General features: G+C 38.7%; 10 protein-coding genes across 10 annotated transcripts; 6 read left to right on the plus strand and 4 right to left on the minus strand.

The window, feature by feature from the left end:
• The first annotated feature begins 2599 nt into the window (after positions 1-2599).
• Positions 2600-22965, plus strand: LOC118810379 (cGMP-dependent protein kinase 2). The gene is made up of 19 exons (XM_036574105.1): positions 2600-2704; positions 5714-6313; positions 9395-9561; positions 9653-9766; positions 10564-10669; positions 11162-11225; positions 11341-11418; positions 11629-11723; positions 12425-12493; positions 12586-12684; positions 13381-13531; positions 15156-15292; positions 16031-16120; positions 16310-16451; positions 16597-16760; positions 18189-18311; positions 18888-18950; positions 21765-21831; positions 21962-22965. The coding sequence occupies exons 2-19, from the start codon at positions 5826-5828 to the stop codon at positions 22055-22057; spliced, it is 2313 nt and encodes a 770-aa protein (XP_036429998.1). The 5' UTR covers positions 2600-2704; positions 5714-5825; the 3' UTR covers positions 22058-22965.
• A 646-nt stretch (positions 22966-23611) lies between these two features.
• LOC118810044 (mitoguardin 1-like) lies at positions 23612-30322 on the plus strand. The gene is made up of 9 exons (XM_036573561.1): positions 23612-23681; positions 25864-25940; positions 27060-27132; positions 27279-27365; positions 27652-27750; positions 28051-28185; positions 28420-28473; positions 29181-29297; positions 30176-30322. The coding sequence occupies exons 1-9, from the start codon at positions 23634-23636 to the stop codon at positions 30320-30322; spliced, it is 837 nt and encodes a 278-aa protein (XP_036429454.1). The 5' UTR covers positions 23612-23633.
• A 172-nt stretch (positions 30323-30494) lies between these two features.
• On the minus strand, positions 30495-60747 carry si:ch211-250c4.3 (uncharacterized protein LOC100535981 homolog). The gene is made up of 8 exons (XM_036574107.1): positions 60327-60747; positions 50387-51186; positions 41851-42012; positions 37964-38132; positions 36934-37061; positions 35738-35856; positions 33201-33304; positions 30495-32978 (listed from the first exon to the last, which is right to left on the minus strand). Exons 1-7 carry the CDS (start codon positions 60403-60405, stop codon positions 33211-33213), a joined length of 1551 nt encoding a protein of 516 aa, XP_036430000.1. The 5' UTR covers positions 60406-60747; the 3' UTR covers positions 30495-32978; positions 33201-33210.
• Positions 60748-74210: 13463 nt separating this feature from the next.
• hells (helicase, lymphoid specific) lies at positions 74211-82970 on the plus strand. The gene is made up of 23 exons (XM_036574108.1): positions 74211-74600; positions 74760-74857; positions 74993-75096; positions 75225-75347; positions 75748-75801; positions 76028-76052; positions 76251-76312; positions 76435-76473; positions 76612-76836; positions 76996-77178; positions 77426-77569; positions 77766-77962; positions 78058-78154; positions 78643-78804; positions 78989-79140; positions 79229-79373; positions 79731-79814; positions 79977-80096; positions 80205-80321; positions 80443-80602; positions 81506-81602; positions 81959-82035; positions 82230-82970. Exons 1-23 carry the CDS (start codon positions 74593-74595, stop codon positions 82319-82321), a joined length of 2565 nt encoding a protein of 854 aa, XP_036430001.1. The 5' UTR covers positions 74211-74592; the 3' UTR covers positions 82322-82970.
• A 1562-nt stretch (positions 82971-84532) lies between these two features.
• Positions 84533-87494, minus strand: si:ch211-250c4.5 (coiled-coil domain-containing protein 110). The gene is made up of 2 exons (XM_036573433.1): positions 84805-87494; positions 84533-84674 (listed from the first exon to the last, which is right to left on the minus strand). The coding sequence occupies exons 1-2, from the start codon at positions 86648-86650 to the stop codon at positions 84619-84621; spliced, it is 1902 nt and encodes a 633-aa protein (XP_036429326.1). The 5' UTR covers positions 86651-87494; the 3' UTR covers positions 84533-84618.
• Positions 87495-87702: 208 nt separating this feature from the next.
• atl2 (atlastin GTPase 2) lies at positions 87703-97174 on the minus strand. Its single transcript, XM_036574109.1, has 13 exons — positions 97047-97174; positions 94247-94569; positions 93921-94055; positions 93729-93833; positions 93556-93606; positions 93396-93452; positions 93161-93253; positions 90775-90913; positions 90571-90698; positions 90281-90337; positions 90128-90199; positions 89426-89857; positions 87703-88651 (listed from the first exon to the last, which is right to left on the minus strand). The coding sequence occupies exons 1-13, from the start codon at positions 97117-97119 to the stop codon at positions 88532-88534; spliced, it is 1785 nt and encodes a 594-aa protein (XP_036430002.1). The 5' UTR covers positions 97120-97174; the 3' UTR covers positions 87703-88531.
• A 3347-nt stretch (positions 97175-100521) lies between these two features.
• galm (galactose mutarotase) lies at positions 100522-105420 on the plus strand. Its single transcript, XM_036574110.1, is given in 8 exon segments — positions 100522-100916; positions 101660-101790; positions 101792-101815; positions 103168-103374; positions 103785-103866; positions 104584-104734; positions 104868-105042; positions 105181-105420. Coding segments are annotated over 8 exon segments (1035 nt in total). The 5' UTR covers positions 100522-100729; the 3' UTR covers positions 105259-105420.
• A 34-nt stretch (positions 105421-105454) lies between these two features.
• On the minus strand, positions 105455-121438 carry dhx57 (DEAH (Asp-Glu-Ala-Asp/His) box polypeptide 57). Its single transcript, XM_036574111.1, has 23 exons — positions 121330-121438; positions 120052-120509; positions 119626-119823; positions 117884-118794; positions 116894-117084; positions 116574-116695; positions 116280-116475; positions 114801-114925; positions 114570-114712; positions 114436-114481; positions 114132-114346; positions 113703-113819; positions 112622-112718; positions 112369-112542; positions 111225-111425; positions 110813-111089; positions 110396-110491; positions 110231-110314; positions 109578-109715; positions 109245-109325; positions 109034-109162; positions 108701-108901; positions 105455-106398 (listed from the first exon to the last, which is right to left on the minus strand). The coding sequence occupies exons 2-23, from the start codon at positions 120492-120494 to the stop codon at positions 106255-106257; spliced, it is 4329 nt and encodes a 1442-aa protein (XP_036430004.1). The 5' UTR covers positions 120495-120509; positions 121330-121438; the 3' UTR covers positions 105455-106254.
• An 844-nt stretch (positions 121439-122282) lies between these two features.
• Positions 122283-125807, plus strand: cisd1 (CDGSH iron sulfur domain 1). Its single transcript, XM_036574113.1, has 3 exons — positions 122283-122417; positions 122963-123168; positions 124160-125807. Exons 1-3 carry the CDS (start codon positions 122390-122392, stop codon positions 124247-124249), a joined length of 324 nt encoding a protein of 107 aa, XP_036430006.1. The 5' UTR covers positions 122283-122389; the 3' UTR covers positions 124250-125807.
• A 1315-nt stretch (positions 125808-127122) lies between these two features.
• On the plus strand, positions 127123-142328 carry ipmka (inositol polyphosphate multikinase a). The gene is made up of 6 exons (XM_036574112.1): positions 127123-127998; positions 130391-130476; positions 130670-130766; positions 133370-133542; positions 138018-138099; positions 138286-142328. The coding sequence occupies exons 1-6, from the start codon at positions 127854-127856 to the stop codon at positions 138921-138923; spliced, it is 1221 nt and encodes a 406-aa protein (XP_036430005.1). The 5' UTR covers positions 127123-127853; the 3' UTR covers positions 138924-142328.
• Positions 142329-143632: the final 1304 nt, after the last annotated feature.

Below are 143632 nucleotides of genomic sequence, written 5' to 3' on the forward strand. Positions count from 1 at the left end.
TTTATTTTAACTTAAGCTCACGATCAGAAATTTTAGGAAAACAAATGAATGTTTAGGGCTTTAAATGCATTGAAAACAAAGGTATGGGTAAAAATCTTGGCAATTCTTGGAAATCTACATTGTCTATTTCAAATAATCAGTGATACTATAAAAACTGACTTTCGAACAGCTTTGCAAATGTCTGGTTATGGCATAAATATGCTTCAGATATATTCCTATCCAAATGACTAATCTTTCTTCAAAATTCTATGTCAGTATAAAATTTGTGTGCAAATGTTAAATGTGCCTGTTTAATCATTTGAGGCAAAAAAAATTAAATATACAGCACGTTTCATCAAAACATTTTCTATATTTTCATAATTTTTACATTATTAAACAAAGATCATAACCTAAGAACATACTAGGAAGCAACAACTATTACTTTTTATGCACACAGCATTGGGAATATTTTTAACTGTTGATTTTGCACATTTTAAGGAGTGTGTTATATTCTGTCTCAGAAATGATTGCAAAGTTTGTACTGTACGTTGTTGATTCTTTTTTAAACAGAACATTTCCCTAATGACACAACCTGTACTGTGTCTTGATCTTATCTTGTCCTTTGTATTCTCCATGTAATGTGTACAATAGGCTACTAAATAGTAAAGGTAAACAGATGATCATTTATTCAAAATAGGAAATGTCTAGCTTTTTTTTTTTTTTGGACCTGGGGGTGGTCTTCTGTTGAATATTTTGTAGACAATTTAATTGCATGCAACACCAGCCACAAGCATGTTGAACATACAGCAGGGTGAATCCAGGTAAAGTGCAGCCCTGGGGGGGAGATTTTGAAGTCTCTGTGGGATAATAAAGACGGCCATGTCTAAGAGTTTCCAAAAAAAAAAAACAAAATTTATAAGAAGGTGACTGTTGAACTGTCAAACTGTCAGTTTTTAGTCATGTTGCAAGTCATTTAGCTTTTCAAACTAAGTGGCTAAAACGTGAGTTGTTATCACTTAATTTGTTATATTATGATATTTGAACAAAACAACATAAAATCCAGAAGTAAAAAGTATGAAAATGACGTAATCAAAAACTTTTAAACATTAGATGTAAATCCAAGATAAACAAAATATCATCGTTTTAAACCAATCAGAACCCATTCCATGGCATTATTTCCTGATCATACTGTATTTACTTGTATGGGTTAAGTTAGCTGTTCTTAGCCAACAGTAACCAAATCAATGCCAAAATCATTTTTGCATATTCTTCAACATTATTTAAAGGAAATGCCTAAAGAAATGCACATTTTTCACACAACACACTGTCCCAGTTTAGTATCCAGAATGGCCTGTTTGTTTCATTATGTACTGTATCAAGCACTTCTGTTGTATAAAAAAGCTCCCCTTTATCTGAATTCACCCTGCACGGCTCAACTCTTTTCTTATTCTATTGTAACAACAGTCAAGTCTGTTTTGGACTCATAGAAAAGACTTGACAGTTGAAGACTTGGATGCCAGTTTATGTTCGATTCATTCTAATTTTTGTTTATGAATCTTATTTTTAGTTTTGCCAGGTTAGCACAGTCTTCTGAGTGATAGTGTGGAGTCTATTCACTACAACACATTATCCATTATTCTTTTTATTCAGCTTTACAGAAAGCATGCCGCATGCACACCTAGAGGTATTAAACCAATGTTTGTCAGAGATTTTCTTTGTTAGCACAGTTTACCTAACTGAAAATGGATACAAGGGCATTTATTCATAGTAATGCATTTTAATATTACATGATTTCAGGAACAATCACTTGCATGTTGGTATGTGGTTTTATGCACTACACTGTGCTCACCTAACAGTTTCAATAGACTTTCCCTAGAGTTAGAAGAGTCTGTCTGATGGATATTTTCTGATTTCATCCTTTCTTCCTTTTAAAATAATGGATTGAACTCAAATACTGAATTGAGATGTATAGATTTATTACTGCAGATTCAGTGTATGAATGTTGGGATACTGAAACCCACCACAAGCCAAAGGTGTATTTATAAGTCAAATTTTACTCTCACAGCTTCAATGTTTTTCTTTCCAGATTTTTTTTTTTTATAAATCCTGATAACCTGTTTTCTGAAATATTCAGGCTTTTAACTTGTTCTCTATAACAATGAGATTAATGTCACTCAATAAACGGTTAAGAAAAAAGTAAGGATGTGTCTTTTTTTCTAATGATGAAAAAAGAGGGCTTCTATTATGGGGGATTCCTTTATGAAAAGCGGAAGACTGTTCCAGAGCAGCTACAGGCAGCTACAGAAAAGGCCTGGTCACCTTTAGGAACCGTTCAAGACGATTGTAGGCCATTATCTTTTATTTATGCCATTAAATTTGTCCTTTGTCGTACAAAAACACTGCAGGTAAATTAACTCCCATTTGAAACAACATCCTGTCACCATGAAGACTGTTTACAGCCTGTGGAAGAATGGACAAGTCGATGACCTGCCTTAGTCCTACTCATAGGCCTTGTCTTCCCAGCTATGCTTGTAATAGCACTATGTGGCCGCTAGAGGTCGCGGTACTGCAGCGCTCTGTTTCTCGGGGCTCCGGTGATCCTGAGCGAGCACAGCAGCAGGTCAGTCACTCCAGTCTCCTCCTGCTGCTGCTCAACCTGCTGCTGTTCAACCGGAGAAAGACGGAGCCACTTAAACATCTTAAGAGGAAGTAACACGACGACACGGTGAGTAATTTGCTGTCTATAGTTTACTGAGGGGTTGAATATTTAAATACGCCTACGCTTAAATATAACCTTATAAGGCTTATATTTAGTCATCTTCGATACTTTTTAGCCCGACCCCTTTATTAGTCTTTACTGTTAACAGTCGTTTGTATCAGCTTATAGCTTCAGTGTTTACAGGATGCGTTTGTGGTGTTTCGCGAAGCCGTCGCCATTAATGATTACTCTCAACAGTAACACAACTGAGTGGCCTTTCTAACAGCTGTAATGTCTTCATTTTTTAATTATACTACTCACTGTGTAAAATTAAGGCTGTCTAGATAGGCTAGTACCCTGCTTCTTAAGTGCTATCATAGGGTAAACTCTACCATCCATTCTCGAGCTGTTATGTTTTAAAGGCCTCATATAATGGAAAACTGAATTTTCCTCGTCTTTTTAAAATAAGTTTGAAGTAAAATGAAAACATACAGTTTAAAAAGTGTAGCATTCACTCTAACTAGTCTATAAATAGAATTTAAGCTGAAAGTCTATTAAGTTCATTGTTTTTGTGATGTCACAAAAACCAACACATCTACATGTATCCGCCTAACCCAGGGGTCAGCGATATGTGGCTCTTTTAGTGGCCTGTTGTGGCTCCACAGCAGAATTAGATTTTTAGGTAAAAATAAAATAATCCTCATTTGCAGTAAAATAAAGCTCTGCAGATCATTTTTACACTGTTTAACAATAAACGGCCTGAAGGTTTGGTGCACAGACTGCTGGTCACACAACAATGCAGACAGCAATCTCACCTAGCTAGTAGCTAACAAATAAGCAAAAAGAGAGATTTAATGATGAACATTGATAATTTAGAGATGAACAGACTTATTTGCATTCATAAGCGCTCCAGCTGGTTTCCTGATGCGTTTAATTTGCAGCCAGAAACTGTCAAACACTAAAAAGTCACAAGGCTGAACAGCTTCTCATTCGCCAGCTTCTCGCTCGAATTGTCCTGTTCCACCTTGAGTGGTGCAGCAGTTACGTACTGGCATCTCAGGCACCATTTAAGATGGAATGGGAAATTTAAACGAGAAGCTGGCGAATGAGAAGCGACTTCAGCCCTGTAAAAAACGAACATTGAGACACATTTTACTGCCAGAGATGCGAGAAAAGCAGCTATATCTGAGGTAAAGCTTAAAGCAGAGCAAAGTAAGTCTGGGTTTTAATTAATTTTATATTTTTTATCCCATACTACCACATTAGCAAATACGGAGACATATTTACAGCCAAGATGGTAAAACGTTCCTTCAATGAAAAGGGCATAAAATGTTGTGGCCCCCAAAGGTGGTTTGGTTTTGTTGAAGAGGTGAAATGGCTCTTCTTTGAGTTGCTGACCCCTGGCCTAACTGAACTCTAGTAGTGGCTGATCGTGTAGTGGGTAATGCTGCTGCCCTCCAGTTGCTAAATGGGGGTTTGATGTCCTGCTTAGGCAATACAATCATGCTATACAGAGTATGTGAGCAGTGTGAAGTGAAATGATTTTCTTTGGAGCATCAGTGTTCATTCTCACTCCGAAAATTGCTCCAGTGTCGCTCCATCCCATGAGCCAGACAGTACTTTTTTCCACCTTTTTTTACCTCTGCTTGAGTGATGGTACACCTCATATACCGCATCTGTGGAGCTGTTCAACAGACATACATACTGGTACAAAGTTCTACAGATATAACACACAGATGGTCTTGTGTCATCCATTAAAGCAGCATTATGCGAGAATTGGTATTTATTGCTCTTGGGCTCCCCTGCAGTTGCAAAATGTATTTCCCTTTTACACCACTGTTGTAAATACAGATCTCACTGTAAGCTCCCCTCATGTATATGTGCATTTGTTGAAGGGCTAAATGATACAGACTCCCACTCCCCTTTGCAAGTATGCACCTCATGCAGGCTAAGGCCTGAAACATACCCAACGCAGTATGCGAACACAAACGACAACATTCAGCCAATGCATTGCAAACACACATTTGCAGGGATGTGACTTACACTCTGGTGTTGAATTTTTGTTGTTTTCCTGTTAGCCATGAGACCGTCTTGCATTATTTTTCCTCTTTTAGCTCTCGCCAACGCGTAAAAGCCAGTCCGAGACTAACTCTTGTCCGCTCTGTCAACTCATCTTTTCTCTTCCTCGCTTCCTCTGACAATGTCTTTTTTGATTTTTTGGCAGCCTGTGCTATGATGTCCTTGCTGGGAGTACTGAACTAGCTTCTTATAGCTAGCTGTTGATGTGCGACGTGGCACCGTAAAACCTTGTGCATTTCTCACGAGAGCTTTCATGTCCTCTCCTCCAAAGTTATGTATCATTATTCCAGGCATTCCAGGCTGAAGTGGCATTGACAGAGACACCATACTCCCTGTTATAAGTCTTAGGTAAAATATAAGGTAAAAATATAAGGTAAAATAGTTACACAATGTCGCTTTAAAACTGCATGCGTTTGTTTACCCACAGCAGTTTTCCAGCCTGTGATTGGGCATTCCCTTTAAATCTATACCTTCTGAAAAAAGCCTGCATAGCCCAGAATTTTGAACTAGTTTTTCATTTAATAACAGCCATAAATTAATAATTAATGAAATAAAGTGTGTAGTGTCTTGTCCATATGTTCAAGACATAAAATAAATATCAAGAGAACAAATCATATGGGGTTTCAATACGGTGAGTGAGAAGCAGGAAATAGAAAACCCGGAGCGGAGCTGGAGCGGAGTGATTACAGAACGCATTGAGTAAAGAGTGTACATGTCTGCTGCTCCACTCCACTCACATACTCTGATCTATACCAATAAAAGTCCTTGGGAAAAATACCTAATGCTGCATTTGCCAGCCTCTGCAGAGTGTCTGTAAAATGCAAAAATGTAAAAAAAAATGTAGGAAACCTGCCCTTTAAACTAATGCACACAATAACATCGTACAGTAATCTACACTTCAAAACTTATTAACAAAAACCAGGCTTAACTCTGCTTTTCTTGTTGCTTTTCATGTAGGCCTTTGTCACTGTGAACATTGTTCCTTTGGAAGGAAATGCATCTGCTGTCTGTCTGGGTAGAGCTCTGTGTCTGTACAGTGAGGTAATCTGACAGACCAAAAGGCCTCTCTATGGTGCCTGGTCACTCTCTGGCCATGGGGAATGGTTCGATCAAAGCCCCTCGGCTGGAGGAGACGTGTTTGGCCTCCACTATTAAAGAGACTCCAGTGTGGGAGTCTGCAGAGCACTTAAAACTGCGGATCGCCCGGCTGGAGGAGGAGCTGTCCCGCCGCGACCAGGAGCTGCGCTCTCAGGAGCTGCAGCTGCAGACTCTGCGGAGAGAGCTGGAGGCCAAAGTGTTGCAGATTGATAAGCTTCAGGACGCCATTGGCTACAACGGCCTGGGCCGCTCACCCCCGGCCTCGGCCAGGCCCAGCCACAGGCTTCTCAGCGTCATCAACCAGGGCTCTACACGCTTCCACAGGGTGGCTGTGGAGGTACACCGGCGACTCAAGGCCAAAGAGGGTGTGTCTGCTGAGCCCACGTCAGGACATTTCTGTGACGGCCACAGGGCCCACCACGTGTCCACAGAAAGAGCACGCATACGCAAAGATTCAGGGTGAGTGGCCTCAAAGTGCAGTCTAGGGAGGGATGATTATCAGTTTTATTATATATCACGGTATGAATGATGATCAGTACTGCTACAGTTTTGCAGCACAGCATGTACCAGGTCAAGGTAGGGGTGAGCAACGTGAAAATATGTTATTGTGACAAAATCACATCACAGTATATTGTGCATATTGAGCATATTTTGGATTTTGGTCAGTAGTTAAAGAACACTGACCAATAGGGTGGCACTGATCACGAATTCTGATTCCCAATTCGTTACAACCAAATTGGCCGGTAGCTAATTTTTGGGCCACCGTTTTTAATCCAAAGCATGCACTGTTGTTGGGAAGATGAACACATGAAACACACTAACACACTTGCAGCACTTTTAATCAGCCAAACTTACAATATAAACAACATTATTTGCCCTTTAATAGGTCAAGCTGGCATATTGAATTTGTCAGTTTTAAAACAGTTGCCTATTTAAATAAAATGAATCATAAATATAATTTGTACAAAATACAAATAAAAGCACAACTGGCTGTTTAGCAGTATGAGTCATGTATGATTATGCTTTGACATTTCGGTGCAGGCGTAGCAGCAGCAACAGTTAAATATAGTACGATTGCACTTAAGCTACCCTGCCTCACGTTATTTACGTCATAAATTCTAACACAGATTTGCAAAAATAAAACAATATAATGCCCGATGTATGATTTTGTCAAAATATTTTCTGCTTCCAATCTTGACCAGTTCTGATTGGGCGTCCCTACTGACCAAGGGCAAATTTCATTAAAAACAAAGCATAATTAGGCCTGTTTAATTGGATGTACTGCAGGACCATTTGCAAAATGCTGTTGTTGTATTTTTTCATACCATTTTTAAATGTAGTACTACTGAAGCATTTTGTAACTTAGGAAAAATACGTTTTGTGTCATAAAAATGTCTTCAAGTATCATGATATTATATTTTTGCCATTTTGCCCATGCCAGGACGGCACATGTTTACATAGCATAACATAACAGCAGTAGTTGCTGGTGATACTTTCATGTTTATGTAAATTGGTGTTATAAAGAAATTAACATTTCCTTATAGGCAAATTGGGCATTTTTTTTCATCTATCTATTTTTTAATATCTGAAGTTTACACATTGTCAGTGAACAATTGAAACACACTGGCACATTTCTGATATTTTTATTAGCCAAAGCTGCTATATAAACAACAGTATTTCTTGTTAAAGGGCCAAACTGCCACTTTTTTAATTCCAACATGAAAATCATTTGGCTTTTTAATATAAAATCAGATGAAGTGCTGCATCTAAAGTAAGAGGTGAATGGCAGTTCAGCACAATAAGTTGTGCATAACTGTGCTATAACATTTTGGTACAAGTGTAACAGCAGCATTCAAACACGGTGCGAGTGCACTTCCTCACATTATTTACATCATAAAATCACAGCACAGATCTGTCAAAATGAAAATAATAAATTGACTATTTGGCAATTGATTGTTTGGAGCAAAAATCACCTGATTCCAATATTGACCGATTCCGGTTGTACACCCCTTATAAACGTTTATCAGTGTAATAACTGTGGTGAAATGTTTTTTTTTTATATGTATTAGTGATTTTTAAACATTTACAGTTCATTTTATCAATAATAGCACTGAAAGCCATGATATTTTGACCAATGATTGTTTTATCACTAAAATTTCGCCATTGTGGCACTTAAATTTTCAGTGTCCTCGCCCTAGTACAGAAGCTATGTAACTGGTTGCTCATCAGGTTTGAACCATGCGGTTTTGTTTCTTTATCAAGTCACTGTATAATACACTGACTCTCTTGGAGAGGGGAAACAGTAGGAAGCTTTTGTCAAGGCTTTGTAGTGTCTTCCTCCCAGAGCAGGCTTGAAAAGCACAATTACCATAACACACTATGAAGGGGATCGAGAGGCTCGAGAGAATACAAAGCGTGGGCCATCTGTATGCATGGGCAGGATCATTACTGTTTTAATTAAACCGGCTGTACAAATCTGCTCTCTAATTCATTCATAAGTTCCATTTTAGGCTAATGGAGAGACCTTGCTCTTTCAGATGTGGTAATGAGAGCCCACACTAGCCCAAGAGAGAGAGACACAGAGAGAGAGAGAGAGAGAGAGAGTCCAGCGTAATCATACAGAGCACCCATGTATAATACTATGGAGCCTCATATCAAGCATACTGTGGATGCTTATTTAAAGTTTTTATTTATTTGAAAACCGACAAACTGTTCAGAACCAGACAAAACTTGAAAAAATTAACTGCCTGTTTTAGTTACAAACTCAAATTAGACACGAATTTTATCTTTGTTGAGCAGCAAGGTTGATTTTGATATTATAAAATGTCAACACATTCTGTGACTTCAGCTGCAAGACTTTGAAGCGCTGGTGATATTATTTCCATCAGACTGCACCAAGGGCAGTCTTGAGTATCTTTTAACATGTTAATGTAGCTTCATAATCGTTCTGAAAAATTCTGTTTTTGAAACGTGATAGTTTTAAAACAAGGTAAATGCTTTCATCATCTTCTAAATTGATATGAGCAAAATTAGCAGAATTCATTTTTAAATAATTGTTAACTTAAACCTCTTGTGGGTGTACAGGAGAACAGCAAATACTTCAGATGGAAATAGTGTTTTCTTTAAAAAAAATGGAAAAACTTAAAAAAAAAAAAAACAAGTTTGATGTACTACATTAAAACTTTTCGAATTTCTACGGTGTGTCTTTTACAAGGCAGTCTATACAGTCTACATATGCAAATTAAGCATCAAAAACAGCCTATTTCAAATGAACTGATTTTGTGATGAAAAAAACACATTTACATGTATCCACGTGTTCAGACAACAGTGGTTCAGTCCACCAAATCATTTAACTTCTAAAGGAATAAAGTATGGTTGTAAAACTGTAAAAAAAAAATCCTTATGAATGTTTTTGATGCATACACCTACACAAACATTATAAGTGTACCTCCAAAAAATTCTAAAATATAAGAAAAGTGTTGGATATAAGCCCTTTAATACTACCAATATGTGTTTATCTGCGAATGTTTTCTGAACAAGCACCAAGAAGCTGATCAATGAGGCCATCATGAACAATGATTTTCTGAAGAAGCTGGAGCCCCAGCACACTCGAGAGATGGTGGACTGCATGTATGAGAAGATCTATATGGCCAATCAGCTGGTCATCCAGGAGGGAGAGCCTGGAAACTATCTCTATGTGCTTGCAGGTCAGACATGGGCTTTTTCTTTTAGTGCAGTTCACTTTGAAATGCTCTGCACTGTCCTAATCCTGTCCTTTGCCTTGTGTTTTATGTGCAGAGGGCTTGCTGGAGGTCATTCAGAACGGGAAGCACCTGGGTCAGATGCAGCCTGGAACAGCTTTTGGAGAGTTGGCTATACTCTACAACTGCAAGAGAACCGCTACTGTTAAAGGTGAATGTGTAGCTAAAGCAGTCTTTGTCAGACCCGTGATTTGTTCAGCTTGTGCATATACAGGCCTAGAACATTCTTGTGACACTGGATTTAGGAGATGGTTCTGGAATTTACAGATGTATGGATAGGTGTAAATTCACTGTTTCTGTGATGTTATGCAAACCATCACATGTATATATCTGCCTCTTCAGCCTACAGCAGTTTAACCCCACCCACTCATGCTAAAGTTATAAAGTTTTTTATATACCACTCCTGAAGGAACAGCAACAAAACAAGCATGTTTATTTCTAAAGGATAAAGAAAGGAAAATGGCATCAAAATGAATTATGACTGGGTTTGGTATGTCAAAAGACAGCAAAGTTATAAGTGGACCCTAGGGAAAAAAATGAAATACAGGAATACTGTAGGATTTGGGCCCTTTAGAGTACATAGCCAATGTACAAAGCTTCCTAACCTAACAGGCCTTCAGAATATATTCATTTATCGACAAGTATGTACATGTCAAATGTTTTGTTGGAACTCAAGGGAGCATTAAATCCTCTTGACAAATAAGTGAAGTGTTTTGTGGTATATAATCTTCCTCACAATGAAGATGTTTCAACCAGTCATATGTTTGTGCCATGATGATTTACTTTGTGAAGCTTGTTTATGTCAGAAAATGAAGAGTAAAGTTCTTTGTTCAGTTTTCTCAAGTGGAGGCCCAACTGATGCTCAGTGCCATATCAAATACTATGACTTGTGAAAGTAAAGAAAAGCATTTGTTGTGAGTTGACTGTAGTTTCATTCTGTTGTAATAGCTGTGACTAAGTCTCATATCTGGGCTCTGGACCGGCAGACGTTTCAGAGCATCATGATGAGATCCACTCAGGCCAGACACGAGGAGTACTTCAGTTTTCTGCGCAGGTGCAAATACAACACACACACACACACTAATACTAACTTTAATGTCAGTAACCAAAAAACAGTGATTTTAGCAGGGATGCACCAAAATTCTGGCCATCGAAAATTTTGTGTGAGCACACAGATGCCATCTGTAGATCGGATGCCACAGTTTTTGAAATATTGAAAAAAGATGGCTAATGACAGAACCAGAGTGCAAAGTATAACTTGAAAAAAATGGAATTCGGTGGATGGCTTGGATGAACAACCATTCTCTGTTGTTGCGGATATTTGATAGCAGATATTTTTTGTATCTTTTTTATATAAACTTTTTTTATGAACTTTGTTTTTATTCAGCCAAGAATTTTCATTTGGTGCATTTAGTTTAAACAAACGAAGCATGTAGCATCTGTAAAATTCTACTTTACAGAGAATCAACAAAAACACTTTCATAATTTTATTTTAAAAATAGTTTACGGTACTTTGTTTCTCTAAATATAAACAGTTTTTCTATAGTGTGTCTTTATTGAAGGATCTTCCAGAGGAGAAGCTTGCCAAAATTGTTGACTGTCTAGAAATCGTAAGTATACAAGAGCCTTTTATAATTTGTCCTTTTCTGTGTGCTGTTGGTGTAATATGTCCTCCATATGGTGTTGTGTGGATTACTGGAATGTTCTCTTTGTTTTATGTTGTAGGATTATTTTGATAAAGGGGAGTACATTATTCGTGAGGGTGAGGAAGGAAACACTTTCTTCATTATAGCCAAAGGAGAGGTAAGAATGTGTCTCTCTCTCTAAAAAAAGAATGATCTACATTATGAGTGTTATTCGTCCAATTATGTCTATAAACTGCTTCTAAATTATCTATGTTCACTGGAAAAATATCAAATTGCATGGCCTCAAAATGTTTAATATGTATGAGATGCATACGGCCTTGAGCAAATCTGTCGCGTATGTATATGAGCCCATATTATATTGCGGCAGGTTTCCGTAACCCAGAGTACAGAGGGCTGTCCTGAGCCTCAGGAGATTAAGACCCTGGGAGTGGGAGATTACTTTGGAGAAAAGGCTCTCATAAGGTTTGGATGTTTCCTTATTGCTTTATTTTTAAGCATTTAATTTAAGAGCTACACAAAATTGCTTATTAATCATTATCATGATATTGGCATTTGCAAAACTGATATTGCAGGATTCTGCATTATGCAGGTGCAGCTAATCAATCACAGTGTTTTTTTTCACTGGATACTATAAACATTTCACCCATTCAAAGTTCCAGACGGAAGCTTCTGTGGGTGTTTTGTGTTTTGTTTAATCAAGATGTTCATGTAATTCAATAAAAGTAAATTGTTATGATCAGTACAGTGTAGACCAGTATTTACATTACTGATTCACCAGTGCATTTTTATATGTTAGGGCTTTGCAGCCATAATATGTAGCAATATCACAATATTAGTGTTTTATCTATACTGTGCAGTCCTGGTTTAATTTTCCACTTTTCAGCACTACTGTTTCCTCTGTGTTCTGAGAGGGTTTTTTATGCTTTTTTAGTCTCTTCGATTCATGGTTGAGTGTTGTTTGCTGAGAAGACTCTTTCTGTGTGCTGCTCTGTGAAAGGATGTGGGTGGAGGAATGCTAGTCATGAGAGAATGAATTTTGTCACACTGTACCATTGTTGAGAAGCACAGTCTGGGCAGAAATAGGACAACTCCCTTCTACAGTGATTTGTTAACGTAGATGAAAGCAATACATTAATACATTATCCGTTTGATTCCTCTTACAGTGAGGATGTTCGTTCAGCTAACATCATTGCGAAGGAGAATGACACTCAATGTTTGGTGGTGGACAGAGAGTAAGTGATGTTGACAGAAGCATACTCTCACCTTTACATACAATTCCAATTCGGCTCAGTCTTCTAATAGTGTCCACTGGCTTTCCTCACAGTAACTTTAATCAGATGGTGGGGACATATGAGGAGCTGCAAGCTTATCTGCGCGAGTATGTTGAGCAGCTCTCTATAAGTGACGAGAGAAGGAATGCAGCGTAAGAACCACACTGACACATATTCAAGCATACACTCCCATGCACAAAAAATGGGCCAAGTACAAAATATAATGGTTTAGTTTTGGGCTGGTCAGAGTCCAGATTTAAACCCTATGGGGAATAAATGGCCTAGCTTTGCAGTGTTTTTCAGCTGTTTGAAGCCGTCAATGCTGACTGGAATAATTTTGACTCTGCAATATTGCCTGCTATCCCACACTATGATACTTTATCAATTTGTGTAATGATTTATGGTTAAGAAAATAAAAAGCTTCATGTTTTGCCATTTTGGGCCTGACCCACCGTTATTTGCATGGGAGTGTACACTAGAACTGAACGGATATTATTTTCATGACAAATAAATGATGTATTTATAACACTTAATGTAGACAAATAAGTCTTCAAAATCTAATTTCACATAAATTCTGCATGGAGACTATTTGATATGTTGTAGAAGACAACATCACTGTACTTGGATTGGGTCGCACATTTGCATCATGTTTTGCAGGATACAAGTGAAAGATTGCTCTAATTTTGAGCAAGTGATGACCTCCAAATGATGACATTTGCTTTAATTTTCTTAATGTGTCACTCAGTCCTATTGAACACCTACTGAAATTTGGTATAAGTCAGCTTCAAATTCTTCTAAACTGCTATTCCCTGAGTGTGAGATTTGTATTGTGTGTTGTGTTGCTGTAGGACGCAGTCTCCTCTGTGTGAAGGGGGTCCAGAGGCAGCTGAACTGTGCAGTCAGCGGGAAAAGGCTGCACGCCTGTCCAGTGTCTCATTCCTGCAGCAGCTACACATAGTAGCCACACTGGGCATGGGGGGCTTCGGCCGGGTGGAACTGGTGAGGCCTCAAATAATGAGAGCGCACTGGACCAGCACCATTTCAGAGAAAGTAAACTCTGGAACTTAATTATGTGCCCTGATATTCAATATTCATCCACCACTCATCACTTTTGAATTAACCACTGAGTTATTTGCAGAATTCTTCTAATCCTTCTAGTAGATTTCTAGTTAGTCATTCAGTGGTTTTCATTAGGTTTTTCCCAAACAGTTTGTACATTAGTGACATGATACTATACAGTACTGTGCAAAAGTCAGAGACCACCTTTTCAAGTATTAATTTTTAACTCTTTAAGTTCATTTTTCAGTGTTAGACAAAAGCAGGAAACATATATTTAAGAGATTTACACAGAAGCCTCCAACACTAGGATTAATATCAAAGCTATCTGTAACTGTATTTGACTACTTCTTTTTTTTGAGCACCTTACTGCCACTTAAACCCTTTCATCTTTCTAATTTTAAAACCACCGAGTTCTCGCTGTGTCCTCCCAACAAAAGCTGCCCCCAACATCACAGACATTAAGTTTACCTTAATAGAGACACTAACATTCACACAAACAACGACTTCAACACACCTTCGCTGCTTTGTAAATTTCGTTCCCATGTACATCTAAAATGGCTAAAGGAGATGTTCTGAGGAGATTGGATAGAAGATAATCCACTTGATTAAGGAAGAGGAAAGATAAGTGAAAGAGTTTGAAAAAAGTTTTAAAAGATATGGAGAAAATGGGACTCCAAACAACTGTACAAGACAAGATAGACCATGAAAACTGTCACTACCATATAAACACTATTTAAAGCATTCATCTTTGAGAGAGAGGAGAAAATCAAACTCCACTCTTGCTTCAGAGCTAAAAATATCCTCAGGTGTTTCTGTCCATCCTTCTACGGTAGGAAGACAATGCTGTGAGTCTGAAAGGATGTGTGGCTGTCAAGAAGCTGTTACTAAGAAAATGAAATGAACAAAAAAGAGGAACATTTGCACTAAAGCATTGAAACTGGACATGTGAGATGTGGAGTAAGGTTTTGTGGATCGGTGAGTCAACATTTGTAGTTGGGATTACTTGGATCGTGAGAAGCTGAAGACTAAAGAGACTAAACTTTGGAGATGTGGAAAAATAATTTCTTTGAAAAACTAAAAGCTAGTCTCTTAAAAAGAATGGAAGCTGTAATGAAGGCAAAAAGGTGGACACACTAAAAATGGAAAAAAAAATGATATGTTTCTGTGAAATATAAATTCTGCTTTTTTTCTATTTCATGGCCTTAAAGTATTAAGCATTATTTACAATGACAAAATAATAAAGTGAAATATGTTTTGTCATATTTTTATTTTGGTTTGTTACACAACAATAGATGTGCTGGTTGAGGGGAAATGAAGTCATGTATGGCTAGTGATATATTTAAGGGTTAACTCCATGCAACCTAGATTTATTATTCAGATTATAATCTCAAGAATTATTATGTAACTATTATAATTGAATCATAAACAACTATGAAACTAATATGCATGTTATAAAGTTAATCAGAAGTTAGTTTGGATTTATTGGTAGTACTAAGATATTGGGATGGACTCAAAAAACTCTGTTGCAATAAAATTCATGCTTGCACTGCATTGTATGACACAGGTGAAACTTAAAAATGAAGATACCGCTTTTGCTTTGAAGTGCATAAAGAAGAAGCACATTGTGGATACTAGGCAACAAGAGCATATCTACTCAGAAAAGAACATCCTGCAACAGACCAACTGCAACTTTATTGTCAGGTCAGTTTTATACAGTACATGTTACTATTGATAGTATAGGTATTTACGTTTTTGTTTTTTAATTTACAAGTGCTAAGAGAACATGAGCAGTACTCATAAAGAGTGATCACAGCAATTAACACTGAGCTTTTGTTTTTATTAAAAATCATTTCTATTTCATGTTAAAATCATTATAAACCAGTTCAAATGCAGCATGATTCGTAAATTGTAGACGCTAATATTTATGCCTCTTGATTAACTCTCTAGACTTGATTAAGTCAATGAAAGTGTTACACAACAGCATTGACATTCTGAATGCTGATTTCTCACTTTGATGAATTGATCAGTTGATGAGCCTGATTTACATATGAAAATAAGGGGCTTTTATAGAAGGTTGTATGAAGACCCTTTTGACTTTACAACCCCCTATTTTATATCGTTAATTTTTAGGACACAGTAGCCCTAATGTACATATAAGTGTTAAGGGTAGTGGATGTGGATGGCAGAACCTTTTGGAGGTTGCTAAGGCACATCTTGAAGAATCTCAGGCCACATTTACTTTTGCCCAGGAGTGTACTTTAGCTAGCTGGATATTTGGTACCAGCTTGCAGACATTTCAAGACAAAAGACATGGAGTGGTCAGTTTACTGTGTGCAAGTAAATCAGATGTTTCTGTGTTTTTGTATAGTGTCTATCTTAGAATGAACAGATACAAAAAAAAAACATTTCTCTGGAACCTGTTTGTGTTTCATGTGTCAGGTTGTTCCGGACATTTCGGGATGATAAATATGTGTACATGCTGCTCGAAGTCTGTCTTGGTGGAGAGTTATGGAGCGTACTAAGGGACATGTGAGTGTAGGTTATTTTTACACTCAACTAAACTCACCAATAACACCAATATCTGCAGCCAGTATTCTTCATTATAAATACAGTAACTAGATCACAATAATGGTTACTGCCAGTAATTTTTCTATTATTTGTTTATTTTCTAATCTATTAGCTAGAAATTAAATTTGTTCTGGTTTTTATGTTATTTAGGAGTTTTTTTGAGGAGGCCACTGCTCGGTTCTGTGTTGGTTGTGTACTGGAGGCCTTCGATTACTTACATGGAATGGGTATTGTCTACCGAGATCTAAAGCCAGAGAATCTACTCCTGGATGCAGAGGGCTACGTCAAAATGGCAAGTTTACAATAATTCTTACTTATGTTACTGAATACTCATTTTGTTCAGTTGTCACCTCAACTTCAGGTTATAGTAAACTGACTAGTAAGATGTTACCTTGGGTAAAACAGTGTTCTTGCTTGTATTTTTTGTACCTTTCCAGACTGATTTTGGCTTTGCTAAGAGAATTGGCTTGGGAAAGAAAACTTGGACATTCTGTGGAACTCCAGAATACGTGGCCCCTGAGGTCATCATGAATAAAGGCCATGACTTTGGAGCTGATTGCTGGTCGCTAGGAATCCTCATTTTTGAGCTCCTCACTGGCAGGTAGATATTGTCCTGCAAATAGACGTGATCTTACACTATAGCCCAGTGTTAAACTGCATTTCTCCTAGCCCATAGCTCTGTAGCGTTTAGCATTCTGCCTCATTAAACACCTGATTCAAATCATTAGCTAATGAGCAGGGCCTTCATGATTTGAATTCAGGATGGTAGAACAGCAAAAACAGTAAACTCTTTAGAGCTTTGGCCCAGAAGGAACACAGTTTGACACCCTAGAGAACCAAAATTGGTACGTTTTTTTCTAAGCAGGTTAGTCTTGCTTTTGTAAGCGCACAGTATATGTGTACAAAGTACGTTTTATTAAAAATGTTCTAGTGGCTAATAAATGATGCATTTCTCCATCTGTTGTCTCTTCATTTATTCCTCCATCCGTCTGTCTGTTCATTGTCTGTCTGTCCATTTACAATTATGCTCTATATAATGTACCTCCATATGTTCTAATGTACACACTGCTCTGCCCCTGTGCTGTAACTGACAAGCAGGTTTGAGTGTAGGTTAATGGTCCTTCAGGGCCACATTGAGCATTAGGCTGCCTCTCAGAGCTCAGTTGACAGCCATGATGCCTCAAAGAGCATTACCATGGAAACAGGCAGATAGCGTGGTAAAACAGGAGGAGTTGTAGAAGTGGGTGATTAGCTCCACAAAGCATTTGTGAGTTAATGCCTCTGTATTTACATAGAAGTGAATACATTGGGTACAGAGAATTTTAAGCAATGTAGCAATTGTGCAAGACAGTTTTTTTAGGACTGCAGGTTGTGACACACATGTAGTGATGTAGCTCTCTCACTTACTTCTGTCATCCATTTGAACACTGCCCATCAAAGGTTGAGGACACCTAGTTTTCAAAAATGTTTTTAATTTGTTTGCTTTTGTTTTTGTTTCTTTGCCAGTTTACAATAACTTATTAAAGACTAACTAGGTTTATTGTCAGTAAAACGGCAAATGTAAATACATGCCATCCTTTTGTTGTGACGACAGCACTCACAGGTATCAGTTGTTTAAACCACCTTTGTTCAAAAAGATTTTCAATATGTGCTTAGTTTATGCAATAGTTTGGAGAAAAGGGCTGTCAAATCAGTTTTGAGGCAAAATCTGATTTTCGTACCAAGAAGCACTGTAAAGCTGAGTCTTGTTAAAACTATAAATATTAGGTTTTTTATGTTTTAAAAAATAACTTTGCATGTAAGTAACAGCAAGAATATTCAAATTTTAAAAGAAGCCAAGGTGTCCTCAAACCTGACTAGTGTAGTGTATATTGAATAAATATAGTATGGAAGTCACTGTGGTTTCAGTTCCAGCATACAGGCGTTTATAATTTGTATTTCCCTGTAGCTCTTGGTACATCTGCTAAACCACAGGCCTCTTTGCACAGAATATGTGAGCTAATAACATATGACCCGTCTTTCCTCACAGTCCCCCTTTCGCAGGGTCTGATCCGATCAAGATCTACACTATGGTCCTCCATGGCATAGAGAAGGTGGACATTCCCAAGAGGATCAGCAAGCGCCCAGAAGATCTGATCAGGAGACTCTGCAGGTAAATCTCTATCTTGCACCTCACTGCGGGTTTACCAAGTCAGAATTGTTATCAGTGTTGGTATCCAGTGCCTGAGACATTGTTTTCAATAGTTTTGAGGAAAAGTTTTGGCCTGTTTTTTTTTTTTAAGCTTTTTTTAAAATACATGCACATCAGAGAGGTACATACGGGGTGTTGTAAGGCAAATTAGTACCCAAAAACATTTTTTATATTTACCAATATTTTACCATTATCAACATAACAAAAGTAATTACAATGAAAGGAAAAGTAATTACAATGTATAAAAGTAATTACAATGAAAAATCATTTTACAAGTTCTGCTCTTAGCAAGATTATCAGAGAAAATTTACCAAATTACCAAAATGAAAACCTGTACTTAAGTAAATAGCTAAGCAGATTCTGATGAGATATCTGACTGAGATATCATATCTCACCTTAGTTAAACCCAGAACTTCACAAGCTGTCATGGTGTCAGTGGATGTGCACCTGCTATTCTGTTATGTTCATATTATGTATTGATGCTTTTCATCTGCACCACTACAATTAATCCTCCTCTCTATCCGTCTTTGTCCTCAGGCTCAATCCTGCAGAAAGGCTTGGCAATAAGAAAAATGGCATCATTGACATCAAGAAACACAAGTAGGTCATGTCCTGGCTAGCAAACTCTGGCTCATTGACTTGAGATTATTAGAGATGTTATCAGAGTCTTTGATGTGTTTACTACAAAACCTCAAAGCCCTGTTGGCTTCCTACTCACTAATCAGAGTGCAAATTAAATAGCGACATTCACAGTGTTCAGCTTTTTACTCCACAGTGGTTGTGAAGGGAGTCTAGCTACATACTATAACAAATCATCACAGCTATGTTCCAATATCTAATGTAAACCTTTCCTAGAAGAGTAGAGGCTCTAGTGCAGCAAAGTGGCATAAACTCCCTATTAATACTCTTTGATTTCAGAAGAAACATTGAATGACCAGATGTTGGGTAAATTACCACAGCATGACATTTAAATTAAATTTAAAAATGTATAAAAGACACTCATTCACAATTTCTGTGATGCAATTTACCCCAAAAAAGTAAAACGGAAGACCACACAATGAATTTCAAACAAAGAACAGATTACACAGTTTGATAAGAAAAAGTGTTTTTCAGAATTACAAGAAAAAAAAATTGTTGAAAGAATCAATAATATTAAAGAAAAACAAATTAGTTGTAGACAATCCACATATACAGCTGCTGATTCATCATTACAAATCAAAAGTATTATAATGCAAACCTGGATTGAGAAACATAACTGAACACATTGTCATTAGTGAGATTCAGTCAACAAAAGCAGAGTCCCTCATGCGCATCCTAATGACATCAGCAAGAGTCACTCTCAGTCAGGCCACAGACATTAAAGGTTTCCAAATGGTCACCTTTTACACAGTTCTACAATGATGGAAATACCCAGTTCCAGCTCCTGTACTGTAAACCACCAACATGTCTGGTAGAAAACATTGGAGATGAGCATAAACAAGTCTGTCTCTCATGTTACACTGTACTTCTCGAAGAACATGCCACAAGCCTCACAGACACACAGAGACCAAAGAATTATATTCCTAAGTGTAAGAAATTTATTCTTAAGTAAAACATTTTATATTAAAAAGATGCAAATTTGATTAAAGGAGATAATCTGTATCCCTTCACTACAAACTTTTGGACTCATCCTGAATTTTTTTGGACTCAGGTATTTTTACCTGTAATAATGATAGCAGATGTTTGCCAAAGAGGTAAAACTTACCTTTGCTACAAATTAGACATTGAGTGACCATGGTAGAGCTAGCTAGCAAGGTAAAGGTTGCTGGTGGCTAGTGCTTTACCTATGTTTTCTCTTCACAATGAACAAAGGTGGAAAGAGTTTGCAGCAGTATGAACAGTAAGAACTAGTATGTCCAGGCTCCCGAGTGTTGCAGCTGTCTAAACGTTGGCCCTGTCATCAGTTCGATTCCTGGTGATGCCACAGCCATCTGTGGGCGGGAGTCCAAAGAGAGCACAAGTGCCCTCACTCGCTCTGGGTGGGTATTGACACAGCAGGACCAATGCTATTGGCAAAATAGCCACATTGGTGTTTACAGCTGCTGAGGAGAGACAGGTCTGTCTGCAAATAGCAAGACAGGGACCCAATGTGTAGGGGCAGAACCACTCTGGTGGTAGACCAGTCAGAACAGAGTGGACGAGCTGACCAATCAGAGCACGCTGGGTTTATCGGGAGGTGGGGCTTAAAGTCATAGGAGCTCTTACAAGAGCCTTGACAGAGGGTGAATAAAATTGTGCAGTATTAGAAAAATGATGCTTTTGAAGCATGTAAATCTATTCTAGTAGACCCCAAAAATATAATTATGAACATTGAAATGAGCACAATAACTTCCCTTTAAAGCATCTATACACTGTTGCAAATATTACTATAATTTTACTACTGTGAGGCTAAAGTCTCAATTAACCCCTCCTCCACCTTGCCACTAATCCTTGTGCCTCCACTATATTTTCATTTTCCAGCTGATTATAATGCTTTAGCATAAATGTTCTTTGAGACTGGCCAAAACATCATTATACACAGAAACCCACTGATGCCTGCTTCGATTCTCAGGTAGTCTGCTGTTCAGTCGATTTTGAATCAGTCCCAGCTCTCCTTGGCTCTGTCCTAGCACAATAGGCAGCAGACGGAACCCTTCTCCAAATTAGCCTCTCTTTGGCAGAATCAAACGCAGAACAGGAGCACATTCACAGGGGGAACAATTAGTGGCCAGAATGAGACACACAGCTGTTGCCATGTTCAGCAGAGCGGTGGAGCTGGAGACAGCAGGCTGACGCTGATGCACTTGAGTGGTCTGTTAGCAGTCCTCAGAGCGATAGTGCCTGAAATACAGATGCTCTGTTTATACACTATGGGCAAATCAAAAGAAAACAGGGCTTTACAGACAAGAGGATATAGTTGTTTACTGTATATTGTTTTTTAAAAGGTGCCACAAATGTTAGTGATTCAAGCAGAGAAAAAGATGTCTAATAATAATGAAAAATACAAATGATAGTAAAAATGCTAACAGCACAGTGTCCTTGGTATCAAACAGAATTATGCACTGAATATTAAGTTACCCAGAACTCATGCCCTTCATGTGGACTGCTGATTGCCTCTCATGAGTGTGTGTTCAGTGGAGAATGTGTACTTAGAGGAGTGATGTCAAGTGAGATTGTTCACTGTCTGAGAGCCATATTTTTAGTATCAAATATATTGTGTGTGTACGTGCCATAGTGCATGTCTAACTACTCGCATTTTCTGTTCTTGAAACCAATTCATAATTTGAATTGTGTTGCAACTCTTATGTTCTTTGGTGTGACCCCACTGGTGCTCTATTGCTCTATCATCATGTCTGTTCTCTGATAATTGGTGCACAATTTCTGCTTCTTTCACAGGTGGTTTCAGGGTTTCAACTGGGAGGGACTGAGATGGAGAAAACTGATATCTCCACTAAAGAGAGAGGTGAAGCATTTTGGTCACTGAATTAATGTCAAAATTGATCTTTGAAATATATTGTTTTCAATGCTTTTACTTTTCATAAAAAGGAAGCTTCTCTTGTCTAAATACGGCTCTGTTGTTGTACTTTTCCTAGCTAAAAGGCCCCCTGGATCACAGTCATTTTGACATGTTTCCACCTGAGCTGGAGGAACCTCCAGATGAACTTTCTGGTTGGGATAAAGACTTCTGAGAGCCAGTTGTTCTTCAGGAATGACCAGAAACTATTTTTTCTACCTGGTTTATGAATTTGTACAGCTGGCCATGATGCTACCACAATAAAAAATGAGGGACCACCATGAAGACATGATTTTCTACAAAAAGGAACTAGGATGTATCAGAAACCTCTCTACCTTAAAGAACTGTCATTCTGTCACTGCATTAAGGCTAAAACCACAAACAGTACGTCTGACAACAATACCAGAAAAAAAATCAGGAGAAACCTTAATGACACATGATGCTGGCAAAATAAAGACCCAGCTGAACCAAGCCTGGATATAAATAATGGAAATATGCTATTTCTTTGATTTAACGCACATACTGTAAAAGGCTTTTCTGTGGGCCTGATGAAGAAGGTGAGTCTGATTCTGAGAGTTGGGAAAAGAATATTAAAAGTCATCAAGAACTAAACCTTCACTTCATTTAAAAGAACTAGTTAGTATTTAATCAGTTAAGTCTGACATACTAACAAGATCTTTAGTGCCAAATGGTTCTTATTTGATGTTTCACATCCAGTTGAGATACTGACTCACAAATGTATTTCTTATTTTAGGGTTTGTTTTGTTTTTTCAGCAGCTTTTTTTACTAATGTTTTTACCTGGAAACCAGATCTTCCTAAGACGTGCTTCTTGCCAATGATCAGGAGTGCACTGTTTTTGATTGTGCTGTGTCATATTGATAAATTCAGTATTACAATGTTTTCCAAGTATATCACTGTATCAGGGTATCAGATGGAAATTAAGTGTGCATTAATAAAGTTAATAAGCTCATTCATTGCTTCCTGGTACTCTGTGCTAAATGAATGTCTCACAAACCTGACAAAGGTTGTTTTGATTGTTATGTTTTGTCCTGTTCTGCATCTCTTACAATTACACCAAAGGAACCCTTACACAGTGTTGTCTTAATACATTTCCAGAAAGTTACTGTTTATTTAGTTTTGCCTGTTTATTTCACTTTTGCCTAAAATTTGCATTTATCATGTGGTACTTTAGAACATACAAAAAAACCAGTGTCTCTTATTTATGACTTGTGGACAGTGTTTTACACTAAATCTAGTGAAAACTATTTTCACTGTTTACATGTTTCTGCTGGGTAAAATGTGCAGCCATAGCAAAATTATTATTATTTAAAAGATAATAAACATTCCATTGCCTACTTTGCTTCATGTCATAGTCTGTTTATCCAAATAACTGCAAATATATTTCCCACAAGGTTAAGGTAGCTTTACAATAATATCTACAATTGTTCCTGTTTACTTTATTACTGTTGTACTGTTCAGTTTTGGTCATGAGTGACATTTCATGCTGTAATGAAGCAACAATGCCCTCTACTGACCAAGCGTGGGAGCCACACTCAGTACAGAGCCTGAAACCAAGCGCTAATGCAGCGACATCAGTAGGTTTTAAAGCCACACTACTAAAATAATGCTGTGGTTCTTTGTGCTGTTACAGATGATTTTAAGAATATGATGTTACCTCAGGTGTTATTGTGTTATTTTCAGGTGCTCAGAGACAGGCCAGTTGTGAAGGCACTATCAGGGGTGGTTCTGAATGGAGCAGAGTACATCTGCAGGTGCCTGGTGGGCCTTAAAACACATGGTACTGTCCGCTCATATACATTGATATACAGTTCACTGTTGTCTGGAATTGTTCAATTGCAACTTATTTAATACAGTATTGTGTTCTACATGCACATCATTATGCTTTAGAGGAATAATTCAGTAGAAAAATCACATTGACACAGTTTTTTCATCCGCACAAGTGTAGTTGGTCAGCTGAGATTTGGTGTTCGAAGTGCTTCTTTATGCACTGCAGCTTGGAGGTCAGCTAACAAGTAATGTAAGCTACCAATTAGCATCAGGAAGACCGCACGCCTAAATTAACTTGCCTCACACCATGTTGAGCTAAGTCTCAAATAGACACATAGTATTTATGACATTCTCGTATCTATAAACATGGATAAAAGTATGTTGCACTGCTGAAAAACAGTAGTAGCAGTCATATGTATAGAGGCCCAATGTATAATGTGTATCTGTAAAGTATAGAAGTCAATGTAAGTGGACCCTTTTCACAAACTGCTGCACTTACTTCCGGTTTAAGAGCTCGCAGGGTAAAACTCACTTTTGCCCATATAATTACTATACACAACGTACCATAGCGCTCCAACGCTGAGCTACAACAGCCATATTTTAGTTTTCTTGCACTGTTGTGACAAATAGTAAGAATAAGAACGTGAGGGAAGGCTTCACCTCCTCGTGTTGAAATGAGGGGCGTTAAGAAGTTGGTGGAGTTATACTTTCATATCGATTTCACCCATAAAGAAATACTCAGTCTGTCTCTCCCGACACAGAAGTGTCTGTGCAGGAAACTGTGTTTATTTAGAAAGATCCAGACGGAAACTGTCTGTCTGTTTTGTTGAAGGAGAATCGCAGGCAGGGTCGTCTACACGGCTATCGGGGCTACATCTCCGTGCCATTGAAAGAGGGCATGAAGTTTCACAGACAATGTGAATCATAATCAAAATGATCGATCCACAAGCTAACAGGAGTGTGTGGAACTCCAGCGCGCCAGTGTAGCAACCGAGCCCCAACGCGTTATGGCAGCCCCCCTACAGTTAGCCCACTTTATCCTCGAAATATTACTTTTTTCTCGAAATAGTATGACTATTTTCTCGAAATATTACGACTTTATTCTCGAAGTCTACTTCTTTCATTAACAGTGGCCCTAAAACGCCGCCGTACTGTGTAGCATGAGAAACCAGTGCATAAGGATGAATGACAGACTAACTTAGGGTGCATTACCGCCACCTACTGAGGGCTAGCTTCACTCCTCGCGCGTGCGCGTTTCAACAAAGTTGTCAGTGAGCGAAACTGCCTCTTCTAGGTTGTTTGTTTGTATACTGGCATGCTGATTGACCAGCATGACCATGCTGGATGCCCAGCCAAACCAGCACCAGACCAGCATAACCCAGTTTAAACGAGCATGGAATTCATGCTGGTCAAAGCTGTTTTTGAGTAGGGAGTGCTAATTTGTGGGAAGCTTCTGTTGCTTGTTGCTTACATCCCTGTTTAAAAAGGAGCCTTAAAAACCATCAGGATTAAAACCTAATGGTTTTGCCTTCTAATGGGAATTGGCCAAATGATTACCAATAAAGACCACTAGTTTCCTGTAGGACACCTTTAGGTCCCATTAGGAAACCATTAGGATTGTTTACATTGTGATATCAACCCATTTAGAAAGCCACACATTACAAAACCATCAGGAACCAACAGAAACACTTTTTCAGCAGGGAGTAGTCTCATAGCACCATTCTGTATTTAAAGAAACAAGCTTTGGATACATCTTCACTAGCTAACTGACTTCATTTGGGGAAGGGGGAATATTTCATTTTTTAATTAGATGTTTTTAATCAAACTGCTCCTTTAAGCAGCTCTTGATGGTGGAAGGCATGAAAGTGAGAAAGGTGAAGATCTAGAAGGCTCTATTGAAGCAGAGGAGGCATCTGTCACATGTGTGGAGGTAAAAAGCAAAGCCTGGCTAAAACCCTTCAGTCCCTGAACTCTGTGGTGAGAGATGGGAAGGTCAAACTCTGCAGGTTTCAGATGCCATGGATGGCTCAAATGACTACACCAGGAAACAATGCAATTCTTTAGTATTAAAAGGGATCAGACACATGAACCTGCTGACTACATGCACAGAGAGACTTATGGGGCTGATAGTAGAAAGAATTTTGCATTAAGTCTGCTGAGGAGTTTGAAATGAGAACTTGGTTCCCTTTCAGAGGGTAGTGGAGATTGGATGGGAGAAGCAGCCACAGGAGGGAGACACAGAGCTAAGAGCGCTCTCTGTTTCTGTGAGGTATGTATGAGGTTTACTTTAAATCAGCCATACTCAATTCAGCTCACCCTTAAAAAAATACAGTAATGTCCTGTATTTTTACATAACAACTGTTAAACTAGTGCAAAAATGGACTTTTAATTTTACCAGACCAACAAATATATCCAACAAATATGTTAATATTTTTGAAAATTTAAATAAGATAAAAGATGAACTAAATATTCAAATCAAATAAAAAACATTATCACTGAACTTATTGATTGACCATATTTTGCACAGTAAATGCTTAACTTTGCTTATAATTTGACAATATCAATGAATAGTGTTTTTTTTTTCTTTGTTCCATCAATTAAACAGTCAGAAAAAGAAAACATAAAACTGTAAAAACTATAAAACACCAAAACCTGAATCGTCAGAATAAAAACACTTTTTGTTTAACTTGCTGTCATATCTCATAATGCTGTGCGGTACAGCTCAACATCAACCTCACAGTAATTTACTGGGTTGCTGCAGAAAATATCTTAAGATGAGCTGATTTTACAATAAAACAGTGAACACAGTATTTTACTGTGAAAATTCTATAAAAGGTTGTAATATCCTGATAGCAATTACCAGTGTACTTATGTATTTGCCGCTGGAGCTTTGACCTTTATTTATTTATTAATTTATTATTCCTCTGTTAATTTACAATCTAAGTCAGTATTTCCCAAACCAGTCCTCAGGACCACAGCACAGGAATGAAGGAAAAAGGTGGGCCGTCTGTGGGGCCCTGAGGACTGGGTGGGGAAACTTATCTCTCTAATAGAATTAAGAGATTCTTTTTTTTTCTTTTTTTTTACTGGGCTGTATGTATTTAGTCTTGTCATCTAGAGCAAAGGTTCCTGACCAGTCCTTGAGGGCCTCACCAGTCCACCCACACCTTTTGTTTTAGCTCCTAACACGCTTGCAATCAGTACTGAAGAACTGTATAAAGCTAATTACTCAGGCGTGTCTGGAGCGGGAATAAAACAAACATGGACATCCTGTAGAATTGTGTTGGGAACCTGTGAGCTTGTTTATATTATTCACATCATGCACACTGAAAGAGAAAATAATGTTGAAGGGGTCAGTGTTGGACTTCGTTATCGATTTGTTTTCCAGACCATACCTCCCTGAACATGAGAATGATGAGTTCATAAGCGTCAAGCTCAATGCTGTGCGTCAGGCTTTTGAAGTAAGACCTGATTGCTTATCAAACTGAATGTTATATAAGTTTGAACTTTTTTTAGTTTGAACAGTGATTTATTTGTTTTGAACAGTGATTTGATTTACTCATTTCAGCCCTGTACTTGTACAGTTTGTGCTTTCCATACATTCCAGATCATCATAGCAGATCCAGAGCACAGGCGATTTTTTAAGGAGACCGGGTTCACTCTACTTAGCGGCCTACTGGCTTTAGCTGGGAAGGTAATCACAGTCCATTACATCATTTCATCCACTACGTGTTATGTGTCCCCGATTCCTTCCTTTCCCTTTTGATTTTCTCCTTTGTTGCTGTGAAGCTGTCAGTGAACAGAACAAGTGTGTGTTTTGGAGCACTGTGATATGGTTAAATATCAGTCAGCAGACATATTTTCTCTGGATTCTTGTGGAGGAGGAGATAGGCCTTGTTTTCTCCCTCTTTGAAATACCAAGTCTGTGATTGGAGCCCAGCCAGGGTCTGCATTTGTGTTTGTTTGTGTGTGCATTTCAGAGAAATGTAGGCTTTGGTCTGATGTGGGAGCAGCTTATGACATTTCTGGAAAACTCATCCAACTGGCGAACCATCGCTGAGGAGTGCCAAGAGGCAGGAGTGAGTTGCTTCTGTAGTCATGCTTCAATGTCCCCTCCCTAAGTATAAATCACAGTGTAGCCTAGTTCTACTCAATGATCCGATGATGAACACTCCACCTGAGGAAATGATCCTCAAACTCACAATAAATAAAAGGTTAAAAATAAGGTTCACTGACCTACCAGAAAAGCCTGGGGAAAAAAGCACATGCTTACACCCCATTGACGTACAAGTAAGCCTTGCAGTAAATCATCAATCGCTAGAACATTCCACTATATTTCACTATGCTTTTCCTCTGCTCTGTGCCTGCGGTATCTCTAGATGCAGTGGGCATGTTTTTATGACATATTTTATGAGTCTATTGTGTTGAAGCTGCTGGAATGCAAGGAGCACATTCCAGCCACCCTGAAGCAAACTCTGCACATTCCCTGGATTTCAGCAAGCATGAAGAAAACCGTGAGATTGTTACCCTTCTCATGTTCAATAAACTTATCAATGTCATTGTTTGTATGGAGACTGTACTGGTGTGGTACTGATCAGCAGACAATACTAAGCATACATGACGAGTTCTCGGTTAATGAGTTACTCATACGAAATTTGAAATCATAACTATTATGGCATACCAGCAGTTCTTATGCGATACAACCTTTGTGAAGTTAAATCTTGACCACTTTTTGTTTTCCTCTTCAGACTGTGATGTTCTATGCTTGGTCTCAGATAAAGAAAAAACGGCTATGCATGACGGTAAGAGTCGTCTGGAAGAGTTGTAACGTCTTACCATTGTGTTGCTGTAAGGAATAAAGGGATAGTTCACATATTGTACAAAAGTTGCATTACCGCTCTTTGCCAAGTGATGGCAGTAAGGTCAAGGGCCTTCTTTAGCATAAGGACCCAACTAACAATACAGTAGAATTTGAAAAGGATGTGAGATATGTTTTCCAAGTTTAATTTCCATCATGTTTCCAGCATTCTTCACCAAATTTATATGGGTCATTCTTGTACGTCAATGTGTTTTACTGGCCGTTTTGTTCCAAAGCCTGGAGTATACTTTGTTTTCTTTTAGTGTTCATGTTTTCGTCCAAAATGTGTCTTACATCAGTGTTAGCCTTTCTTGGAAAATATGAACGGTTTAATATTCAGAATCATCAGCCAACTGTGTTTGCACACTGTGGAATTAGGCCTCTGCATTTAACCCATCCGTGCAGTGAAACACCCTCATACATGCACACTAGTGAACACACACACTAGGAGGCAGTGAGCACACATGCAATACAATAGCATTCCACTTTAGATTATCTACCTATATCTATAGTTAAATATCTATATACTGAAGGTGATATGATGTACAATCCTGCATCTAGTCTAATGGTAACCACATCAGAATGGAAATAAGTAAGCAAAGCAGAAACATTTATTTATGTATGCAATTCACAATATTCTCCACATGCTAGAGAGATCATGGACTGTACCACCATCTGTATGAGGTGTTTGACTATGTGGATCCTGAGATCATGTGGGCAGCGTTTGGACTTCAGAGTGAGGCTAAAGATTACTACTTTCTTCTCAGGGTAATGTCCTTCTCCTTTTGTCATATTGTTGACTTTCGGTGACCTGCTTCTCTTTTTATCTTTGCATTAAAATACAGTAAAATCTATGAAGTACATGTAGAACATTTTGGATAGTTAAATTCTGGATCACCAGCATGTGTTTAAGGCCCATTCAAATCATTTTAAATGTATTTTCTTGTAAACTTTAAATTAGGGCTGGTTCCCTGAATATTCAATCTGAATATGGGAAACTGGCTTTAAACACAGTCTAAATTAGTTGATTAAAATGATTTAGACTGAATGTTTAATAGACTTTGTATGTTAAACTAACTGAGTCCAAAACATTCAACATTCAAATGCATGAAAACAAATAAGCCGGAATGAACATCCACTGATTTGCACTAATCTTATTTTTTTCCCTGTCAGCAACACTGAAAGAAATTCAGATAAAAGTATCTATAACTATCTCTCAGAATCCTGCAGACCTGCACGTAACCCCCTCTATTGTTTTCCAACATAATAGTCATCACTGTGCTCTCACAAGCAAAAAACTGGGGTGTAGTAAGCCTGAGCTTTTATTCACTTCCACACATACAATGAGGTCATTTCCACTTTACAAAGATGAATACATAAAATCACTCTGACATTTAGCCTAAATCATTCCCATTTGTTCCAGCTAAAGATGTTTTTGAGCTTCACCACTGCGTGGCACATTTGTATCAAATCATTGTAAAGCATGAGCTTAAAATGTACTCAGGTTCCTAGACACAAGTTAGACTAGCACTACAGTGATTTTCATTGGACAGTCTGTGCTGGTGGTCAAATGCATCAAATCCAATTCTGAGCTTATTAGCTCTGAATGCTTGTTGCCCACATTAACACTAGCTCTTTGTCCACAGAGTCAGGTACTGGCATTTATTAGACACATCTTCAGTCTGCGAAGAAGCTGGTATGACTCCCCTGCCAGGCTGACATCACCCATCTATTCAGCATGGCAGGATCTGGTGTGGAAGCTGCAGTGCTACTTGGAAGAAAACATTGGTTGAGACTGATGCACTGTCATTGTACGTGTTCTCTGTGCACTGGGAATTACCAATACAGTGTATAAGTAAAGCAGCCCATTTTGTGGTCTTTAGATTGATTTTTTATGTTCTCTGGAAGTACTGTGAGATCAAAAGATTAAAGACATTAGTAAAATACAGATGAGACTACCCCCTGTTATTTAGAAATATCAGAACTTTATTTATTAAAAATAATTTTGAATACAAATGCAATATGCATATTGAAATATTCTGTCCATTTAGGTACAATACAATGCACAGTATAAAGACAGCTCTCGTCTTTTGTCCGTAGCCTGACAAACAAAACATCTTCATACATCAAAAGTCACATATTTTCTCCATCTTACAAATTTTGCGTATAAACATGTAAGTACAGTGTGAAGGGATAACAGGAGTACAATACACAACAAAACACTCAGTAAACGATTCAGGGCCTTTTTTCTGCAGTCAGTCTCAACAGTCTACACAAACACTACATGACAAAAGGCATGTGGGTGTGTGCAAAGGGCGCATGCTGTTTTTTTTAAGCTAAGGCGCACTGGCAGAGGGGTGGAGGAAGTTTAATATGCCGTAGTGTTAATTAATTAGGTGTTCTGCTCAGCAAATCATATCATGCCTCTCTAATACTTTTAAACAGCAAGGCTAATGTTGCATTTATGACAACTGCAACGTCAGAATTTTTCAGCTCGGCAGTTCCTGCTTCACACCTCACAGTGTTAATGCAACCGGGAAAAATAGACGCACACAGTAATAGCACTTGTTTGGCCACAAAGTCCATATAATAGGCTCTTAAAAAGCTTACTAAAAAGTAGTAAGGGGAGTGCTTCATTTACTTTAAATGTGGACCATTACCATTATTATAGCACCGAAAATGATACGATAGTTTTATAGTTTGATCAAAAATGCACATAACCTTTTGGTTATCTAAGTATCCCCCTGTGTTTAGTGGTATCATTTACAAATAGCCTATCATACACAAATAGGAACTTGAATGTCTGCTTAAAGAGCTTAAAGCATGCTATTATTGTTCTACGGGCACCACCAAGGGGGGAAGCCTCTGTAGAAACTCTCTGACTTTCGGAGTTAGAGGCCTGTTCAAATGGATTTTTTCCACTTCATGAATGCAGATGATGCAGAGGAGGCTGAGAGAGGCAAATGCAAACTTTAGAAAATAGGCTATGAAAACAGAGACGGAACAAGTAAAAGTTAAGATAGCTATGAAGACTTTCTAGAGGCCTTTGACTTTTATACAAGCAGCTATTGGAGGTTGTGGGAAAACCTCTCTTAATGAGATGCATCAAGCTAGTAGGAGAAAAAAGACAAAATCTGCACCAACAACGTTGGTAGTACCATGCTTTCTGCTCCCTCATTTTCACAGAACTTCAGTTTGGGTATTCCAACCATTCCACTTCTGTGCAGTGCAAGGAGTGCAGGGCACAATATGACCAAACGCATAACATTTCTTGTGTGTGTCAGTGAAGAGAGGGCCCTTAGTGTTTTAATGATCTTTCTCTACTGACCTAATGTTGGTGCTAGGCAAGCAAAACCTTTTGGCTTGTCTTGGTCAAATCACCACGTGCTGTCCTGCTTTGCTATAAGAGTGCTTTTAATGCATTTACATAAAAGCAGATATGACTCTAGACAGTTTCTTGGCAGGCATTGAAGAAGCACATTTAAAGTGATGGTAAAGGATTATCGGTCCACGCACTGGACATTCCTACACATTTAGGGGTGAAAATCGCAAATGTTATATAACAGCTGAAAGTCAGTCGGACCACACAAGTGTTGTAGGTCATCTGCTGTGTTATCATAAACCTCCATCAATATGATATATGTTCAATGATGTAGGAATTCAGAGAAGAGATGCTCCTCTCCCTGCTATACACTTTCAAACATACATATGTTATACACATCACGCATTCAAGTTGTTATCCCTGTACGCGCTCGTGGAAGGAAAGCCCCTACTGTCATCTCAAGGCAGTTATTTTCAGAACATAGCTAGCTTGACAGAGTTATAAAAATATAAAATGTTTCACTTTTGTTATTATTAGTGCTTCATAAGGATTTTTCACAGAAATGTTCAGAACAGCATGAAATGATCCCATAAAATGTCATATGTAGAAGCACTTGGTAATACACATTATTTTTACTTATATTTTTGATTAAACAGATTTTATTTGAATATATGGAAAGGCACCATTTTGTGATACACTTTTGTTCTTTTTTTAAATTAAAAGTTTGTAGTCATGTATTTGTAAGTTGTCTTGTTTACACTACCCTCTGATAATTCTTCCTGTCCATGGCACTGCATACACTTTACAGACACCCAACATATTAATAGAGTAGATTTTAAACATTTCTATATGGCCACTCGCATGTAATAACAAAGTAACTAGCCGCATGAATAGGCCCATTGTATACATATGAATTTTTCTGTTGAACTCTGTGGGTGTCAAGTATGAAGGTCGCCTCCATATTTCAACTTTGCCCTTCTCACATCAATCACAGATCACTTTCTCATCCACATCTTCTCATCCTCCCTCTCCTCTCTGTCTTTCGGTGCCTGGGTCTGTACAACTTCAGCGTGTCCTCCTCTTCAGGGAAACGTTGCCCCATCATACGCCATCTGTTCAGTGTCCAACTGGAAAACAATAGCGGAAAGTGAAGCTATGAAAGAGCCGTATCAGCTCTGCTGAAACAACATTGCTAAGAGATAGAGGCTAGTACAGAGCTAAAACAGAGAGGTTCTGCTAATGACCACTGTTTGGGCCATAGTTCACTGCCTTTTAAGTAAAGCCTAAACAAATAAAGTAGTAGTAAAGAATAGGATATAATTTCAGAATGGCTGATGCATTAAACTGACCTGATTTATATTAGTGAGGCCAGTGATAGTCCAGTTTCTGATGACCCAGGATGATCATAGAGTTCCTGTCTCTTCTGGACAATTCCACTGGGCCCAGTTCAGGTCTGCAGCGAGAAGAGATAATCATTATAACAATTCTGCCTTTCATAGTCAAAATTTTGAGTCTGTGCACTAGAATCATAGGATGTTGAGGCCTTTTTGCACATCCATGACCAAGACAAAAAAAAACCCTGCAACCCCATTCTTATGACCTTTTCATGACTCATGGACCACTAGAAATAGACCATTGGTCCAATAGACCAATTTGATATACATTGTTTTTCCCTTCTTCTGTAAAGTTTTGGTTTTGCCAATGATGTAATGCACAAGTCTTAAGCTTTCTTGGAATTTTTTGTACATTTCTCCTCTGTTTATCTATGACTAAACATATGCAAATAGTTAAGCTGTCCTCATGGATATATCCCACAGGAGAAGAAAATCCTTTCTTGGGAGGAAACTATCTGGCGCACCCATATCTCATCTAATGACTGAAATACATGCAGAATTCTCCTACTCCTCCAAGCATACCTTGAACCTGACACTGCAACCTCCTAACTATTCATCTGAGCCCATGCCAAACCACGTGTGAGGAGGGCCGCGGCTCACTTGAGGACTAGGTTGAGAGGGCAGAGAAATAGTTGTTCTTTCCATGAACTGTGTTACTCCCACTAGATTCCTTTTACTGCAGCCTCTTAAACAAAGGCAGACCGCTGCTCGGTGTCCAGCGCTGCTGGGCACACAACTTACTTTCCCCTAGCACAATACTATGGGGAAAAATAACCATATTTATAAAAAAAATTCTAGGCTTGGTTTAAGCTTATTACATATAAGACTGTATAAAATCAGAGACCTGATCTGGGATGAATGTTAATCTGAGGTGCGTATTAGTTAGACTCTGTGAATATGCTGAGTAATAATATATCGGTATGTAAGGCCAATACCCACAGCATACCGTAACTGTGAGAGAAGTCAATGACCTAATACGTAGTCTGCTCCCTATCCATTCACAGAACTCAGTACTAGTCACCAACTACCGCATGAGCACAGTGCCAAAGTATTTCTAAGGAATCAGTGTTTAGTGGAGATTACGAAGCACAGGAAGCCTGAGTTTACAGTCTGCAGATGAGATTAAACTCTTATCATGCGAAACCCTCACAATCAACCTCAACTCACATCATCAAAGTGCTCATACACTAAACAACTCACTACTTGTCTAAACCCCAGTATTTGTTGTGTGAGCTAAGAGAGACTAATTTGGGAAATAGAGAAGCAAGAAGTTTACTGAAGTACAGTAACCGTAACAATAGTCATTTTCTCTACTTTCAGAAATCAGATTTTCATAACAATTTAATGCGTATTCCAAACCATTGAGGAAGAGTTACTTCAGCTCATGTCTATGGCTCAGGAAGTGAAAGGAAGTAACACTGACAACTGTAATGCTAATGCTAATTGGCATTCAACAATGTTTTTCATTTTTGATGTGGCCACAGTGCACGTCTAATGTGTTTACTTTAAAATCCATTTACACCTGGACTGATTCCCAATGAATATCCCGTGTTGTCTTTGGCTTACAAAGTTCTGAGCTAATCATCGCTTTACAAATGTGCTATGCATTTTAATGGTGATAAACTGTAGTATTATTAATTTAATGACCCCTTATGAAAAGATGAAGTCATCCTGTTATTGTAGGTGGTAATGGACTGGAATTTGTATACTATAATGAAAGCTATTTAAGACTTACATGTACCCATTAAACATCGTAATCATTTGTTAAAAGCTGTATTGATTTTTTCCCTCACGTTCATTAGCCTCTGACACACAACATGGCCTTTTACACTACTGTTCAAAAGTTTGGAATCATTTGTTACATTAATAATTGCTGTTGTTTTATTCAATAATAACACATAACTTTATGTGTGGATTGAAATACTGTAAGCTAGACACCAAAAAGTATTTTAAGATGTTATGTTCAATATTTTAAGTTTTGGGGAATATCAAAAAGTTATTAAATGATAAATAATATAATGTAATTATTTATTTATAGTAAATCCTTGCTAAGTCACCTGCCTGACATTTGATCACCACTTGTCAAATAATATTCTGGATGTAAATTTTATTATGACTTCATTCTCAGGCATTAAGGAATCGTCTACAGCTCTGTTCATTATTTTAGTATTTAACTACATTTACCATGTAGTTTAACATCATAATAAAATAATTTTATATGTGGACCTGTAATTAAACTGATTTTTTGAACTTTTGAACACTAGCCTATATAATATTTTGTTGGAGAACTAGCAGTTTCTCATGCATCTAGTTTTTAAATGAACGTTAATTCATAGACTCAAACATTTTGGTCAAATTAAGCCTAGAATATTTGGTCAGTCACCTTCTGCCTAGACATACTTAGTTCAGGTTGCCAAAGTTGAAGTGTTACATTAATAAAGAATACCCCAGAGGAACTGAACGTGGCATCACATGTGGTTGGACTGACTTACCGGTATAGCTGCGGACATGATCTCTTGAGGGAACCGGATGACAGACCCAGTCTGCTTTGGTTTCTCAGCCTGGTCTTCTTCACTAGCTCCTTCACCCTGCCCCACGTATAGTTCTCTAGCTGCACATGCACACAAGGAATGACAAATGGTAGAAATAAGCCAACAATCACATCCAAACATGAATCATGTTGACCCAATGTTGATGTACATGTTGGATCCAGTTACTGTTTTCTTAAAAAATTAGAAAAAGAGTCTTGTTAGAGCCATTTCGGCACTTTTTTCAGCTTGTCTCTGTAGGGTTCTACTTTAACATCAACCCAAAAACTGAAACTATTCATATGATGTATGTTCATCACATACAAATGTCTTGCTCAAAAATACAATGATATGGTACACAGATTACACTCACAAAAAGGTAGTCTTGCGGTCATGGAGTTTACCACTGTGTTTCTGTCACAAGTCATGCCATTGCTCCAGATTGCTTGAAGTAATTCTGTCATTACTGTTTGTCCATGTAATTTTAATTGTACTGTTCAGGCTTACGGAAGCCTCAGGCCAGGGCGATATAACTGGAACTCAAAGTGTCCAGTACTGAGAATATGGCAGTAACTCTAAGATCACTTCTCAAGTCTCATATTGTCTGTAAAAAATATTAAATTAATGGAATTAAGGCATTCTGCTCATTTATAACAGGGGTATAAGGGATATTTTTTAATGGGTCCCCAAAGTATAATAGGGATATAAGGGGTAAAAGGGATAAATAATAGTTCATAATGTGATAAGACACTACTAAGCAATAATAATTATAATGAATAATAATAAATATAAATAATAATAATAATAATAAATGCTTTGTAGCTATGCTAAATACTAAATGACACAGAGTGTAATCTAGACTGAAATCTGAAAGTGTTCATTCAACAGTGGTGACTTTACTTCATAGAAAGCTCAATGATGAGCTCCAGGATTTTGGCACCATATAACAATTTTGTTAGCTTGACTTTTCATAATGTGTTTATAAAGTAGTTTTCCTTGGTGGGCCCACCCAACTACCAAGGGACTGTAATTAGCAGCTTAGTTACTTTAGTTTGTATGAAGAAAACATTTTGCTGTGTATGAGTGTTGGCTGATAGTGGATCATTAGTGTGAGTCAAAGAGGAGTATCCTTGAGTCATGAGTTTATCAGTATAACTCACTCGTCTATGGGGGGCAGAGAGGGCCTCTGCACTGTCACTCAGATATCTGGCCTCCCCCTCTGTGTAGCTCCTCCTGTTAAAGCCTCTTCTCCACATGGGCACAACTGACTGGCAGCCTCCTCCACCATCTGTACGGGAATCAAACAGGATGTGCGTTTTTATCATGGGACACAGTTACACAGTGGAAGAGTTATCTCTGAAAGGAAAGAACTATTATGACAGAGGTTGAAGTGAATCAGCAGTCCTGTGGGTCTTAGCTTGGGGTGTGCTCTGCATGCAGACCAACACGTGTCCATGCTAACTTTCATTTCCTGCCCAGGGAAGAAGCAGAAGGTCCTAGAATCCATGGGGTGTAATATGGTGTATATAGTGTTCTCCCTCTGTAGGCTAAATGCTAGAAATTCCCCATTCTGTGAACTAATAATTTCCCTTTCTCCCCTAGGAGCACTGTTCTGTCATTCACCCACCTGAGAATAATGTGAGATGATTGGAAAACAAGCAAGAAAAAACATTTGGGAAATGACTCTAGTGTTGTTTGGACAGTATTCGTTTCAACAAGGGACTCTTCGAAGGTGAACTTTTGGGGAACAGGCACCTGGAGTCCACTCTGGTCAAGATGCGTAATATGAGAATCATTTGACTCACTCGCATAGTTTTAAAGTAAAAGTACATAAACATTCACTTAAGTAGGCTTTATGTGGTTAGTTCTTTCTTAATGAGGCCCACATGGTATTGCGTGGGCTAATCAACCTGCTTTCAAGAACATTTAAACAAATGTTGATGTTCTTCAGAACAAAAACAAAGCCTATTAGCAATCCTTGCATTCTTGGAATTTCTGGTAAGAATTGCCCAACAGTTTCCTAATGGACCTAAGTAAACTCCAAATTTGACCACCTCCCTGGTTCCTAGATGATGAGGAAATGTTTTTAACCCTTCTTTGCAAATCCCTTTTATTTACAGCTCCTAAATTTTCCTCATTGTAAATTCTGTAAACATTGGTGAACTGGGATTGCTGTGGTTTTACACTGACCTCTGAGGACTGACCGGTGGGGGATCCGTGTGCCCTCTGGGATAGTGGTGAGGTCGGACAGTGTGCCGTTGGACGCTGCTAGGCTGTGGTAGTCACTGCGAGAATACCGCTTCAGCTCCTGAAAGGCCAGACCAGCTGCACCACAGTGACAGTGCTGTACAAAGAAGTCCTGAAACAGAGAAATAGTGTTGTTTGGTAAGTCTAGCCCACATGTCTATCTTTTTAGAGCAATTTTTGAAAGTTCAACTTGTTCTTAAATAGTCTAACCATCTTTATAGAGTATTTTCAGCTTCTTTTAGCAATGAGATTCAGACACAAGAATGATATGTTGCCAAATCATAGGGGGAAAAGTGCATGTAAGAATAATTCAGCTTATCAAATCAGAATAGATTTGTTGTGGTTCACACCCATGGGTCAAAGAATGTCCTCCAATAGTACATACTTGGCGCCAAGTAGAGCCATCTGTTTCATATTTCTGTGAGTGAAAAATATTCTGAGCCATTGTGCACTTGCATCGTCTGGCAACAAAACTCTTTTCTTTTCTTTTTACTATTGTGGGATTTTATTTCATATTCTCCATAATGGCATGACATTTTATTCAATGTTTTAACAATAGAAGCAAATGTTGTTGATTCTTGCAAAAAGGCAATCAAAAAGTGAAAAGTCAAATTTGTGTTCTTCTGAATACAACCACTTTCATTTGATGTGGGAATAATAGAGTTTACTTTAGTATCTATTTCAGGCCTTTTCATCACATGAATATTAAACAACACCACCTAGATAACCCAAAACAACCAATGTGTGATAAGCCACATCTTTTTCCTGTTATTATCCTGATCCTGCTGCTGCTGTGGTGTGGCCTTTCACCTTCATCATTAATAATGCAAACCAACAGCATGCTTCTTTACTATTGATGGCTCAAAATCCACAGGCAAAGCCAGCATAATATTTCAAGCAGTATTTTAACCAATACAAGAAAAAGAGGCAATCATTTTGTATTTGCATAAGCGAGGGTTCAGTGTCTGATTTGTGGATCATATGATAGTTTTCCACATCCTGTGGTTCAGGCACTGCTTTTCAGCATTCAGACACCATTTCCAAAGGGGTTCTACCAGTGACAACAGGGTGCAGATTCTCCGGAATGGTAGTTTAAATCTGTAAAAGGGCCTATATAGTAGAAAAGGAATAAAAAGTTTGATGTAATATGTAAACACTGTTAACATATAGTTTCAAAATATATCATTCACTCCCCAATCCATACAGTTCATATATGGACACTGAGCTGTAAAAACAGCCTGTTTTCAGTTCATTGTTTCTGTGATGTCACAAAAACAACTAATTTATATATATTCTATTGAGCCTACGGCGGTTTAGCCCTGCCCATTCACAGTGAAGTTATAAGGAATGTTTCAGCCTGCTTTTTGAATGAGGTAACCAAGGTAGCCAATCAGAACAGAGTACAGGGCTCATTTACATTTATCAGTTTTAAAGGGACAGTAACAAAAACAACTTGATAATTCTAGGGGATAAAAAGAGGCTGGAAAATGGTCATGTAAAATTAATTATTACTGATTATGGTACATAAAACCTCACAAACATCATCATGAGTGGACATCAAAAATAAAAGAAAATGGGCCCTTTAAATAAGTTTTCTTTCCTTGTAATGAAATTAGGAGGTGTTGAGCGGCACAACTGCTGCAGGATATTATAAATGTAAACAGAGTGGTCAGCTATTTTAAATGGATGGATTCTCACTCCTCGTGGGATTAGAAACGGGCAATAGCCGGAGCAGGAAAGGTAGTGGAGTAAGACTGAGAGAGAGAGAACCGCATAGGTGGTAACTGCTTATTGTCTGAGCTGTAAGGGACTTTGATGAGTACAAATGAAAGCCTGTTGTGCGGGTGGGGAGGGTAGGTGGAAGCAGCGGGGAGGAGACTGGAGTGTCAGCTGGGCCTATTATTACACAGACTAGGGCACGTTTTAGCAGAGGTCTCCAGCCTTTTGATGTGTGTGATGGCGTGTTGCAGCCCGCTGCCTTTTCATCCAGCACATACGCAGCAGGGAGAATTGGTGTCCCAGAGAGACCGAGCAGTGTGGTCCACCAACTTGTGTCTACCTTTGAAAGCATTGTTCTGCTGAAGATTATGATACCATTGCCAGGTTACTCTATATCCTTGTTTAATACAGTTTCAAAGCCAAATCAAAAGTACTATTTCCACATGAATAAAATATGTACGTGAATATTTATATGACTAAATCAACGCAGTTTGTTTTTTAAATTTATTGGCATTTTGCAGTAGTTTTGCTTACATATTTCATATGTGGAAATCATGTACTTTTTTCAGTGTAGGTATGAAATGCTGCTTTTATTTGCCCTGCAATACCCATAGATTACCCAGATTTCAAAGTGAATGGACAGAATCCTCCTGCAGTACACCCTCACTAGACAAACAACATGAAATGGACAAAGCAGGACAGTGGAAACATTTAAATGCAAGCATTCTTATTCCGAGTTCTAGAATTGCTGTCCTCTCCTCTGCCTCCCTCTCTGTTTCTTTCATGACTTTGAAGTGCGGATTCCTGCTGAGCTCACTCACTGTGTCGTGGAAAACTTTTCCGGAGCCGGGGCCCGACCTGACAGAGCCTGTTTAGGGCAGGCTTTCTGAAAAAGCATGAACAAAACTGCTCTCACAAGTGGCCACACTCTGTAAAGGGCAGATAGACATCTACACAATGTGCTGGCATGGGCCTTTAGTTATAGGGCAAAAGGCTAAAGTGGGACAAAGGTGGGTAAAAGATGAGCAAGAAAGAAGGCTGCATTCCACAGATGAAATTCTGCTAAGAAAACAGTGGCTGTTTTAATACCAGGTTAGTTTGTAGCACCCTTGAAGCCTAGACACTGTGCTATTGCTGCATTACTCTTTGGAGTAAAGAACAATGGGTGACAGTAAAACAAGCAAAACACAGCTATGAAAACAGCACTGGAAATAGAAATGGTTGCAGTAAAGCATGCCTTTTTTGTGCTGCTCCATTTGCCCCTTTACTCATGTGAGGAATATGCCCCATTTGCCCCTTTACTCATGTGTAAAAACATGAAGAATTTGGCATATTACTATAACAATCATACCTTTCCAAAAAGCACTATATTAAAGGTAATGTTTATCTCTGTGACTTTGCATGTGAACCTCTTTTCCCTGATTTGCAAAACATGCATATCTTCACTCAAATTATCCACTCAGTAGAGCCTGAACAAGTTCAGAAGAACTAGTTCAGCAAAAAAGTGTCACCTGACATTCTTCAAAAACATGAGACAAATGCAGAAAGCTGTGTTCTGTTGCGGGCGATGTTCTGAAATGTGTGGCCCATGTGTGTGTGGGTTGGAGAGGGTTGAACCCAGCTGTTGTATTTATTAAATACACTTTCATCTGGCATGACACCCTGCTCCTGAAGCCCATTCAAAACAGCTGGATTTACACCGAGGCAGCATGGGCAAATAATCTCTCAGCCAAAGATATAGACATAGCCATGCACCATGTGGGGAACCACAACAAAGCAAAGTTTAAAGGCTAGAAGGAAGAGTCTTAATAAGATGAACTACAGCAATGCCTCAACTAGGATTAGCAATTGACAGGGGGCATGGTAAACATACTTCTTGTAATTTTTAGTAGAGCACTGTTGTTCTTCTGAACATTATTTTGTTGCTGTGCCAATAGCTTGATTGGTTATTCTCACTCATAGCATTTATTGTTCAAAAGCATGAATAATCTGAACTTCCACCCCCTTTTAAAATATATCAGGGTTGCAGAATTTTTTAGAGAGGCTTATTTTCATGACTGCTAAATTAGTCAAATAAGGCTGAAAAAGTACTTGTGACACACTGAACCCACCTCTTTAGTCTTCATCATCTTGCTGTCCTTCTGCAGGTTGCAAATCTGTTTCTGCAGTTTGAGGTTGTGCTCCTGTAGCTGGCCAATCTTCTCGATAAGCTGGCAGATGTGTTCCAGGTAACCCAGGCCTGAGCCCAGTGGATTTGACCGAGCCTGGTTCACCTAAAGGGAAAAAAGCATTAGCATTATTTACCATAAAAGAGAAACTGTAATCTGTCTGTACTGTTTAATGATCATTTAGCAACAAGGACTGTATTTGTGTGGGCTAACTGGCCATATTTGCATGGTAAATATAAACTTACTAACTGTACTGTAGTAATTTTCACTATGGGGAAAATGAAACAAGTAAATGCTTATAAATCATACGTGATTAAAACTTTGAAATCAGACACGTAAGATGAACCAAGCACAAAGATGTTCTGTGTTACAGAGAAGGCAAACAGCCTGTGATAACCCATCCTGCATTTTTAAAAGGTATTTTTACGTTCACAATGGAATTTTTAATTGGACTTTTTACAGCTTTAGAAGCACAGTTGAGGCAGGTGTTTCTGCACTAGTATAATCACTGTTAAACCCATATGTACATTCCCTTCTCCTTTTTACTGCTCTGTTTAATACCCTGATGCTGGCAAGGAGTTCAGCAGCTGGAGTGGGTTACATATCATTTGTAGATTTTTCACTAAGACTGACAGAGATACATAATGAGCCTGTATACAGCTTGAACTGTATGGGTACCAGATCACATGCCTTAAGTTACAGTTTACCAGAACTGTACACACTGCACATTCTATAGGCCTTTTTACAGTAGCCATAAAGTGCAATTTCCACCTGTTATGAAGGTCCTTCAGTTTTTGCTTTATGCGTTTTTTTTTCTTCAGTAATGTTGATGAAACATGTTTTGATGGAAACGCGTATGATTTGCAAAACTGGAAGCACGCTGAATTTTTTGTCTTCATAGAAGAGCAAGCGTGTCAGCATTTCTAAAAATGCTTTTTTATTGTGGTATTTGTTCACAATTATTTTTTATTTGAGGCAAGCTGCAGTTGTGCTGATCATTTTTTCTCGGCTTTTCAATTGTTTTCACAGCAAGAAGTTTTCACCTTTCTTGCACTAATCCCTTATTGCTTGCTGGCAGCTCAACACAGAGTCACAACATTTCATGTGGATTTAGCCAATCGTGTGCTAGTTAAAGTGATAACAGAGTTATAGGGAAAATATTTTATTTGATCATATTAATTCACAATATCTTACTCAATTTCTGTTGCACCAGCCAAATGACCACTAGGAGGCCTGCAGAAAGGGGGTAATATACAACCCCGTTTCCAAAAAAAGTTGGGACATATTAAACTGAGAAAAACTGTTGAAACAGAGTTTTTAGTGTTTTTTTTATATATATATGCCAAATATGCATAGGTTTTTCAAAAAACAATAACATTTCTCAGTTTCAACATTTAATATGTGGTCAATTTTCAATTAATTCAAATAGAGTTTAAATGATTTGCATGTCATTTTGTTTTTATTTACATTTTGCACAGCGTCCCAACTTTTTTGCACACAGGATTGAAAGTTTTATTTAAACAATCTTAGGGTATCACCAAATGTTCCAATGTTTTTTGAAATGTTATTTCAAAAATAAGGAGCAGCAACATCCTTACTGCTTTTCAAGCCAAGATCTAAGTTTCTTTTTACTCTCCCGGATGCCCAAAGGATTCCCACATTGGAATCATTCATCACTGCCATTACTGATGTGAGAGTATTTCAAGATTGCAGGTCTTTTTCTTGACAATTGTCTTATTCGTGCTGCATTCCATGTATGGTGGTGATGGAGCGTACAGCACAATGACCTTTTTTAATCATAAGACAGATGCAAAATTGTGAGCATGTGAGAGTGGGAGAAGCGGAGTTAAATGTGGCCATGACCACACTGGTTGAAGTACAAAGCACAGACCGCTATTGTTTGTTTGTTGATTCATCTTACCACCATTGGCTTAAAAGCTGCAGAAGTCCACGAAATATGAAAAGGAAATTTTGAGCAAATATTTATACAATGATCAACATTCCAAAAAGTGTCCCAACAAAAGCAGGATGTGAGCTCAGGTCGAGGGCTCTTTTTTCCCCAGAATGCTTTTCCGCGCCACTTACGTCCAGTCCAGTCCCAGACCCCAGTGTTAATGGAAACACAGAGGCTAAACAATAGAAGACAAAGTCATAACAGGGAGCAGAAATGCTGGGTGCTGACATCACTCATTTCCTTTGACGGAGTGTGAGATCCTCAGCAGGTCACGCTTACACTCTTATGATCATGAACTTTACTCATTTACACTATGATACGTCTCCCGCAAAACTTTCAATACACCAGCATTTCTATAATGAAGATGTAGGCCTGTATAGCTCTCTCTAAACATGTAACTTAGGCTCTTTAATATTCATGTATTAATATTTGCATCCCATGTATCTATTGACCCCTTTAAACCCTAAAGGGGGCCCAGTTACTCACTCTCATAACTACATAACTTAGTGGTGTCATAACAGCTGCTGATTAATTTATAGTAGTTACTGGATAATAAGTCTTAATGTTAAAAGCTGAATATCAAGCTTAGAGTTAGAGAGGTTAAACGTCTGTACAAAAGAAGGAAGGCAACTGTTTATAATTTCATTAATTCATTCAAGCTTAGTCAGATATACATCCTCTGAGAGTGGCTCAGACCTTTCTGTTCCTGTATAATCCAAACAGGTGGCACTTTATCAGGTGCTCCATTCAGAAGCTATCCTGTACTGACAGTATGAAGGAACGGAATTGGAGCTTTCGAGGTGACACACAAACACATGCAAATATGCGCTCACATTCACACACATGCGGAGTGAAGAGGATATGAGAAAGTCAGTCATTAGTAGTCCTTGGCTACTGTTTCCTGGCCCTGATGAATGCAGAGGTTTGTGAGATTTTATCACTCTTTCTGTGTGGGTTCCCTGGTGAACCCACATGAGGGGAAGGGAAGAGAGAAGGGGTCGGACAAGCCCCCCTCCCTTCCTCTTCATTTCCTCCCTGCTTCCCCCCATAAACAAGAAGAGCCAGCATTTCACACAGCCCAAAAATTAGCAAAATCTGAGCTTTTGTTGTTACTTTGTGTTCCAAACATGTAGTTACTATCATGAGGATGTGATTTTTCTAGATGTGGTTCAAATTAGTAACAACTGTTTTCTTCTCTTGCCTGACGTGGCAATGGAGTAGCAGCATTTTTGAGATTAAATTATCTTGTTCTTATCAAATCTGAATAAATAGGGTATAAATCTATTAAATACCCCTGAGAGTGAACGCAGTGAATTTATAGCTGTGAATTTATATCATTTTTCCAAACATGACATTATCGGAGTGGAATGAGGAGCCAGATGTGGGGTGTGGGCAGAGATGTGGAAAAAGGTGGATGATTTTTTTTTGGTACAAACCAGAACATTCAAAACAACTGGCTGGACACTTTAACAAGCTTTGACAGTTATGTCATATATTGAGCTAGATCAACAAGGCATGTTTTTTCCTTGTGTAAATAATTATTTGATGCTTGCTGACTACCTATTACTGATGTATTTACAACAAGAGACAAACATTTAGACTGAGTTGGAGAGCCTGTCAAGTAGGACAACATCAGCCTCATTCTTTCTAAAACTTTAAGTTTCAGAATGGAATATCAGAACACTTTTTAAGACTTTCAACATTATTTCGGAGGAAGCCTGTTGCCACAAACCACCCACAAATAGCAATATGTCTTTGCCAATTTTTCATTGCCTTCCCATTCTAGTCTCAATACAGACGAGATGCAGTTAAATGACATGACAGATCCTAACAGCTGGACAGACATGTTACTGGCACAGACACTTAGAGGTCTCAGTTGAACTGCTATGACTTTCTGTATATGGTTCCAGTAATCTAAGCTAGGGGGACTGAAATGTGCTGGTAACGTACTGGTTTTTCACAAACTGTGTAAACCTTGATGGTATAGACATGTTACATTAGATTTGAGGTGTCGGTCAGAGGTTAGAGATTGGACGTGACATACACAGCTCAGCTCTTCATACCTCATCCATCATTAGATGAAAGCTTCTCCCCAGCGCTTTTGGAACTGTGGGTTCTGTCTGGATGTTTATATGCTCCAGCTGAGGAATTCTGCCATGCCATGGGCTCAGGAGTGTGAGGGGGGTTGGGGTGGTAATAATGCTGTCTTCATTTCTCTAGACCATTATATTTCACTCTACGCATCCGTCTTCCCCACAGCAAAAACACTTTCAATGTTCTATGGATCCTCACACAGAGAAAACCACATGCATGAACACCAGTGGAACATACTATGGACTTGATCAACAACAAATGCTTAGTCTTTATGTTCAACTACGTTGCATCTCTGCTGTCTTTTTTATGAAGACTAATTTCATTTAGGCCCTTAGATCGTAGATAACCAGTGGGCCAAAAGTTTTATTACACACTTCTATAACCTAAGAATAGATCAACCCGTTATCACTCAACCACATTATCATTCACACACCAAATGCAATTCTTCACATGGCAAAGAAACGATTATTTTCATCATCCTCAATTTTTGCGAAGTTTCGCGTGCTACATGTGCTACATGAACTCACTCCATCCGTCTCTGTTGTCTCTGCGTTTGGCATAGCAACATCCAAGCTGACCGGACAATTGGGACCCAGCAAATACAACATAACCTCTTACATACTCTTCTATAACCTAAGAACAGCTCAACTGTTTTGCATTGAAGTCCCTGTAGTTACTGAATAATAAGCCTCAGTATGTAATAAGCCTGGGATTTTAAGGGGTTAACAAACATCAGAAGGACTAGTTTATCCTCTGCTTCATCACATATGGTGCTGCATCTTTGCAATCAGCTTTCACTTTTCCAAAATCGAAAGTAGCCGACCCAACGGTAGCCTTTGCCTTTTTCTGTGAGGTGCAAAGGATATCTTTCTTGATGGATAACTAATTCATGACCTCTCTGGACGTCCGTAAAACCCATTTAGACTGATACACAGTTTCTCCTGACTGTAGGAACGAAACTGAACAGTGCTGGTTTCCTAATGTAGTCTTAAATACATAGTTATATTGAGTCAGGTAGGCAGTAGTTGACTGTGGTAAACAATACTGCAAAAAAAATGAGAAACTCATAGATTTCAACCATTTGCCCTGGACATCCACAGCTAGTGCTTTACATGGTAGGACTCTGGTTAAACAGTTTTTACCTGCCATGGTGTGCCGCATGTGTTAAATATGGGGTCAGCAGTTTAAATTTTCATTTTTTCCCTCTTTGACTGTGAAAGCTAGAAAGAATTGGGTTATTTGGCTAGTTGGTGGTTGTGAACCTCACTATAACAATGTCTGTGGAAAAGTATGCTACCTAGCTAGCGTTATTCCACTTGTAAAGTTTTAGCAAATACGTAACCTATAATATATAGTTTTGTTTCATAAAACTATGCAGTGAATAATATGTTATCATGCTAATGTTAGCTCAGCTAATAGTGTGACTTGTCACACACATATAAAATAAATATCATTTGAAATGAACGACGGACTCTGAATTTAGATATTTTGGATAGACAAAATGATTGACGCATCCAGGCTTAATTCCTTTATTAATTCCTTATTTAAAGCTGCCTCCCTTTGCACAGTTGAATCTTCACTTCAGGCCTGTGTCCTACACTCATAAGTAGGAAACAAATTAGATTAGCATGGGAAAGAGAGGCCCTTTGAAGTCGCCATGCCTGAAGTGGATGGGAAAAAAACCCACAGCCCCTTTCCAATATCCCTTTCCTCAGTCCACAGTGCTCCGTTTAGTGGGCCGAGGAATTAGGTTATTAGGTGTGCTGACAGGTGATGTTGAAGTTTACCGCCCAGTCTATTTGTCATCACTGAACCCCTAAACCAGGCCGTCCAGGACTACTCTGTTCAAAAAAAAAAAAATCTACCACTCGCCCACCCCTAAAAGATGCATAAGCTATCAAAGGGTCTTTATCTGGGTAAATATGTGAGTAATTTGAGCTTTTTTAACACCTGTTTGATGCATGCAGGTAGGCTGAGCTAGAGGCTGGTGAAGAGAGAGACATGGCTCAGATTAGAGAGGGGGTTTAGCTGTGCTGGCTGTAATCGTCACAGCCATCTGCACAGTCACTCAGCACAGATGAACAGGTGCTGGGTGATGGGTGGCTCCATAAAAAGGAGAGAACACTGCGTCCCACATCCGTCCATACATGCTGTACTGTACCGAGGCACTAAGGAAAACTCAACATACGCGTCCCACACCATGACCTCAAGGTGATGAAGCACTGCTCTCTTAGTTCACCACAGTTCAACAACTCTCAGTGCATGAAATAACCAATGCATGCATGAAAATGCAACTGAAAATAAAAATATCCTCAGGTTTGCTCTGGAGAGTTGAAAAAAGAGGTAACACTGAGATGGGTTCTAACTGTAAAGTGTGCAGCCAAAAATGCATGTAGATTAATTTATCACGTTCTTTCATCACTTGTATGTATTGAGGTGGTTACACAAGTGACAGTTAACTTGTTTAACTTGCACTTAGCCTGATAATGTTATTTATAAAGGCTGGTAAATGAATTACAAGCAAAGGTTTTAGCCTTGAACACTTGGATGAATTGGCACAAAAGATAGACTGGCACTAACTTTTAAAAAGACAACTAAGAAATACTACAATTTAATCCTTTGAAATCAAGTTATGAGCTTGATGGATTATAGAGAATCATAAAATCTATAAAAAACCAAACTCATAAATAAAGCTTCCTCTGTCTGAGACAGTGCCCCCAAAGAAACAGCTACTTTAACATGAAAGGAAGAGATGCTCAGCACTTCAAACAGGTTGTAGCTTCTTGGCAATGAGCACAGCTGTCAGGTGCAGCATAGGTGGAGTTCATTACCGGGAAAAAGAAGGATTTTTTTTTCAACTATGTGAATGAGAACACTGTTCAGAGAGTATGATGGAAGTGTATGGGTCTTTATGACAGGTCTCAACAGGTCTTGACAATTATCCTGTGTCCCTGCTTTTGTGTTTTGTTTTTTTTTTTGGATTTGCAGCTGTCACTGATTTGCCTGCTACAGTGGTGTAGGCAGAAATATATCTTGTATCTATCTTGTACACAACCAAACCTCCAAAGTCGTAAGTAGGTACTTCTAAGGAGGATATGTCCCTCAATGTCATGACATCAGGCTACAGCATTGCAGTCATTGCCCTACCTATTTCTGTGCTTGTGCCTTATAGTAATACGAAACAATAGCAATCATCCAGATTTGCTCAATTTTTGCCCAATAAAGACTACATGACTGAGTCAAAATCGGACAGCTGAGATGTACAAAGATGAGAAAGAATAACACAACAAACTTAAAATACTAAACTAATCCATCCTGGGCTGAAGCATACTGCCACAGCAGGTGTGAAAAATGTTTATGGACCATTTATGTCTTACCTTTAATGCCACTTGTGTTGCCATTTTTAAACAGCTTATTTTAGCTTTTGTAGTAAAGGAGCATTGTAAGTACTAAATTCACAGAGCCCTGATAACAACAACTGGTAGAAAACAACATACTCTGCTCTTTACAGGTCCTGCAGGTACATCTTTACATTGCAGCTAGAGCTTCAAATTGAAAATTGATTGGCCAATTTACAATGACAGCACTGAGAGAAAACTAAACTTTATTATCTAAAAAATTACAGCTTAATAAATATTCTTTCCTCATTTTTGCGGTAGACCTGTGGTCAGTCTGGGTAGGCCCAGACCTTAGTGGATGACAATTACTGCCATTTTGTCATCCAAGCAGTTTCTCAATGCAGGTATGAATGTTCTGTTTACTTTGTGCATTACTTGCTTTACCACCTTGAAATGCCATGCTAACTCTGTAATCAACAGAGGACATGAGATCTAAAAAGATTTAAAGCCTTCTTCAGCTTCAGGATAGTGAGCCATCTTTCATGATCATCATGGTGCTAAAGTATTGTACTCTTTGAAATAAAAGTGCCAAAAATGGTAATTTGGAGTGATACCATAGACAAAGCATTTTTGGTTCCCTAAAGAACCTTGCAAAGAATTGTTGTTTAAAAAATGAAAAGAACCTTATAATGTTTTAAAGATCCTCTAGATCCTCTACATAAAGTAAAGGTTCTTCACCAGTTAAAGCTGTTTCTTAGAGCCATATGTGCAAACCAAGAGCCTTTTAGGAACATTTATTGTACCTTCCAAATCATCATTTGACCATTTTATTTTATCTTTTTCTTTTATCTCAAAAATATTGGCCTATGCTTTAAGATCACCATACTTTTTCAAAGTGTGAAACTATTTTCCAAGTAGTTCATTCTTTTCACTACACAAATATCATGTTTTGCCTCTGAATGTAATGTTCTTGTTTATATCCCATCCTAAGTGCCACGATGAATCTATACATACACTACAGGTCTGCTTATATAAAACTGGACATGATCCTCAGCCTTCAAGTAAATAAAAATGTGTAAACTGTTATAGTTACCTCACTAAGCCTGCAGCACTCCTCCATGTACTCATCCAGACTGTCACTTGTTGTGCTTTTCCTTAGCGGCTGCTGTTGCAATTCCGCCCCTGTGTTGCCGTCATAAGCTTCAATAGAATGGTTGCTTGATCCTGTGTCCTCAGCAGCTTCACTCTCTGCTCTTTCTTCTGCTATGTCCCCACATACCAAACCATCCTCGTTGATCTCAGAGATGTTCCCTAAGGTTCCATTTTCTGCTCTTTCTGAATCTCCCAAGGACTCCAGTAGAACACTGTCTGTCTGATCCTTTGGTCTGTCTTCTAATACTGTCAGATTGTCTTCTTGGTCATACATGCATGATGTTTGCTCAGTCTCTAAGGAATCTGTACTCTGTTCTAGTAATAGAATAGAACTGCTGGATGGTATGGGAGGGTTCAGAGTGCCAGAGTCACATGAGGACTCTCTGCTGTGAACAACAAAGCTCTGCTCTGAACCTGTTGGAGTGGACGGAGAGTTCGCTCCACTGGGCATCTCTACCCCAGAGTCCTCCGATTCAAATTTGTACAAAATTGGTAGCTTGGAATCAGAGAAAATCGCAGATAAATAGTCTTTCTTTGACTCTTCCATGTTTGTTTCAGGCGGGGCACTGTGAACAGAGATGGCTTCCTCAGCCTGAAGTGGTGCAGAAATGTCCTGCTCCGACATTGACATGGAAACAGTGGACACAGTGTCCTCGGCGTTTAGAAGTTCCTCATGGAAGTTGTTGAAGAACTTCATCTTGGTTAGCACGACCTCGTTCTCTAAAGTCATATCGCCTTTGCCTGCAAAAAGAAGAAATATGTTTGAGTTCCAAACTAAAAGTCATAAGGCAGCAGCATTTATGTCATTATATCGCATGGTGTGAGCTATTATAACATAAAAAGCTCAAAAGTGCTGGATGATGGGGCTGTGGTCCAGTTTTGCATAGCTGAGGAAGGAAGGAAAAAGAGGAATTTGTGACCACCCAACTCTTGAATCAATTATTAAACAAATGGTACAATCCTCTAAATAACACAATGACACATCCAGGCCACTAGAAGGAGATTGCATTTGTTATGCATCTAAACATGGTGCTAAAGATGTGGCAAGAGGGTTCTTAATGACAGAGAACATAGAGCAAAGGTATTTGAAAAATGCTTTCTTGTCCAAGAAGGACGTCAGCACTGCCTTTTTTCCTTTGGAAGTCTCACAGCTATACCCTAAATCATACTGCACAGTCCAGCTCTCAGCATTCACATTATATAAGGCGTATATTCAGAAATTCTGTCACGGTGCTGAAAGCTTATCTCTTACTATAAAGCATTCTTTAGCAACAATGTTCCAAATAGAGCCCAGAATGTAGTGAGGCCATGGTTATATCAGTGTGATGCACTGAGCTGTCAGGCTTTGATCTTTTGGGCCAGTTAATGCTATTATAGGGTTCAATCATATGTGACATCTCCTATTTCCAACCATCAGCAATTTGATACCCTAACAGGTGTCTGTCAAATATTCCTTTATTCTTATTATTTTAAAGGCCCATTATGGAGGTTCTTTATCAGGCTAAATGACAAGCTCCATACCATAAAGGATTAAGAGTTTTAGCAGCAGACTAATTATGTATATGGAAAACTGTAATTAAATCCATCCTTTCAGCACTGGCTGCCAACTTGACAGCTCAAAAGGTAAAACAAAATATTTTCAGATGACTTTATTTGTCATCAGTTCTCCATCTTTTAATTTCAATTATTTACTTACCGAAAACTTTTAGTTGTGGTTTGAATCATGTAAACATGAGTCCAACTGCATTGGGTCAGTTTACAGCCAGTAAACATCATTGGCAGGAAGAGGCAGCAAGATTACAGGAAAGATCATAATTACAGCTGATTCACAGACGTGTGCCTGCGTTATGGATACAAGTACCTAATGTACAGGATATAAACATAACTAAGTATTCCATTCGATAAAAGTCTGGCAGTGTTTGAAAATAATCATAACTAGTTAATTTGTTGCCAGCTCTGTCGGTGAAATCACAATCCACTGTTTTCAATTTCCCAGTGGATAAAAAGCGGTGAGCGAAAAGTATTTTTCCTGAGAAAAGAATCTGTTGTGATAAAGTTGTTTTCAGCTTGGATAGTGGCTCTGCGAAAACAATGATAGCGTTTCAATCATGTGAGGTCATAAAAACTTTGCTTCTGGCCCAGGTTCCCATTGAAAACAATGGCTGTGTTTTCCCAGCTTTTTCTCATGGACTCTCCTAACAGAAACCCTCAGGCTGTCGATACAAGCACCAAAACATAAACCTGAACGTGTTCCTGACTACACATACAATTCATTTCAGAGGAAAAGTGAACAGAAAAGCTTTGGTTATGTTTCAATAATCTGAATCCATAACTGAGTTTTATTGTAATCCACTTTATGGGTCTGTCTCCAAAACATGAATTAAGCCTAATCTTGAACTAAATAGCGGTGCCAATGTTGAATAACCATTGAATATTCTTTTTAGTCTTGGCTAAGGCTTAATCAGGGTCTGGGAAATTGGTCCATAATGTCAAAAGGTTTTCCACTGTTTATCCATCGTTCCATTTGAAATCAAAAGTATTGTTAGGGAGTTTGTCCCCTCATTGCTGCAGCAATATGCTCTATTCTTCTCTGAAGGCTTTACACTAGATGTTACAACATTGCTGTGAGAATTTGATTGCATTCAGCCACAACAGCATTACAGGGGTCAGGTACTGATATTGGATGATCAGTTCTGGATTACAAACAATACTCCAACACGTCCAAAAGGTATTCAATGGTACTCCGTCACTCCAGAGAACACAGTTCCACTGCTCCACAGTCCAGTGCTGAAGGGCTTTGTACCCCTCAAGCCGATGCTCAGCATAAGGCATGATGATCTCATTCTGTTGGCAATGCTTTTCTGTGGAGATTATAAAAGCTGTGTGTGTGCAATCAAACGCCTGTGTCAGCAGTGGGTGGACCTTAAAGTTTTATCCCATTCATTTCAAAAAAAGTTTCTTCTTTGCTAAAAATTGAACACACTGAGTAATCCTTTTCTGGTCTCTATGATTAGATTAATGCATTTCTTTGACACTCCTACGCCTTTGCTGTCACATGTGGAAAGTATTTCTCCTTCTTGCCCTGAAGACTATGCTATTCAAACTGTGTTAAAGCTGAAAACCACATTTCCTGTTTTGTAAAGGATTCAATACACATTTAAATGGTTTATTTTGTGGTATAATTGGCATAACAACATTTCTATTCCAGTTTCATTGTGTCAAATATTACTTAGCTTACATAATGAGATGAGATGTGTCATGAACTGTGGATGCAGAACTACTTTAGCATTAGTAGTTAGTCACTCTTTAACACTCTGTATAGTCATTTAGATGGCTAATGCTACAAGAATAACACAAGTGTGCTGGAGCTTTTTGGTTAGAATGCTAAAGAACTTTGTAGAGAATCATATCTGTAGATATATCGAATACAGCTCATTTTGGCCCTGAATTAAAAAGACTACATCTTCCCCTGACTGGAATAGAAACCACTATAAAGGATAATGGTTACCGCTCATGTGTATTTTGTGTCAGAGCAGCTGTGATAATCCTGTAATTGGCCTTATCATGTCATGCGCTGCTAAATCTGGTGTTATCACTCACAGCGTAATGATTACTGTTGAATTTCTCACCGTGGAGCAAGATAAACTAATTGAGAGGGTCAAAGCCCAGAGAGGATGATCTAAAGAAAACAGTGTCCCATAGCTATTTGAAACGATAACCGTTCTATATACAAGTGGAACGGATAACATAGTCAAACATGCTGTAATTGGTTTCTTAGAGTTGAGGCCCCAGAATCAGAGTAGCTTATTCACTTTAAAGGGTCAATTAGAAAGGCCTGCTTAGTCAGATCCTCATGAAGCAGTGCCTGCCAGCAGAAAGTACAGAACTGCTGATGGCGGAGCATTTTTGGTGCCACTCTCTAGGAGAAAGCAATCTGCATCTCAATCCCCCTGGGTTTTCAATTAACATCCCTGAGACCTGGCCGTCGGTACAGAGAGATCAAACGGGCCCTTGTCCCAGCCCCTGGCAGGCAGGAATGTGAGTAATGCTGAGTTCCTATGTGCACTGGAGTATGAATGCATTAAAAATACAAACAAGCAAAAAAGCAGGTTAATACCATTGTTGGCTGGGAATGAGACCCACATATTTCCACTTCTTATCACCGTGGAGGTTATACATCTGCAAGTGAATTATTTTGAAAGCATTAGAATCCACATAAGCTAGGCAAATATTTTGAGATTTTGAAGTCATGTTTACATCCCCTATCAGCCTTCAGCACACTAAAAACAGTTTGTGCACAGCTATAAACTTGTTTTGCTGTTCATCTTTCTCTTTTTACCATTTGTGGAGCAGCACTTTTTGTCTTGTCCCACCTGGAGCAGTTGTTTTGCTTCAGGGGGAGCCACTTTTTCTCTGTGTACTGCTGGCAAATGCCTCACATTTTTAAGCTGATAAAACACTCAGTACTCACTCAAGAGTTCTGGAGTTCTGGAGACTTCTGCTTTTGGTTTTTCAACTTCAGCAGTGATTAGGAATGCAGGGACACTGATATGCGCCAGAAGGACACCATGGCTCATGTTTTAAAGCATTCTCTAAGAACTTCTCCTTGTGTAACTTGAGAACAGTCTGTGAGGCATCATGATCCAAACATACTTTCTCAATTACTTGCATTCTCAGGCTCATTCTTTTGACCGTGAATGTTGGAATGATTGGATGGATATTGATGAAAACATTCAAAACCGAAGGAATTATCTGGTTAAGATGAGATGTTGACATATTTGTACTATCTGTTTTCACCTGGTGCTCTTGTGCACTGCTTTAATTGCTGGTGCTTGGTTGTGCTGGCTAAATTAGAGAGTGATAGCCTTAGTCTGGCTAATTATACACTGATTGGTCTTCATGCAACCATGTATTTAGACCAGTACTGTCTGAGTCTACAGTGCTGCCATCTGTTTTGCGGTTAGACTGGAACAGGTGTTACCTCAGCATAAAGCTCTTTATTATCCTATGACGTACCTGAATCAAGTCAAGCTTGAAAGAGACTACATATTTAATCACACACTGTTTACAGAAACTCTGTAATTGGATTTAATGATGCCATGGTTCACACTTTTAAGGCATGAGGTCAGTGGCTTAGAATGTTGGATTGTTTAAGATAAGGTAAAAAATAAATCTTAATGTAAAATGTATGTAAAAATATACTTCTCCTTGCTGTCCTGAGAAAAACTCCTGAAAAGTCAGTGGGAACAAGGTTCATCCCCTCAGGCAGTAAAAAGCTCATGGTCTACAGCTTTAGTCTTGAGTGGCCCAGTGATGAGCATGATAAAGAGAGAGATTACCTGCAGTCCTCGCTGAAGTAGTCTGACCTAGTGGGATTTATCTAGTCTGACTCTGAGGTGAATGCTGACGGATACCTTGCCTGCAGGCAGGGTGCGAATTCTGTCAGGGTTTGGGGGGGTGGGGTTGGTAATTAAGACTTTAACCACCCCAAAAGAAAGTAAACACAAAAGTTTGAGAATTCTAAAAAAATTTACATAGGAAAGTAATTTTATAAGAAAATACCAGAAAGACATCAGTAATCAGTGTGTAAAATACCCCCCAGTATTTAGGGGGGTCCCGCTTTGGCTGGCTGTTTACTCACTTGCCATAGCGGCACTGATACTAGCTTAATTTACCATTGACTATATCATTGACATTCTCGTTACATTTTCATTCACTATGAAGTGTAAATGTAAGTATCTAAGAAAAATGTTTTCATTAGTTAGCTAACTAGCATAGTTTTGTGATTTAAAAGTAACTGTGACTATTGTTTAGTTTACTTGTGTAAAGCATTGCAGTTTATGTATTGCTGGTTGTCTGCTAACTTTTTCCTGCTAGCTAGCCAGTAAGTTGCTTGTTACCTCTACCACGGTCCAGTGCATGCATGTCAAACTGGAGACCTTCGGGGCCAAAGTGATGCAGAGATTAGCGTTTACCCTCATCTAACGCTCTGAATTCAGTTCATGAAGGCCTTCTAATTAGCTGATGAGCTGAATCAGGTGTGTTTACTGAAGCAGAGTGCTGAAACCTGCAGTGTTTTGGCCCGTAAGAACCGGAACATGACACGTGGTCTAGTGCAGTTGTTCCCAATCCTGGTTCTGGAGGACCCCCAGCCCTGTGACACACCCACTTTAACTCAGGAAGCGTTTGTTAATTAGCAGATTAGTTGGATCAGGTGTGTTGGGACCAGGGTAAACACTAAAATGTGCAGGGTATCAGTATAGTTACCATCCTAGAAAATGAGTATCAGACTCAGTTCACTGCACACACCTCACTTACATTAAATATCTCAGATTTTGATCAAAAGCCAACCAAAACTTTTCAGCCCTGCACCTATGTTTGTTTTAGTAAGCGTACTGGGCAAGCCTCAGAATTTCACTCGTATAAGTGAAGAGGTTTCTAAGCCTCAGGCTAGGCTGTCTCCTGGCTTAGGCACTGTGATCCTGAGTGGAGAGGGGTCAGAAGCAGGCCAGGACAGGTCTGCTATTTCTGTGGCTAAAGAGCTCAAAAGAAAGACAGAAGTCTGCTACCACTATGGGTGGCCAGACTGAATGACCACAGGTTTTGTCTTGTATATCAGTTGTTTTTTCAGGTCTGCTTTTAGGTTTTCATGCTCTCAAAACATGTGTCTGTATTGTGTCTAGCACTGGCTGTTGATGAAAATAGTAGGGTTGTTTAAGTGTTGTTCACTGTTTTTTCATAAAGTGAATTACAAGACCTATTACATTAAAATCCATTGTTACATTCTTAAAAACAAAGATGCCAAAAAGCAAACTCATAGAAGAACCTATTTTGGTTTTCTGAAGTACCTTTCAGTGGATGTGAAGAACCTTTTTAAAGTTTGAAGAACCTCCATGTAATATAAAGTTTCTATATCAAGAGCGTACTCTAAACCCAAAATTATACACTTTCACTTAGTCGCAGAATCAATTATTTTAATTCTTCAATCAGCACTGTCAGTTTTAAAATGCCAGCAGGATCATATCAGAGTGAAAGTCAGACTTTGGAGGTTTCTAATAAAAGGTCTGACAGAGTGGAGATTCCCTGGTCCTGCATAACTCCTCACTTGAAGTGACAAAGAACAGATGTGACGTTTGATGAGGTGTTAAATGCTGCTGCACACCTTCCTGCCCCCCATCCCACTCTTCTAAATGCAGCAGACGCTCAGTGCCTCTCGCCTGTCTGTCTCTCAGCGTGATAATGGAGCATTTCCCCTCCTCTCTCTCATTCTGTCAGCCTACACCAAGGCTGAGATGGGAATCCTAAGGAATCCTTCCAGAGACACATTATCAATGTGAGCTGGAAAGCCCTGGTCTTTCATTAGCTGACGCTGGTAGGATAAGAGAAGAATGTGCAGGAGCCGTAACTCTACCATAGATTTCTTCAGAAGCATTTACACCAGCAGATCTGTCCTGATTAGCACTTTCCACTCTCACTTCTCTGAAATAGAGCCCTTAAGCTGCCCTTATCATGGAAAACTGAACATCCCCCACTTTTTTGAAAGTTTGATGTAGTATGTAAAGATTGTTAAAGTTTCCAAATGTACCATTCACTCCCCAGTTCATAGAGTCAGGGTGTGGAAATTAAGCTGCAAAAATGTACAAATTTGTTGTTTTTGTGATGTCATGAAAGCCAACTTCTTTTTTATATATAAAATATATTTAGATACATTTACTTATATGCACCAATTCAGCCTATAGCAGTTTAGCTGGCCTATAAACATTGAAGCTATAAGGAGTGTTTTAGCCTGAACTGCTTTTCAAATTATGCACAGTACAGAGCAGCCAGTCATAACAGAGATCTTTAAATATATATATATATATATATATATATATATATATATTTTTTTTTTTAAATATATATATATATTTAAATACCTTCTCCATTTTTGTTGTTTTTTACTTGCTCACATAATTTTATAACAATTTAACCTTTACATTGTGTTCAAATGTCATGGTGAATGGACCGATAGAAATGGTCCAAAATACTAGGGAATACTGTTACATTGACTTTCATTACAAGCTGACAATATTTTTTCTCCTGAAAAGTTATTATTTTTGGAGACACAAGGTTTTGTTCCAACAACGCTAATATATTTCTTAAAGGCACAGCAACAAAAACAACCTGTTAAAATACAAGAAATGATGATATTCATAATGGTTGGAAAATGGTCATGTCAAATTATGATAAGTTTCTGTACATAAAACTACACAAATGTTAAAAAAGGGGTTAATAGTCATTGTGAATACGATTCAGTACTATTGAAAATTAGTGAGAATTCTACATCCTGATGACTGATCATTAGAGAAGCCTGTAGTACCTCACAAATAAATCGGAAGCAGTAATTAATAGCAAAAGCCTGGTGGTATTGATTTCACCACAAAGACAAGTGCACTCTCATACCCCCTTAGGGCGGGGGTCTGTGCTCAAATTCCTGAACACCTGAGTCACGTGTGTCAGCCTGCACCTAAAGCCCGGACCCATTTATTAAGAATTCCTCCCAATGTGGCTCTGCCTGGTTCAGGTTATGAGTCACATATTTACTGAAACAGAATAGAGGTCACAGTGTTGTAGCTGTCATCTCACAAACATCCACATCTGATGTCACTTAGCTTTCTAATGCATGTTTAGCCCATCAGTGATGATGAACTCTCATACCAGCTGTGAGTGCAGCAGTAATACTGGCTTAGCATTGTGTCTTAAATCAGTTACTCATGGCAAACCTGTCAGGGGAAAGGGATCATATAGCACAAAAGAGCTCAACAGTGATGATCTTTACACCCTGCGCAACGCTTTGCTTAATGCTTGTCTTTCACAAACCTGGCCTCACCCAAGGAGTCATGACCAACCATGCGATCCCCTTGCCAAAGTGAAATTATGTCCTTTCACAACCGAAACAATGAAAGGAATCCTTTAACAAAGCAAGCAAACTGAGGACATTTGGGAGGAACTCTCGCAAGAGGTCTCCTGATGGGGAGAAATATGCAAACATCTCAGAATAAAGAAAACTAACTCAGTAGAGATTTTTCATTAGAAGAGATTACATCCCAATATGGCAAATTCATGTATTCCAATGAATATGTGTATATATTTATATGCAACAAGCCTTCTACATGTATTACTCCTCAACAAAGTAATAAATGGATGGTGATGCTTCTAGTTATTTGCCACAAAGTCTTAACATGTTCTCTTGATTTACTTTATTAGCAGATGGCAAATAAAGAAGCCTGCCAGCTAAATTAGATTTCTTAGTAATTACTTGTATTGTCTGAAGAATCTCATTTAGGCATTTAATTAAAGCGTTTCTTTCTAAAACACATTACAGACCACTTTCAAGAATTCTCTTTTTTCATGATATACATTGTTATCAGTGGGCTTTACACATATAAGAAACATCAATGCTATTTTACGATTCATACCACAACTGTTAGAGAAATAAACATGTGTTTTCCATAATACACCAGCTGTTATTCTTTTCAAAAACATGTCACATCCAAAATTGTTACAAATGAATATGCAGCATTTTCAAATGAAACAGCTACAACAAAATAGCCTGTAAGGACTATTTTGTGTAAAATCTAGCAAATGATGTATGAATATTTACTATACATCGTTGAATGAGATCTTCTTTGATTATCTACAGGTCCTACAAATTCATGGATCCAGGAAAAGTCTGTTTTAATTAGGTACAAAATACAGTTTGCCTCTAAATAGCACTCAAACACCTCAGCCAGACAAATGACTACCTGCACTCACAAATCCAGGTGTTGCACACAGCTGACAATGAGAAGTAAAATGATCCTGTGTAAACAGAATGACACAACATGTATTCAGAGGCTTACCTTTCCTCCATGGGACAAGGATGGCAAAAGACTTATGCCAGCTGAACGCCACGCTCGGTTTGCGTTTTTTCAGGCTCATCTTGGAAATCCACAACAGTGTTCCAACAGCCTTCAGAGATGAAAGGAAGAAAAACTCCTCTCTGAAGGTTTAGGTGCTCCTCATGTCTTGTCTATGCAAATGTTGAAATTACCTTAATTTATGTGCTCATGATCTTAAGAGGCAGATGGCCCAAGAAGCTCCACTCCTGCATTGGAACATGTTGGCAAAATTGCCTAACTGCCTACCTAGATGTGAGTGAGTGTGGGTGTGTGTGTATGAGCCTCTGTGTTCTTGCCTGTAGGAGAGTGTGTGATAGTGTGTTAGCCTCCGGTGCGTTCTGTGAGGAGAATGAAACGGCCGGCCTCCAGCACCAGCACTCAGCAGATGGGAGGAGGGGTGGCTGAGCATGAAGGGGAGGGAGGAGAAACATGCTGGAGAACAGACAAGGGAGGGGGATTTTTTGAAATACATCTTAAGTTTCACTTTTCAGTAAAAAATTAGAAGAAAGTGTTTACCATAAGCCTGTCAGGCAGGATATGCACACGTGCTCAGACACTAATGCTCAGGATTTTATTACACAAAGAACAAGATAACAACAATGATCTAGGGACTTGGGGTGGGTAATATGATGATATGTTTTTGTTTTCATGCAGTGTTAGAAATAAAGGTGCTGTGCAGGTACGTTTTTCATTCATTAAGGTACAAACAATGTAAATGTACCTCAAAGCTAAAACAGTGTTGTTAGGTCCAATTGTGTACCTTAAATAGGTTTTTCCCAGGTGAAAAGTACATATTTGTGCCTTTTCATAACCTGATGTTTTAAATCAGAACAATAAAATAAAAAGCCTGGAGATGAGACGGGGTGTGTGGAGTCAATACAACTTAGAAAATATAATTTTAATGGATTATGGTACAATTATGCTCCCTGACTAAAGGTCCTGAGATGTACCCTTGGGGGTTCCACCCCAGTGACAAGAGGGGTACTGCCCCAGTGAAGGTTTTGTGCCTTTTTTTTTCTGAGAATGTGATAAATTACATCACAATGCACTTTTCTGAGTATACACTGACCAGCTGCTTCATTAAACCACCTCTTTGTTTCTGCACCCATTGTCCAGTAGCACTGATGTGTCTGATCCACTCATACCAACTCAACACTAACACGCCACCACCAGCGCTGAGAATGATCCACCACCCAGATAATACCTGCTCCATGGTGGTCTTGTGGGGGTCCCGACCACTGAAGAACAGGGTGAAAGTTGGCTAACAAAGTATGCAGAAAAACGATAATTTCTGTAATTGTAGAACTACAAAGTGCACGTATATGGCAAATGGGGCTGACAAAATGGACAACGAGTGTAGAAATAAGGAGGTGGTTTTAATGAAGTGGCCAATCAGTGTTTATCAGGTATAATCAGTATTTCTAGAACACCAAACAACTACATGAAGGAAGAAGACTTAAATCAAAGCTACAGCCTGTATATTAGCTGCATAAACAATACAAAAACAAGCAGCTGATTGGATAATTGCACATCATGCCGATGTCTTCAAGTATCATGATGCTTTATGTTTGCGATACCACCAACCCTTGCTTGGCACTGTGAACTCGGCTTAGCTCACAAAAATTGAGGCAAGACTTCAAACAAACTAGGTCAACCAGTTACGGATGACAGGGGAGGCTGAAGAAACGTCTGAGATTCAGCTTACTGTCCTTTACCTTGGCCAAGATAAACTAAGGAAGTATCAGTCTGAAACATGCACATGCTAATGCTATCTGACACAGAAAAAATCCAGGCTTTCATTCTATACATTCGCTGTTATATTTTCAGTTTAGTTCTATTCTATACTGTTCACCTTATTTTTCGCGTCACCACTGTATTTCGAGATTATGGCCGAACTATCCAGTTGGGGAACAGAAGTGTCGTTTATTACTACTTTAGCCAGGTCTAGCTTTAGCTAAGGAACATGAGCTTACTTGTTCTCATGTTATGTCCCAATAAATGTCTCTGAGGCATTCTGGGACAACGTGCAGTTTGTGACTGTCACAACATCAGACTGAAGCTGAAATTACCACAAGAACAGGAATGTTACAAGCATAAACCTCTCAAGAAAGCACATTGCTTCAAATGACATATCAATGTGGCTTTATAAAAAGCCCAGTTGTTACTGATGAAGCCTATGTTCATTGAAGATTGCTATGTATTATCATTGCTTTACAGTTTTTGTCTCTACTTAAAAGCGTAAGCATAATTTGTGCTGGCTATACATAGAATTTCTATCACATAGCTTCAAGTTTCTGTTGACAAATTGATTGCAAACATTAGTACAAAAGAATTCAAGCATCCCAACAATGAAGATTATTTACATTTTCATTTGTTCCCAAATTTCTATAATATTAGGATGTTATTAGCATTTGACATTTAAGCTTTGCCGGAGGTTTTGAGTCACACATAAAGCACACAATGCATCAAACTGTGACCTCTTAATAAAACTAAACTAGCTTAAGTGTAACTGATTAAAGAGCCCATATTCTACATTGTGCTGTTTTTATTTATTTTCCACTTCTAACATTTCTGTGATTTTATTTGTTACCAGTCATAATTCATTTTTACATGACTATTTTTCAACCTCTCTTATCCTGTATAATTAAACAGACTGTTATTGTTAATGTGCCTTCAATGCTGATGTGTAAATGACATCTATTCTCTTTGGCTGACCTGTATTGTGCCTCATACCAAAAAACAGTCTGAGCTGAAACACTCCTTATAAATTCAGCGTGAATGGAAGGAGCTAAACTGTTGTAGCCTGAATAATTGGATATATTTAAATGCAATACTTTGTAACTTTAATGTTTACATACTACAGCACACTCTTTTATTTAAAAATTCTACAAAAAATGTGGATTTCCATGATATGGGCCCTTTAAGAAGTTGTAAAGTTGTAATATATTTACCCCCGTTGTCGTGTCAAAACCTCATAACTCCCTTTTTTATTATTTTACATCATTTGAATATGCTGCCCTTTATATTTTGTGAATATTTCATGATGAATAGACTAATAGAAACTGCTCAAACAGGAACATACATACATTAAAAGTTAAAAGGTTAAAAGTTTCTGAAAAGTAAAAAATATATAAAAATATCTATATTGTTCTACGTACATATTCTACATGATCTCTCAGTTACATCCACTGTGGTGTACACTGACTGTAACATGTTTTTGGTCCATGTCAGTCCAGATTATGAGTCAAATGTTAGACTTACCCAAACTAGATAATTTGTGGAATCTTTGAATGCTGAAAAATGAATTTCATTTGATAAGCACTAAAAGATTATCAAGTAAATTAACTTACTCTGGTCATAATTCAGGCCCCACAAATACTTTCCTTGCGAGAAAGCCAAAATAAAGAGACGGAATTCAGCCGCACCTACTCACAACAGTCAGCTGAGCTACAATGACTGCCTTTCTCAACCACTCCCTCACTAAAGTAGGAGGAATAGCAAGTTATCTGCTGGGAAATTAATTCAGCCCTCAATGAAGCGCCCTGTTGTTCTACAGAAAACAACACACACGGTAATGTGTTAAATAAAACAAGCTTTTGTGTACTTGTGCTGATGATAATATTGTCTAAGTGTAAAACTACAGTGTAAATATATCAGGTTTCTCCAAGGACAGATGAATTCTTTGTGTTGTTTTTCTGACATTGCTTCGGACACCTGATGCCTTATTGACTCACGCTGTTGTTTTGGTAAGCAACAGGTGAGGATATTAGTGGGGGTGACAGACAGAGGGGAGCGGTTCAGGAATGCCCTCAGGCACAAGATTAGGCTGTGAGTGTGAAAGCACTGCTTATCTTCAACAGGCCTCGACAGTGCTGAAGTCTCCTATTCTGCATCTTTCAAACCAAAATGAAGAGATGTGATGAGAAGCCTGTTCAGGGAAGCTCTCGCTCTGATGCCAAATTGGTCACAGTCTTGGTCAATTAACAGACAAGTGTAATCAGGTGTGTTTGAGCAGGTAAATCCTCAAACTTTGCTGGACACCGGCCCTCCAGGACCAGAGATGTGCAATCCTGATTTTGACTTGTTTTCAGACCAGGATCCCAAGTTACACAATGCAAACCAGCCCACCCCAAACTGTAACTGCAATTTTCTGGATACAGCATTGCCTTTGTGCAAAATAACTTTTTCTACAATCTGTGCACCTCTTCATTTCTTGCTCCTCTTTATTATTTGTATGCTGTACTGAGATAACCAAGGTTGCTAGCTAGAGATAAAATGAAAACTGGCGAAAGCTTTTCTCTTAAATGTGATAGAATAATAGCATTTAATATGCTACAAACTAATGCTTGCTAGAAAAGTTAAGGTCAGCATTTCTCACTGCCCACATGCTTGGATATGTCCTCATCCTGCTTTTGTAGCTTTTTTATTATTGTCTTCTCTGTGTTATCTTATTGTTATTTATTTATTTATTTATTTTTTGCTGCTGTCCTTCTTCACTTGATTCACATATGAAAAATTACTACACTGATCATGGGGAAAAAGGGCCAAACTGTAGATCACTGCCTACTGTATGAACCAGTACCAGATATACACTGTTGTGGTGAATTTGATATGCAAATCTCTCGAGGCTGCTCATAGTTTCTTATTCAAATTACCATTGCACCTTAAACAGTGCGTACGCTATACGCTAGTGCCCATACAGCCATTGAGTGTAATGGCTGCATCATTTTAAATGAAACAGGAAATGAGAATAAGACGCTAATTCTAACTTTATTTAATCTCTATCCACCGTACGGGGCTCAGTTACAATCAGCAAACCAGAGCTGTAACACTGGTTTAACCCCTAAATTACTACAGATATACACTTGGATGGAACAGTTATTGTTTGTCTGAGCATCTGTGTTTTTATATGTGTGAGTTTATACATTAGTTCACTGTAACTGGCCCAAAACACTACTGGCCCAACAGGAATTCGCCCAACTCTGGCAACCCACTCTGGCACTGTATGTACCTAGAATAATATAAATAGCGTGTATATACTTTACAATCTTTATAAGTATGTATATACTTTACAAATGCACAATACTTTACAAAGAAAATTTGCAAATCATACAATAAAGTTAAAGAGTGGACACACAAAATCATGTAAAAAAAATATATAGATAGAAATATAAATATATATATATATAGATAGATAGATAGATAGATAGATAGATAGTAAAAATATATATATAATTAGATTTTGAGGCTTCTTTGTAATTTTCTGGTAAATACATTTTTCTGCTGTCTGCTTTTTCTTGTAGCTGAAAACTGAATAACTTTGTAATTAATGTCTGTTTTGGCTGGAAATTAAATAAATGAAGGGTGGTCTCAATACTGTAGGCTGGAAACAGTTGTTTGTGTATTTTGACTTAGAAGACATGCAAGTATAGTTTTTTTTATAGTATTTTCTTTCACTTTCCTGTTGACTCTGTTGATTCACAGATGCATGCGAAAACAATTCTGCAAAGTTAGAGGTGTGATGGCCAAATCCTGCAGATTGAGCTTAAATGGACCTGATTGTTCTTCAGAACCCCACTGAGATAATGTGAGCACAATGAGAAAATGTTGGCCAAATCTGTGTTTACTTGGAAACTTTTAGGATTGTTTTTGTAGAGGGTCTTGTTGGTCTTGGACTCTAAATCCCATCTCCCCAGGTTTGACACTGAAGGTTTCAGCTAGTTATGTAACACTGACTTTGAAGAGCATGCAGAGGAACATTTCACACTGCTTAGGACCATCTTGTGTGTTCTCCATGTTTAAACCATCGTAAGGGGTCTTTTTTTTTGCTCAACAAAATGATGTTGCGTAAGAACACTATGACCAAGATGATAATAGAAAAGTTTGCAACAGTTTACAAAAGTTTACTGCCAAGTGAAATTAGAAATTCAAGTAAAAAACACGCATAATTATTTAAACCAATACAGTCAACAGTAAAATAACAATCCTAAAAACAGTGAGCAGCAAAAGTGATACTGAGCTACTCTGTCAGTGTACTCCTTTTTTAAAATGTATGGCTTTATGATTCTGGGGCCAAATTTTCATTTTGATGGTGTTTAAGCTGCCAAAGACATTATGTTCTACACATCTCTTATAACTGTCTGGTTAAATGGGTAAACAAACACAATCTTTTATTTGATCATTTTAGTTTTTTTTAAGGTTATTATTCATCCAGGAGCTGAAACCAAAGCTCACAGGTCAGCCAAAAAAGGCTTCTTTGCATGATGCCATTCAAGAACCACTTTAGAAAACACCTTTCAATGGATGGTTATTTGGAGAATCATTTTTATAGGTGAGATGTGTGAGTGTGAAGAACCAGTTCAAAGAAAGTTTGAAGAACCTCTACATAATGTAAAAATTCTAGAAAGATGCCTTCACTGGTATAGAATCTTTAGAGCTGAATATGCCTCCATTTCCCATACTGGGGTTCAATTCAGGAAAACGGGCCAGGGAACCGGAGGAAGGGTGAACAGTGATTACAGAGGAGAAGGTTGTGTCACCTATTAGACTTGCTTGAACATGTAAGCAGTCTGTGATTACATGTTATTCAGGTGACAAAATGTGAGGTGGCTTGTTTTTCAAGAAAAAAACAGACAAGATGAATGAAAATCCACTCTTAAAAAGAGGTTCTTCAAGGGTTCTTTAGTAAAGGGAATGGTTCTATTTAGTTCTTTGCCTGGTGAAATGGTTCCTCAGGTTGATGGAGAATGTGTTGTATATGGTTCTAAATAGAACCTTTTTGAAAATGGTTCTATATAGCACCAAAAAGGGTTCTGTTATGGCTAAGATGTCAAGCTTGTAGCAATAGAAGGACCCTCTTTGGTGCTATAAAGAACCATTTTCAAAAAGGTTCTATATAGAACCATATTGCTTGGAATAAAATCTCTTTACATTAACTTACACTGAAGGTAAAGAATGTTTTTGTTCTCTCCTGTAAATGTACTATTTTGGGTTTTTTTTTGTCAGCAACAATATTAAACATGACTTTTAAAGGGTTTTAATAAAACTTTTAGTTCTATTAATCAATTCATTAAGATTAGTGGCTCTCAAACAGATCTTCAGGGCCCCACAGATGGTCCACATTTTTGCTCTAACCCACAAGGGGAGAACAAAAATGTTGACCATCTGTGGGGGGGCCCTGTGGACCTATTTGAGAACCACTGATTTAGATCATTCCCTGTTTACCCCACAAAACATAGACAAATGACATAGACTGTTTCTTGGATCATGGAGAAACTGTTTTGTGGGGACTCCAAAGACAGTATACACAATCTATATCTAATTCTCCAGAGAATCCAACATCTCCTATAAAGAGAGCTGTTTATGTTGGCATATTAAAAATATATCTTATATGGGCCTCCAATTATCCAATCTACTTATTTATTCATTTTGCAGATGACCAACTGTTAAATTATGGGCTCATCTACCTTGAAAATAAAATAGTATAGATACTGATAACACCAGCCCATTCAGGCCCTTCATTGTCAGAAGGTTACTGTATTCTTCTACTAGCTGTTGATCCACATGTTGCTTGATGAGCTCAGAAAGCTTGTGATCACGGAAGCATATGTTAGCTCACATGTTTGTAGCTATCACAGCTGCGGGGAGGCCTGGACTTCCTGCCATACTCCAAATGCTATTTCCGTAAAACCTCATCCAAGTCTCATTTCCTCACGCTGAGGAAAATGTAACAAAGAGATCAAATGGAACAGCATTAAATGAGAAACTGACTCATACCACTTACTTGTTGCTCAGAATATGCTAAAATGTTTGTGTTTTTCTAAAAAGTTTTGTTTATTCCCAGCTTTGGGGTTTCCCGCTGTGTTTAGAAGGTAGAAATGGGAAGGACATCTTTTTTGTTTATTTGCTTGTGTGCGCCTAAACCAATGAGTGTCTTGTGGTAAAATTAGCCTAATTTCCTTGGAGGCCTTTCCAGTCAATTCTGAGAAGACATAAAAGGGAGAAGGATGGTGACTAAATTAGGAATTGCCAAATTAAAGGTAATTTGCTTCTAGAGTGCTTCCACTCTGGGTGATCAGAGCTGTGCCTGTTTTGATGTTTCTTCCCTCAAGAAAACGTGAGCTACTGGTATCGCCTTCCAAATCTCATTTGATTACAGTTGGCTTTCAGAGGTGTTGACTTTACTCGAGGCTTGTGTTTGCACGAATTTTACAGGAAGTAGGTCAAGTCTGATGGGGTGGGAGGGTTTCTATGCCATATCATGCTCAGTGTTGATAATACATGGCCTCAGTTATTAGATTATCTCTGGTGTTATCATAACATCTATTGAGCAGATTTAATAAATTTGACAGCATGCCTTTCTGACTGTATTGAACTTAGATAAACATTGAAACATTGGGTGTTTCTGAACTTTGACTGACCATGCAGTGTCTAAACCCTGAGGTACAGACTTGTCAATTCGAAAAAATCTCAGCAACTTCAAATATGCACTTGATAATAATATGTTTGCTGACTATCACTTGCAAAACCTTGTAACTTCACTTTTTTGTTGTCTTGGGGTTTTGACTAATCTAAAAACCCCAGCTACACTGTAAAAATGGTTTGTCGGTTCACCATGAAAATTACTTCATGTGGTAACAAGTAAATGGCCTAATTTTATTCAACTCAAAAACTACTTTGAATGAGGTCGTTTCGATCAAAGTATTTATTTAAGTTGAATAAAAATAGTTACATTGCTTGTTACCACGTTAACTACTTTTTTAGGTTGTACTGATGAATCAGTTTTTACAGTGTAGCTTTCACATTGTGAGAACATTTCATGACAAATGGACCAATAGAAACAGTTCACAGTTACTCATCTAAACAATTTCACTACTATTTCATTCTTCCTCTGTGAAGTTGCCACTGAAGATTAAAAGCCATAGCAAAACAAAGTTTTGTTATGACAGTTAAAATCTGTGCAGAATTAGTATTTAATTAATCAAATAAAATTAATAATATTTAATTCAAAATTTCATGCAGTAGTAAAAAAGCTCTAAATTCCATCATCTGTGTATTTAACCTCATTTGTTCTAATCCTCCAATCAAATCCCTGCTTAGCAATGTGAGCTTGTATGGCACTCAGATGTGGGTAAAGCTATATTTATCCTGTGAGGAGTGCACAGTTGGCCCTTTAGAAGGGAGATTTAAGATGGATCATAAGACCTTGATGCATTTGCAACAAAGACTCAGGCAAGACACTTCATGTTGCTCTTACCTTGACTTCAGTCACTGTAAGAGTAACAGTGTGGACAAAGCACAATGGAGTTACTTAGATTTTGCAACAAAACTGGGTCGAAGAGCAAAGTGAGCTCATATGTTTAATTCAGAGGTCAAAAACGTGAAAAAAAGTCAGCGAAATACCTCTGTGAATGACTTTAGAAAGATATTCAAAGCTAAATGTCACAACAGGACCCTCAAATATGCTATAATAAATGTTCCTAAATGGTTCTCAGCATGGAAGCATGGTTCTAGGAAAAAACATTTTTGGTATATTTGGTATAGAACCTCTACATTACGATTAAGGTTATTTAAACGTTGACAAGGTTCTTCACACTCATGCATGTAATTTACAACAATCATCTTCTAAAGCACTGGTTCACAAAGGAACCAAATTTGGAGTAAAGATGTGGACTGTCTGGAGGTCCCTGAGGACCTGTTTGAGAATCTCTGCTCTAAAGAACCATCCATTGAGAGGTTCTTAGTCCAAAGTCTGAACACACATTGAAATTACTCAGAATGTTTTGGAATTCTGAAAAATTTAAAGCATTTTCTGCACTCTGTTTCCAGATCATCCATTTAAACAAATTTGACACTGACCACATTAAGGCTATTAGGTTAGTTCAGTTCAGTCTTATTCCTATCCCTATCCCAGACTCTTAAATGGATTTCATCTACGCATCTTTTGCACAAACTTGTGGCATCCATTCCAGCTTGAGTACACGCTGTTATTAAAGCAAAAGGGGGCATATCAGATACTTAGAACTCAAAGATTCAACTTTTCACACAAATTGTTATGCTGATGGTGCTCCCAGGTGGCGAAACTGTGTAAGCGGTGGCCCTATGAACAGGAGAGTTAGATCCCCTGCGATTTCAACATGGCTGGGAGTCTAAGAGAGGATAACTAGCCATGCTCTCTCTCTGGGTGGGTAGAATGGGCTTGTTCTCCCCCATCACACAGTGATGCTAGCTAAGGTGGGTGGCCTGTTAGCTAATGTAATAGAATTAGCAGGCAGTGTTCTCCTCCACGCGTGTCGAGCTGTCCAATGACATTGTGTTAATGGCAGTTCAAAAGAGTCATATGATTGGGGGATACCTAGTGGGTGGAATTGGCAATGACTGCACATAGAAAATAATGCAAAATATATGCATTTTCACTAGTTTTCTCAAGCCCCACCATATGCATGACACAATGAGGGGTGCACCACATTCAACATGTTCCACAGAGCAAGTAAGGCCAAGAGTTACCTCCTTCAGTGAGAGCTGTAGTGCACACAGAGAGTGTGGTATCCCTCACACTGAAATAACAGACACAGAGCTGCAATGGAGGAAATGGGTTAAGGGGTCATTTCCATATGTTTACAGCCAGCTAGCTCTACTTGATAACCTCCTAGATAAGCTAAACACACACTGTCACAAGAGAATGATGCTCTCAATACTGCACATGTATAGCCAGGAAATTTCCCAACATTATGATGCAAAGAACCATGGTCATGGGTTACTGTTTGCCCACCATTGTTCCATGTTCACCCTCTCTGGAGTCAAACATTTATCCAGTGTAGAATTGGTCTACATCAAACGGTTCCAATAAACCAGTAGTGGAGAATCATATTTTGGCTTCTCTATGTCTACAAAGGTGAAAAGATGGAAAACAATGCCAACTAAAGCCAGAGTTTAACTTTTGTGTAAATCTTGACCACATACTTTCTTATTGTCTTTTTGTTACTGAATTTCTCATTTTCAGTTAATGCCTCAAGCTAAGAGACTGGACCAACCCCATCTTTCCACTGACAAAAGACTGAAAAGAAATATAGACTGAAAGAAATGTGACGCAGCCCACACACTTGCACAGACAGTAGATAAGACTGCTCCAGGCAGTGAGCAAGAGGGAGTCCTGTCCTCTGACAAAAAGCTGTTTTGTAAATTGATCCGTCTTATCAAGCATGAAGAATTTCAGAGGCACCTTTGTCTCACTACTTTTGGCTTCTTGTCAGACTCCACTACGCCAGTGCTGTAGTCTCCAAACCAACCTGAATGCCAAAAATGAAATGGCAGAATTCCATGTTTACAGCTCTGTAGTATTTTTTATTCATCCATCACAGTCTTCAAAAGTCAACATGTGGAGAAATTAATTTAAGTATATGAATATCTGGAAAGCTGAGGATGGCTTTGTGGACACAGATCCCACAAACCTAATCTAATGACATAAAAGCAATTATTCTTAATCTGTCCAAATCTCAGGGTGACCTGTGGATTCCCTATGAAATGAACCATATGCAAACATCACCTTCTAGTGGTCTATAGGAGTCTCTGTATAGAGTTGTTGTTGTTGTTGTTGTTGTTTTTAATTAGCCATCTGTAGTAGTCTTGCTTTGAAGAGAATATCAGCAAAGACTTCATTTGCTGAAGACTTTGTATACTGGTCTGTGCAAATATAGTGCTTTATTACTCTATTTAGTTGCCAGTTTGAGTTAGGTAACACAGTTCATAGGCCAAGTGGTCTAACAAAAACCTAATCTGGTCTATTTGTACATAATTACTCTAAATCTGTTTCCAGAAAAATGACCCTTGATGCCAACTCCAAGTGGAATGGGGTCAGGAAATGTGAGCAGACACGTAATTAATTTCTAGCAGGAACAACAACTTGTATTTGATGTGCACAATTTTGATGATGTGGACACATCATCAAAAGGGGCACAAGGGCTACAAAATTTGTTCTTTTGACCCAGTTTACATGCATCAATCCTACTTGCAAAACATCCAGTAGAAATGTTGTAAAGTCAAAGTTGACAGCAATCATTTTAAGGTTTTCATTCAAGCAGAGTTCAGTCAAGTTTATTCCTAGAGCACATTTAAAAACAGCCAAAGCTGTTTAGATCATGAAATGAGAAGACAGATTTTCCATTTAGAAACACACCTCAGCTGGAAAAACTACTCTTCATGACCAAATTTATCGGTTGGTCAAATTTAAGAGATGAGTCAAAAACAACCCCAAGATGAGGTGAAAAATCAAATTTAAACCTCGAAGGCTGATTTTTTTGTCCATAGTTCCGAATGTGCTAAAAATGTCAAAAGTATCCTATCAGAATACTTTGACATTTTCAAAATATATATCACCACATTTTCACAGAGACGCAATACACTAGTAGAGCTACATTTGAATACTGAATTCAAAAACTAGGAATATAATGATTTTTTTTTTTATTTGCTGATCCACAATATGCTCAAAGCGCATACCATTTATTACAATAACAACAAAATACTGTGATACTGCCCATCTTTATTTCCATTCTTGAGGAATCCTAGATTTATTCTGGAACATGCAAGACCATTCTGATCCTTCCTATTAGCTCTCTCAAATCAGACTCAGATTATATTATGGGCTTCTCTGAGTAAAAGGGCAGAGTGATGTCAGAACTGTGAGCTGAGTTTTATTATGCATAAATGTGACAAACAGCACACAAAAATACAAACACAATTTTTCAAGCTTCTAATGCAGTTGTATTTCATTAATTACCGTCAGTCACGGTTTATTTTTTAAATCACCAAAATAACAATAACTTTAAAATAACAATAAAAAATAACACTTTTGGTAATAGTTGTTTCTTACGCTGCTCGTGACCACATATCTATGAATGTGTGACCTGTAATTTCACAATTGAACAATCCATACGTGAATATCGCCACCTAGTGGTCTATATTAATCTCTGCATAGTTTTGTATCTGCAGCAGTCCTACTTTGAAGAGAATTTCCGCAAGACTTCATTTGCTGTGCAGATATAGTGCTGTTGCCAGCTTGAGTAAACCAACACTGTTCATAGGCCAAAGACGAGGTCTAAACCCATAATTGCAAAAATAAAAAATAAATAAAGAAAATAAAAGAAATAAACAGTAAAAACATATCTAGTTGTTCATTATTTTTCCTAAATGAGTTATACCAAATTCACGACATGCACGAAAGGGTTAACTAGGACTACTACTAAAACAAATAAAAGACCTACACCTAACCATAATCCTGAACTTGAACGAGTCATGTTAATTTTTACTCTTAAAACAAGTTTGAAAAATCTTTCTGTCTTATACTTACAACCAAATACAATCAGTGTTTTGTATTATACTGTTACTGTTTACAAACATAATCTGTGTACAGAGATATTTCTCTTCTGTCACAGCCTCCTCTGTGCTTTGAGAAAACCAGTCCAATTTACTGAACTAAATTCGATAAAAAACTCTGTCTTTGTTCTTTTCCTGCACGTTTAGTCGTCGCCATGCTGTTAGTCTCTTCGCCAAAAAACTTTCGCGGGAAATGTCGAGTAAGCAAGTTGCACACATCATAGAATGGGGGGAGTTTTGTAAAACGGAAGGAACAAAGTGGCTGAAGATGTATATCATATTCACAATACTTCTTAACGTGTCTACAAAGTTATCTATTTCAAAATATATAATTTAAGCAAATTGACTTCCCATATAAGAAAACAACAGTAGTAATTATATAGGAACTTAACGTCCACCCGCACGTGTGGTGAAGTTGGTTGCGTCCACATTGGCGCGAAAGTGCTCTGCTCTGCTTTACACAGTCGCACGCCGGAGCACTGCAGCGGCTGGAGTGAGTGGCTTGGGGTAACGAGTAGTAACATTGTTTGGGTGTTGTGTCATTTTCCTGCAAAAAAAAAAACCATTTAGTATTATTCTCCGTTAGTATTATTTTAGATTTGAGAGATTATACTACTCTGAAGTTTTTGCGAGCTGGTTATAAAACGTGTGCACGTTACCTAAAGTTAGTAGTAATCCTAGTTTTACCTGTCAAGAAAACATAACGTTACTCGTTATCTCAGCCGTTTGTATTAAACCGTTGTACTGTACTGCGACATTTGTCCATAACCTCGGTTCTGATAGTTAGCGTAGACGTGTGGAGCACTTATTTCCTTCGCAGTCTTTTTGCTGGCTGACTACCAACCCGGGAGCTAAAATGAGTGGGTAAGTTAAACAAATAAACTAGCCAGCATTCAGCTTAGCTTGCATGTTTACCCGTCAAAGAGCTGCCGTGGTTTCTTACTGGCCAAGTTACGTAGGTTAGCGACTTGCTTTTGCTTTAGGTAAACTTTTTTTTTTCCCTATGTGTCCCAAAATGTTTAGGACTGTTAAAGAGGAGACTCGCAGTGTCTCTCCTCATTGTCCAAAACCGAATGAATCGGAGGAGCCAGAAGGAGCTGCAATGGAGGTGGCTGCTGCAGGTAAATGTGTGACCTACCTGGCATCAGGTTTGATATTTATTGCATAATTATCAGTAGGAAGTGCTGAGAGCTGAACTCCATCTAACTGTAATGAACAGATCAAACAGCTGGGTAACGGTGCCTGTTCCTTTGCAGTGAAATGTCAGGATGAGGAGGTGGTTATTACTAAAGAAATGGAAGAGGAGGAAAAGAATTTGATGGAAGAGGGGGAGAGAAAAGAAAGAGAAATGATGGAAAAGGTAATAGGTGAACATTTGTTTTGCCCCACCCGATCCTAAACCTGTGAGCATAGGTTTGAACAACTCACTGTTCCTTCATATGTTGTCTGCTGGTTCACTCCCTGTGTTTTGTGTATCTCTTTGTTCAGGCCAGAGAGTCGTGGGAAAAAGACTCCCAAGAAATGCGATTTAAAAGACTTCAGCATCTTCTGGAGAAGAGCAACATATATGCCAAATTTCTGCTTACAAAAATGGAACAGCAGCAGCAAGAGGTATGTTTTCAGGATGCTTGGGGGGAAAGTGTCAAGAAATAAAAGGTCTTATTTTAGTGGATTGTGCTCGGTTCTCCAGTTACTTAATAATAGGCCCTTTTTTCTCTTTGTGAAATACGACCTAAAGTTCTCATCGATCGCCCTTGCTGTAGTTGTGTGAAAAGGCAGTGGAATGTGTGGAAGCTAGTGAAATGCTGTAATTGCTCAAAAGTGTTAGTCCCTTTGGTGGGATTAGAGATAATCTGTCATGCCATTTGAAGCACCTTTTTGTTTGGAACGTTTATGATCAACTTGCCGCCTTTTACTTTTTGAAACCCAATGAACCATGACTTCTTTGCATACTAGAACATGTCAACATCTTATAAAACATGAGAGGTAATATGGTCAATTATTAACACAGGAAAAACGCCGGAAAGAAAGGCGAGAAAAGAAAGAAGCAACTCTGAAACAGAAGGTAAGCTTCACAGTGTTTCTCCGGACAAAATATTGCTTGTTTCATATCCTTTTATGGCTTATAAGTCTGTGTGGTAAAACATTGCAAAGTAATATAACTGTAAATATCAACATCAATATCAATTAAAGGTTTTGCTTGCTTGCTTGTGTAAGATTTTAAAATATTAGATCATGCTTGGAAATTATAAAAATATCTGTCTGACTTAAATGATTCTTCAATTTCTTAGGGCAATGACAAAAAGACAGAGAAAGGTAATGTGCCTTTATTTTTGCAAGTGTATATGTTTCTGACACCCCCCACCCCAAAATGAAACCAGTGTGTATTGAGATTATACAAAGTAATATCATACAAAACTACATATAACAGTTTACAAATATGATTCAAATGCTTCCACCATATTGAACTAATAGATTGAAATTACAGACGTTTTTTCTTTTGTTTTTCCTAAGTTGAAAGAAAGAAGCGAGAAAGGGAGGAAGACTACAAAATTGCTGACATCATGTCTAAAGAGGTAAGAGCTGTGTTTCTGCTAAAGTGGTTGGAGAATTCTAAACTATATATTTTTTGTTAAAAAATGTTTTCAGAATATCCAAAGTGAAATGTTATGTTTTTTTTTGTTTGTGTTTATTATAGGAAATTTTATCAAAAGCCAAGAAACAGAAGATTGATGAGGTAATTTGAAATGCTTTTAAGTTGAAAATGCCATGTTTTCAAAGTGAATTTTGTAATGCAAATTTAATTCTAGCACAGTTGATTCAAATCTAGAATAGAGTTTTGGTATCTTAAATGTCCTTATTCTCTTTTCTGAAGGAGGTTCCAAGCCAGAAGAAACTTGAGGCAGAAGATATAGAGAAAATTAGCGACTCTAATTCAGATATAAAAGGGCGGCTCTCTGAAGCTGTGCGGGAAAATGCTAAACATATGCTTGACCCTGAAAGGAAAGTAAATGGACAGCCTGTCCCCTCACAGCAGCCCAAACTCTTTACTGGTGGTGTGATGAGGTGGTACCAGATAGAGGGTATTGAATGGCTTAGGGTAAGTAAACTCCATAGGACAGAGGAATGTACAATACGTTTGTAAATAACAAATATGAGAATAATGCAGTAAAATGTTTAACGTTTCTCTGCTCAGACCAGGAGAGAGAATATGAGGTGATTTTGTGCTTCACACTCGTCCCCCTTGTTTGTTCTCTAGATGCTGTGGGAGAATGGCATTAATGGTATCCTGGCTGATGAGATGGGACTGGGAAAAACCATACAGTGCATTGCTCATATTGCAATGATGGTTGAAAAAAAGGTCATGGGGCCGTTCTTGGTTGTTGCTCCTCTGTCTACTCTACCCAACTGGATCAGTGAATTTAAGCGCTTCACTCCAGAGGTGAGGTTACAGGAAACAGAGGTTGCTGTGATGCAGAATTATACTGGAAATAAATTTACATCTCTTGCATGCTGGGACTGGATGCTAAGATGATGGATTCCATGTATTTGAGAACTTTGTTAACCAGCTTTGAATGTTTTAAGAATGTTTAAATTATTTTCATGCTGCTCTGTAACTAATGTTCTCTAGTCTACAGCATGACTGGACTGTTACAAGACAGAACCTTGACGACTTCTTTATTCCATAGGTATCTATAATGCTTTACCATGGTTCCCAGAAAGAGAGATTAGACCTTGTCAAGAAGATTCGCAAGCCTCAGGGTCCTCTGAACATGTGCCCTGTTGTTGTCACTTCATTTGAAATAGCCATGATCGATAGAAAGTTCCTTCAGGTAAGAATTTACCAGTAACTACTGCAGTGTGGTGTTCAGGTGATGGTAAAATGCATGCATTTCGTTCTTACCAAAAGCAGCGGTGTAATATTTAGTCTTCTATTTTTAAAAGATCAGGTTAGTGTTTTGCAAATATTGAGATGTTCTTTTTATTTATTTTTTTTTTTAAACTAATGGCGTCTTTCTTTCTGTCCAGAGATACCAGTGGAAGTACCTAATTGTGGATGAGGGTCATCGAATAAAGAACCTAAACTGTCGTTTGGTGCGAGAGCTCAAAACACTTCCAACTGATAACAAGCTACTGCTCACAGGAACTCCACTGCAGAATAATCTTGCCGAGCTGTGGTCACTGCTGAACTTTCTTCTCCCAGATGTCTTTGATGATTTAAAAAGGTATTCAGTCATGTTAAAGAATTTTATGTGTCCAGTAGAGCCTCTTTTCATCTGTGTTGCCTGATTTAAGTCTTAAACTTGTTATTGTTTTCCAGTTTTGAGTCTTGGTTTGACATCAGCACCATCACTTCAGATGCAGAGACTCTTGTGGTCAACGAACGGGAACAAAACATCCTAAATATGCTTCACCAGGTGAAAACAAAGTTACCATCTAACATTAAATTAGAACAAAATTAGGCAGAACAATTGTGTTGCTATGTACATTCATTCATGATCTAAGCTGCTTATTTTCCTGGGTCGTGGGGGTTGCTGGAGCCTATCCATATGTCATTGGGTTGAAGGCAGGAAACACCCTGGACAACCCTGTGTTGCTATGTACATTTAGTCTATATAACAATGATCAAACTAACACACAATTATGTGTAATTTATAGTATGTGATGATACTGCTTCAGCAGTATTATGTTATGTTTCAGGAGTAAAACTATTCTGCTTTTCTTCCAAGCTGTACATTTGTTCTCTCTCTCTCTCTCTCTCTCTCTCTCTCTCTCTCTCTCTCTCTCTCTCTCTCTCTCTCTCTCTCTCTCTCTGGGTTATTGTACCTGTTTGATTTGTTATTATGTGTATCATACACATCACACAGTTACATGTCAGACCTTTTGTTTGATTGTGCTGAAACAGATTCTCACGCCCTTCCTGCTAAGACGGCTGAAATCAGATGTGACTTTGGAGGTTCCACCAAAGAAGGAGATTGTGGTGTATGCTCCCCTGACTGCCAAACAGGAGGCCTTTTACAGAGCTATTGTTGACAAAACGATTGCAAAGCTGCTGGGCCAAGAGAAGGTGAGTTGTTATAAGTTATTAGGAGAAATAACTAGTAATTATTTTGTCAAACTTTGTTTTATCAGGTAATAGAAAAGATGCCATTGTGAAGAAAGCTCACTTGTGGTAGATTTTTTTTTTTTTTCCTTCTTCTTCAATCTCGTACTGATTAAATGAGCTATAATGCCTTGCCTCTTCAAATAAGGAGGAGAAAGCACCGGTGGAGCTGTCATCCTCTGGGCGACCAAAGCGTCGATCACGGAAGGTTGTGGACTACTCTGAAAAGAGTGGTGACTCTCCCCATGACCTGGAGAAATATATTGAGAAAATGCAACAAGAGATGGAAAGACAGCAGAAGTGAGTGTCATTTGTTCTACAGTTCGGCTCAGCTGTAATTTATTTTTCCCTCTTTATTCAAATTGATTTCCAAAATCTCTTTTCTCAGCAATGTTCCTGTGGTGGACGTTCAGATGCCTTTAGATGCCCAGGTCAATCTGAAACTACAGAACATACTGATGCTGTTGAAGCGATGCTGCAACCATGCTTACCTCATAGAGTATCCTCTAATCCCTGGCACTGAAGAGTTTAAAGTAAGTAAATCTTACAGTAGCTTAGTCTGAAATGAAGAATGTCTTGTGCACTGAGACCCTGTGTTTTGGCAGGCATGTCAGGGGATATGAAACTGATCTGACCCTTCTCATTATGGTCGCATGACCACAAATCAGATATATATCTGATCTAGGACTACATATGAATGTGGCATAGATCTGTTATGGGAAAACTCAGATTTGTGTGTCCACACAGCTCTGTAAACATTAGATCTGTCTCACTTTAAGGCAAAAAAATGGATTTATGCAACTTCACTCTGGTAATGTAAACAGAGCTTTTATTGATTTTATGATTATTTTTGGTACTCTTAATTCATGTAAAGTTGTTCTTTTGTGTAGATTGATGAACAGCTGGTGGAGGCATCAGGGAAATTCTTGATTCTGGACAGAATGCTTCCTGAACTGAAAAGAAGAGGACATAAGGTGAAGCAAGAACAGCGATTAAATCTGTCTAATACAACAATTACATAAGATATATAAATAATGTGTTGTGAGCTAATTGAGAGAGTGGCATTTTGCATTTGTCACAGTTTGACCTTGTTTTAGCATCATTAATGCTTATATATGTTCTGATGGGTTTGACAGGTACTGATTTTCAGCCAGATGACTTCTATTTTGGACATTCTGATGGACTACTGTTACCTCCGAGGATATCAGTACAGCCGATTGGATGGGAGCATGAAATACTCAGACAGAGAAGAGAATGTATGCAACATTTTAGATGTTTTCAGTTGTTTTTAAAACTTCAAACTAGTATCATATTTACATGTATGCAGGTGTTAAGGCCTTTGTATCTACTCTTTTTATCTGCAGATGCAGAAGTTCTCCACAGATCCAGAGGTCTTTCTCTTCCTCCTGAGCACACGAGCTGGTGGCCTTGGGATCAATCTCACAGCTGCAGACACAGTGATCATATTTGACAGTGACTGGGTGTGTGTTCCCTTAGCTTAGTTAAATTTGTTCATGTCAAATAAAAAATTATAGTTGGGTATCAGGTATTTTTTATTTTTATTATTATTTTTTTTTAAATGCATACTGTTCTTTATTGTAGAACCCTCAGGCAGATTTGCAGGCTCAGGATCGGTGTCACCGTATTGGACAGACAAAGCCTGTAGTGGTGTACCGTCTCATCACAGCCAATACCATTGATGAGAAAATCCTGGAGAGGGCATCTGCCAAGAGGAAACTAGAGAAGATGGTGATTCATAAAAGTAAGCTTCTGAGCAATGAAAGTGCTTAAAATGCTGCATTTGTAAAGTTTGTGAGTTTGTAAAGAAGCTGATTAAGATATAAAGTTAGTGATATTTAGATACGTTTTTAGAATTTCCAAAAACGAGGGGTGTTTATAAAATATATTTGTCATTCTGAATTTGTTCTTAAGATGCATTCTCAGCATTTGCATCATAGTGGTTAAAAAATGATCATGAATCACATGTTGAAATGAGTATAGCACGTAAGCATTGCCAAGATGCGTTGTTTTTACATGAGAATGGAAACTTCTGTTGACATGCATGACAAGTCATGCTTTGGAAATCATTATTTAAATTTTCCTCAATCATTTGAAGATCAAGTATAAATGAGACTCAGTGGGACATTTTGGTAAAAATGGTTAGTGATTTAATTCTAAAACTGTCTCATGACTGTAGTGTTGGGACACTGGAACTACATTCTGTAATGCACACTTGCTTGTCATGTTTCATTCTTTACCATTTTGTAGATTGATTCTTTGAAATGATCACAAACTAAGAAGACACAGGTTTAAGACATTGTCTTATGAGCATGCTTTGCTTTATATAAAAAACAAAAAAAAAGCAAAAACCTTACAGAGAAAATGTGTAAATGTGGGCATTTCAAGTTGAATATTAAGAAAAATCCTACCCATTTAACAGCTCAGCCAAGGTTTTAGAAAGCCCTGCTTTGTTTAGATTTTTTTTTTTTGTCTTTCGGTTAACAATGTTGTTGACATGCTCTTCATTTAATTAAATGTTTTATTTGTTAGGAAGGGTGTTGACTCATTGTTACCCACAATTGTTATGAGTTTACATTCCTTTTTATTTTTATTTTTTTTTTACAATCACCTATTTATTATTTTCTTTTTGTTAATTTTTCATTAGATAAGTTCAAAGGTGGAAAAGCTGACCTCAGTCAGTCCAAGAAATGTGTGGATGTGAATGAACTGATGGACCTGCTGAAGTCCAGAGATTATGAAAGGTACTGCCTTTAGGTTCATATTGCATTAAAAAAAAACCACTGCTTTGGAAATTGGTGGAGAGGGCAGTTTAATGTACATTGGATTGGTACTGCGTATGTGTGTGAGTGAGAGAAGCTTGTATAATTTGACATAATTATCCTTTGCATTATGCTAAAAAGCTTGTGATAAACATACCAACAAAATCACTAAGCTTCTATTATAAATAAAGAATCCTTGCTCTCTAAAGTTACCATTTGAGACTTGGGGTTTTGTTTTGACAGCCTCTATTTAAAGTAACTACCATAATGGTACTGTGAGATACTAATTACTGATGGTGCATCCCTAATTTGTGAATTTTCCCTAATGTGTGTTTCAGGGCGGTGAAGAGCACCAAAGGAAAGGTCATCAGTGACAAAGATCTGCAGGTTTTGCTAGATCGCAGTGATCTGCTAGGTAAGCAAAGTGGTGTCACATTTAGAAAGAGAACTGGTATCTACTGGACAAAAGAATTTGCTCTATTGGCAGAGAAAACTGGAACTTTTTCCATTATGTATTCTATTCCTGATCACATCTGTATGTGATGATCATAGTTGGAGGGTTATTCATTTTTGAGTGAAATAAATCATGTGAATTAAATCTCGTTTCAGATCAAGCCAAAAAAAGTGTTAAAAAGGAGAAGGATGGAGTGTTCAGGGTGGTTGAGACTAAAGAAGAAAAAACAGAGATCTGCTTGTCTTGAGTGCTCAGAGGATCCACATCTGATGATGGAGTATTGAAACCAGTCACAAACTGCTGTTTAGACAAGTGTATAGAACAATGTTTGTTCCTACTGTATCATACTGTATCAGCTGCTCTTGCCTGTCATTTCATTCTAAAAGTTGTGGAATAGTACTGATTTGAATACTTGTAATCATGAGGGGAAAAAAAATATCTGGTTCGCTTTGCAATGGCACATTTCGCTGACTAGGTAGCTACTAGTCCCAGTATAATCACATTATTGGAGTATTGGACCTTATTCCTATAGAAACCTCTGAAGTCCTGCTCAACTCAGTGTTAAAACCTGCCACCATAAAATACTTCTTATCTCCAAGGAATATGGTGCAGTAATGTTTTTGTGTATTTTTCTTCATCTTTAAGTGTAGTTAGCCAGTTGGTGCTGTGGTTGGTTTCTTCTTTATGCACAGGAACATACTGATGGAGGTTTTCTATCATGTTTTAATGGAAAGTTATACTTAATGCACCTTAAATTGGTTTGTCACATTTCTCTGTTTTGAAACTTTGCTGTAAACCCATTGGCTTATTTCCATGTAGAAATTAGTCACCTCAAGGCACTTTGTACATCCCCTGAAAATCCTGCTTTACAGATGGACCATGCTGTTTTGTTCTGATTTATTTTCATGTCTACAAAGTGAAATAAATATCCTATATTCAGAATTTTGTAAAGTGTGTTAAAATGGAATTACACTGATTTCTACGTAATTAAGATGCAAGCAGAGTCATTCAGAGTTGTTTAATGCAAAATACACTATTCTAGTGCAACTTACTCCGAATGGTTCACAGTGCTGGTGATGAGAACCAGATGTTTGAAGCACAGGGTGATTCAAAAAGATTAATCCAATTTCAAAGCGCCATATTTTTACAACTTTGAGGCGCCAAGGAACCAATCACATACCAATTGAAAAAGGTGGTCATAGAGTTTCTGACTGTCACCGGAAGATAGCTCCCTTCAGTCTGCGAGGAGATGGCAACGCCTGAGGAGGAAGTGTTTAGTGTTCTCCACTTAAATAAGAGTGAATCAGTTATAACTGCAACTTGATTTTTGTTGGCAGTGAACCTCCAACAGCTCAGCGCATTCGCAGTTGGTTCCACAACACTGGATGATCTCCGAAATCGCATTGAAATAGTCGTGAGTACAATGACACCCGACATGCTCAATCGAGTATGGGCTGAATTTGACTATAGCGTTGATGTTCGTACAGCTGGAGGAGGTTCATACTGAGCACTTTCAAAATGACATAATAAATCTTATGTTCATTTAAACCATTTACAATATACTGCATTGTTCTGTAATGATTTACAAGTGAAATAAATCATTTTGAAAGCAGATGGACCTTTTTGAATCACCTTGTATTTTGGAAAAATATTGGGGTAATTTTAGTGCAAACGTATTTTTAAGGTCCATTCGGAGAGGTATGTGCAGGGCAATGTAAGGCAAAATAGTACCACATCAAACTTTCAGATACCACACTTTACCATTATCCACATTACATAAGTAAAATGGGTATGTATGTATTTTGACGTTATCGTGAACCCTTGTTACCTTCACCACCCACATAAAGAAATCTGAGTAAGTTCTCTACAATGAAACACTGCGTCATGAATGATGTTCGACATCCATCTCAACTATTATGCAGAAAATTTGAAAGAAATCTTTTTTTATATTGAGTCATAGTTGTCAGGCTCTGAGATGCTATCTTGCTACCAATGTCCAGTATTTAGATTTGAAACTGCAAAAGACAGTGTTGGAAAAGGATTTTGTTCAGTCATAATTGCTTAAAGAACAATACACTTTGTCAAATCCCTGTTTGGAAAGGGAAGTGGAGTGAACAGAAAAACTGCTATAAATGAGTTTTTATATAGGTAGTACTAGAGGTAAAAGATTGTTTTTACATAAAAAAAAAAATCAATTTGTATTATCTAATACATCAACAATGTCAAGTTTTAAATGGGGAAAAAATAAACTAATAACATTAGTTAGACCAATCAGAAGCAACAAAACACCCATGTTCTGTATACACGACATAACAACTACAGACAACAAGTCTGACACACTCAGCATTCAAGATTCATGCCAGAAAAAGTGGATATTCTCTTATTGGCCCAAAAACAGGCCATTAATCTAATTTATAGAAAATTACTGCATTTAAATTGCAATCACAATATTGGTCAGAAAAATGGTGAGTGAACACTTAAAAGGACTAATTTCTGGCATTACTGCAGCACAGGCTGTAGAAACTGTATACACATGCTTTGATTTCATTTCTGCTGGATGTTTTCCTCTTCCTCTAGTTTCCTCCTGATGTGCTCTATCACTGAAAGAAAGGAAACCCATGAGTTCCTTTATGTCACTTCACTAATATTAAAGACATATAATTTGTGCTTTTTTCCATTTGAACTTGATGTAAAAGTTTGAACAGCTTAATGTAGGCTTACTGTACTTACCGTCCATACTGGGTGTGACTGGGACAATTGTGTTGTCCACTTTGGGTGCTCTGCAATGATGAAATGATGATATGTCTGTGATGCACATAGGAGCATCAGCCTGGTCCAGTTGTCCAAGCCTCTGTGTGATGCGATCACTCAGGCTGAAGTAATCCTTCCTCAAGTCTCTCATTTCATCCAGAAGAAGCTCTCTCTCCCTCTCCAGAAGACTCACAGCCTCTCTCAGTCTCTCTCCCTCCCGTTTACTAGCTGTCTCAGACTTTGCTTTTTCTTTTTGGTGGCATTCCAGCTCCTCTTTAAGCATGTGCTTGTCCTTTTTAAGTTTCGACACTACTTCATTTAAGGCGTCACACTCTGTTCTGAGATCTTCACACTGTTTCATACAGGTCTGTTTTTGCTCCTGTAACTGAAGTCTCTCCACTTTATGTCTGTTGTGAATTAGTTTTATTTCTTTTTTCATGGCGTCTAATTGTTGAGACATGGATTCTCTTTGGGTTTTACTCTCATCCAGTTCTGCATACAGTTGTTTTACCACATTTTGAGATTCCAGCAGATTTTCCTCAGCTCTCCTCTTTCCCAACTCTTTGGATTGAACCGCTTCTGTGAGCTTCTTGTTCTCCTTCTGAGTCTTTTGTAGCTCATCTATAAGGGCCTCATACTCAGCTGCAATGACTGATTTCTCCTCTTCAACTCGGTGTACAATCCTAATGTGCTGCTTCTGTTCCTTTTCCATTTTCTTCTTGGACGCATTAAGTTCTCTTGTTGCTGCATCCTTCTGTTTTTCTAGAAGAGTTTGATTCATTAATAGTTCTTCAGCCATCTTTTGTATCTTCTTTACAGTTTTTTGTGAGCTCTTTTTCTTGGTATGTTCTTCAAGAAGTTGCTCCTTAATAGTATTGGCACGTTTTTTGAGGCGCTCGTATTTCTCCAGTAGGGCTTTGAGTTGCTTGGCAAAGCTTTCATTGTGGTTTTTAGCTATGGATAGTTTCTTGTTCATATCCTCACAAACATTGTTAAATCTCTTCATGACCTCAAAATTCTTCTGCTCCTCACATTTCAGCTTTTCGGCCATGAGCTGGGCCTCCACTTCCTTTAGCTTCAACATTTCTTTAACATCCCTCAGATCTTGATGCTTCTTCAGCAGTAACCGAACAATCTGTTGATTTTCCAGATCTTTCTGTTGAAGCTTCTCTTTCAAGGATTCAAAAAAGTCAAGCTGCTTTCCTTTAAATGATGGACTCCAATCACCTCGGACACTGTCCTTTTCCATTGATTTAGTGGTTGAAGTAGCCTGTGAGGAAGGTTTTCGGGTTACTTTAACCACAGCACTCTTGACATTTGTATGAACACTGCGACTGTGTGGTAGGTGAAAGGTTTTGGTGGGATTGAAGTCCACCTTGAAGTTCTCCAGGTCAAGATTTCTGTCAGGACTTGCATGTAGTGACACTGCTGCCAGTGCATTGGGCCCCAGAGTACATATTCCAACATCTTTCTTCAGTTTTGTTGTGGTTAAAATACCTTGCAACAATTCAATCGTTTGTTCATCTAAACAGTGATATACATTTCTGTCATTTTGGGTCAAAGTGTGAGATTCATTTGTGTATTTAACTGACAGTTTATCCTTTGGACCATGCTGAGAGTCATCACAGGGGCCCTTAACCCAGCCAGCCAGTCTCTCAGAGAGTAATTCATCTGATGATTTTAAGTTAATCTCACCAGCGAAGGCTTCTTGTTGAGTCTTTACTAAACCTTTAGCAAGTACTTCTTCAAAGTCCAATTTTCGGTAACATGCATTAGCAAGATGTTTTTCTGAAGAATCTGTTGCAAAGTTACAACCTCCTTCCATGGGTTTAAGACTGCTAAGAAAGTCCTTTCAAAGGTTAAAGAAAAGAAGTTGTTTTAATGACCTTAAGCACTATTGTAACTTACATGTCCTAATTATTTCTGTATTTGATTCTTTGCATAAGCAGACTACAATCAGACATTAACTGCAGTATGATTAAAAAGATGTTATTGCATAAAATTGGATATTAATTAAAGGAAATCAATTAGGAAAATGAAACAATCAAAAGATAAATGGTTGGTTTCTTTGCTTATTTTTTTCTAAATTCCAACAATCAATCAATCATTCAATCATCAATCACTCAATCAATCAATAAGAGTACACCTCAACATGGAAACTTCACATAGTAACCTGTGGCTGTAAACCTGTCCAAAGAACAACTATGACATGAACTTTTATCCAAAAGTAATGCAAATTAAAAACATGGCAAAATCTGAGTTTAGGTCATTTAATTTTCCTTCACAGCCCTTACCTTATCTGACATGCCCTACTCCCCACTGCCTGAACAAGACTGTAACGGCAAACTACCGCACGACTCAAACCCCATTGTTCAAAAGTGTTTAAAATGTCTGTCACCATAGAAACATGACCAGAGCTGAGAAACCTTAGGAGCTAAAAAAGATTCTGAATTGAGCAACTGCCTTCTGGGCTATAGAAAAGTATCAACTGCTGCTGAAATATAAAACCAAATAAATAAAATTGAACTGAAATGTGACGCAAACCTAAAAACCTTGCTTTCTATTGAATGTCAGCTTATTAGAACAGCTGAGCCAACTCGAGTGTGGGACTGCAATTCATCAGAACTGTAGATTTTGGAAGAGAAGTCAAGTTTTAGAACTATAGAGTTTAAGGGCCTGTACTGTGTGACTTGACTATATCCCAATATTTCTGGCATAATTAGTCTTGCTCTATGCTCGCATTAGTAGGTACTGACTCTATATGAAGCCAATGTCAAGCTTACTCACAAATAAGTATATTCGATCTAACCTGCAGAGCTTGTGTTTAGTAAGAGACAGTCTATTTAAGGAAATAAAACCTTCACACAAGAAAGAAAATCATTTAAATATTTTTAATTTAAAAAATAAATTATAGGACGTGTCCTTAAAAGGCAGACAAAAGCATATCACCCCATGCACACTCCAGTCATAGAGCTGTGCATGATGCAATAGGTTCAGGCAAGATTTAGCAAAGTACAGTAAACGAACAGCAGAATTCAATTCACATACAGTACAGAGCAAGCAAATTATTCAACTGTGAACTACCCCCTCCCCACCCATGATTTAGAAATATAATATAAAATTATATTTATACATTCATGTACATGCTTAAAATTAAAATATGATCTAATGTGTACAGGGGAGACTGGTTTGAAGAGTTTTGGATGGATTTAGAGTCACCTTAACCGTAGTGCATTTACCAAAAAACAAAAATCATATGAATGTCAGTATTTAAACATGAACAACAAACGATCAAGTTCGGTATGGGCATAGGTTGCACTGTTCTAAAACTCTGCAACTTTACAGAGATATCAACTTCAAATAACAAATTAACAAATTAATCTAAATAGACTTAAAAAATAGATATCCAGGGATTAATTAGTTTAAAATGTGTAAAATGGATGCAACCTTTTCCCAAATAACTTCTTTGAATAAAGACATCCGAACATGCATGTAGCACTTACAAATCAATTTAAAAATCACAAAACGTGTATACACGCAAGTGCTTTTCTACATTATAGTGACCGAGCAAAGCTCATTCACTGAAGCTGTATGACGGACAGGGCATGGGTTGTAAACTTTGGTTTTAATTCTTGAGTCTAAGGGAACAGAATTCAAATAAAAACTACACAAACACACTGCACACATCAAAAAGAGGGATGAGTGGTCAGGTGGTCTTTAACTTTGCAGTTTGTGTCACCTGTTCAGTCAGACTGGCTCTTATAGAGTTAACTACAGTTTGGCGAATATTTTCCTCCATGTATTGCTCGGTCAGTGGCTTCAGCACCTAATGAGAATGAAAGATTGAGAGAAAGATGGGGGGGGGCAGTGTTACTTATGATAAATAGCAACAGAGGCATAAAAAAAGAAAAATAAAGTTACAGGACATTTCATCTTTAGAGGTTTAGAGGGCACAAGTAGTCAAGCTAAGTGGAAATTATTAAACCGGACATACTACTTTATCTAGAAACTGTCAGTGGAGCACAAATTTGGCCACAGTTCAGACCTATAATGGGAAATATGGAAGACTAATTTGCGGGGGGGGAGAGAAGACTGAGGTGGTCTCACCTTTAGCATAACCCTCTGTAGAGCCGAAGATGGAGATAAAAAAAGAGTTATGATAGAGGTATAACTAAAATTATGCGTACTGCCTGTGTTCTGTTTTGTATTTATTGCAAGCCTCTTGAACTTGAGAAGAGGCGACACGGGAGGACACAGCGCAAGGAAGGACAAAATCAGAGGATGTATAAAAGCAGTTGCCTGGTGCAACACAGCAGCACTAAAAAAAAAAAAATTTAAATAAAACAGCTGAAGATCCTTGACCTGCAGTGGGGTGTGAACTGAAGGATATGATCTGAGCATTTCACTGACTGGGCTGTGTGATACGTACATTATGACCCCCGAGTATTGTCTTATTTTCATACGCGCACACCGACACCAATCGGAAAAGAAAAAGATTAAAAAAAAATAAAAAATAAAAAAAATAATTGCATTGCATGTTTGTCACCTTAACTTTAGTGTCTGAATCAACGAATAACAGACATAAGAAGGCACTACTCACCTGCTCCCACAAGGCTTCTGCTGTGAGGTCTATAGCCACACCCACTTCTCGATATTCCCCAGAGTATCTGACGTACGCCCAAGCACACAATGACAGCAGTGATGCACCCATCACAAGGTTGGCCAGCGCTGCGATTACTGACAAACCAATAAAGCCCGTTACTGTGGAGACCATGTAGGTGAAAAACATGACGGCGAAGAGCGTGGCGGGAGTTCTTGCTGCGTAGAAGATGTTCTTGCTTTCATTATGTTTGACGAAATTTGCATAAACTTCATCAAGTTCGGACTCCAGCTGCTCCTGGTATCGCTGGCTGAACTCGACTCCTCCCATCTTTTTAACAGCACGGAACTGCTTGACAGAAGTTTGCTTTGTCTCCTCATGATAGCGCTGGAGGTCTATCGGTGCAAGGTATGGTTTGTCTCCACCACATATCTATGACAAACACACATGGAATGCAGGGGGAAGACTGTGTCATCAATTAAATCGAAGTAAAAGAATTAAGGTAGCTGCATGTGTGTTATCTGGGCCAAATTAAAACCTTCTATTTTAGTGCAGTGGCCTCAAGCTATTTTCAGTTATCTAGGTTACTTGCTACGTCACACTCCAGCTATATTAATAGAGGACTCAAGTCCCACTCCTTAGGTCTACTTTTTAAAATGCTATCCACCTTCAAAAGATAAGCATCAAACACATCAGTTCTACCTGCTCCATTCCACGGCTATAGGTGTCTTTTGCTCCAGCCACAGCTGTAAGGTTGTTGGCTTCAGCTGTTGCCTAGGGGACAGAGGTACAGTGAGTATAATGAAACTGAAATGTTTAGTGAATAGCTGAAATATCACGAGCAGGAATGCATACCTGCAACATGGATTTGGGATGAGGGAGCTCCTCGCCTTGGTAGATTTTAATATAGGCCTGCACACACAGCATATAGCATGTATTAAAACAAAATTGTGAACACCACTAAACGCAAAAAACGAGTGAGAAATTTACAGCTGCTATAAAAACACTTAATTAGAACTTACATTAAACATAGTACCATGTTTAAGAATAATAAAAAAAAACAAACAAAAAAAACAAAACAAAAAAAAAACAAAACAAAAAACAAACACAACATAACTTTTGTTCATACAGACAATATTCTTGACCTTGAAATACTCCAGTAAGTCCCTGCATGTGACCTTGGCTCCATTGATCTCTTTCTCCACCAAGTTCTCAGGCGCTAGCAGTAGCGGCATCAGATTTTGCAGCTCCCTTTTGAATTCATAATCAATATCTGCAGAGCAGATGAAGATTAGAAAACTATTTTGTGCGTACATGTGCAATTAAGAGCTTAATTAGATTGTTTCAACCTCTTAGTTTGCCATCGAAGTTGGGGTTGGTTGCCACCTTCAGCCCTGGGTGAGGCAGCAGAAAGCAGTCAATGCTGGAGAAGCAAGAGTGGATGTGCTTCCTCACATTCTGCAACTCCTCATGTTGATTCGGTTTCACCTAAAATACAATTTACATGAACACAGTATTATATGCAGTTCAGCAAAATGATTTATTAAAGTTCATGAGAATCATAATGCATTTTCCTTCTGTACTGTGACAGAGTGAAACATGGTATTAGGAAGGGCCTCGGAGCTAGATGAGTGTTTTGTTTGATAGGCAGAGGTCATGAGAGTCAGATGTAAAAACATGATATTATTGGTTAACGCAGTGGTTAACACAGTATGTAGCCAGGACTATCTGGACACCTGGCCATCCCACCTATGAGTTTGCTGGACATCCCATTCCAAACCCATGGGCATTAATATGGATTGCCCCGCCCTTTTGTGGCTATAACAGCCTTCAATCTTCTGGGAAGGCTTTCCACAATATTTTGGAGCATGTCTATGGAAATTTGTAACCATTCTGTCAAAAGAGCAAAAGAGCATTTCAGGTCAGGCAGTGATGTTGCACGAGAAGGCCTGGCTCATGATCAACATTCCAATTCATCCCAGAAGTGTTCAATGGGGTTGAGGTCATGGCTCTGTGTAGGCCGCTGGAATCACAGTCAAACTGTTGCCATAAAGTTGGAAACATGATTGTCTAAAATGTCTTTGTATGCTGTAGCATTAACATTAACCTTCACTGGGACTAAGGGGCCAGGCCTAAACCGAAGAACAGCCCCAGACCATTATCGCTCCACCTTTACTGTTGGCGTTCTCCTGGCATCCCCCAAACCCAGATTCATCCATCAGACTGCCAGACAGTGAAGTGTCATTTCTTACTCCGGACAATGAGTGCATATACATGCACTGAATAATCCAATCATAATCGGATTTCTGCAGCGATCTGATTATTCAAATCGTCATGTAAACACCATACTCCGATCTAGAAATCTGATTAAGAAATCCGATAGAGAGCTGGATTTTAGCTCAGTATTTAGCTCAGATTTCTCAGCGCATGTAAACTCATATTCTGATTTCTATCGGATTTCTCAGTCTGCGCATGTGCGAGAACAGATGGTGGATGTCACGAAATGGCAGCAGAACACTGTTGGAGCGGCACCGAAACCAAACACAAAAAGGATTTAAATATCCTTCATCTTCTAAATGATTTATGTTGATATATTCCGGTACAGTAGCGCAAAAAAAAAAAATCTGAAAAAAAATCTGAAAAAAAAAAATCTGATTACTGCCTGACTCACATAGACTCAGAGTTTCCCCATTATCTGATTACTCAAGCGCATGTAAACGCACTCAATGTTTCCACTGTTCCAGAGTCCACAAGGAGCGCACTTCACACCACTCCAGTCGGCACCTGGCATTGCACTTCTTGATCTTAGGCTTGTGTGCAGCTGCTCATCCTTGAAAATCCATTTCATGAAGATCCCAATGCACTTGTGCTAATGTATCCAGAGGCAGTCTGGAACTCTGTTGTGAGCAATGCAGCAGCAGACAGGCGATTTTTATATGCTACGTGCTTCAGCACTCAGCAGCCCCGCTCTGTGAGTTTGCATGGTCTACCGCTTTGTTGCTCCTAGTCACTTCCATTTCAGCAGTAACACTTACAGTTGACCAGGTCAGATCTAGGGCAGAAATTTCACAGACTGACTTGTGGCAAAGGTGGTGTCCTATAACCGTGCCACAAATAAAGTCACAGAGCTCTTCAGTACGATCCATTCTACTGCCAGCATTTGTCTATGTTGCAAGCCTATATGCGTGATTTTATACACCTATTAGCAATGAGTGTTTCTGAAACACCTAAACTCAGTCAGGAAGGGTATATGGCCACATACTTTATTATTGTTTTATTACTGTCACCCACCTGCTGAGGACAATCCAAAACACAAAGAAAAGGCAGGCAAAAGTCAATACACTTTGATCAAAAATTTCTATATACACACACCCACACACACCCACACACCCCTACACACCCCTACACACCCCTACACACACCTTTTAAGTAATATACTGAATTATGCTTAACTGATTAAAATTCTAATTTATGTCTCCTTGATTCCTCTATCCTCCATCTTCCACCCTATAATGTGGAAATAGATCGAAACCCACCATCTACAAGGCTATATTAATTCCATTAACCTTAATAACAAGTGAGGAAAATGACAACTGAGTACAGGAGGTCTCATTTGGTAAACACGTTTGGCACCGATTCCTGTCCTCACATCCTCAGAGTGAGAAACCGCAAGGAAAGGATATAAGGAAAGAAAACGAGGACACAACTGAAAGTGAGATCGAACCTAAACCTCACCTGAAGTCTCCGTTCCAAGAAACGATTCCCTCCAGCAAGTCCATAGTTATACTCATAAGGGAAACACCAATCTCTGATCAGAAACAACAGTTTCTAAAGAAGAGAGTAAATAGTCATGAACACAAACACATTTGACCATTACATTAATCTTGCATCTTATATCAATTTTCTTCTCATTTTACAGAACATAAACTACCAAAATGTTCTAACATACACATCATAGAAAAAAAAATACCTGAAATGGTTTCTCATAGATTTCCTCCATTGCTAGACGACCATATTCTGTAAAAAGCTACAAAGAAGAGGAGGTTATAATGGAATACAATAACACACAAATATATAGCAATTAGAAACAAACACACTGACAATAACATGAATGAAAGAACAGCATGTACCTGCAGATGCTGCAGGTCATCTTCCTGAATATTCTGTGAAAGATTATAAACCTACAACAAACAAAAGGAACATATGGTAAGTCTGAAAACATTCACACACAACTTATGTGCACTTGTAGGTGTGCCTGAATAAATGGGATAGGTGAGTCTTTTTCTGCCCATCATAAACACACCTGTACTGAGCTGGTCATAGTGCTGAGGGCAAAAACTGTAGCACAGTCTTTGATGGTGGACTGACTGTCAAAGGCTCCCTGAGTGTCAACCAAAAGCACGGCCACCTGAGGACAAAAATTGCAATAAGACCGAGTACATTTAAGGACACCTGAGTGACAACACTGTTAGGTGACGAGTGACAAACATCTTACCTTACTGCCATCCGGCTTTTCCACCACAAAGACTTCACTCCAGGCCTGGATTCCCGTTGTCTCTCGCTCACAACCCCCCCTCCAGGAGAAACCTGTTAGCGGCTCATCATCCCCTCCCATCCATGACTCAGAAGACTACAGAGGAGGACAAGAATGAGACACCTGCAGAGCATGCTTACAACTGCTTTTCTGTGAGAACATTAACTGGCCAGGCTGGTATTACAGTTCAAGGAAACACTCACAACATACTAGCGAAGAGGAGTGCATAGTTTGCATGCTGAGGACAGTAGGGACATGTTTGGAACGTAAGAGCATGTATGGCAAACCTGACAGTGCATGTAGCGTAGCATGAAGTCCAGCAGAAAGGATTTGCCCTTGCGAAAAGCCCCAGCAACAGAGAGCACGACCACGTTGAGGTCTCTGACATGTTCTTGCATTAGAATCTTCTCCAGAGCAGCAGCATCTAACTCAAACATGTGATCGTCCTCTTTGGCCACCACAATCTGTACTGGCCGAGCTCCCTGAGCAACTGGCTCTTCCTCCTCAAGTTCAAGCTCCTCCTCCACAGCACATGGGGCCACCCCATTTGTGCCAGGGCTTAAGTCCTCAACTGGACGACACAGCGGCACTTCCTCTACCCCAGTCATATCTGTGTAAACAAGGAACATAGAAAGGGTTTAATTACGAGTGGAACTGATAAGACTGACAAATAGGAAGGTGACAGATTATGAAAAATCATCATAATCTAAACAAACAACCATCTCAAGGTTTATGAGAGAAAAATTTACTTAAGTTGATAGCAGCTGCACATTCATAGCCACACATACATGACTCCAGACTACTTTCAAAAGATTAAAGCATCTGTTGAGGCCTGAAGGACATTTGGACAAGACTGGAATAGTGAGAAGTACTCCAGTAGGCTGGTAATTTTCATTGTTTTAAGAGTCTAAGATGTTCATACTGCCAAAAAAATAATGGAAGTTAACAGCCACTTATTAGCAATATGCAAATAACATTATGTTAACTGGTGGCTACGAGTTTCTATACACTGTTAGCAATGTCAACATTTGGCAGGGATACTGAAAAATCCAGAAATACAGTCCTTTATGCTAACACCATGGTCAGTCACGGGTTACTATGATTTTGTCCTTTAGCTTTGCAGACCCTCCGCATGCAGCTCATTTTCTATTCCAGGCGTGCGGATCCTCATGTTAACCCCCACACTTTACCCGCGAGCTGCGATAAGCCTGGATTCGGTCAGCCGGGTGGCTGCATTTGGCTTTTTCCTCTCCTCTCTTCTCCACTGCACACAAAACAAACAGCGTGTCCATTCGGCGCTGGTCTCTTCGGGCGCGAGGCCAAGTGACCCAGAGTCTGTGTGGAGCGGACTCAAGCGCACAAGGACACGGAGCAGGAGCCAGTTAACTTAACCCCTTAATGTCCATATCTGAAATGTCACTTATCCTTTGGTCCATATGTTCTGAGGTTGCATGGACACAAACCATGAACAAATGTTTCAAATAAATCAAACGGTATGGCTGAAATATACTTTTAAAAAATAATATTAAATTCAGTCTTTTTATTCACATGGGACCGCAGATTTTCAACGAAACGAAAGAAACCTGAAATAAACGTATGGAATTTGTGCTTAACAAGACTCTTTTGGGAAACTGGGCCCTGAACAGAGGCATTCTCCCCTTTTCATACCAAATTTAGTTGTTGGGCATGAATGGGTTAACCGAGTAGTTTAAAATCATCACAGAGGGACTTTAACAACCAGACCGAACTTGAGGAATCACCCTTTATCACATCTGTGGCGGTCACTAGACTCAAGCTTAGTAAAACACAAAGACAAACTGTCCTAAAATATATATATATATATATATATATATAAAAACCCACACAATCCAAGTGTTCTAACACCCTGTCCTATTGAGCATGCGCAAATCATTAGTACAGTGTAGCAACCTAATGTATCAAACGTTACATTGTGTTTTTAAATGTCTATTTAAAAGACACTAAACTTGATATTACTGCTTACCTCCTGATAAGGTGATTTTGGCCATCAAAATATTCTAATTATTCTTTTAATTTAACGCTTTCTGATACAAATTTTTGGCCATCAAATGGTCCTGCCTGGACATTTCAATGCTGGCAGCATTTTCTGCCGCGGTCATTTAGGCTACCAAAATATCCTACCTACAGTTTTATGTATAGCGCTAACTATAAATATGCGGTACGGCAGGAGAAACATTACTGTCAGACTCTGTTCGTCGGAGAAAATGCTATATTAACATATGACAAGCTAGCTAACCAAACGTTATTAAAACCAAAGGTTAATGTTACCTAACGAAATCAAACCCGCCTCTCAGTGAGAGTGGAGCTGCAGGTTCAGCTTGTCCACATGCGGTTACTGCCCCAAATTCCCTCTGTGCTCACACACACACACACACACCCCAACGGCTCAGTTACTGAGTACGCATGTTAGTCAGCGGGCTCACATCACATTTACACAATTTAAGCCTATTACGAAACTGTCTTAACACAAAATCTGTTCTGAAAAGTTCTAAGTGGTTTACTCCGCGCCATCGCCTTATAAACTGGTTTTGTCGTGCACTACGAAAAAAAACACAGTTACAGGCGGCACAAGTGGCCCGGGCTCACTCAAAAGTTTGCCTCGACTGCAAACTAGCCAGCCAAGAATAGCAAACTCAAAATAAACAGGCCAGCAAACGCTGCTATTTTACTAGCCACGCGTAGACGACACGAACACCGTTAGCTGAACAGCCGGAGTAAATAAGAGCAGGTAGACCCGCTTCAGGCAGTGTGTGTGTCCGAGTTTCCCTCCGGGAGACCTTCTTTAGAGGCGAAGCGGTCAAAGCAACGACAGCTGCTGGAAGGTTTCGCTTTGTCACAACAGGGCAAGAAAAGTGCTCGGACCCAGAGACCCATCAGGAAACGTTACAACTGCCCGGACAGACATGAAGAGACGGAGTGAAAACTTTATCACACAACTATTCACACACTTTCACTCCTAACGCTCCAGTTTACACGGCTCTCACAAAGCAGACAACACTGCGTTAAACAAAAAAAAATATGTATTTCCTTTTCCCTTTTGGTTCTTACCTTCGTCAGATTTGTGACCTATATGATTTGTCCTCGAGAAATTCCGATTTCTCAGTCCGCCGCGCTCCGCCATCTTGTTCGGTTAAAGTATCCACCGCTCCGTCTTCACTTTATCAAAGCAGCAGAGAGGAGGCGGGATGCTGGGTCTTAGTGCCCGCCCATCACACTCAGCCTGCCTCATAACTGCACTTCTCACAAAACATACACTGTCCAAAGGTATGTAGCCCAGGGGTGCACATATTTGTGGTGGCTCTAGGTCCAAAAATCAGTATACAAATAAAGAAGGTAGGTAGGTTTCACGTTTAGTTTTTTAACGTTATACACCAATCAGTCATAACATAAAACCCACGCCTGCTGAAAAAAGACCACTAGAACCATTAGAATTGAAACCTGATGGTTTTGCTTTATAATGGGAATTGGCTTAGTGGTTTCCATTAGAGGCCACTATTTTCCTTTAGATCACATTAGGAAACCATGGAATGCACCTGGAATCAGTCCCAGAACACAGTTTAAACCATTATAGCCCTTTACACTCTGATATCAACCCATCAGGAAAACCCAAAACACCATGACTGACTACTGGACACCACCAGGAACCAGCAGAAAGTGAGCAGCCGTGATCTAGACACTCCTTCCAATTATGTAAAGTCATTCAAAGTGGTTTGATGTTTGTACCGACACATGTCTTCTGGGGTTTTATTTGTAATGTTAATGATGGTAAAATAGTAATATGTCTGAAAAATCTGTTTTCTTTGGGTTCTATTTTGCCTTACAATGTCCTCCATGTACCTCTCCATAGTATACTATAATAAAACAATGTCTCAGGCATCAGGAAGTGTATTTGTAACTGTTTCATGTAATAGCTTTCTGTGAGGTAGTTTTGGAGACATTAAACACTTCAGACATCTGTTTCCTTTCACCACTGCTGTGAACAATTCTGAGTTGGTTTCTCTAAAGTGGAGCAATTCACATCAAACCTCACATCTTAATGGTTTAATCCTCCAAACTTTGAGAAATCTGTGGAATTCCCCTTTAAGGTGCACCCGCACTGGCACAGGTGTTCAGCTGTGCATACACAGCTTGTACAATTTCCACAGAAAAGCATTGGCAATGGAATACACATGAACATAAGGTCACTACACCCAGTGCCAAGCGTCTAAAAACCCTCAGCACTGGACTGTGGAGCAGCAGTACTGAGTTCTCTGAAGTGAAGGAGTACCATGCAAAACTTCTGGGATGATTTGCAGCATCGATTGTGATGCAGAACTAATAATCCAACATCAGTACCTCACCTCGCTAATGCGCTTGTGACTGAATGCAATCAAATTCTCACAGCAATGTTCCAGCATCTAATGTAAAGCCCTCAATGAAGAATAGAGGTTGTCACTGCAGCAAAGGGGGGACAAACTCTTTATTAACACCCTTGATTTCAAATGTCTACACATTTTTGGACACGTAATGTACCATAAACCGGTTTATGCAGCTGAACTGGCAAAGAGTACAATTTTAAACTGTACTTAACAATTAATGTAAGGAAACAGGCTTTGACCCAAGTACTACAGCCAAGCACACTGAGAGACTGAACCCACTAAGAAAATAGGTTAGATAGAAGCTAAAAGAAGAATCCTCAGAGGCACTGCAATCTGGGCCTCCTCTTACTCGACAGGCCTACTTCATACATCCACACTCACGCTGTTTATCTGCTAGCAGGTCAAACTCCTCAGTTGCTGCACATCCAAACATGTTTAAGCATAGTACATTAAAATGAGACAACTAATACAGATAAAGTTTACAAATGCACATGTTCTCATGTCCTTCTTTTCTGTTTTGTATGTTTTATTAGTCCAGTTTGAAAACAGGTCAGTTGCATATTATGGACACAAACACTGTCAGTAATACCAAAATTATTACTAATGACTGATGTGTAATGCTAAATAACACTATCAATGCATTATCTGTGTTCATGAAAACATAGCACAATGGCACAATAATGGCAGACATTAAAGGGCATAATCTGACTTCAGACCTAGATTCTGCATGAAATTTTGAAATGTCATCAAAGCAAAGCATTAAAAATAAAAAGACCCCATTAGTCTTATCTGTTCAGTTTAATCATTTATTTTGAATAGCTGGGTTAAGATGAAAAGTTGACACAAGGTAATAATTAAATCAAATTTATGGGACCATAAGCACACATCACCACACAGATAACCACCACCACAGAGAGGAGATACATCTCTCTCTCTCTCTCTCTCTCTCTCTCTCTCTTTTCTCAGCCTTAGTGGCAAGCATGTTCTACTCTCGTATTCTCTGTGCCTCAGCAGAGGTTCTTCTGAGTGCACACTACCTTAATGCAGCGTAGGGTCGTTTCTTTCTCTATTTCATTCTTTTGTTCAGTCACATGCAGTTAAGTGTCCCTGTGAAAACCATGTGTATAGCATCACTGGTTGGCTGAAAAAGATGAAAAACTACAGTGTACAAGAACACTTAATTGTTAAATTAATTATAATAACTAAACAAATACATAAACTTAAAAACAACAGCATCTTGCTCATGAAACAAGACTGAACACTATCCCATATTCTCTCAATAAAAGCTTTATACACCTATACCAACGCAATAACCACGTCACACACATCCTGATAGCAGGCAAGGTCACTACTAGCCATAACTCTTCATTTTATGCTAGTTGCCAACCCACTCTAACTAATCCCACTGCACGATACAAAATGACTCAATAAAGACATACACACACGCTTAAACCAAGGAACAACAATATTAACAACATAAACCACAACATTTAACGTCCCTCTGGCGGACGGGGCGGGCCTGCATACCGCTCCCCTAAAGCTCCTTTTCCAAAACCGGAGCTGGTGGCAGCCTCCTTAATATTATAGAAAACTTTCAGTCCATATAATTGGGCCTGTTTTGAAAATGAATAGCCTAAATACATTGATAATGTAGTGGTCTTGACAAGTTAGCTCTTAAAGGGGGATCATACCTTTTTTACTGATCACACACACACTCACACCCACACCCACACCCACACTCACACTCACTCCCACACCCACACCCACCCACACCCACCCACACACTCACTCTCTCACACACACACACACACAAACACACACACACTCACTCACTCACTCTCTCTCTCTCTCTCTCACACACACACACACACACACCCCCACACCCACACTCACACTCACTCCCACCCACACACCCACCCACCCACACACACACACACCCACACCCACACACACACTGTAAACCATGCATAAAATCAGATTTTAAATGATGGCCACGCCCACAACGATGATGCCACGCCAATGAAAACAAACGCTGGATGACACGCCCCGTCGTGGTAATTATTCAGAACAGTTACAGTTGATTGGCTCCTGTCCCTCACGAGCGGCGCGGCACGAATCTTATTCGTTCCTCTCACTTTTTTTGAATTCGCGCTGTCACGCGGGGCTCAGACAGAGAACTTCTGGCACGGAGCGCCACATATATTTCAAAAGTCATCACGCTGTCGCGTGCTGATGACGGCAGTTTCGTCACATGTTCAAAGTCTGGTGTGTGCGGAGTGTCAGCTCCGCTGAGGAGGGAAATGTCTGACTGATCGCTGAAAACGGTTTGTTTGTTGTTTTTTGTTGTTCGCTCACCGCGGAGCTCCAGCCGACATGTGTGAGGTGAATAAAGAGGCGCTCACTTTGGAGTCCGCTCAGCTCTCTGTGGAGAAGTGGACACTACGATCCCAAAGTGTCAGTGTAGAAATAGTCTCTTTAGGTGCTGTCATAACCTCCATCAAAACACTAGACCGGAATGGACACACTGCGGATGTAGTGTTAGGCTTCGACGATCTGGAAAGTAAGTTGTCCTCAGCTTGTTCACTCAGTCAGTGTCTTGGTGGGTCGCTGAAAGTAACTTGGAAGCCCTTCGATTTTGCACATTGTGACTTTTCACATCTGTTTGTGCTCCTGCACTCGTGAATATGTGGACCTTCTCCTGCGTTTTAGGCGTTATAATCTTAGTTTAAATCACAGTAAGTTAAATGGAACATAAAACGGATTCATAAGCAAATGATCCCTGCTAAACAAATCACAGAAACCACAGTTTTTGTTGGTTCATTGGTGGTGTCCAACAGTCAAAGGTATTTGTTTTCCTGATGGGTTGATTTCACAGTTGAAAGGATTCCAGAAGCATTTGATTGTTTTCTAGTGGGACCTAAAGGTGTTCTAGTGGACACTGGTGGTCTCTGGTGATAACCATTAAGCCATTTCCCATTAACCCATCAGGTTTTAATCCTAATGTTCCTAATGGTAATTTTTTCAGCAAGGATGCTAATTCAGCACTTTAAAATTTAAAAATTTTAAAAGTTTAAACTGCCCTCAGTCACAGTCCTGGTCAAGCTTAATCTGTCACCCCTGTAATTCTGATAATGACTGTACATTTTAAAGCTTGTATGCTTGAACCATAGGCAGCATGTCTTCTCAATCAGTCATTGTGTGTGTGTGTGTGTGAGCGTAAACTTGCTCTAAAAATAAAAATGACACTGCAGACTATAAAAATCATAATAAGGTTTGAGTGATTCTGAACATATGAATTCACAGGTTATCTCACCAATCCTCGCTACTTTGGAGCTGTGGTGGGACGTGTTGCTAACCGTATTGCTAAGGGCCAGTTTGTTATTGAGGGAAAGGTGTACAAACTGGCCATCAATAATGGACCCAATGCCCTGCATCGGTGGCCTCAAAGGCTTTGACAAGGTCAGTAAACATGTATGTTTGCGGTGAAAATATGACCAGGTAACATAACAAGCACATTTTTCTGGAACACTGATCTTGTTTTAATTATTCATATAGTTTTATACAGCTCACAGCTTTAGTTGCATTAATCTGTAAATCTTGTCTAAAGCCCTCATCTACTTGTGAAACTTGGAATATCTTCTCTAATACTTTGTCACTACCTCTGTGTGATGCTGCATCGCTGAAAATCTCACTTAAACATTAAATAAGCATTGAAGCTTTGTTCTTACTGTGTATCTACACAAAATACTTCTCTCTATATCTGGGGTCACCCACCCTGGTCCTGGAGATCTAACATCCTGTGGACTGTAGTTTGATCCAACCACACTTAACGCCGCTACTTAACTCCTTCAGAGGTCCTTGATTGGCTGGATCAGGTGCAGTGGGTTAGGTATGGGTGCAGCATGTTAGATGCACATTGGAACTAAACACTGCAGGAAAGTAGATCTCCAGAATGAGGGTTGCTCTATAACAAACTGTGCACAATAGCTATACATATTGGGTATATATTTATGCATATTTTTGTTTGTGATCAGTATTGTAAATACTATGTGAGGTGTGTACAATAATTGCCTCTTTGCCACTCACATTCTGCCATTTCCCTGTGCATATTTGTGACTGCAAAGTATTAGCATCACGGTGTCCGGAGTAGGCCTGGGTGATATCTAAAAATAGTTAGCACAATATTTTCTAATATTTTCTAAAAATTGTGATTATCGATATTATCGCCCGACTGGCCATAGACGAGGATCAGAGGAACTTTCTCTCCAGGTTATAGTTAACTTAGATGCTCTACGCTAACTTTCAGTCATTTCAGCTTGTTTTTTTACTGCAGTGAATCACTTTGAGGCGAGTTCCAAAGCATGTTGGCATTCATTTTCAATTCCATTCATGTAAATTAAATTAAGGGTAATCCGTGTAAATCAAGCATTACAATGCGTAGCAGAGAGATAACACAGGCACTTTCTTGTCAAACCTCTCACCCTCTCTCTCCGTCTCTGTGTGTCTCTTAAATGTGAAGCCCAGTTTCCCAACTTATTTTGCAAGCTGTTTAACAGTAAATTAGTCCTCTCTAGTTCTTTTACCAAAATGGCGATTATTGCGTTTCACACATCACCAGTGGTTTACTTGTCCATCAGCAACGATATCCGAATAGTCCAGAATAACCACAATTCATACTTATGCTACACTGTAGGAGTAAGATTTAAAAAAAAACCCTGAATGAGTAACAAAATAAACATTTTATAAAACCTTTTTATTTTTTATTTTTTTGGCAAATGGAAGTTTAAGTAAATGTCTTTATGATCATTTAGTATGTGTGGACCTGTGAGGCTGTGGATAATGGAGTCAGACTGAGCCACACCAGTCCTGATGGGGATGAAGGTTACCCTGGCAACCTAAAGGTTTCTGTTACATATACACTGGAGGAAAACACCCTGACCGTGCAGTACTTCGCCCAGACTGACCAAACCACACCAGTCAACCTGACCAATCACTCATACTTCAATCTGGCTGGACAGGTGAGACTGAACACTCACATTTACACAGAACTATGAAGTGGTGTAAAAGGTGAGATCAAACGCTCATGAATACAGAAACACTTATAACTCTGAAACAAAACTACAGTATAATGCAGCCTGTCAGTAACTGGACTGTGACACATATGTTTTATCTCTCTACTTCAGCATCCTTAATTTAAAGCCATAATTCTGCACTTGATTCTCATAATCATTGTTTAATTTGACATCAGATGTACTGATCTATTGAGTCAAAACAGAAGTAACTGTGTCACTTATATCTGTGTTCAGATATTTTTATACTATACTATACAGTTCTAAAGTAGTTGCTAACAGATAATATTCTCATTTAAAAAAGAGATGCCAACACATAGAAAACCCATCAATGCTGCTTCTCCTTCAACTCTCTGCAGGGCACACCAGACATTTATGACCATGAGGTGACCGTCTCAGCTGAGGCCTACCTACCTGTGGATGACACCATGATCCCCACTGGTAGCTTATTAGTATTATTATTTAAATCAGGATACTTTCAGTGTTACTCTCAGTCTCAGGCACACTTCCCTTGCAATGGTAGTCTATCTATCTATCTATCTATCTATCTATCTATTGAAGAAAAGTGTTTTGTTGCTTACAGTGAGGAAGAGCATTGATATTTTTTCATACGCAAAGCAGAATGAAAAAAATTATGAGGAAAATGTAACACATATATCCATGAGTATAAAGCCTTAGGACAAAGTCTTAAAAGTGTAGCTCCCGAGTGTCACAAGTCTAAGTGTTGGCTGTATCACAGAGGGAAAGTTTGATACACTGCAATTTGATCTCACTTTCTCTGGGTAAGTAGGATGGCTGGCGCCCCCTGCCATTACTTTGCACAGTGCTGGCCAAAGTGGGTGTCTCTTAGCTGATGTAACAGAACTGACAGTTAGCGCTGTCCTCCAAGCACATAGGGCTGTCGAGTAGGGTTGCATTAGTGACATTTCGAAAAAATGTGGTGGTACATCACGTCTTGGAGGAAGCACGTTAGCCTTTACCCTCTGAGCTTGGTAGCAACTTGTGAAGAGGGAGACCTAACTAGTAGGTGGGGTTTAAAAAAAAACAAGTGTATAGTTTACACTTTAAATTTTAAAATCTGTTTTCTTACAGCTCTTTAAGCCTGAGAGATGTTTCGGTGAGGCATGGGTTGTGAAAACCACAAATTTATCTTTACAGGAGAGATTAGACCTGTAGAGAATTCTCTCTTTGACCTCCGTAAGCCTGTCCTTCTTGGGCCTCGACTGAAGGAACTTCCTGGTCCTGGATTTGATCATAACTTCTGCTTCTGGGTTCCAGGACAACCAAAATTGGAGAGGAAGTGTGCAAGGTAAGGGCCATACACCCTTTCAGGGTGTAAATTATCCAGCTTTTCCATCCAAGGAACCAGCTTCTATATGGTTCTTATGGCATATCCTTTATTCTCCCTATTATCTGACAAATGACTTTCACTCTTGCTATAGAGTGGTGCATCCTGGGACGGGGCGTGTCCTGGAGGTGAGTACCACCCAGCCTGGTGTTCAGTTCTACACTTCCAACTTTCTGGATGGATCACTGGGAGGGAAAGGAGGCACATCATACCCTAAACACAGCGCTTTTTGTCTAGAGACCCAGAACTGGCCAGATGCTGTCAATCAGGTAATGATAAAAAAGGCAAAATCACTATATTTCTTAGTAGATTCTATACATGTGTGCTTTCAAGGAATATTAGAAAACCAGAGACAGGGAGAGAGTTTAAACATGTGAATGAATGTCACTGTACTATTCTCTCCACAGCCCCAGTTTCCTGAAGCTCTGCTGAGACCAGGAGAAGAGTACATGCACACTACACGCTTCACTTTCTCAGTAGCCTGAGGCATTAAAACTGTTATTTTTTTCACTACAGATTAGTATGTCAAGCTTGACAAGTAAAGGCCACAGCTTCCTTTCACCTCTGGTAAAATGTGTGCCATTAATGTGTGCTGATTTTTTTCTTTTATCTATAGAACATTCCAGTCAGATGTTTAATTAGCAAAATCACATTTTAACTAAAGCTCTAATTTCTGTAGAGTTCCAAAGCAGCCACATGCCTTGTTAACTCAACTCATAATTAACAAACTGTTGATTTTGCTCTAAGGGAAATTAGTCAATCAACATGTATACTGTCACTTTTCTGCTTTCATCAAATAAAATCGATCAGAAGTTACATTTGTATAACAAACCATTCTTGGGCTTGTGTTTTATTCTTGTTATGCAGCTCCCATCAAGACATTCCAAATGTCCTTTGGCAAAATATACATGAGTTCATATCATTTGCGTTTATGACGATCATTCATTCTTCACATAAATAGTCAGTCGTTAAACAAACAAATGAAAAAAATAAAACATTCTTCATGCTTTACACTCGATATGTCATGCACATGCTTTCACTTGTAAGTGCTCCTCAATGTAACACTGCAGAACAAAATAAGGCAAACTGTTTCTCCCTCACAGAATCCAATATGGACTCAGTCCCAATTTACAGTATAAATGTAAATCACTCAAGTGGTGAAACTGTATTTTCTATTCTTTCTTCTGTGGAAGAAACAAACGTGACATCACAAAGACAATTCAAATAAATCCTATTACTAACTAAGAAGACTGATCTGAATTGCTCTGTGGTTTATCTTATTCAAGTATTATGAAATCATTCAAATATCTGAGTGTGAGAGCGGTGTTTGCATAGTGACACAATTCATGTTATGTCTTGAAACCGTTGCGTTGTAGAAAAGGCTGGATGTGTTGGATATGACTGAGGATATATGATTATGCATGCAGCAGGTGTGAATGAGAGAAGTGACATTTTAAGTGAGTATGATGAGTGTGTGTATCTCACTGGGTTGAGATAAGAGACACAATGGTTTGGATGATGCGGGAGCCTCGTGGGCAGGTGATCAGGTCCATGCTGGGGTTTTTGATCTTCTCCTCTAGAAGCTGATCCAGTTCCCAACGCAGCTCCTTCACTAGCTCAGCCACCTGCACGCACACAAAGTACTTAAATATGACAGAGACTAGATAAATTATACACTTCTATTCAAGAGTTTGATCTCTGTTTGTCTATTAATAATTTTAAGATGAATATATACACAATCATGTGAAGTATGTATATGGCATGAAAAGTTGAGACTTTTTCAGCATATTTGGGGACACAAATATCAGGTCTTCATTTACACAATGTTGACTTCTAACGTGTTGAAAATCCAGTTGAAATCAGGTGCACCTGATGAAGTACTAATGAATACAACACCTTTAGAGAATATCTTGGAAGAACTTGTCTTATTCAACCTCTCAGGTATCTTGTCTGGTTTACACTTTTTTTCCCAGAGTTTAGAGTATTATGCCAAGATCAGAAGAACTATCTGAGGCCTTAAAAAAGAAGGTTGTAGATGCCTATAAGTTTGGGAAAGAGGTTTGAGAAGTGTTTCCAACATATTAGAAATCAATCCTTCTACTGTCTGGAACATGATTCACAAGTAGAGAAGATTTACAACCACTGCCAACTTATGCAGGCCAGGCCGTCCCAACAAATTTAACCCAAGAACAGACTAAGATGCTAAAAGAAGTACAACATTTCATCACAGTATTTGCAGGTAGCTCTTGCTACTGTGGATGTCAAATCTGTGCATGCATCTACCATAACAATAAGACTGTACAAATTTCACCTACATGGGAGATCTAAAAAAAAAAACATTGGGGCAAGACTAAAGTTTAGTAATCAATGTCTAGTCAAGTACCAGCACTTCTGAAACAATGTCCTATAATAGGCGAATCAAAGAGAGATGTCTGGTCACAGTACTAGAAGCCATGTTTGGTGAAAACCAAAGACAGCATTTGATCAGAAGAACCTCATACTAACTGTAATGAATGTTGATGGAAATATTATGCTATGCAATTAGTAAGAAGTCCCTCAAACATTGCACAGTTGAAATAATTCTGCATGAAGGAGTGAGCAAAAATTTCTTCCAGTATATGTCAGAAACTGGTAGACATTTATAGGAAACACCTACATAAAGTTGTTTCTGTCATAAGGGGCAATGCCAGTTGCTGAAGCCAGGGGTGTACTTACTTTTTCAATAGAAAAAAGATCTCAGTTATTTTTAAATAAATGATTTTGTTTTTTGTTCTATTACATAACACTTTTTTATACATACTGTTCAGCTGATGATCAAATACTGATATGCCCACATATGTCAAAAAACCCAAAACATTTCATTGGGTGTACTTACTTCTTCACATGACTGTACACATAGTATATTTAAATATTATGCACTAGATACTAGTTATTTTCAGACATTTTATTCAATATTTAAAGTGTTTTGGGAATATGTTACACAATTAATGTACTGCTATTTACAATAATTTTTTTGTTTTCTGTTTCAAGGTTTGGTCACCACTTTTGAAATACCAGGCATTCTAGTTATCAGACTCTGACTCTTGAATGACTACACAGCCAAAATAAATTCTCAAAGCTCTTTACAAGCGTAACAAATATAATACAGACCTACTTCACAATGCACATTACTCACATAACATACCCACAGCAAGTACTGACATAGATAACCTAGTCAAACAAATATTGTGCTAGTACATGGGAAGACAGGCAACACAGCGCCTCCTAGAGAGTAAAAGCTGAAAAATACAGCACCTCCGATCTTGGATCATTTACTGACAATGTGATGTAGTTTACCTCAGGAGTGACTGTCCATGCTATTGTCCCACACTGCTATAGAAGTGGTGACACTGCCTATCACTGAACAGAAACGGAGCAGTAAATGTTTCCTGTTGAGTTGTTAGAGGAGGAGTAGTCTTTGATGAGATTTTTGGACTGTGTTGTCTGTGTTAATGTTCCAATTAAGGTTATCACAAATGTTAGTGCCAGGAAATTTGAATGAGTCATTGATGGAAATAGACTTCCCATGTGTGAATATGGGGGTCTTCGGTTTACTTAAGCCTAAAGTTAGTGATAAGCCTAAGTCTATTGTCTGTGCACCTGGTAAGTGCCTGGTTCATTTATTAATTTTGTTAGAACTTCATTCCTGATACTATACAGCTTTCATTTAGATTATTCTACAGCTCAGTTCATCATTCTGGGCACATCTAAAAAAAAAAAAAATCTATCTGCTACTTCAATTCATTTCAAACCTGTGAAAATTACACACAGCAGTATATTGGTTTCATATTTCAAACTTTTGAACGGTAGCGTATTTCAGTGTTCTCTCTTTATTTTACTGTAGTTGAAACTAATTTAGAGCACTGTCGCACAAAAATGCTAGATTACCTGATGTGAGGCGGCGGCGAATCGAATCCAGCCGTCATCCAGAGAGATGATGAACTCCCCACGCTGCAGCTCCACGTTCACCTGCCCCCCACCAAACAGCACCATAGGATACACGCATACCATACTGCAATCGCGGATAAACACCCTGCTGGTCTTCACCTTCTCATGATAGACCAGGTACGGACTGTCATAGTGACGCACCTGCACAGAATAACAGAGCAAATGAAGCCAAACTACTTGCTTAAATGAATCACCCTCAAATACATCTTTATTGTTTTTATAAATAAGCATCTAGAGAACGGTTTGGATCAAAAATCTTGCACGCTTTGTTACCGTAAAGTTGACAGATGAGGGGTGTATATGAACTGCTCCATCATTTTTAGTCACAAAGCGAAGCTCCTCTGCTTTAGGCTGCATCTTAACCGCCCCTTTGCTCGTCTGCTTAAACTTTCCCTTGTGGAGCTCGCACCTACCGAGACACAAAGAATGATCATGATCACATTTAGAGTAAAGGGCATTAATAGTAAAGGTTGGAGGTAAAAACACTGACCTGGACTACATTGGGATAGAGGGCAGCACACAGCATGGCTGACATCAGCTTTGTGTTATCAGCATTCAGGTTTGCCTTAAAGGGAGAAACAGGCACCAGCAATGTGTTAAAGATGCTGCAAACAGTTGTTTTGGGTGCATGTTTCCATATGACTATCAGCACTGGTCAAGAACTGCCTCTGCCACTATATAAGTCCTTGAGTAACTTGTATCACACAAACAGTGCTTTCTTTTTCCAAAAACAATAATTAATTAATTAATTAATACATAACAAAGGTGTGTCAGATAATACAGCAACCAGCATATCACTGTATTCACTGAGTATTACCTCATAGCCTGTGACTTCCAACACTCCATCAGTTCCTTTGGAGCTCTTTCTCTCTATGTCTCTGGCCTTCAACCCATCCTTTACAAAGCCAATATCAGACAGGAGCTCTGCAAACTGTCTTTTGAGACATGCTATCTCCTAGAAGAGACAAATTTCAGACATGTAATAGGAGGTCTATTGATATAACAAATAAAATTAAAGAGCATGTCACAGAAAACCTACGTTTCCACATTAATTCCAACATTGCCAAAAATTGAAGACGTTTAATCCCCATGCCATACAATATATATATGCGATGTCGTGAAAACCAACATGTTCGACTCTTCTGCCTACAGCCGATTAGCCCCATTCACGCTAATGTTATAAAGAGCGTTTCAGCCCAGCACAGACTTCTTTTTGAATGAGTCGCAATAGGGTAGCCAATCAAAAAAGAGCTCACTTACATACATCAGTCATAAAAACAGCCTGTTTAATTCTAAAGGATAAGGAAATGTTAGAAAAGGGTCATGTAAAATGAATTACAGCTGCACAGAATTTAACATACAATGTTAAATGTCATAAGTGGACCTCAGGGAAAAAAAATAAAATACAAGAAAAATGTAAGATATTGTCTTTTTTTTAAATCAACTGTGCTAGCTTGTTGCGAGGCTCACCTGTAGGCCTCGTATAGACAGAAAGTTCTCTCTGCAGTACCGATAGCCAGCCTTGGAGCCATTCTGTTCTGCACTACACCAGCCCTGTGACACACATACACACATTACTACATGTACAGCCACTATTTTATTGTTACCTAAATGCTCATTAGAGAACATAGTAACCTTGTATGCCTGCAGTAGAGCGAGATGGTCACTGTTGGCAAGAGAAAAACTTAATTTCCTCTCATTAGCCTCCTCTCGTTTATCCCATGGAGAGACCTGAGAGAGTGATAGAGACAGAAAGATGCAGACTGAGAGAGATAACATGGACTAATGGACTACTGTAATACTAGAAAGTGTCTTAAAGTCATAGTTTCAGCAAAAATTACATTTACACAATTTTCCTGTTCCCCAAATTTAGTCAATGATTATAAACTTCTATTATTTATCAGCAACATTAGCCTTGTAGCTCTAGTGTGAAACTCAACATGCCTTAGCTGATTGAGTACATTTGAGGTGAAGGGGGAAAACTGTATAAATTAGATTTTTGGTCAAACAGTTTTTTTGAAGCACAATTCTCTTAGCATTCTGCTGTCTTACGAAAGGGCTCTTGAAGGCCAGGCTGGCAGCGATTGTGAGTGCTGGGTCCAAGCAGCGGAAAATGGCTCCCAGCAGCATCAGCTTTCCAATGCGAACGTCCACAGGGAGACAGGCCAGATGCCAGCCTAGTGGAGTCAGACATTCGGCTTCCGTCAGAGCCCCGAGAGCACACAGCCTCTGCTTGGCAGCCTCCAGACTGCCCCCTGCTGGAGGCTCTATGAGACGAGAGAACACAGAGTCCAGGGGACGCTCGGAGAACATCTCCAACACTTTTATCCTGAGACAGAGGAGCAGAGGGGTTAAAATACACACACAATAACCACAAGAACCCAGCATTACAGCTTAAGAGGACCTCAGTGTGTGACTGTAACTGTACTGTGTTGCATAGCCCTGCACACTGTACACTGCACACCTGAGGCACAGCTGCTCCAGAGGCACTCTCTGAATCTCAGGGAGTTGCTGCTGGCTGAGATGGTGGATGAAGCGGTGGCTGGTGAATAGATGGAAACAGACTCCAGATGCCACGCGGCCTGCTCGCCCTTTCCTCTGCAGAGCGTTAGCGCGAGACACCCACACGTCTTCCAAACTCTCCATACTGCGGCTGGCATCATACCTGCATACATGCAATTTAAATCAGTCAGCAGAAAATGCTAAACCAGCGGTGTCAATCTCAAGTCCTGGAGGGTTACAACACATGAAGTATATATTCTTCTTGTAATTTTTGTAATTTTTAAGTATTTATAAACTACCAGAAAAATCTACAGATAACAAAGGACAAAACATGGTAACTTTGTATTACTGTCATCTCTTGTAAAAGCAGATCATACAGCAGAAAAATGGGGAAATTAATTACACTAGCCCCGTGTTCATGAAAAATAAGCTCAGAATTAATTGAAATGATAGCGTCATTTACAAATGAAAACAAAATTATAATTCTGAACACAACAAAAACACAAAATTAAGTCATGCTGTTCCAGTGTTTTGCCCACTGTAGAAGACCAACAGCTCAAGCTACAGCCAAACGAGAGAAATAAACCTGCAAGTCAAATATGTAACATGCAGAAAACTACACGTTTTCAGATTGCCTGAGATGACTTGAATCTGCCATTTTCTATAATATAACTGTACTGTGTTGCATAGTATATGTTCATAGTATATATATTTATAGAAATCTGACAATGTAGTGGAACAACTTTATTAATAATTACTTAAACTTACTTTAAACAAAATTTAACTTTACTAATAATTACTTAAACTTACTTAAAACAAGGGCAAAAGTCTAGAAATTAAACTTAAATAATCATATAATAAGCTCACAACAATCTCGACATGAGAAATATTAGATATATTGACTAGATTTAAAATGATTTCATTTGCCAAGATACCATTTCTTACAGTGCCATAATTGGCGCCTAGGCCACAGCCCTGCAGGTATTAGCATTTCCCTTTTGTGAAATTTAATTCTTTCCTTTTTAGACACTGAATTCAACCCATGAAGGCCCTTCTAATTACATGATGAGTTAAAGCAAGTGTGGGAGGTGAGGACAGCCTCTAACCTTTTCTCTTTCATTCTGCCAGAGTCAATGACATAAACTACGTCATCGATGGTTACTGATGTCTCTGCAATGTTAGTGGAGATGATGATTTTGGTGATGCCCTCTGGTGGACGTGTAAACACTGCCTGCTGCTCCTCATTGGACAGCGAGGAGTGGAGTGGATACACCACACACCTGTAACAATTACACAATATTTTTCAGAAACCAAACAACAGAATCATCTGTATTGATACCATTATAAGCTTATTTGTACCTCTTAGCTGTTCTATTGTTGAACATTCTGTTGGACTGCAGCTGCTCATACAGTTGCTTTATCTCAGCTAACCCAGGTAGGAAGACCAGAACAGCACCTGCAAACAGACACATGGAAAAAAAAGACCAGAATACATTCCATAAGCACACAGAATAAATAACTGTCATTAAGCAGCTCTCACAGGTACAGTACACATAATACATAATTATTTTTCCTTGCCCTCATGAACAGTTAGCCACACTTTGAGAATTGCTAGAAAAATGGATGACGCGCGCCAAGATACCAAAGTGACATGATCAGGTGGTTCTAGACAACCTAGACCACTGGGTTATCAGTAGTCAAATGGGATTAAAACCAACTGAAGTCAATACCATGACTGTGATGTTTGTGCTATTCTCCTCCTATTCCTCTACACCTGACTGTTCGACAGCTACCATCCTGAAACACTATTGAGGTGCTTGGGATTTTGATACAGTTTGCATTACAGTAGGATCATCATATAGCTGCAATTGTCAAGAAAGCCAATACATTAATTTATTTGAGGAGACTGAGAATAGTCAGGGTGACCACTTTGGATTTGACATGAATATACACTGAGGGCATTTGTCCAGCATTAGAGTATGCCTTCTCAGGATGGCATGGAAAGCTCTAGCAAACCAGATCGAAAGTGTCCAGAAATGCGCATGCCAAACCATCACTGGCAGGATATATTCTACCTATCAAAAGGCTCTGAAAATTCTCGCACATTGTGTGAGAAGAAACACACTGTGTAGGGAGTTTGCCTTCAGCCATCTAAACTCTCCCTTCACAGACTGGCTTCCACCCTTCAGGGCCCAGACATCCAGCCAGAAAACCAGGAATAGCCAATTACAGACCCCAAAAATGAGAACTGACAGATAGTGTAAGTCATCCATCCCCGTCCTAAAATGGATTTTAAATGTGTTTGCTACTGCATGCATTTAGATGAGATTTGTTAGTATTTATTTATGCTTTTTTTAAGTGGACTTTGTAAATGCTCTTGAAATTCAGTTTTGTAAAACTGCTATGTGAGTGTGAAATAAAACTCCAATCCAACCATTACCTGGAGGGAAGTTGTGGTCTCCATCTACAATCCACTCAAGGACACTTTCCAGGAGATCCATGTTGATTTTATCCAGGTCCATTGCAGCCAGGGTTTTCACCACAGTCTTTGAGTAATCTTGTAATGAGATATTCAGAATGCTCACATTTAGAACACAAAACATGCATTCAGCACTAGCCATAAATTGTCAGTTAGCAGTTTTGGCAGTGGTGGAAGTAAAAAAACAAAAAAACAAAAAAACAAACAAATATATTAATGTTCTAAATTTATTCAGTTTTTCTATGTGAGTATAACAATCATAGTAAAAAGATACATTTCATTCGTGGTCATGGTCCACAGCCCTGATATTAATAAAGTCACAGAACTAACTGAACAACACATGCTACAACAAATGTAATTATATGTAATTATAGATCTTGGTCCACTTACTTGGATATCGCAGTGTGAGCTCCTGCTGACTGAGCTGCTGGTCAGGTATGGAGTCTTTCACCGCATCTTTCTTCATGAAGGAGCCGAATGACCAACCACCATCGTCATCCATGTCCTCAACAACAGGCCGTCCTCTCCCAGCCTTGCCCCCTTGATTGGACGGGCCGTTTTGTTTTGCTGAACGCCGATATGGGCTGCCATCCTCTATCACATACCTGATAAATATATGCAAACAATAATTATTGCAAACAAATTTAGATGATAAATATATGCAAATAAGTTTGCAGAAAACTCTGCTCTTTACCTAGTCTTAGCAATGGCATCTTCAAGGAAAAACTGCTCCACGGGAATGTACGTCCTACAAGCAAAGGATGGCAATTCATCAAAGACATTTTTGGCCTAATAACAGCATATGAATGTGCCTAATGGAGACTGCTGAGACTTTACCTGGTATGTGGATAGTGGGGCAATTGTGGAAATATTGTGAGAAAAGATCAGCGTTGAGAGTAGCACTCATCAGGATGATTTTCAGATCTGACCTCTGCACCATCAGATCCTTCAGAACCAGCAACAAGAAGTCACTAGAAGACAGAAAGTGATGTCAATGTCATATGCCACCCTTTGTGTATGTGTACATATAAATGAGATCAGAAATAAACTTTCTCTTACCTCTCTTCCGTGCGCTCATGGACCTCATCCACAATAACATGGGTGACCCCACTGAGCTCAGCATCTCCCTCTAATCTCCGTAACAGAACACCGGTGGTGCAGAACAACAGCCTAGTACTAGAGGACTAGAAACAAACATAAATGCCATGTCTCATAAAGCGGCAAAAATGGAAGCTTATAGCCTACCGCCTATCGATAAAATATATATCAACAAAACCATGTTAAGCCTCTTTTAAGGTTTCTGAATACCATTTCTTATAAAAATGGACAAAAGTATGCTGCATAGCTAAAAACTGTTGTAGCTTCCATCTTGAAGCTTGAACTATCCATGTTTTTGACCACTAGTACAGATATATGTATGTCATAGAGTATTAAATGTGCAGGTGGCACAATTCTAACTGGTGGGGTAGCTCTGAAGCAAAACTAATTAAGCAAACATCAGATACAAAACACGTCCTGGTTGACTGAAACATTTAAGGGCTATTGTATAAATTGTATAAATTAGATTTTTGGCCAAAATATCACTTTAATGTTTACAACAACAGCAGAGATGTTGCATATGTGTGTATACAGTACTGTGCAATATTTAGAAACCAATGTTTATTATTAAACATTTGTTTATTATTATCAAACAATGTTTATTAGTACCATTTATTTATTGTATTTATTTATTTTATTTATTTATTTCAAATGGCCATTAAGTACAAAATATTATTTCTCAGCATAGCTACGTCAGAAAAGACGTAGAAAACAAATATTTAACAGAATTACACAGCAGTCTCAATAACTAAATATAATTTCACTTTTTCAGTATTTAGTGTGTCTACCCTTTGCATGGCTTCCATTCTTTTTGAGAGACTCATTTTCAGTTTTTCAAAGAAATCTGTAGGGAGATTCTTCCACACCTCCAAAGTTCAATCTGTGAAGCTGGTTGCATTTTCTGCTTCTCGCAATCCAAGTAGTCCCAAACACATTCAGTTTTGCTGAGGTGTGGACTCTGGGGTAGTCAGTTCATTGTTCAGAGAACACCAGCAGCTTCTTTGTTTGATTTGCAAGTTTTATTATTTTTTGCCTACTTCCATTTTTCAGAAATGGCTTCTTAACAGCTGCACATCCTTTTATACTCAGAATGCTATCTTCTCACAGTGGAAGGATGGACAGAGACACCTGTGGATTTGTTCAGATCTGAAGTAAGAGTGGAGCTTGATTTTCTCCTCTCTCTCAAAGATGAAAGCTTTAAATACTGTTTATATTTGGTGGTCTACCAGGTCTGGCACTGTTATTAAGAGTCCAATTTTCTCTATATTTTTCCTCTTTCTTCTGAAAGTGGATAACTTATATCTAATGTCCTCAGAAATATCTCCAGAAAATGAAAAACTTAAACTATTTAATGGCCATTTTGATGGGACATAAATGAAGAGTGGTCTCTGACTTGAGTACAGCACTGTATGTGTGTATAAGAAAAGACTTCGGAGTTACCCTGATGGTCTCCAAGCGTATCTGGTACCCCGTGGAGTGGCCCAGAGCCTCTGCCCGCTCCTGCGAAACCCTGGTTGCCACAGCAATGGCAGAGATGCGCCGTGGCTGAGTACATATGATGTTGGCTACAGCCTCTGGTCGCCTGCTCAGTGAATCATCCAAGATAAACTGGGGGATCTGTGTGGTCTTACCACACCTGAGTTAAAACAGATATAAACAGATATAAACAGAACTCACCATGTTTCTAATACTCTTTAAGAGAATCTCAATTTAGACATATTATACATGATGTACCCAGTCATCCCACTGATCACGAGAACCTGATTCTTATCCAGAGAGTCCAGAATGTTCTCCTTCTCCTCCCACACAGGCAGCTTGCACCTCTGCTGCTGCATGGAGCCATAGCGCCTGGAAGACTGACATACATGAGATTTAATACAAAGTGTACATTTCTGATTTCAGGATTTCAAGATAAATGAATACAGATTGCCTTTGGAACTTTGAGGTGACTGTACAGAAATGCTTCCTATGCATGTTTCAATTCGTCAATAGCTTTTAAAGCTGTACTAGAGTTTATGGACGTCAAATGTGAGGCGTTTACAAGGCTGTGTTACCGATTTTCTTGTGAACTCTCTGCAAAGTTTCTTGTTCTCCTTCAGAATGTCTTCAGCTCTAGTCTCAGCCTTCTTCCCCATCTTCTTCCTTAAGTTCACATAGCTCTCATTCTCCACAGGAACACATTCTTCACTGTCTTCATCATATTCCTCATCTTCATCTTCTACATCCTCTTTGTTGAGACACTCTGCTGTAGTAAACACAGGGTTGCATGTTCATTACTGCTTTGTTTCTAGGAAAGTACTGAAATTGAAAAAGTTCAATTGACTATCAGAGCTGCACCGATCCATAAGTGTACTAATGTCTTTTCTTCACTGTAAAACATCAAAGACAGAACACTTCTTCATAGTGCTGGAATATACAGTGAGGAGAAATTAGGATTCAGACACATTTGTTTTGGTTAATTACACACTATTATTTACACATTTATTTATTATACATATTTCTATATTTCCGGTGTGCATAGCCACTGCAATGACCTCAAACACACAGCAAAAATAACATAAGACTGGTTTCCAATGGTGAATGATCTTGAATTCTCTAAGCTGTAACTGCCAACGGTGGCTTTGCAATAAGTACTAATGTTATTAATTTGTGGTCTGTGAATTTTGCTTTTAAACATATCTTAGTTTATGCTTATAAATACGTACTTTGGTACATATTTATAAGCACAAAGTCAAAAGATTTAGTGTGTAAATTTACAGTGCATATATGCACTCAAAGTATATTAAATAATGAAAATGCTAATATGTCTAGTGTCTGAACACTTTTTTCATTTCCCTGTAATGCTGCCATAATAAAACAGTTAAAAAGAAAATCTTTATGCTATTTAAAAATGCCAGTTATGCTTTTCATTGTGTACATATTTAATGACAAATAGACCAACAGAAATTTTGAAAACGTTCCTATAAATTATTTATGTTAGTGTTTTGGAAATGAGGTTTTCTCATGACAGTGACAATTATTTGGTTAAAACATGGATAAATTACCTTCTGTGCGTCTGACTCTAAGGGGGGTGATCTCTGAGGTTGGGATGTCAGTTGTTCTGGATGTAGCTGAAGTGCTGGTCGGCATGCTGTTGTCTGTGTTGCTCTTAGGGCCCCGGCTCCTTGTGGTGACAGCAGGTGGAGCTATCACAGGGGGTGGGGCACTATATTTGTGATGAGAAGCTGAAAGAAGCTCTCTGACTGGCCCATCTTCTTCAAGGCAGGAGATGAGGGTGTAGACCACTGGCTCACCCTCTTGCGCAGCTGTAAGTGACTGGCTGAAAAGATATTCTGTCACATTAAGGCGTCCTGCTCCAGAGATTGCATCATCAGTCGTACTGAAGGCAGCTAATGGTGGCTGGAAGGGGTAACGACTTCCTGTCGGAAATCGGACTTCCAGTTGGTAAACAGGGGGTTCAGTACTACTAAACCCAGGTTGGCTGGGTCCATATGGGTCTCTATGGCCACTGGACTCTGTTTGGCTTTGGTGTTTGAACTTGCAGCGGTTTCCGAACTTACATCCTCCTTTTAGGAAGAACTTGCACAACTGAGTGGATGAAGACCCTGTTTGATGTCTACCAGTGGTTGAGTCTGAAGACCTGCTATGGCCCTCAGTCAACCACAGAAGATCCAGATTGACAGTCCAGACATGATCACTGATTCGTTCACAGAAGCGTTCCCCATATATGGCAGTTAAAGCGAGGGCCTCCTCCTGGCGAAGGGCCACACATTCCTCCTGTGAGGGAGGGTCAGGCACCTGAGGGCCGAGGGCTGTGGAACCAAACCTCTCAGCAAACATCTGAGAGAGGAGGAACTCTAATGTTGCTCCAACTTCACCTCGCCCACTGCTCTGCCCTGAGCTGCCTTGCCCTGCTTCCAGGGCTTGCCTACTTCGGTCACGATCAAAGCCATACCTGTAACATGCAAATGTAAAAATGATAATTTATCCAACAATGTTTCTAGAATATTCCTAACTTAATCATTTTGGGACTGAAGACCCCGACTGATCCAGTTTTCAAAGTGGAATTTTTTGCAAGTCTTTGGCTGCACAACAGTCTTTGCTACTGTATATTGCTCTTCATAATGCAACACACATTTTCAATGCGAGACAGGTCTGGACTGCAGGCCTAGCAACTGCACTTTCTGAATGTGCAGCAATGCTGTTGTAACACATGCTGAATTCAACTTGAGTGCCTTGGCTATATCAACAAAAACAACAAAGCTGAAAAAGTAACAGTAAATATCTTGTCTAAACTATTTTTACTTATATACAATTCAAAGTGGATTCACAAAATCTGTTTTTATTCGCACTTCACGTACCATCCCGACTTGGAACTGAGCTTTGTAAAAAAACGAAACTATGATGCCTAAAAGCGCTATGGCAAGACAAATGTGTTCATCAGGCTTTGTTTCTTACTGTATGAGACCAGTAGGAGAACACACATCATGCAAACTGCTAAATAATCGATTCATGGAGAAGGCAGCGATTATTTGGCAACTAATGATCAACTGATAATTGTTTTTAATTGAGCAACAGTAGTATTAATGTAATAGTACTGTGAAAAGGTCTGTTGGGCAGAGGACAGGACAGGAATGATTCTCTACAAGCTAAAATATAAAACTTTGGCTATATGGTCAGTTTGAAACTGAGATGTTGGATAAACAATCTTGAGGGAGGTGGGCTAATCTGTGTTAAACGTCAGTTTCAATCTAACGACATAATGTAGGCATAGAACAATGCGTACCTGCAGAGAGTGCCTAAAGCAAACAGGGAAACAACCGGCTCCGGTTTGGCTCGTGTCTCTTCCTTATAATCTTCCTCATAGGTGCCATCCTCTGCACACTCTACTCCATCATCATGAGTGCTCCAGAACTGACCATCTTCACGGTAGTCCAGCTCATCATACTCTTCCTCCTCTTCCTCTGCCTCATAGTCTGAGCCGCTAGGTTGAAGAAAAAAAAGATGGTTAGAGTTACTGACCAAGAACAAAGACCCTCACATGCTGTCTTGGTAAGGACTCACACCTACTTCAAATCCTCTTTTTAAATTCAGCTTGAAAGACCCCCATGCTTTCCTAGTGTCCCTTCATTTTCCCATCTTACTGTTAAACTACCACCTATCAGCAAATGGTAGATATTACAGTTCAAGTTACTCTTCCATATATACTAACCTGTTTGGTGTGTTGTATTCCTGACTCTGAAGTTCTCTCAGCAGTTCTTTAACTTGCAGCTGGTTTTCTGATGTCATGTGGATCTTCTGTAGGGGCAGATGAACCTGCTCTGATCTAACCCTATCTCGCCGTTCCTCGCCTTGTCTGGGGCCACCTCTCCCATCATAAGAAAACTTGGGAAAACTCTGACCACTGCCTCGTCCCCTGCCCCTACTGCTGCCATGGCTTGTCCCTTGAAAAGCACCCCTTCCTCTGCCTCTGCTTGGTGGAGGTTTGCAGGAGCGACTTGGTCCAAGGTCCAGGCTGAAATCATCTCCATCATCCCAACCACTGGCTCCTTTCCTCCCTCCACCACCCCCTCCTCCACCTCCTCCTCCTCCTCCTCTGGGCTTATTAAACCGTCCTCCACCCCGATTGGGTTTTCCTCTCCTCCTTCCACTCATAACTTATTGTTTCTCCTGAAAGAAAAGATGAATAAATGTGTGTAGAAGTTAGAAATTCTCATCTTAATCCTTTAAATGGGAACTGTTTTATTTATTTGAGTCATTCTGAGTGGGTTAATGTGAAAAGGTTAACTATGGAGAAACTTACCGACTCTGATTTTCTTTACAATGGTGGTGATAGGAACCAAGGATTGTGATGTCTACAACCTAAACAGAGCCATTTTACTTACTATCCAAAACCATGCGTGAACTTTTTATAATAACATAATAGCTGTAAGTCTGAAATAATAAGTCTCCTCTGGGGACCATATTGTCTTACAACATTGTTTTTGTTGTTGTTGTTTAAAAACTTTCTGGAGAAACTTTTAGAGGCATTAAAAGCTCCAGACGTCTGGTTCCCATCAAGATCACTGAAAACAATTCTGACTCAGTACGTTTCTCTAGAACAGAGCACTTCACAACAAACCACTCTGGATGACTTTGTTTACATAATAACCATTTAATTTTACATAAAACTTCATACATCGGATTAGTTCCCATTTAAAGTGCAAACCAGGTTAAATGTTTATGGTGTGAGTTGGTTTATTTCACCGCGCAAGTCTTTATCAGTTCGACCAACCTTACACTCAGATACAAATCTAACCGGCTATTATTCTGTACTTAAAATACATATTTAGTTTAGAGACAACAACAAGGCAGTTAGCCCGGATGCTAGCAGGAGGCTAGCGGACCACTGCTGCTCAACTCGGTGATCCAGATCCAAAGATCCTGATGTTAGTAACGTTTGCTGTGAGCTGATAACAGAAATATGAGAAATATTTGAAAAGACACTCACAAACCACATCGCCCAAAACGTAGATCTGGATCAGTGACAGCTCAAACCGGCTGCGGGAGCAGGCTGGGGGGGATATGAGTGACGCACCTGAAGTCTAGTGTTATTTTCCGATTCACACATTTCAAGTAGAAATTCAAAATAAAAGCCTTTGACTTCTCAGTTGTCTCTTTGGTCGCTTATGCCTGATTAACCCTTGTTCGTTAATCCTTGTTCATGTTTTTGTTACTCAGTGGTCTGGTGAACCCACCGCATTATTGTTTTTTTTTAATCAATACAGCCATAACAATTTATGTAAAAACACCAGATGTTAAAAATATACAAGTGGTCAGCGTAGGGTTCTCCTTCAGCAGCTGTAGCCAGTCAGCAGCCCGTCCATGTTGTCCACCTTCACACACACACGCACACACATAGACAAACATATAAACACACACACACACACACACACACTAACAGCAGGCCATGTAGGATGAGAACAGGAAGGGACACAGCACCTCCACACTTTTATTCCCTATGAGTTCACCCCAACACCACATGTGTCATATAAATTTGTAGGGGGTGAACAGTGTTTGGTTATTAAATATTTTATATGTTCTTGAAAGAAAATGAGCAAAGGCAACGGAATCTGGGGTTGAAATAATAATAAATTACATCATTTTTTCTTCTGGTAAACATTGAAAATGGGTCCCACAGACCTGAACACCACACAAGGGTTAAATCATAACCTTTACTTCAATCAATTTTGAGTTTTGAAGGAGCCAAAGGGTGACAGTGAGGTTTGATTTACCTAAAATGCTTCATTTATCTGCAGAAAAAGTAATCTTTAATTTGTTTAGTTTTTTAAAAGTTTATTCTCGCTATTTCGCTACTTCAATTCTCACTATTTCGTCGTATGCGCTCTTGGTTGCAATGTTGATTCGCTTGAAGGACTCAGCCCACACAGTCCCCCGGAGGACTTTTAAAGTAAGCGTTATTGGACGACATACTTTCAGAAACACTACGGTGGAGGACACTTTCCCACAGGTTTCCGCGGTGCTGACTAAATTAATTGTACGGCACAGCAATGAGTAATTCACACTCTATGTCTAAAGGTAATGTTCATATAACTGTTTTTTTGTCCATATTTTTTGTCTTTTCTGGTTACCTTATTGCTTATAAGTTTGTGTGTACTTGAACCCGTTAGCTAGCCAGCCAGCTAGCTGTGAATTACCTGTATTAATCCCAGTTATTTGTTTGTGTAGCTGCTTCCTTCACCACTGAGTCTCCTTATCTGAGCTTCACCTGGCAAATCTGTTCTGTCGAAAAGTCAAAGCGACCAAAATCAAGCACATTGCTAACGACAAATGCAGCTAGCTTTGTTACTTAACCTTTGCTAGGTTAGCTCCCCACAGCCAAGTGCGTTTCAACACGCCGAGCATATGACACGCTAAGACGATAATGCTACTAAACAGGACCAATTTTAGCAGTGTAGTTACCTAAACCACCTAATATTGGATTAAATATGGATATCCGTGTTGTTTAAATAGTAACGGAGTCTGAACTGTTTAAGACTTGAGATCAAGTCATCTGCATATTGTTGTTAACACCTACATTTACAGGGAAAACTAAACTAACATTGCTGTGTTTTTGATAACAGCTGAGTTGGTAACGGCTCTCTCCGTCACTGCTGGAGCTGCAGCTGTGGGAGTTCTGGTCTACAAAACATTTTTCTCCAAAGCCAAATGTGCAAAACCAAAGGTGAACCTAGACCTCCAGAAAGACAACCCCAAAGTGGTGCATGCGTTTGACATTGAGGACCTCGGTGATAAAGCCGTGTACTGTAGATGTTGGAGGTCTAAAAAGGTAAGATATGACTGAATCCTCTTAATAGGGCCAAAGTAAATCTATAAAGTGCTAAAACCTTTCTAGTGAAGTTGACCATGCTAGTCACGTGGGTTATTTAAACCTGACTAAGGAGTGAGATTACTCTGTTTATTTGTAAGGGTATTAAAAAAAATCAAGTCATTTGAGTGTGGGTACCCCCCACCACCTATATATTAAGTTAAGATATGCCCAGATGCTTAGTTTTGATCACTGATAGTGGTTATCATGTAAGATAGAAATGATAGACCCTTGGAAGAGACCTGAGGGGAATATCAGTGATACAGGACCCTTACATATTTCATACTTACAATTTTCTGTCCTGAGTTTTTAAGAACATGCATGCTACTGTTTTCTATGTTAGAAAAGCAATTTCCTGTTGCAGTGCATGCTGAGGTCAGACAGCTGTAATCAAGGAATGCTTTGGTGAAAAATCAAATGTACACAATTTTCCACAATTTTCTACCCGGATGTAGTCAATCAACCAAGACATGCTTGGTGTCCAGATTTTGCTTACCTAGCTCAGCACTGGAGCTAGGAGGCTAGTGTTGCTAACATTACAAGGCAAGTGACACAAATTGTCGTAGATACAGGCCCAAAAGTTCTCCCAGACAGCTCAAATGGCATCCAGGTCTTCATTAAGATCACACACGTTTTTTTTTTTTTTAAATTCTTTTTTGTAATTAACAGTAAGTCATACTGTGTTGTAACCCACATCAGTAGGTCTTTGTGACTTTAATGAAGAGCTGGATGTGGTTGAGCAGTTTAAGAGAAGTTTTGGGGATTTTCTCACGAAAAAGATTTGGGTGACTGACTTCTAGGGTTTGCTAGCAATAGGAAGCAAAGAATTAAAATTTGGATACCAAACATGGCTCAACTGATTTGACAGCATCTGCTGTAAGTGGACAAATATGTAAATTAGATTTTGTTCTCTGTACTGTTTTAAATGATGGAATTTATTTCTGTTTTGCAGTTCCCATACTGCGATGGTGCTCATGCAAAACACAATCAGGAGACGGGGGACAATGTGGGCCCCTTGATCATAAAGCGCAAGGACGCATGAGTGAGAGCGATCATACACTCAGGGTTGCCGCTGCTCATGGATGCACAGCTGTCTCTGCTCATTAAAGGTGTGAGAGAGATTAGTTCTTATTTGCCTCACGTGCAGCTGAGCTGATATTCTTGTTTCTCTGTGTGTGTGGGTGTGTGTAATACATGGTCTACTTGGGCCCCTGGTATGTTGATCTTCATGGGCCTGTTGTCTAACCTGTCTTCCATCATGTTTCTTGGTGTAGTTTTATCCATTTATCAAAGTTTTTTTTTGTAGTAACCATGATTACTGTCAACAGCTGAACACTTGTTTTCTTGTTTAAAAGTACACTAGCATTTTTAACTGGTATTCTGATCTCTCTAGTGAATACCAGGTTCCTTCCCAGCTGATGTCTGGAATGTGTTCTGACTGACAAGCTTAAGACTTGGTTATAAGTTACATTAACTGTTGTGAACAAAAGCACTTAATGGACAGCTTCATAAAGTAGTTTACATTTAAGCGCGTGGTAACAAGAAATATATGAAACAAATTACTGAACTATGCTTTGTGCTTCCAAGTATACATTTAATCAGACAGATCTGATTGTTTAAAACTAAACAAATGGAATGTGGTTGTGTCAGTTCTGGTTAGAATCTCAGTTGAGTTTCACTGAGCAAAGTACAACAAAATAGAAGCTCATTTAAACAAATTCAACCAAATACCAAATGAACATCTTAATCTGTTTTACCACAAAGTACAAATCTTATTTGACATTTCAGCATGAAATAAACTCTGCTTAGAAAATCTTATGAGCTTTAAAAAGATGGGATTAAGTTCACACATTAAGCACTGAAGATGTGAATACTTACAGACATGAGAAATGCCTAAATCAGATTTCTTTCCTTGCTGCCTGATCAGCATCCTGTGTTTAGACATGATACTGAGATTAGATATTTTGATTTTGATATTGGTATTTTGATTGTGGTGTATGTAACTGTATTGCAAATCACAGTTTATCTGGTGTTTCTTGTTCAGAAAGGATCAGGAAAAAAAAACTTTTAAACAAAGCCTTGGAGGTGTGTTACCTGCCTTTTTAACTAAGCCTAAAAGATTCTAGCTGGTAATGCAATAACTATACCAACTAATTGAATTTGTGTGATCAAATGTTGCCAATTAACCTACACATGTGACCTTAAGTAGTGCTACTAGTTCATTAGAAATGAGTAAATGTGGAATACTGTGCAATCTTAATGAAATCTTCGGGGCGATATCACTATGATAAACACACTGATGCTTGACTTTTCTCTGACAGAACTGATTGTATGTGTGACAGATTGTGTAAATGCCTGTGATTTGCAAGTAAACTCAGTTCATTTTTTTAATGATTTGAATGGTACCAGAAATGTAGTATGTTTCTTTAGCACTACTTTAGCAGAGCCTGTCATTACTGCACTCATGCTTCCATTTCTCCCACAGTTGGTAAGCTAAATTAAAAATACCTCCATAAGACGTTGTTTTTGTTTTTTTTTTTTTTTTTTTCCCTGAATAATTGTATTTGTCAGCAATAAATCCATTATTTCTGTCTACTACAGCCTTATACATGCTTATAGTGCTGAGTATTTCTAGTACTGATAAACAGTATTAACCTTGTGATGTTGCAGATGTTTTACCTAAAAGATTCACATTTCACAAATATATAATTATTTTGTTTACGAGCTAGCGCAGTGAAGTGTTGGAGAGCAATTGTAGTGCTAACAAATAATATCATTAATAATTACTTGATAGAGTACTTGATAAAAACTTGATAGTACTACAGCACCCCCCAAAATAAATAAATAATAAATAAGTGGGGAGCCCCCAATATGCCCATCTAAATCTAAGTAACCATGTGATTATTTTTTTCAATTATTTCTATTGAGGAAAAAAAAACTGGATAGTGCTTCAAGGGGCCCTCTATATTCCTAATAAGCAATGTTTACCTGTTTTTACTTGAGAAATATTCATTTTACTACTACAAAATTTAATTTATGTAACTGAAATTTGACTTATGGTATGACTTTGAATAATTAATAAAACAGATTGGCTTTTTGTCTTATTTTACCCCAGATAAGAAGCTTTAACTAAGAATTCATATTCTTTCTTTTTTTACTGTACACTGTGAACAGTAAATTTAGGAGAAGTTAGTTTTCGTGATTTCTTTTCGCACAACTCATAATGCATCCATATACAAGAAAGAAGCCTTGTGTTTTTTATAGACATTAAACTTACTTTCAAAATCTATTGACAGATGTTGTATGATTGGGTTAGTGGGCATACAGGGGCCAGCAGTGTCAAACAGGAATTTAAACATCATATGTACACTATGACTACGATCTGAAATTTCATTGATGGTCTGTTTTAGAAACAGAAAACAAACTTGCATTGATATTTTTAATGATTGTAATGTTTTAAATATTTTTTTTTAAATAGATCTTGCATGTCTTAGCATGTCTAATGCAGGTTTAGCCATGACAGTGTACCCTTTAAGTCCACCATCTAAATAACTGCTAATAAACTGCTAAAAAAATAAAAATAAAAAAAAACTGGAGTGCTGAGTTTACACCAATGTGTAGTGCTTCCACACAGACACAATGACTTCCAATTAGTTTGTCTTAAAAGGTACAAAGATGTTTACTGAATGGGGTTCCTAGTAAATTAAAAAAGTACTCTTATTTTTAAAATATTTCATAATAAAAGTGCAAGAATGCTCATATGGCACATACGCGTATTAGATGCTTCCCCCAATAAAAACATTTTTAAAATGGCAATCGTGCTTTTATATTTTATTGTTTACATTTTCTACACGTTTACATTGCGTTCGTCGTCACTTAATTACCAGAAATTTGAGATGATTTTGTATAGAATAGTGGAATTAATTAAAGCCCAGCTGTCCTGCGCACTTTCGTTCATCACTGATGCGCACATCGATACGGTATGTCAACAACCCCTCGGCTATAGCTGTGAAATCGCCTGGTCTCCGTCGCTGTGCCGTTAATCGTGTAAGGGGAGATGAAATGACAAAAGCAAAGGTCACCATTATTTAACTATTAAAGTGAAACTGAGCCCTCGATTCGTGAACAGGGCTGTGTTGTGAGCTGCAGGTTTACACGCTCGTCCTCGCCTCTGACAGATGGTGAGTGCTGAGACTTCCTCCTCCTCGTGTGAGCTTTCGGTCCTTCAGCCCGATCAGCGGGAGCACATGGACAGGCGGAGCTCCGTGATAATCAACAGGCGTTTGAATTTGACCCAAAGACCAGCAGAAGACCCTGCTCCTCAGTGGAGCCCCTGAGCTGTGAACAGAGACGAGAAGAAGAGCGCGGAGTAACTCGACCTCGGAGTTTATGAATGAACTTTAACGACCATGGGAGGTGTGGACGGGTGTAGCTTGTGGTTTCGAGGAAGTGGGGTGTGGCTAGTCTGCGTTAGAGCTAGTTCGCCTTCTGACCGCGCACTTTCGTAGGTGTTCAGTCGTTCCTTTAATGCAGCTGTTGCTTCTCCACACTCGGACATCCAGGTGAGCTGAAACTCCTCAAAGCAACAGGCTCCCCCGCCCAGCAGTGAGACTATGGTAACTATGGTATGACAGCAGAAGTTCAGGATGGCTACAGAAGACCGAGTGGTGGACTCTTCTTTAGCTGTGGACGCACTGGAAGCGGACGGTCCAGCGGTCGAGCAGAGACCGAGCGGATGCGTCCCGCTGCCTCATCAGGTGGCCGGACACAAATACGGGATCAGTAAAGTGGGTCAGTTCCCATCAGCACTGTCTTTTATATATTATATATATATATATATATATATGTATATGTAAACTAAAATATATATTAATTTATATATATGTCTCACATGTAGAGTTTAGGAGCGCATGTGTGAAGCCTGAACCGCAGGTGTGAGCGTCGTTCGGCTGTCAGTTTTGCTTCACTCTCTCTCTCTCTTCCTCCCTCCCTCCCTCTCTCCCTCCCTCTCTCTCTCCCTCTCTCTCTCCCTCTCTACGTGCTCTGTTGCAAGTAACACTACTCGTGATGGTGTATAAGGGTCGAATAGCTGAGTATCAGCAGGAAAGCAGATTAACAGATAGATTAAAGTCTATGGAAAATTCATCAGTAACGTTCATTTTAATTACCTCTGAAGAGTTTTTTCCACATACGAAACTGTAAAACAGATTTTGAAATCACACTTCAAGGGAAATTCTACTGAATTTTCCAGATGCCTGTGGAATGAAACAGTTAGGATGTAAACAAAATCATTCAGAGTGGTCTGTTGTGAAATGCTCCACACTAGAGAAACACGGAGAGTCAGAAATGTTCACAGTGGTAGTGATAGGAACCAGACGTCTGAGGCCTCTAAAAGCTACCTCACTAATTATTACATGAAATAGTTATGAATTCGCTTCCTGATGCCTGAACAGTATGTTAAATAGTATCGAGATTATTTTAACCTAAAACTTTTTCTAATACATTCATGACAAATAGGTAGAAGTATGGTGTTGTAAAGTAGTACCTGAAGGATTTTTTTTATTTAGCTTTAACACTTTTTTAATGCATTATCAACATAATGTATAATAACTAAGCAGACACATGTAGGTTCCCTAGTTTTTTTAGATAATAAATAAAATGATTGTTTTTGTGTTGTAGACATTGCAAGCCCTGGTTCCTTTAACCAACACTGTAAAGAAATTAGCCATTTTACATCAAACCACTTTGAATGGCTTTGTTTACATGTCAGTGTTCGAAATATGCCGAAATTGTGAAAAATCCATGGAATTCCCCTTTAACTCAGACACACATGATTAATTATACTGTATTGTTATTGCGATAAAAGCTCCTGGACGTATCAAAACGTCTTTCATGCCAAGCTCTTTGCAGTGTTATAAAGTCCAGTGGAAGCTTATCAGTACAGTGGTGCTGAACGCTTTAATTCTACCAGGCGGTAGTGTGATGATAAAGCTGTTAGAGATTAGAGATCAAATACTGCTGCCCTGTCTGAATGGAGGTATCAGATCATGCATGGGTGATCTAAGTTCATCATCTCTTTATCTCTTTGTTTTTTTGAATGAGTGGTGGATGTGTGCTCCCACTCAGGGTGGGTGAGGTTCTGGGGATTCTTTCTTATGCATAGAGCTCAGTAGGATAGACAAATGGCTAACGCTCATATTGTCTTAACAACTTTTGCCTCCTACACCTAAAGGAGACCTAGATACTGCAGTGATGTGAAAAGACTGAAAAAGAAGTATGGGGGTGGTAGTACTGCCTCTCCTGGTGCACCAGGCCAAAAAGCCCAGTGAATAAGAATGCAATGAGAACCTTTTTTAGATTGTAGTTGCTCAGCATTTGGGGGATGTTTGAACAAAGAGGCTGTGTTTCTCTCTGGCTTGTGTGAGTGTTCAGTGACAGAAAAGACTAGGCTCCGGCTAATGCTGTTTGAGGCCTGGGTTAATGGTTCACTTAGTTGTTTAAGTTCTCCAATCACCACAGAGAGTAAATGGAGAAGTTAAAAAGAAGTGTCTCTTTTTGTGCCTCACATCATGCCACACTTCATGTAGACCAGGGGTTTTCAGTCCAGTTTTTCAGGGTTGCCAGCTAGCAATGTTTCCATTGTTTCAGCTGCAGACAAACCTGAGCCTGGTATTCAAAGGCTGTAAGAGCGATGATTGCCTGGTTTAAGTGTTAGTAAATGAGAACGCAGCAGATATGTGGGCTTGAATCCTCCTCTGATATAGGCTACATTTTGGCTCCCTTGATATTAATGATTGTAACTTTTAACACAGTACATTGACTTTGAGCAGTACAGAGGAAATTTGGTGAGGCGCAAGGCTGCGATATGGTTTCTTTATGGACGCAATAACAATTTCCCACTAATACTTTTTAGAATGTATTCAGTTAGGATTATGCTGGGGAATTAATGTTTGATCATGTTTAGAAAATGTAATCAGCATTGCAAAATGATTGAACTGTTTATTAATATCTAGAAAATGTAATCAACATTAGAACATGATTGACTATATTTTTTATGATGCACTGATGCCATTTAGTCACAAAATGATTTTCCCTTAGGTGTTTTCTCATCTGTTGTCTGTATATGGTCAGAACAGTTGCATCGATACAGAGTTTGATTCAATTTTTGTATGTAATTGCTCAGGTATCCTGCAGCACCCTGATGGCACAGTGCTGAAACAGCTGCAGCCTCCTCCCAGAGGCCCCCGTGAGATGCACTTCTACAAACAGGTAATAAACCCACTGGAAAAAAAGACATGACCTCCTATAACAACCGGCAGACAGATCCAAAACCTCTAGATCTCTACTTACTCACTTTAAATGGTCTGTTTTCTAAAGTATCATACAGGCTGCAATTTTTGTGATATTAGTTTTTCTCTAAGAATCCAATTTTCATCCACCTTCACTGTTATGTGTTCTTTAGGTGTATGCTCAAGCCTGCACAGACCCACAGCTACTGGCCCTGCAGCAACACCTGCCCAGGTACTATGGCACATGGGCATCATCGGAATCACCAAATGGTGAGAAAGTAGACCTGTCGAGCACTGACCTGCTTATAATGCTATAGTAACTTCATTATATAATTTCATGTCTGCCATCAAGATCAATGTAAATAACACAACTGGCTGTTTACATATACATAAAGGTGGGTAAAAGTCTGAGACCGCTAGTGAAAATGCATTTATTTTTTTAATGCAGACCTTTTCATTACAAATTATATCATCAAGCAAAAGAAGAATCTTTGAAGTATTCACATGAAGTACAAAATTTCTTAGTATTTGATGTTTCCCCTTTTGAACTGGCATTAACTTGGTTTGTCTTCTGATGAGGAGATCAAATATGACCTTTTGGTACAAAGGCCTTAACAAGGTTAGGGTCACAAATTTACTTAAATTTGAATAGCGACCTAGAAATGGTGCAGAATTTTATTTGTTTAAACAATTTTCAAAATTCTACTTTGTTTATTTCCAGCCATGTTGCATTCTGGTTCTTTTCAGTAAGCCAAACAAATTGACTCAGCTCACAAATAAGAGCTAGCTTATTCAGCTCCCAAATAGCTCTTCACTCAGTAGCATTGTTACTGTTTATTTTGTTCACAAAATTAGTTTGCAACATTGTCTATGATTTAGTAACATTATCTGTGTTTTAATTTTCAATGTAACTTTAGCTTCTAATTAGCTAATTAACAAAATATGCATTATGACTGTTATTTTTGAAAAAAATCAAAAGTCAGAAAAGTAGTTTCACTGGATGAACGTCAAGGGGCAAGAATCACAAAATAGGTAGACGGGCAAAATACAGTCAGGAAAGTCAACCGGTCATCAGCAGATTAAAGCAGGTAAAGGTAATAAATATTTCTAAAGAACTAATGAGGCACACTTGTAAATGACACAAGAACAAACCAAGAGACAAAATAACACAACTGAGACTTAAAAGCTCAAAGAACTAATTTGTTCACCAATTACATATCACCATTTTCCAGGTTTAAATGAAAATCCCAGACTTGATGTGCTCTCAGACTTTTAGACCTCATAATATGTTAGTATTTTTTTCATCTCTTGGCCGTGTGTCAAGGGGTGTCCAATCTTATTCTCAAAGTGCCGGTGTGGCTGCAGGTTTTCACTCAAAGCAAGCTGGAGCACACCTGATTCTACTTGTTCAATCAGTTGGTCTTCAAACATTTCATCAGGTGACTTCCTGATCTTTTGGAATGAAAACCTACAGCCACACCGGCCCTCTGCGGATAAGATTGGACACCCCTGCTTTAAGTCACTTTACAGGACGCAATCTCGGGTCAAACTGTGTCTAATGACACTGATTTAAGGGATTTATTCCTCAATAAATGACTGGTAAACTTGTTAATGATTGTGGAATGGTGAGGGGAATGTAATTTGTCAGTGTGGAGAGATTGCACAGTGCATCACCTCTAACAGACAGGAAGCAGCAGTAGTCCTGTTTTATATGAGTAATTGCTGATGAAAGGAAATGTAGGCAGTTTACAAACCTTCTAGCTACTTCAGTTGGTTTATGCTCTAAGAGTGACACTGTAGCCAGAGCATGTTTTCTGCCATGCCTGTATGCTGAGTCTCTTTGTTTTGAATTATTTGTGAGTGTAGCAGGAATGTAATTATACAGTAGTTGTGTTTGAGCTTTAGCTCTTGTGCATATATGTTAAAGGATCACTGTTTTAGTGTGACAGCTTTAGACTTTAAACCAACTGTGACCAGCCTAGTTACAGCAAACACAATAAAACACTTTCTCTGGGATTCTAATCAGCTGACCGTTGAGAACTGGCCTGTCAGTGACTGTTGACATAACTGAAAAGAGTTGGGTGGATAGAGAGTCTTATCAGAGTCTCTTTGCAAAGCAACTGCAGCCAGGCCCTCTGAAACAGCACTCACTAACATGACAGCCAGCGGACTGTGTCTCAAGTTTACTGTTCACGTTGAACATTAAACGAAAATCGCTGTAAAAGGAATTACAGTTTAAAATTTTATCTTTACATTCTGTTACTTTTTTCAGGTTTCTCTTATGAGAGTCTCTAATCAGTTGACCTATCTGTACTCTGCCTACACATACTGTACTGTGTGTACTTTCACAGCATGCTTCAGAGAACATTTGCGAAAGTCCCATTCAACCTACTTAGAAATCGTAGTGCAGAGCATTTTCTTAAAATATACAAATTTAGAGAGTTATTCATTTTAAAAGATATTTATTTTGTATATATTTGGAAGGTCACTTGCCTAGGCTAGATCTGTTTTAAATGTTAGCGTAGTGACAAATCTGATGTTTCCAGCTGGCCTAGTTTTGATTAGCTACAACCACTTAGTTTAGCTACCTAGTGAAACATTTTCAGCTGGAAACTCAACTTTAGGTAGCAAATCTAAATGATGCAAATCTCTATGTTCTGTTACGTTTGTCCAACCTAGAAATGAGTGCTACTAAAGAATGCTTTTGTGGGCATGGATGAATGCAGAGCATAGATTACTCTCTCTGCAGTTAAGCACAAAAAACCCCAAAGTGATAGCAAATTCAACCTTGTCAATACTGAATCTGTAGGTGGGGAAAAAAACTCAAACTTTTACTTGACACTCTCCCTCTCTGTGTGTGCTCTCTGTGTCAGAGGTGTATCTGAAGCTGGAGGATGTGACCCGGAGGTTTGCATGTCCGTGTATCATGGATGTGAAGATTGGAAGGAAGAGCTATGACCCGTTTGCCTCGCGAGAGAAACGTGAAGAGCAGATTAGAAAGTATCCTCCAATGGAGGAGGTTGGATTCCTGCTTCTGGGAATGAGGGTGAGACACTGTGTTGATGTGTGAGTGTGTGTGTGTGATTGTTTCCGTAACCACTCATTGTTCAATCAAAAAAATCAATAGTTCAACAAAAAATCCAATTGAGGCAATTTTCCTCTTGCCCTAATCAGCCAAGACAGAGTTGGTGTCTTAAGTTTCCCTCTTTAGTTTTGTGCTGGAACTAAAAGGCCAATGAAGCAAAAAAGTAAATAAAAACAGACAAAAGTATTTTATTTTAAGATTACTTTAAATTTTAGGGAACACAATGTAAAATATGCTGAATGTATATTTGGTACTGAAATTAAGTATTAAACATCTAGCAAAAAAAATATAGCACTATAATTAAATATTGTTTCTAAGAACTATCTGAGGACTGTCTGAGCCTAATATTCTGATGCACATGCATGAGTCGACGGCTCACGGCCTTCTACATCACTGAACCAAAACTGTACACAACAGCGCGAGCGAGGAGAATTGAGTGAAATGGGCTCTACTGCTGGTGTTGTAGGCTATCCCTTCTGTTCACTAAAACTATCCAGCTTTTACATGGCAAGATAAGGTCCTTACTCACTCTGCTGCTGGATGTGCATCCAGGGAACACTGGCATGGCTTGTTGATTGGATGGACAGATGATTGAACATTCTTGTTAGCTCAGTTATGTTTGCTGGTTTAGCTTTTGCTCGATCAAGTTAGCTCTTTAGTCTTGAACACAGAGAGAACGTTGGGGAACACAGTTTTGTTAAAGATATTTTGGCAGGACCAGAGCCAGTTTAAGGGGAGCCTGGCCACTTTCTACTTCTCCCATTAAATCAAAAACATGGCTGCAAAATGCCTGAGGGTGCCCATGAGTGAGTCCTAAATTAATGGAGGTTAAGGGAGCTACAGCTACAAACTAAATGTTAAAATAATTTCTGACCATTTGTCCAGGACCTTCCTTTAATTTTGGAGAGTAGGAGGATGTATTTCATCTAAAAAGCCAAAAAACTTACCTGTATAATTCCTTTTTTCTACAGCAAACAGGTTTTGGGTGTACAACATACATGAGGCGCCTTTATAAAGTCCTATAAATGGAGTTCAGAAGTGCTCAAAAATATAACAGTGGTGTTAAAATGTTTTAAACAGTTCTGTGTTCAGGAAATGAATGCATTCTTCCATAGAAAAATGTTCCAGCATTTACAAACTTTGATTTTGCTGAAGTGCTCCATATTAACTCATTCATTTTAGACTTGCTTGGAAGTGCCCTCTAGCGTTTGACAAACCCAGGAGATATTACTGAGCAGGCAGTTCTCTTCACTACTCATTCTCTGGGTGGGACAGCCCACATCATCCTTGTGACTGGTGAGGACCCTTTTTACGACAAACTACCCAAGTGCTGCCTGTTTTTCCATCAAGAGAGAGGAATGTTAGCAAAATTTATCAACCATTTATTGGTTGTTGGAAAGTTATTCACAGCACATGCTTTGTACGTATTGTGTGCTGGGAAGAGCGAGACTCACTAATGGGTTTAGGCTCCTGGTGGCTTTTACAATTTGAAATGGCTTGAGGTGAGTGAAGCTTTTAGTTTGCACAGTGCTGATTGGTGGGCTATAAGCTTCCATTACCCTCATAGCTCCAGTGCAAAAGAAGTTTCATAGTGGGCTTACAGGTTTTGGTTCCATTAAAACAAACCCTGGTGCAGTTGCTCTGTGGTTTGTTATAACAAGTGTGCACGCTGCCATTGGCCGCAGATCACACTGGACTGTCACCGTATTGTTTTCTTCACGGGGCTGAAGCTGAAGTCAGACGACCACATCAATACTGATATTAGGTGGTACAGGGAGGGAACGTACAGTTCCGTAAATGGTTAATGTTAGTTGTGTAATTAGTGTGTTTTTTGTTTTGTTTTTGTTTTTTTTGCAACTGGGAGTGACAAAACAACATTTTGCTGACCAAGGAATGTTTCTTCATGCCAGGCAGATTTTACTCGTGTTTCGCTTGACTGCAACTTAACTTTGGCACTCACTAAATGAACAAACTGAGACCGTTGACGAGAAGGTCAGTTTCAGTTAGCTGCCGAACTACAACTTTAGAACTTTGAATTTGGTGGAAGCACGTTCAAAGCCATAATTAAATACTCAATATACACACATTATTATGTTATGTATTAATGTACCAGTTTTTTCACCGTTTTATGATAGTCGTAAACTGCTTGAGGCCATGTATTACAGTGATTTCAGCCCCAGTGACACTGTGGGAAAACCACTGTAATGCGCTGTGTCCAAAATTGTCTGCTAATCACTACACTTTGTTAGAAAATCTGGTTTGCTACATAGACACTATTATAGGGAACAGAATCTGTGATGGTAGTAAACGATTTCAGACACTATGTCATATGGGATTGCTCTTTTCTATGTAACGGCAGATTCTGCACTATGGGTATCCCCTATCCACTAGGGGTACATCAGTTGTACACTCCTTTGCACTGGGATAAGGGGAAAACTGTGTAAATTTGATTTGTGACTGAACTGGATTGCTTTGACTATTTACTGTTTATTACTTTAGAATGTTAAGCTCTAATATTAATCTCTCACTCATGAAGCCTAGCCATCACTTTCTGTACCCTTCTATCTACCATGCATTCTTTTTTTCAGTCTTTGGGCTATTTATCCAATAGCCCCTGGGTGCTATTACTTCTTGTGTTTTTGTTCACAGAATTTCTGTGTGGCTGTTCCTAATGATAAATACCACTGAGAACAGAAAACAAAAACATTCTATCTGAATAGCGGCTTCTTACAGCTTCTTGCCTGACAGGTGTAAGAACTGTAAGGGTACGCTCCCACTCGCTTGTCCTTCTCCTAACTTTAATGGAGAGGCCTGATCAATATGCCAAGTCCTTTTCTTAGCAAATCGTTAATTACTGGAGTTGTTTTGATAAGAGAAGTTGGGGGAGACCTCCATGAAGTGATAGATGTGGCAAGTAGACGGTCAATAAACGCTACAGCAAGTGCCACACTGTACAGCTGAAGTTTACCTCCCTGTCCTTGCTGTGCCTACACACTAGGAGTGTAGACAGGATCTCAGTATGGACTTTTTGCTTTCTCTGAAGTAGTAAAGAGGAATGTTCCTGTTTTTTCAGTGAGTAACCCAGACTGGCCACAGCTACTGCCTGTACATTTTAGTCCAAAATCTTACCACTGTTTTCCACTGTTGTGACCTGGCAAGTTTCTTCAGAATGTAGCATTTCTGATCAAACCACTCAGAGTGACTTTTCATCATAATGGCTGCATTATGCAGAAATCTTGAAAAATATGTGAAATTTCCCTTTAAGTTGAAAATCTCATGTATTGCACAGCATTCAACACATTCTGGTATCTGACCACTAGAGGGCAGTCTCTCCCACAGTTTGAAAAAAGTACTGTATGGTCTCTGAAGGCCTGTGACAATAAAACATCATATAATGATGTCCATTTATCGTCTTGAATACTTTATATTATTGTTGACTTTACATTGTTTTATAAAACAGAAAAGTTTTGATCTGATGTTCTAAGCTGATAAAATGACTTTTTGGCTGCTGATCATAAATATTTGATGATGTTTTTATGTAGCTTACCCTCACTGTCCTTCCTAGCTGTGTGCTAGATTCCTCCTCCATTCGCTCAAATCCCCAGACACACACACACACACACACGCGCACACACACACACACACACACACACACACACACACACACACACACGTATATATTCCGTCTCTGTTCCTACATTCTTTTTGAGAATTTCTTTTAGCATCTAATTAGTTTTTCTCAGTGGATGAGATGCTCTCACTATCTCTCTCTCTTTCTCTCTCTCTCTCTCCCTCTCTCTCTCTCTCGAACTCAAACACGTACACACACACAACTTTATCTCTTTCTTTCTTGCTCTCTCTCTCTCTCCCACTTCCCCAGTAGGCTTAGTTCCCATTTGCTTTTTGTTGATTTCAGCTTCTTCCAATTTTTTACCATTTTGAGATCATGTGTGGTTGTGTATTTGTGTGTGCAATTGTGTGTCTATTTGTATGGAGATGTTAATCTCAAGTATATACACAGTCATAAGCAAAAGTTTGAACACCTCTGTTCAAATTACATGTTTTGTTGATTTTCTAAGTGAAAATAAACTAAAACATCCTCTAGAGGGCACCAACTTAAATATACTATTTTCTGCAAATTTTAACCATTTGTTTGTTGAGTTTAACATATGTGTCCATTAAAGTACAAGCCTAAAGTGGCCAAAATGGCTTATTAGCTGTCATACCTCCTAGCTATGCTTACTTTGTAGTACTGTAGACTCGGTACACTATACTGTTGTGTGCAAAAACACTTTGGTGCAAAGGTCCCAGTTACATGGAATTGTGTGTAGTCCTGTGGCTTAATGTTATTCTGAAATCTATTTTGGAAAATGAGCAGTCATTATTTGTACAACCCTTTTCTTTCACTGTCTCAATGCCTCCTGTCTTATTCTCAGGTGTACCAGGTAAATTCAGAGAGTTATATCAGTCATGACCAGTTTTATGGACGCAGTCTGAGGCAAGAGACGCTCAAAACTGGTATGACTCAACCTTTCCTTACTTGACTACAGTAATAAAAGGAAAAGCTCAGTTGAAAAGAAATAAATAAATAAACAAAAAAGTCATGATTATAATAGTACTGGTAAAAAAAGGCACTTCTGTATTTTTTTTTTTTCTTTTTCTTTTCAGATGTTAAAATGCTGCTCTTGCACTCTGTTTTTGCAGGCTTGGCTCAATTCTTCCATAATGGAGTGGAACTCAGGAAAGATGCTGTTTCTCTCAGCATCTGTAAAATCCGTGATATCCTGCGCTGGTTCGAGGGTCAGAAGCAGCTGCACTTCTATGCCAGCTCTCTGCTGTTTGTGTACGAGGGCTCACCTCGCTTAGCTAACGGAATCAAGTGGAGAGAAGACGCCCAGACAAGACAGGAAAATGGGCAAGGTGAACTAGAGTGCAATAATAACATTCACCTTGCCAACTGCAAGCTTCGGGGTCACCGCTGCAGTTTAGCCTCTCAGAGGAGTGCCTGTGGCTGGCTAAACTGCAGTGACCTTCCCCAGGACATTCAGTATGTAAGGCATAAGAATGGGATTTGGCCTCACTCTCTACATTACCACCTGGAGCAGGCTAATGGCAACGGAGTGAGTAGCGAGGAAGACACAAAAAACATGAGAGTGGTTGACGGTAGGAGCACAGGGTTGGGGAAAGGGAGGTTGAGAGATGGATTTGGAGAGAAGGAGGAAGATGTGGATGTGAGGATGATTGATTTTGCCCATGTCTTTCCCAGTGATAGCCCAGATGAGGGTTACATGTACGGCTTGAAGAACCTTCTCTCTGTTCTGGAGCAGATCCTCAAAAACTGACTTCCATCACCTCTCTAAATTCTGTGTGCTGAATCAAAATTCCTCTCTGTTAGTGTTCCTGAAGTTTATGTTACTTCTTGGAATAAGATTTTGGAATAATGAGGTGCAGCTGGTCATCTGTGCCAAACTGATACACTGAGTTGCCATTTTATCAGAAATACCTACCATGTAGTTGCACTTTTTTGTTGTCAGTTACTGATTGTAGCACATCTCTTGCTGCACCATTTATCCACCACCCTGTCCATCAATGGAAATGTACCACCATAGGACCACCACTGACCAGATTGTTTGGGTGGTGGAACAACCTCAGGTAGCAGTGATAGCTGGTAATGTGGCATGACTGAAATAGGAACAGCAATGTTGCTGGGGTTTCTAAGCACCTCAGTGTTGCTGCTGAGTTAAGAATAGTCTGCCTACCAGAAATATCCAGGTGACAGTGGTCCTGTGGTCAGAAACTGAGCACTGATGAAGAGGATAACTAACCTAAGTTGTGCATGGAAAAAGATTAACTAAAGCCATGAACTATGTGTACAAATATCTATAAAATGCACCTACGTGGTAAGTGTTTCTGATAAAATGGCCAGTAAGTATAGGTAGATACTACCTAGGTGCCTAATAAACTGGTAACTTGGTGTGCACTTGCTGCTTGAGGTCAACAATCATTTGAATAATCATTAGTTGATTGCCTAATGCATCTTAACTTGTTCTAGGTTCTAATCAGTGTTGAATCATCTCAAAGCCTTTGGGCATTTTCTGAAATGCCTGTTACACCTACAGCCTCTATCAACACCACTGAATCTCTTAGACAGAACATTGTGTGCATGTGGTCAGGCTGTAAGGGTTGCTTTAAACATTTATGATGGCCTTAATTTGAACAGTAAGACATGGGAGTGCATTAAAACAGTGCTTTACTGTGTTTCAGTATAAACCTCTACAGTGGATCAACCTGTTGATGGCTGCTCAGTGCTTAGTAGTGTTCATGTGTTCTGGCTCTTGACATTTTAACATGTCTTTGACCTGCGAATTTTACTCTGATGCTTTAAAATGATATCTGAAAATTCCTGATGTAGATCTTTAGATCTTCAGTTCTTGTTTATTGATAATAATTAAAAATAGTAAGTATTTTATGTTCAGCATCTTATGAAATAACTCCTAAAGATCTTCTCATCTTTAAGAAACTGTTCCTCACACCCATACAGGGAGTGCCAAGCTTTTGCTGGTATTAGTTTTGAAGGATAAGCAAGAGATCTCCTTTGGTGTTTTGTAATATCGTAATCGGGAAGCGGTTAACCACGAAATGAGTCCTTTGTGAACTCGAAAACACTTATTAGAAATTTTGATGTATGAGGTAGCGTTTTAATCGTCTTCTAAAATTACCCGAGAGTTCTGAAAAAGACATAATCTTCAGTAATGACTCACAGTTACATATCCAGAACACATGGACAGCGAGCTTCAGCTGAGTCATTGTGGAGCTTTAGGTTGAAACATCAGAGTCTTGCGCTGAAGCTGTATCTGCAAATACTGGCAAAATGCATTCCATACACATCCATTATATCAGCAAATTCTCTGATACAGATGTGATTCTTACATGTTATACTGAATGCAAATGCGTATTTATGATGGTCTCACTGCCAGAATGATACATTCCAAATAATCTTTGAGATCAAAAATGATAGTCAAATGTATTATGACTTTGTTGGTGCATTCTGGATTTTTTATATTAATTCTAAATTGTATTCAAATTTTTACTAATGTTGCTGCTTTGTAAACAGAGAAGATGGGTAACTTTAATGTTTCAAGTTTTATGATATCAATGATGTTTTAAAAGTAGTGCTTTAACAGTTGATTAATGGTTGATTAATTGCAGTGGTTTTCTTGTGGAGAAACCGTCTGCTCTGTGTGGTGCTTTGAAATGTTATCTTATGGCAGGCCAGTTGATAAGAGGTTGAACATTTAAACGTCTTAAAAATATGCTAGCAGGGTTTTTAAACTAAAGATATAGTTTAAAGATATAGTATAGAATATGTAGCATAATATTCATAGAACTGGAGGAAAGCCTCTAGTCATCGCCTACAATTGGCCTTTTTCTCCAAAGAACAAAATGTATTTGAATAAAATGACAAGCCAGTCCGCTTTGAGTAATATACAGTAACCTACTTCTGAAAATCATTTTCCCCAAGATGTGATTTCAAGGGACATTAGTTCCCTTTAATATGCAGCAGAATACATTGAATTTGCACAATAGTAATAAAATAATAACAGGCATGTATGTAGATTTTGTTCTCCTGGCAGACTTTTTCATTCTTATCTGGACTTTCAGATATGGATGTTTAAATCCACATTGTTCTTTGTTGATAAAACCCAATGAATGAAATTTCTTTCTTAATTTATCCAAATCACATGTTCTCCATAGCGTTTGCGCAAAATGTGATCTAGCAGCAGCTTTTTTTTTGTACTCAAAGATCTCAAAACTGTAACTGACCTGAATTTCAATTAGAAAAGAGAACTTGCTTTATGAGGAAACAGTGAAAAGCTCAGTGCATATACAGAGATGCATTCATGTATTAATGTTTTATGTGTAATCCATTCAGAGCGTTCTCTATGTTTCTTTTCATTCACAGTAGTGGATATAAAATGTATGTAGTGCTTTTCTATGTTCGAGAGATGGTTCTCTATTTTAACCGTTTTAAGAGTTTAGTGAGAGCTTGAACGGCTTGAACATAAGGACATTTAACTTTAATCATACACGCATCTCAGTATTCTGTCTGAACTAGCCTGCGCCTCGGCCAATCCCAGTGTCTTCCTCCTTTGTATGCTGCTGTGTTGGACCCCTGTTCTGCTGTTTACACAAGTTTTACTGGTGTTCCACTTAAAGCACATCCTCGCAGAAAAGACAGCAGACTGCTGTACTCCGTGCTGTGAAGTACTCAGTTCTGTGGGTACTTGCTTTTAAGTCTGTTTCTTCTGTCCTCTGTATTTGTGAATTCTTTTCTTCTTGCCTTTGCACTGTTGCTTAAAAACTGACATTCCCAAATGTTTTCATACCTGGATGACACATGTTGGTCTAGTGTTTGTCTTGACCCACCAAATATTTTGTGGAGTGAAATAAGACAAAAAAGCTTTCAGTCCACTTTTGCTCAATATACTGATATTAATGAAGAATGTGCTGTAGATGGTTCTATAAAGAACCTTTTTGAGAAAGATGCTATATAGAACCCAAAAAGGTTCTTCTATTTTTACAGTGTCAAGCTTGTAACAATAGAAGAACCCTTTCCTGTGCTATATAGAACCCTTTTTAACAAGTTAAACCAATAAAATTACAATAACAATAAAAGACATTGTAGTGTAGTGGCTCAGTCGCCTCAAATCTAAACATCTGTCTGATGCCAATATATATATATATATATATATATATATATATATATATATATATATATATACCAATATAATACCAATATAATACCAATATCACTGTGCCTCCCTAAATAACATAACACTTATTTGTTCTGTGTTCAGATGCCATTCATTCAGTTCTTACCTTACCTTTTAATAAATTTCACTACTGTTTCATGGGACATGTGTTTATTTGTTCTGATCCACATTCTTCATCACTTCTGGTCTAAAACGTGCCTCATTTACTTGTGCTCTTGTGGAAAGCTAAAAACAATCAACTCACTTGTCCCCACACTGCAACCCACAGTATGAAAACCACTGCTCTAAAACCTAAAATACCTCACTCACATATCATGTGCAAAGGTACAGCGCAGTAAAAGAGCTATGAGGTCCTACCTACCTACTTTTTTTTTCTTTTTTTTTTTTAAATACATTTGTTTTGCTTTCAACCCCTGCAAATGTCAGGCCCTTAAGTAGAACTGGACTTCATTAGCATGGATTCCTCTTAAGTCTCCCTTTCTGTGGTTTTTCAAGTCAAAGAGATATGCTAAGACAAAAGCATGAATAATTGATCTAAAATGTTGGATGCGCTGCTTGTTAAACTGAAGTTGTTGAGTCATTCTCATGAACTTGCAGTTTTGCTTGTGCTTTTCTGAGTGCTCTGTGAATGTCATAAAACAGTGTTTTAGGCAGTGCTTTATGTAGTAAGTATAGGATTTGCATTTACATGATGTTTTCACATATGAAATACTTCAACGTGGGATAAAGCTGGAATAATTTTGGGGTGGATATTTTTGTCTTAAATACATGGAATGACATACACTTGAACTTTCATTGTGGTACAACCTACTTCTGATTTATGTGTCAATATTGCAGAAATATTTATGCATATGAAATACAATGATATGTTGTGTATATTTGGAAATGTTTTAAATAAAACTGTTTTTTTATTCAAAATGGCATATGGTGCACTTATTCCAAATATTAGGGGTAGGAGATTGTAATCTTTTGAAGCTTTTACTTAGAAAAACATTTCTGAATGTGTGCATCTTGAATCTTTTCAAAGCAGGCTGCTGTCTAATCTGAGCCGAAGTCTGTTTATTTGTGTATTACAGACAACTGCTCTATTGAAGATATCCAGCAGTTATCTGGAGGTACCCTATGTGGACCAGACGCTAGTCAGCACTTGTGCTGCTTATACACATATTTCACAACTCTGTTCACATTTTGCACTCGCAATAACTTCATGTAACAGTGACAGTTATGTGTAGCAAACGTGTGGTTAAAAAATCCATTTAGATTTTTCTTTCCTTTGC

This window comes from Colossoma macropomum, unplaced genomic scaffold, assembly GCF_904425465.1.
Source record: "Colossoma macropomum unplaced genomic scaffold, Colossoma_macropomum, whole genome shotgun sequence".
NCBI lineage: Eukaryota > Metazoa > Chordata > Actinopteri > Characiformes > Serrasalmidae > Colossoma > Colossoma macropomum.

Coding starts and splice junctions, on each gene's coding strand:
- LOC118810379 (XM_036574105.1), top strand. CDS start 5,826: ATGGTGCCTGGTCACTCTCTGGCCATGGGGAATGGTTCGATCAAAGCC. Junction 11,226..11,340: donor TTGTTGACTGTCTAGAAATC/GTAAGTATACAA, acceptor TTTATGTTGTAG/GATTATTTTGATAAAGGGGA. Junction 16,761..18,188: donor TTTGAGCTCCTCACTGGCAG/GTAGATATTGTC, acceptor CTTTCCTCACAG/TCCCCCTTTCGCAGGGTCTG.
- LOC118810044 (XM_036573561.1), top strand. CDS start 23,634: ATGGAGCAGAGTACATCTGCAGGTGCCTGGTGGGCCTTAAAACACATG. Junction 23,682..25,863: donor GGTGGGCCTTAAAACACATG/GTACTGTCCGCT, acceptor GTTCCCTTTCAG/AGGGTAGTGGAGATTGGATG. Junction 25,941..27,059: donor GCGCTCTCTGTTTCTGTGAG/GTATGTATGAGG, acceptor TTTGTTTTCCAG/ACCATACCTCCCTGAACATG.
- si:ch211-250c4.3 (XM_036574107.1), bottom strand. CDS start 60,405: ATGAGCCTGAAAAAACGCAAACCGAGCGTGGCGTTCAGCTGGCATAAG. Junction 38,133..41,850: donor AGATGATGAAGACTAAAGAG/GTGGGTTCAGTG, acceptor TCTCTGTTTCAG/GACTTCTTTGTACAGCACTG. Junction 37,062..37,963: donor CCACCGGTCAGTCCTCAGAG/GTCAGTGTAAAA, acceptor ATTCCCGTACAG/ATGGTGGAGGAGGCTGCCAG.
- hells (XM_036574108.1), top strand. Junction 78,805..78,988: donor AGCTGCTGGGCCAAGAGAAG/GTGAGTTGTTAT, acceptor TCTTCAAATAAG/GAGGAGAAAGCACCGGTGGA. Junction 79,374..79,730: donor CTGGCACTGAAGAGTTTAAA/GTAAGTAAATCT, acceptor TCTTTTGTGTAG/ATTGATGAACAGCTGGTGGA.
- si:ch211-250c4.5 (XM_036573433.1), bottom strand. CDS start 86,650: ATGGAAGGAGGTTGTAACTTTGCAACAGATTCTTCAGAAAAACATCTT. Junction 84,675..84,804: donor AGTCACACCCAGTATGGACG/GTAAGTACAGTA, acceptor CCTTTCTTTCAG/TGATAGAGCACATCAGGAGG.
- atl2 (XM_036574109.1), bottom strand. CDS start 97,119: ATGGCGGAGCGCGGCGGACTGAGAAATCGGAATTTCTCGAGGACAAAT. Junction 90,699..90,774: donor CTTCGATGGCAAACTAAGAG/GTTGAAACAATC, acceptor TCTGCTCTGCAG/ATATTGATTATGAATTCAAA. Junction 90,200..90,280: donor ATCCCAAATCCATGTTGCAG/GTATGCATTCCT, acceptor TCTGTCCCCTAG/GCAACAGCTGAAGCCAACAA.
- dhx57 (XM_036574111.1), bottom strand. CDS start 120,494: ATGAGTGGAAGGAGGAGAGGAAAACCCAATCGGGGTGGAGGACGGTTT. Junction 114,347..114,435: donor GATGCCATTGCTAAGACTAG/GTAAAGAGCAGA, acceptor TATATTTATCAG/GTATGTGATAGAGGATGGCA. Junction 108,902..109,033: donor CCTCATCTGTCAACTTTACG/GTAACAAAGCGT, acceptor TATTCTGTGCAG/GTGCGTCACTATGACAGTCC.
- cisd1 (XM_036574113.1), top strand. CDS start 122,390: ATGAGTAATTCACACTCTATGTCTAAAG. Junction 122,418..122,962: donor TTCACACTCTATGTCTAAAG/GTAATGTTCATA, acceptor TTTTGATAACAG/CTGAGTTGGTAACGGCTCTC. Junction 123,169..124,159: donor GATGTTGGAGGTCTAAAAAG/GTAAGATATGAC, acceptor TCTGTTTTGCAG/TTCCCATACTGCGATGGTGC.
- ipmka (XM_036574112.1), top strand. CDS start 127,854: ATGGCTACAGAAGACCGAGTGGTGGACTCTTCTTTAGCTGTGGACGCA. Junction 127,999..130,390: donor ATACGGGATCAGTAAAGTGG/GTCAGTTCCCAT, acceptor GTAATTGCTCAG/GTATCCTGCAGCACCCTGAT. Junction 130,767..133,369: donor ATCATCGGAATCACCAAATG/GTGAGAAAGTAG, acceptor TCTCTGTGTCAG/AGGTGTATCTGAAGCTGGAG.